This window comes from Magnolia sinica, chromosome 3 (genome assembly GCF_029962835.1).
Source record: "Magnolia sinica isolate HGM2019 chromosome 3, MsV1, whole genome shotgun sequence".
NCBI classification, from domain to species: domain Eukaryota; kingdom Viridiplantae; phylum Streptophyta; class Magnoliopsida; order Magnoliales; family Magnoliaceae; genus Magnolia; species Magnolia sinica.
Genome location: NC_080575.1, coordinates 21,951,714 through 22,095,892, shown reverse-complemented (window position 1 = coordinate 22,095,892; position 144,179 = coordinate 21,951,714). Strand labels below are relative to the sequence as shown.

At 41.2% G+C, this 144,179-nt stretch overlaps 1 protein-coding gene across 2 annotated transcripts; it reads right to left on the bottom strand.

The window, feature by feature from the left end:
* Positions 1 to 47,790: 47,790 nt before the first annotated feature.
* Positions 47,791 to 134,536, bottom strand: LOC131239688 (uncharacterized). Of its 2 annotated transcripts, XM_058237518.1 has the most exons (14): positions 134,196 to 134,536; positions 124,294 to 124,403; positions 112,283 to 112,345; positions 111,992 to 112,184; positions 111,752 to 111,856; positions 111,525 to 111,655; positions 110,723 to 111,305; positions 93,692 to 93,757; positions 93,450 to 93,526; positions 70,520 to 70,801; positions 62,009 to 62,348; positions 61,760 to 61,912; positions 48,817 to 49,356; positions 47,791 to 48,325 (listed from the first exon to the last, which is right to left on the bottom strand). In XM_058237518.1, the coding sequence occupies exons 1-14, from the start codon at positions 134,436 to 134,438 to the stop codon at positions 48,137 to 48,139; spliced, it is 3,075 nt and encodes a 1,024-aa protein (XP_058093501.1). In that variant the 5' UTR covers positions 134,439 to 134,536; the 3' UTR covers positions 47,791 to 48,136. The 2 variants fall into 2 exon arrangements, with proteins under 2 accessions (XP_058093501.1, XP_058093502.1); XM_058237519.1 differs by lacking the exon at positions 70,520 to 70,801.
* Positions 134,537 to 144,179: the final 9,643 nt, after the last annotated feature.

Below are 144,179 nucleotides of genomic sequence, written 5' to 3'. Positions count from 1 at the left end.
AGCTTTGCACAACGCTTCATACACATGCACATTTAAAGGGTTAAAAGAGCATACATTAACTCCAATTAAACCCACCAAATTGACTTTCACCAGGTTACAGTCCAAAATTAGATTAGTTGCACAATCCTAATCTCTTATTCATAGACATTTTCTTTTTAATAGGATCATTGGATATTTTCCATTCTTAACTGTTCAATGAATGTCTTAAAACAAATAGTAAGATAATCAGAAAGGCATAATTTTATTTTATTTTTTGTTACTGATGCATCTAAACTATGGTTTATTTGAAATTACATGTATGCCAAATATGCACTTTTTAAGGGATTTATAAGCCAGCATATCATCCACCACACTGCCAGAGTGTCAAAGTTTTTCTCTTATCTAAAATGTCAATGGATGTAGGTCAAACACAACTAAGGGATGCAAATACATCCTTATTAAGCACATGCGCCATTTTACTTTTTTATTTTTATGTAAGAGATATCTTATTTTAATAACTTGTGATTAACCTAATTAGTCTATTTTAGTGTTAAGAGGCACTTACAAGTAAGACTAATTCTTTTGTAAAGAATTTTTTATTTTTATTTTTTTTTTAAAGGGCCTTTTGACCTTTCTCAATTGGAAAATGGGTTTTCTTAATCATGTCCACAAAGGAATCTTGATTGTGGATGATTAAGATAAGATATGTATAGTTGCTGCTTGTGCAATTCAATCAAACACGAGGCTACAATAGTTAGCAAAGGTCTATATTCAGTTAACATGTGTAATTTGGATAATGCAAGTGTGATAGAGTCATACTTGACTCAAGTTTGATTGAACATTGGTGTCCCCGCATTAAGATGGGTGATTTAAGACCAAATTCAAGGATTCGGTCATTCTCTCAACCACTAGTTGTAGCATCGATCGGGCAATTTGTAAAAATGTATGGGTTATTCCCTCCAAATGGATTCTTTTTGCCTAGTATTTCAAAGACTTTTTTTCATCAATAATTACAACTAATGTATTTCTCAATAGAATAAAGATGAACAGTTCATAACAAAAGAGGCTAAAAATAATGTTGATTTTATTTATGTGTAATTAAGGCTAAATACAATTGACAGAAAAAAATAAACTCTAGTAAAACGAGATATAAATACCCTAAATGCCCGTGTGGACAAATGATCTAGACAATTGGTCAAAAGGATGTGACCAAGGTTCGATCTCTAATTAGGGACTTGATTGATCAGGATTTAACAATGGAAGGTTGCAGATATTTATACTACTTCTAAGCTTATTGTGACGATGGTGATGAATAGTAGTGATTTAAGTTAACCTAAGCCTCAAACAGTATGCAGCGTGATTGGACAGAAGCAAATAGACTAAAAACTAAGCTAAGATAAAATGCAACGTTACACTGTATAGATTGATAGTGTTTGGTGTGAGCCTATAGTTCTTCATCGCGTTCTCCTTTTATAACTTTGGGAGGTGGTAAAACCCTAGGTTGGTATTCCTGTCGATTCATGATTTTTAGTAGCCACAATACTCAATTGTTCCATAATCATCTTAGCCTCTCAGCATGGTCATGAAGATCTATAGATCTTATAAGATCTGTATTGTTAGGTTTGGATCGATACCCAATTCATGGTTCCCATCTGCTCTGATGTTAATCCTATTATCGAATCTTCATAATTATTGTGAAAGCACCAAACATCTTTGCGAAGATCTCCCATTTTGGAAGGATTGTGAGGGACGACCTTACCATGGATATCCTAGATTTGTAATAAGATTCTTACCTCAGTGGATCTTTTATAATGCCACGTGAATTATGATTATGTGCAGTTCGTCGCTTTGTCTTTTCTACAAGCATGAATGCGATTCTGCATCATTTTTCTTTTGACAAGTGATGTGTCAGTAAAGAATAAGGGACAAAAGATATCATCGGGTGTAAGAACAATTTAGTTATTATTAAGTGCGCAATGCCAACACGTGGCAGCTTTTTATCAGTAAAACAAGAAAGATAGTTGATATCATACAAGTAGCCCACCTCCTATGGCGCCGATCAAGTGGCATCTCCCGATTTAGTCATCTTCATGGATAATTTTCCTTTTCCACTCATCAATGAACATTGGAGATGGTCATGCGATTCGGAATTGATCTGCCCCTAGTCATCGATGACTCTTATCGCCATCAAATGCGGATGCGATAGTGATGGAAATGTGGGTCCCACCAAATTCGATGACGGAGAAGAACGAAATCGAGGTTGTCGATTTTCACTCAAATGAAGAGTGTCATGAGACTAGTGATCACAATGAAAGAGTTCTGTTCAATAAATTTTTTTCTTGGATTATCTTATATATCTTGTAATGGGATTGTTAATTCCCTTTTTTTTATTTAACCCACCAATCCAATGGTAGATATTTCATTTGGGAAATGTTAATCCTCTTTTTAATCTTGATTTTTAATAGTTCAAAGATGATTTTTAAAATAAATATCATTAATAATTATTATAATACAAAATTAAACTGATTAAAAGCTTAATTAGCAATCCAAAATGCAGATTTGTTGAGATCTCCACCACAAATGGCTAGGGTTAAGAGGGTCTCATCATCCAACAACAACTCCCAAAAATTCAACATAAGTGGGGCCTACTTCTCCCTCATTTTTATTAGTAAGTTTCAACCATGGAGGAATTACTAAGTCATGATGCATCAGAGGAACAAGTTTTTTTTTTTCCTGATGCACCTACCAATCAATCAGTGCAACTAGAGCCAATGGTTTTCGTCCATCTACATTTTCGATCCAGTGGGACCCACTATACATGTTGGATGACGCACTAACATTCTAGAATAGAGTAATTTAGTCAAAAACTCTTTGGCCTTTTTTATTCCTAGCCCCATTGCTGAGATTTATTCCTAACCGTCCATCTGTAGTCCACTGATCAATGGGGATCAATCACCCATCCAAACTGATCAGTCCCATCAGATCAACAGCCTGGATCATGGACCCATGAACCCCATCTATACATCCCATTGCATCTCAGTGCATCTTGATTAAGTGGGCCCCACTTCCTCCATTGCTTGATTAGTGTGGGAGAGGTGGCCTCCAATTCCACTTACCATACACAAAGGTCAAGATCATTATCACGGATTATATTCTAGAAATCGGTGATCTCGTTGGAGGGCCACACCTTTCAATTTGACTTCCTCAATGGCCTTCCCACCATGCGCACGTTAGTAGCATACAGTCAACTTCTAGAAACTTCGGTTGAGGATCCACTCCCTGGGGAGAGTGGGGCGGGGCCGGAATTGGTCAGCGAAAGCCGTTGGAAATGGGGTAATTTCTTCCGTGGGAGATAATACGGTATAGTATGTAGGACTGGAATATGGTAGATCCATCTCGATACAGAATATATGGCAGGTTTTTGAATCAATCGAGACCGTCCATTTAGTTTCATGTTCTGGGGATAGCATAGTATTCAAAATATATATTCATCAGATGATCCTATCCATCTGATCAGTGGATTTTAAATTAACGGTAGCCAACGAGATTAGTTAATAGTCTACATTCAAGTGCTGGAAAGTGATGAGAAATGATAGTTGAGATTATCTAGAACGTGATATTTGTGAAAATTAGCACATCTATGACAGATATCACCAGATGAACGGTTCCGATTGATCTATCTACCTTCCACGTCGGCTGTAGAGAGATTGCTATAGAGCCTTTGTTCCTGTTCTACCGGCTCTACTGCATCATCTCTCGAGTTTTACACGGTTTGGACTTTGGGCCGTAGAGCTTTTGCTAGCCCCATACGCAGCACACGTGCTAACCTGACTTGTCTGTTGGACATCTGAGTCCTGACCATCTAATAAGGTGGTCGACAGATTGAAGATGACCATATGTAAAAATCAAGCTTGTAAACTCGTTAAATGGGCCGTTCCTGCATGAAAGGAATGGACGGTTTCAAATGAACTGCCAATGGGCCACATCATCGTAAAAGGTTTATATTAGAGTGATTTTTCATATATGTAGTATTAATGGTAGGGTCCACTTTATTCACGGCTCAGATGTCCTGTGCACTTGCCAGGTTGGCACGTCTGCTGCGTGTAAATGTGCGCGTGGAGAGGGGCACGTGGAAAATGCGTCTGAACGAAAATTATACGTTTCCGTGTATTGCGCCTCAGACTGTACACGTGGCATGCATGCACATCAAAATCTAACCACCCAAATGATGGGACCCACCATGGATGGATTATAGCCCAAAAAGTGCACCAAAAGTTATGTTTCTAAAGTGGATTGTGGACACCTAATGGACGGCAATAACAAAAGGTACCAAAAGACGGTCCAGATTCAACGAACAAACAAACGTCCATTGTTCAGAGGTCATGATCTATTGATAAAATCGATTTTATGGAAATTTGGATGGTCCCACTATTTCAAGGGTTCAGATTTGACTGATGTGCTCGAGAATTTAGATGTTTTCGGAACAGCGAGATTCAACGGTGGAAAACAAAAACAGTTATCTATTTATTTTATTTTTTTAATGTTAGCTTGTTACTTCACTGTAAGCCGCCCCTACTAGGGATCGATACCAAAGACCTCAGTGTTGGAACGAAGTATCTTTCACTCAGTCAACCACTTGAGCTATGGATCAGCGTGTAACAAAAACAGTTACTTAGCATTGGAAGAGGGAATTTTACAAAAAGCTACTTACTTAATATGTAATTTACATTCTAATGACTTTTCCAAAAAACATATATTCAATGGGGTACCCTATTAATAGAAGTAATTATCACTAGACTACCTCCCATTACATCTTTTAACGGAAGTGGGGGACGGCATGTGATCAAAGTGGTTAGCGGCTTGGGTGAGCCCCACCATCACATTTATTTGAAGTCCGCCCCCAACAATCAAGGGTGTCACCCCTTGTTAGGTCCAAGGCCCAAAAATCAGCTCCATCCATGATTCAAATGGGCCACACGATTGGAAACAGTGTACAAGGTAACCCTTACCTTTCAAACTTTTTCCCTTGGTGCGGCCCACATGAATCATTGATGGGCCTGATATTTTTGCCTCAAGTGTAAATTTTTGTGTGGCATCTAATGGTTGGAATGGATTTCATAATCGTCACAGTGGGCCGTATAAAAATCAAGAGTGAATGTCTCTCTCTGAAATGGTTCAATAGTGGATGTCTCTCTCCCACCAATTATAAAATAATAATAATAATAATAATAAAATAATAGTGATGTGTCTTACTCTCAATTGTTTTCTTTGGTGTGGCACACCTAAATCACATGTCAACTTCATTTTTTAGCCTTGGGACTAAAGTGGTATCACACATCTAATAAGAGTAGATTTCACAAGCCCATTAGGGTGTGCAAATGAAGGGTGGCGTCTAGGGGCGTCAATGGGCTGGGTTCAGGCCTAAAAAATCATAATATTGAATAGTGCAGGGCATCGGCTCACCAAAATAGTTCAAAATCTGAGACGAGACCTACACTAGGCCCGGCCCGGCCCGGCCTGTTGACAGCCCCAGTACTGGTATCCCTCATGCAAGTCTTAAAAAAATGGAGATTTAAAAGGCATTTTAAGGACACCGGCCTTTGGTTTTTGACAGGTCCACCTTGGTGTCTATGGGAGATCCAATCCAACCATTAGATGTGTAATCCCGGTTAAGTTTAAGTCAGGGAAAACATCATGCTTACCTATAATCCAGATGGGCCACACCAAATGAAAGAGATAGGAGAGAGACGTCCACCTTTGATTTTTATAGGGCTCAATGTGATGATTATATGAAATTCACTCTAACCATTAGATGACATATTAATATTTAGGCTTGATGCCCAAACATCATATCTATCCGGATTTAGTGGGCCACGCAAATGGAAATTAGAGAACGAGGGTTGGCCTATACATTATTTCTAACCATGTGGTCCATCAAATGAAATTGAATTTTGGGTCTTTGGGGCTAACATGAGGTCATACACATTTCATATAAACATCATGGTGGAGTCATCAAACCGCCACCCCTTTTCTTGCACGGCCTACCTCAACTTCTGTTGAGAAATCTACAAAAGGTAAGTGATAATCATTATAAGTTAATGGCATAGCTTATTAAAAACCTTTTTAAAAAGACGTTGGAATGTAACTTCTACTTTAAATAGGTAGCTTTAAAAAAATAAAATCATTGTCTCATGGGTTTTATTCCTGAAAGAGTAAGCCATAGTGACACCATCCTACCCACCCTGTCCTGTGGCAAGATTGCTATACCTAGCATCTTGACCTCAAGTTAAAATATTGCCAATTTACTCAACTTCTCAAATTATTCATATATACGACTAGTCTAATCACCTACTTAGATTGACATCATTGTCATTTAAGCCTGTTTTTTATCCACACACCCCACGTTAGTATTTAAATACAGGACTTTAGTATTCAAACGCAAAACATCTGTCACTAAGCCATGCGTCAAAGCTCATTTAAGACTATTATGCCATTTCACTTTATCATAGGCTATGTTCTCTGTACGGACAATGAAGATGAGATAGATAAGTAACAAGATAAGAAAATATAAAATTAGAAATAAATACATCCTATGGACCACATCCTCAAAATATCAAAGGTTTCAAGATCCTCACCAGAAGGAGTGGCAATAGGCACGACACAACCCTAAAGCTCCGAGGTTTGGGATCTTTAAACATGGCCCAAGGGCTGAGCTTGTACTAAAAATCTAGGCCTAGTGTTTGGGCTAGGTTTGACTTGGCCCATTGACAAATAGCCAGGCCCAGCCCATTGGCCCTAGTGTATTTAGCATGTAATCTATTCTATGAGAGTATTGCGGATGATGTAGAGCTACTTACCTATTAGTTAGGAATCACATATTTGGAACATATAAATAATTCAAATTAGATTGCCCAACTTATAAACCTTAGTTTAGATATGTATAAGGATAGTAGTAAGCTTCCCATGAGGTCGAGCTCTATGGGCCCCACCATGATCTATGTTGGACATCCACCCGATCAATCAGATGCACCCTTCCACGTTGGGCCATGAGCCTAGAAATTAATCCAATCAATGACTTAGGTGGGCCACACCACAGACAATAGTTGAGAGTAGAAACCCACCCATCAAAACCTTCGTGATCATTTATAGAACCACTGAGATGTGGTTCAGCACCCAGCCCATCCATTGTGTGTGTCTCACTTGGATGAGGGGTCACACTAAGTTGTTTCGACCATATCGAAAACTTAAGTGGGCCCCACAAAGTGGTTTTAGATATTTAGGCACAATTTCATATGGTATGGCTCACTTAAGTTCTGGATATGATTGATTTTTGGGATATCCCTCTAGCATATCCTAGAGTGGACCTACCAAATGCACTTGGATGTCCAACATAGATCACAGTGGGACCCACATAGCTTGAAGTCATGGGAAGCTCTCATGGTATCAACCTCCTAATATGCCATTTCCCACTGTAAAATGATACTTATCTGACTAACTATATGATTGGTGGACATTTATTGGACGGTTGAAAATGGAAAGATCCAACTGTCCTAATTCTACAAACAAGTGTTCACAAATCAGTGGTTTGAAATTTTCAATCAACTTAAAATTTCAAAATGTGACATAGAGATGGTAGGTCTCAGTCTACTCAGTAATTTCTCCCTGCATTGAATTGCAAAGGATTGTAACATTAACTCCCTATATAGTAATCTATTCACTCACAAAAGGAAATGGGAACCTTCACATGCAAATAGTTTCATTTGGATTAGGTGGCATCACATCACCTTTTAATTTTCACTTTTAACTAATAAAATCAGCCTACTTCGGCCTAGCCCACCATAGCCCTGAATGCTAGGTGTTGGAGCCAGGTGGGCTAGGCCAACGTTAGCTTGGCGCTAGCCCAGCCTATTGCCACCCTTACTGACCAAGACAATCTTGGGCTTATTTTCAGCTAAGGATGGGTCATTGACTCATTTCTTTACCATCCATTTGTGGGACCATGGATCCCACTTGTACTAGTTTGGGTGGAATGTCTTACGATTCCTCTATACGATCAGCCGTTTGGCTCATTGAGCAATGGAGTCCACTTGTGGTTGTGTTTTCATCTGACTAGGTGATTGATTCATCTATCCATCAATAGACTAACAAAGAATTCAGTTTAAATTGAAGTGCTCTTGTCACAAGTACTGATTGAATGGTAATTAAATGTTTTTTTTATTTTTAAAAGTATTCTTGCCATGGACATCATCATTTACAATAAAACATGCCTGAATAATTGTTGGGGGATGCGCAGAAGTAATCCTGAGTTAGAATTAAATACTAAGTGATCAAATAAACCAAGCATATAGAGAACAGGTTTCACCTGCAAAAATATTCACATAAAAAAAAACCACAGCACAAATCGACAACAAATCCATTATGATAAACAATATTATAAGGGATGGAAGAATTTACTGATCTGAAAATAAATCTTGAAAACTATACAAAAAACAATAGCTTTGATCTCCATTTGCTCACAAAAGTCTTAAACAGGTTTTTCAATCCCTAATCCTTGATTACAAACCCTTAAATAGAGTTAAAACTGATTTAGGAAATAAAAGCCGCAATTTCACAAAACTGCATAAGTCAATCAATGAGAGCTTCGATCAGATCTAGTGCCATCGACGACCCATCAATGAGATCAAAGCCATATTCGATCAGATCGATTTACACCCAAAAATTATCCAGCAAGCAAAGGACAAAATGAGATTTTATCGATGGGATCGAGCGGATTGTTGATGAGATCGACAGATGGTTGATCGGATTGAGTGGTCTGTTGATGCCATCGACAAACCTAGTTATAGACAGATTAAAGACATTTGACAACAATCTCCACAATGTCTTCAACACTAAGGTCTTGGTATCGATTCCCTAGTGGGGGCGGCTAACATTGAAGTGTGAGCTGACAATGGGTGTACTAAAAAGCTAACCCAAATAAAAAAATTAAAAAAAATCCACAATGTCTTCAAGTATCATTAACCACAGCCCAAGTCCATCTCTAGTTGCCCCCATCATAGCTCTACCATTGTCATCGCTTCTCGTACACACTCCGTCTTCTTTAAGCCTTAGCCAAACCTAAAAAAGTCGTACAGAACTTGAACTTGTTTATAAAAACCACCTTCGTAAGCATGTGCGCCGGATTAATCGCACTTTCACTGTCACAATTAACTAGTACGGCTTCCTACTGAAGCCCAAGATGATTTATCATCCCTCTCAACTAAATACATTCTTTAAATACTTCCATCATCGCCATATACTCTGCTTCGATTGTGGAAAGAGCCACCACAAACTGAAGCTTTGATATTCAATTGATCGCTCCACCCACTAACACAAATGAGTAGCCGAAAGTCAATGTCATGTTATCCATATTACCTCGTAATCAGTATCCACATAGCATACCAACTTATCATCAGAATTTTCAAACGTCAAGACGTAGTTATTATACCTCGAATATATTGAGGTAACTATTTCACTGCCTCCCAATGTTGTTTGCTGGGATTAGCCATGTATCTACTCACAACACCCATTGCATGTGAAATATTAGGTCTTGTGGAGACTAGGGTTTTACATCGAGCCGAGTCGAATCAAGGTGGGCCAAGCTTGGCTTGACTCGTCCGTACTCTTCTCGAGCCTAGCCTCGAGCTTACCATTGGAGCTTGGCTTGTTTGTCAAACCTTTCGAGTCGAGCTCGAGGCGAGCTTACATCAAGTCGAGTTGAGCCTGCTCCTAACTTATAACGTCTCGAAAAAATTCGTACCAAGACCCGAGTACCACCTCAGGCAGAAATCTCTAAGGACCAAATTCCTTTAGAAATTAGACGAAATTAACTAAGAGTTAAACTAGATTAGCTATGAAATTAGCTTGAACCACTTTAAATATGAATTGCAAGACCCAAAACTTGTAGAATCGTTAACGCTACATTACCCTGAAACTTAGGATCCATCTCAAAACCCAGTTGCTCTTGGGAGCGCATCGAAACTCTGTATCGGACCTGGACCGCGCATCGAAAGTCCGATTTTCCCAAACCTATACAGTTATGACCGCCTTGCTGGACTTGGCAACCATCTCAGAAATCAAATCCTAAAGGTATCCAGAAACGCATAATATGAGCCCGGAGTGAAGTGTGTGAGAAATACGAATATCTTTAGGAAATAAACTGAAACTTAAATGAATTGAGTCATTCGCTTGCAGGCTGAATCTAAGGATTCAGACCGTCAGATTTTGACCTAATTGCACCCTTGGATCAAGGAAAATTTCAAACACATGTCAGTGCACTTGTGACCCTGATCGAGTGCCAGTTACCGTTAAATTGAAACTAGTCCCCCGCAGCCAATCCACTGATCCGATCGGACCGAAATATTAACCTGACTTAGATCCAATGTTAGGGAGCTTAAGTCTGACCGCATGTAGAAAAGGGGCCTCCAGAATAGCTCCGTTGGACCGAAACGGCCACTATTTAGCTATAACCCAAGTATACCATGGCCTTGGGACCATTCCCATCAATTCTGGGCCTATATAAACCCCTTAAACCCTCTCTCTCTCTCTCATTCCATACGAATTTGGAAAACCCTAAGAGAGAGGAGAGAAAAGAAAAGGAAAGAGAGAAAGTGAGAGAGAGAGTTGGCATTTGTTCCTCGGATTCAACCCCGCTACTTCACGTGCTTAACTACCACTTCTATATCGCTATTCTGACGATTCTGATCCGTTCTTAGGTAAGAAAACTTAACCTTAATCTATTTTAGTGTTTCAAATACTGTAAGCGATGAAATAGCTAACCTATTTCATGCTATAGGTGGTTGTCGTGCCGTAGATAAAGACTTGGCATACAAACTGAGTTTGAAACTCATTTACCGGCATAAGGTGCGGACTATAAATGTTTAGGTTATGGTTTTCAAGGTTTTCAATGTTAGTAAATATTTTTGATTAGCTTGATTGCTATCACATGTGCTTAAATACGAGGTTTTCCGTACATATGCTTATATATAAACTGTTGATTTATAACGCATTCCATGTGTTTGTGGAAATGTTTGAATGAGTATGGAATTTCGACTTGTGCTTGCCATGATTATCCGTTGTGGATATATGATTATTGTATAGGTGACAACTCCTTGGTGAAAGGATTTGCCCTAATACATGTTATGACCAACATACATCATGTATGTTGTAGTGTGCAGTCTAAGTGTTTGTAAAAAAATGTCTGAATGAGTAAATATTTGGTAAATTGTATTTTATATAGGTATTGAGATAAGATTCTCAACTACCTTAGCTATGTGTATAAATCCATTCATGTAACTTAGATTATTTGATGTGATTTACGTATGAAATGTATGGGTGTGAAAGCATGTTTATTTGTACTTCATAAAAATGCTCAAGTGGTTCCCTTGTTTGAATTAATTGTTTATTGTTGATATGCTTATCACATATGCTTTCCTGTTATGTTTAAGTATGTTTGGGACTGCTACATAGTCCAGGCGATCGGTAAAGATCCTGAGTTAGTGGCTGAGGTCATTCCACCACATCAGATAGGTTCGGGGAATCCGAGTCGTACGCAGATTTGCCGACAGTGGTTAGACCACACGAAGTGCTTACGTACTCTATGTCAAGTAACCCAATTGACCCATTATATGTTCACCATGTATGGACGCTACTGCTTGAATCTAAGGTACCAACTTACCAGTGAAGATCTCGTTTAACCTTGGTACCTCGATCCGATAAGACTCATGAGCCGGACATGGTGGTATATGGGACACCGTGGTCTAGCTGTCAGCTTACGCTGGGGTGACGAGCCTCCCTTTAGTGACCAGTGAACAACCCAAACTAATGAGCCGAATATGGTGGTGTATGGGACACTATATTCGAGTTGTCAGCCTACGATCAGGTGACGAGCCCGTAGTGACTACGAGTATACACTGGGACTACGCTAAGGTGACGAGCCTTTCCATAGTGACCTCGAGTATAAACCAGACCTGCACTGAGGTGACAAGCCGCTTCGTAGCGACCTGAAAACTACCTATCGTATGTGACTACTAGGATTGACGACCCTAAATGGATCAATGTTTGGGCATATGATATAAAGGGAGGTGCCTTAGCTTCCCAATCCTACTATATGTATATGCCTAATTAAGAACTTGGCTAATCACGCACATGCACCGCATTACATGTGCCTTTAGCGTTGGAGTTGAGCACAACGGGAGTGTTGCATGCTGCAATCATTAGATGATGTCGCATAGGGAGTGTAGGCGAGAGCCTACATCATTATCTCATATCATCTTTGCATTAACAAGAGCATTAGGACATGAGTGATGTACTATTTTATCATTATTGCTTAACTGAATTGACAACATGTTAACCTTTGTTTTATGGCTCCACTGAGTTGATCACTCACTCCCACGTTCTAGGACGGTATTTTAAACACCAACCAGACCCTGTTTTAGATGATGGCGATGCTTTTGAGGCAGAGCCGAACTTTACGATGATGAGGAGTTCTCTTATATGCAGGTATCAAGCGGGTTTTTGTAGACCGTGTTCTGATCGACGGGGTTGCAAGGATGCTGTCTAGATGCCATTACACTTATCATTTTACATTTTGGAGCACCCATGTATATTCATTTTGTCCATTTTGGGAGTATACATGTATATATTTAACCTGTTAACAGGTTCACTGTCAAGCCCCAAACTCAAAAACCGGGCTCACAAAATTTTCGATCACCGAATCTGGCGCCGACAGCCTCTGCAGTACCCCATTTTCGGCTCCCGGCACCATACACCAGGTTCCGATCCTGGGATGCTACAAGGAGGATTTTAAATCATCAATTTAATTGTAATGAGCATAACCATAAGCATAACCCACGAACAATAACCACAAGAACACCATCACAAAATCCACTATGATCAAAAACTTTTGAGTACAATGCGTGTAAAAGGAAAATACAAGGCGATAATGATAACAGAAGCTCAAAAGCTTAACTGCACGCTCCACCTGCTATTATGCTACAGCTGCATCCAGGCGTCACCTGCACGAATCAATCGTGCATAAGTTTATAGAAAGCTTAGAGGGTGATGTAAGTGTGTGCGCAATATAAGCGTGATCAGAATGCAAGGTTAGAGTAATGCGGAATTATGGTGATGAATACATGAATGCAATCAATCGTACCAAGGCTATGCGGTGCAAGATATGAATACTATCGGCCATAACACGGCCATGCGATGCGAGATGTAACTCAAGCATGCCAATGCTCATCATAAATCAGTACAGTTCTCATTCTGGATAATCACCGAAATTTAGTACACTCTAAATGGCACTGCCGCTCTCCTAACCACACAGTCCAAGTGAGCGTAAGAAACCTCACTATCCGCCTGGCCAATAGTCTGTTAATACCTATCCGGCATGTCGATAGCGGACCCATTCACGAGCTGGTCAAACTCAGCCTAGTATTGCCCCCTACCCTCAGGCGAGTAAGGCCACACCCCTTTTTCAACCGACCACGACACAGTGGGAGACGCGGCCTCCTAGTATTTGGCCCTCATGCACTCATATATCCACTCGGTCTCGACGTTGGAGTCATCCTCTGGTACCATCGGGTTTAGAAATTTTCACCCAGAGAGATCTATGGCTCCCCAATGCTTAGTAACAATATTTTCGGTATCCAATCCAACCACCCACGATGTGTTTGTGGAGGTTATGGTCCTGATGTTGCTAGGGCATACAATAATCACAATCACACAAATACAAATGCATGAATCATACTATCAGACATACAACAATCCTGCGCGTACTGCGCACTCATATAAGGCAACTCCGCCTATCAGGGAGCCCATAAACGATTTGCCCAAAGGCATATGCTATGATCAGTCACTTCTCATATCAGGCATACATATGATGCGTATGATCATGAATCATGGATCTATGCTATACATGTTATGTGGTGATGGGCTCTGATCAAAATGAAGATAGGCCTAGACGGCCTACACACTGCAAGTATGGGCCTATTAATGGGCCCTAGGGAGAGTAACAATGCGGACATTTAACCGACATCATCCTTACAATGTGGGCCTCTAACCATCATTGTTTCTAAGGCACTACCCATTATAAACATCATTATATACACCACGGAGGAATCACGCATTGCAATGGACCTAATTGTGCTCCACTGGGCCTTAAATACATCAATTGGGTCGTATCATTTGGGCCTTATATTCATCAAGTGGGCCATATCAATGGACCGCACCAATGGGCCTTACGTACATTGCAATGGGCCATAACCCATGGGCCTTGCATACATCACAATGGGCCTCATAATATGGACCTTATACAAATCAAGGTGGGCCTCAACGGACGGCCCACATACACACCAAGATGGGCCTTATCACATGGCCTTAAAATAACCTCCAAAATGGTTGGACGGTTTGGATGAAACATATGTATCATGGTAGGTCCCATAGGGATGGAAGGCATAGATAAATCACATACTTCAAGGTGGAGGTCCACACTGATGAAAGGTGTGGACACAATACATACATAAGTGGGTTCTAAGTAGGACCCACCATAATGTTTATTTCACACCCAACTTGGGGCCCATCGAAATGTTTATTTTCCACCCAATCTGTTGATAGGGTCATACAGGCCTAGGGGCCCACCATAATATTTATTTACACCCAACCTGTTTATAAGGTCTCGTGGACCTGGGGGCCCATTGTACTGTTTATTTGCATCCAATCTGTTCATATGGTCACGTGGACCTGGGGGCCCACTGTAATGTTTATTTGCATCCAATCTGCTCATATGGTCACGTGGACCTGGGTCCACCGTGATATGTATTTGCCATCCAACATATACATGGGGCCCACCATGATATTTATCTGACATCCAACCTATTTAAAAGGTCACGTGGACCTGGGAAAATGGGGGCCCACTGAAATGTTTATTTGCCACTTAAACTACTCATAGGGTCACGGTCAGGGGCCCACCGTAATGTGGTTTGCAAATCTAGCCCACCCATTATGTGTGTCCCACTTGGCTGAGGGTTCAGACCAAGTTTCAGCCACATCGAAATTTCAGGTAGGCCCCACCAAGTGATTTTATATGTTTTAGGCATGTCTTCACATGATTTTAGATGGTGTGGCCCACCTGAGTTCCGTATATGGCTGATTTTTGGGGTGGCCTCCTGGTCCGAGGGGACCCATCAAATGCATGGTGTTGATGTTCGAAACGCATCACGGTGGGGCCCACAACTGGGGCCGTGAGGGCCAGCCCATCTGTCCCTAGGACGTCGTGCGTCTCTGGAGTGTTAGCGGCAGCAGCGCCTGCTGTTGCCTAATGTTTGGTTTTTTTTTTTAAACTGTTTTTTCACTGTTTTTTCGGGGTAGGGCCCACATCAGATCGATCCGACCCAGCCATTGGATTCTACGGCCCATGATCGACCAAATGAGACCAATATGCAACGTGTTTTTGGCGAATAGGAGGATCAAAGTGGGTTTCAATGGTAATACCGCTATTTCCTATGGTATGGCCCGCTTGATTATCAGATTGGTCTCAATTTTTGGCTCAACGGCTAAAATGATCTGGGTAACGGGATAGACGGTGTGGATCAGTCCCATACATCAAGGTGGGTCCTACATGAGTGGCCCACCTCAAAAGCACATCTTTTTTTTAATTATTAGCTTAACAGTACACACCCATGTCAGTACACGCACACCATGTTAGCCATGGTCTGTCCAGCGTCCAGGGACGATGGACGGCATGGATAGAACACGAGCATCATGGTGGGTCCCACGTGGACGTGGCCCACCATGGATGTTTATATGTGTATATATATATACATATATATAATATAAATATATTACATATGCTTAGATCTAATGGGTGGGATTTCCCTAATATGTGGTGGGTCACTCCATCTGATGGATGGATTAGATCTAACACAATTCGATGGGGCCCACAACATTTAAGGGAAAGAGAGAGAGAGAGAGAGAGAGAGAGAGAGAGATACGGTGATGGAGGGGGGCCCCGCCACTATGGGCCCCTCATGAACACAATACATACATCATAATGGGTCCCATCAATAAGTAGGCCCAAAAGTTGAAGCCAACGGTGGATCACCCACCTCTAAGCCTTCTTCTTGCTCCTGTAGGCTTATAAGTTCCTATGCTCGACTTTTAATGGTGGATGATGGAGTTTCTATGGTGGGGATGAGAGATGAGGGATGAGAGGGTGGGCCACACTTAGCATTTGGGAGAGAGTTTGGGGAGGCTTGGACGTGTAGATTTTCTTGTTGCTTGAGAGAGAGTTTTTTTAAGAAATGAGAGAAATGAAGAATTAATGGATGGAAGGGATGGATGGATTGGTGGGTGTAAGGAAAAGAGATGGATGGGTATATTTTGGTTTGAAAATTGGAAAAAGAGGGATGGGTAGGGAGAGAGAGAGTTGACTTATGGAAAAGAGAGAGATGGATTGTATGTACTTGACTTGTACTTGAGGTATGGAGTGTACTTAATTGATTGATTGATTGATTGATGGGACATGTTGTAGAGATTCCCTTGATAATCGCAACACGCGGCGTTTCTTTAGAATGAACGCAGGCCCACATCTCTTGGCCCGGGTATCGGTTCGATGCGCAAGTCATGGCGTTGGAACCGCAGCGACGACGTGGTCGCTATGATACAAGTTTTGGTTCGAGCCGACTTCGATATGCGGGACTCGGCTTAGGATCGCGCGCAAACATCGAATATAGGTCGAGGATTGCCGGAACTCGACTGGAAGGACCGCGGAAGCTAACGGAACGGTACAGACTAGGACACGGGCCTTACAACTCTCTCTTTCAAATAAAAATTTCATCCTCAAAATTTACACAATCATCGCAAGTAAACATAACTCATAAGGATGAGAAAACATAACATCATCATATAAAATCGAAGACATCATACAAGATAAAACATGTAATTAATCATCAAAGAGATGGGAATAGTATTCTCGAATCTCAACCTCGCGCTCCCAAAATGCCTCATCAACAAAATGGTGACCCCACTGAACCTTCACCAAGGGGATGACTTTGGTTTGGAGAACCTACTCCTTCCGATCAAGGATACGAACTGGCTGCTTAATGTAAGAAGAGTCCTCATGAACCTCCAATGGCTGTCAATCGATAACAAGAACTACGTCTGATCCATACTTCCTCAACATAAAGACGTGAAAAATATTGTGGACGCCAGACAACTGAGATGGTAAGGCAGGCCGATAGGCCACGACGCCAATGCGCTCAGTGATCTCAAAAGGTCCTATGAATCTCGGGGTAAGCTTGCCCTTCGCTCCAAATCGAACTACGCCCTTCATGGGCGAGACCTTGAGATACACGTGGTCCCCTACATCAAACTCTAAGGGACGACGTTGGCGATCAGCAAAACTCTTCTGCCGGCTCTGAGCTGTGTGCATCCTCTGCCTGATGATATCGATAACCTCTGACGTCTGCTGCACAAGCTCGGGACCTAGGAGACGCCGCTCTCCGACCTCGGTCCAACAACTCAGAGATCTGCACGGTCTGCCATACAATGCCTCAAAAGAGGCCATGACAATGGTCGCCTGATAGCTATTGTTGTATGTGAACTTAGTCAATCACAGATGCTCATCCCAACTACCCCCGAAGTCAATCACGCAGGCCCAAAGCATATCCTTAAGGATCTAGTTGACCCTCTTGGTCTGGCCATCGGTCTGCGGATGGTACGCGGTACTGAGCTGCAAATCAGTGCCCATAACTCTCTAAAAGATCCTCCAAAACTGAGACGTGAACCTTGGATCTTGGTTAGAAACGATTGAGATTGGTACGCCGTGCAGTCTCACAATCTCCTTGATGAATAACCTCGCAAGCCGGTCCAGAGGCCAAGTCGCACGAATCGCAAGAAAATGTGATGACTTCGTCAGATGATCGACGACAACCCAGATGGCGTCATGACCGCGCTGAGTCTTCGGCAAACCTATGATAAAATTGGTAGATACGTGCTCTCACTTCCACGTCGGGACACTCAACAGCTGCAATAGACCAAGGGGTCTCTGAGGATCAGCCTTGACACGCTGGCACGTGTCACACTCGGCCACAAAACTAGCGATCTGGCACTTCATCCCTGCCCAATAATATTGTCTCCTCATATCACGATACATCTTTGTCGAGCCAGGGTGGATGGAAAATCGAGATTGATGTGCCTCGGTCATAAGATCCCTGTGCAACTCAAGAATATCCGGGACACTCAATCGACCTCTGAAGCGAAGTCCACCATCAGCACCAATTTGTCAATCTGTCTGACTCTCAGATGCTGCCTCTGCTCGATAATCCTGTAACGACTCATCTGTCTGCTGAGCCTCGATTACCCTTGCGACAAGAAAAGGTTGAATCGACAGGCTCGATAACTGAACGATAGAAGACTGCAAACTAAAATCGAAGTCGTACTCTGCTATATCCTCGAGCATCCTCCACTATTGAATCATCATATGTGTCACCAGGCCTCGTGGCTGACGGCTGAGGGCATCCGCCACCACGTTCGCCTTACCTGGGTGGTATTGGAGGTCAAAATCATAGTCCTTTAGAAGCTCCATCCAGCGTCTCTGCCTCATGTTTAACTCAGACTGAGAGAATAGATACTTCAAGCTCTTGTGGTCAGAGAAGGGCTCGAACCTGACCCCATAGAGATAGTGTCTCCACACCTTCAGTGCGAAGACAACTGTTGCCAGCTCTAAGTCATGCGTGGGGTAGTTTAGCTCATGGACCTTGAGCTGACGAGATGCGAAGGCTACAGGCCTGCCGTGCTGAATCAGGACAGCACCTAACCAATACGTGAGGCATCGGTAAATACAACAAATCCATCACTCCCAAAGGGAAGAGTGAGGACAGGAGTGGACGTCAGATGGTCCTTCAGCTCCACAAATGCTTGCTCACAGGCGTCACTCCAAACAAACTCTGCGCCCTTCCGAGTCAACCTGGTCAATGGGGCTATAATACGGGAGAAGCCCTCAATGAAATGCCGATAGTATCCCGCTAAACCAAGGAAACTACGAATCTCAGACGCAGTCGTGGGCTGGCTCCACTGACGCACTGCCTCAACCTTCAAGGCGTCTACTGCGACACCCTCCCTCGTCACCACGTGAATGAGGAATCTCACATCCTCCTACCAGAACTTGCACTTATCCAGCTTCGCATATAGCTGGTGGGCACGGAGGGTCCGCAAAGCGATCTCCAGATGCTGCATATGGTCCTCACGGGTCCTCGAATATATCAGAATGTCGTCGATGAAGACCACAATAAACTTATCGAGATATGGACGGAAGACCTCATTCATCAACTGCATGAAGACTGCGGGTGCATTGGTCAGTCCAAAGGACATGACCTGAAACTCAAAATGACCATAACGCGTCTGAAAGCTTTCTTCAGGATGTCCTCCTCTCAGAAACGAATCTGATGTTAACCGGAACACAGGTCAATCTTTGAAAAGAACTGTGCACCCTGCAGCTGATCAAATAAATTGTCTATCTTCGGGAGCGGGTACTTGTTCTTAATTGTGACCCGGTTGAGCTCACGGTAATCCACACAGAGCCTCAATGAGCCATCCTTCTTCCTAACGAAGAGTACTGGGACTCCCCACGGAGAACTGCTCAGATGAATGAATCCTAACTCACATAACTCGTCCAACTATCGTTGTAACTCACGCAACTCCATCGGTGTCATACGATATGGGGCCTTCGAGATAGGCGCGGTACCAGGCATAAGATCAATTTGGAACTCAATATGATAGCGCGGTGGCAATCCTGAAATCTTCTGAAATGCGTCGGGGAAGTCACAGACCATCGACAACTGATCAATACACAAGCCAACGGGCTCCTCGACTGCATAGGTCATCAAACATGACAACGGCTCTCCTCTGGGCTCGGTAATTAACTGGAACTGTGGCAAGTCGGGTATAAAGAATGTGACGGTCCTCGCAAAACAGTCTAACACGGCGTGGTACTCGGTAAGCCAATCTATGCCCAAGATAACATCAAAGTCTGACATCGGCAGCACAAATAGATCAGCATGCAAAAAAAAAATCACCGACCAGAACCAGGCAAGATGAACAGAAACGGCTCAACACTATAGTCTTCCCCAAGGGCGTCGATACGGTCAACCCCTCGCGAGCAGACTCTGTCGGCAATCTAATCGAATGACAAAAGTCCTCAAACATAAATGAATGCGATGCATCGGAATCAAATAGTACACGTGTGATACATGCGGATATGGAAAGGATACCCTCAATGACTCCTCCAGATGACTGCGGATCCTACTGAGCCGCATAGAACCTGGCCTGAGCGGGTTGGGGAGGTTCCTGTCCCCTCTGAGGTCCCTGATGCTACTGTTGCCTCTGCGACAGCCTGTACTGTTGTCTCTACTGCTGCTAGAGCCTCGGCGGCTGAAGTGGCTGCGGTTGTGACTGATGGGGTCGTTGATGTGCTGGAAGCTGCTGCTGAGGTCACTTCTACGCTGGAGGCTGTTGTGGCCCTCTCGACTACTGCAGACAACACTCAGATAGGAGGTGCCCTGTTGTTGATGGTTAAATATTGCATATTAAACCCCAGTGATTGCATGGATTTACAATTATGATATTGCTTAACGGCCTGAATTAATCGTGTTTGTAATGCAGGGTGTGTTTAAGAACCTGGACTGAAAAATGATGCTAAAAGCATAGATTTGACACTCCGAAGTCACCAGAGCATGGGAGACACTCCAGAGAACCAAGACTGAAGAATTCACATGCCAGGGATCCGAGGAAATCAAGCCATTCACGTTAAAGAGGCCCGAAATTAGTGAAGAATGCAAGATCACATAGTTCCCGCCATCTGATTTTCTCAAATATTCATACATGGCCTGGGAGATATAAACAAACTGTACATATTAAATTTCAACCATTGGAGATCTCGAGAAATGGGCCAACGGTCAGATCAAGCCATTAATCTCCAATTTGGGGCCCACCTAGTTTCTGGATACGCTGCAATTTTGGACTCAACACCTTAAATAAGGTGAAAAAGTGGATGGACGGCACAGATTTCTCTTGAACATCACAATGAACCTATATGTACATTACATGTACATAGGGTACATGTGCACGAGAAATGCACCGGACGGAGAGTCCGGTCAAACAACGGGCTGACTCGAAGTCTGTTTTTAAAAAGGAAATAGCGTCCGACGCTGTTTTGACGGGCGATCGATGTGGGCCCCACTCGCTCCTCAGTTCGATGATCTGCTCCCTTCATTGAAATCAGGAGGTCAAAATGACCGTACCCTGATCTGTTTTCTGATTTTTTTTCAGATGATGCATGTACATGAAGGTTTCATTACAGGATGGACGGCGCCAAGAAAACTTCCGCGAGTCACCACGAACCTGGCCCAAAACCAATTATGATCTACCGGTTTTTCACGAAAAACCCGGTGGACGGAATGGATTTCTCAAAAACAACATCAAAGTGGGCCCCATCAATTCGACAGCGATCCCCTCATGCGCAGGCCCTGTTTTCGCATCCGGTCGAGTCCGGGATTTGCGGGGGGTAGTGGGTCACGATCGTTAACATTTTGAGTGATCCAGACCATCCAATGTGTCCACAGGGAGGCCAATACCCTAGCCAAGATTTCAGAATTGTCAGGTAGGTCGATATCACGCCGCAAATACACTTCAAACGCAAGACGTTTTGCGCTTTTGCTGCGCATACGAACTCAGTTGCGTAAACAGATTGCGAAAGCTCTCTTGGTGCGGGATGGAGACTTCAACTGAGTTGTACAGGGGGGTCTTCTATAAAAGAGGGGGGAGAAAGCATTGAAAGGGAGTGTTTTTGGCTTGGGAGGAAGATCGTGCTCGGCTTGGACGATTGCAAGGGAGAGAGAGAAAGAGGCAGCCGTGGGTTTTTGTTTCCTTTTTCTTTTCCTTTTATTTATTTCTTTCCTTTGATGTTTTTTCTTTGGTTCTAGCATGATCATGCTAGGCTAAACTTCTTAGCTAGGGCTAAGAGGTGAAGCTTGTAGTGAGATGGAAGAGTCTATTTTTATGCCTTAATTTAACTATTAAATTTATGAATTGAATTTGATTTTAGTTGATTATCGAAGGAATTATTTTTTTAGCTTTAATGGTCTGTTGTAACTGAATTTACAATGGGTCTGCAATGGCTTTGAATATTTTCTTCCTCCTTTTGATGTTTATGACGTCAGGAAGCCCTATTGTTCACCATCATCTCATGGGCATGGTCGGATGACGGTACCCTTCCTAACCTTCATGCATTGTTGATTGGTTCATAATTGGTTTAATTCTGTTGTTGCTTTGTCTCCTGGGCATGGTTTGGTGATGGAATCCACTCTAATTCATATACCTTTCATCTCTTGAAAACTAAATCAAGTAAGTTCAGTTCAATTTCCATAATGCTTGAAGCGAGCATAAGATCTCCCTGATCTCTACAAATGGATCCTCTGAATCCTTAGTTTCTTAATTCTGATTTTCTTAAGTTTTAAATAATTATTTCACAATTATTCCCTAAAAGTTCATTCTATTTAGATTTTCCACCGCATTCAAAACAGGTCCCTACAAATGGCTATTGGGGTGGCGCTGGAGGTGCTTCTGATGCTCTAGCAGGTGGGTGGCTCCTATATCTCTATGGTCATCGATGCTGCTAGGAGCTACTAAAGGGGGTCTGCCTCTTCCGATTCTGACCCCTCCTCTAATCTCGGTTGCTCTGTGAGCCGGCCCACTCAGTCTCATAAATCTAGGCCCTCCGCACTACCGCCTGAAAAATCAGGAGCTCATACCCAATCACACGGCCTCGAAGACCGTAACGTAAGTCGTTCTCAAAACGGTGGGCCCTCCTCCCCTCATCTTCAATCATATATGGCACGAACAATGATAGTGCCACAAAATGGACCGCGTACTGCACCACGGTCATGTCCCCCTGCACCAGAGTCTCGAACTTCAGTGCTCTCTGACGTCGAATATGGTCAGGGAAGTACTGCTCCTCGAATCGGTCAATAAAGTCATCCCATGTCCAGACATAATCAGGTCCTGCAACACGGGTAACAAAGGTCCACAAGTGCTCGACCTCTCCCTGGAGAAGAAATACAGTCAATAGGACTTGCTGCTTGGTCGTACATGACATGGTATCGAAGATCTTCAACACATCGGAGCGACATCTCTCGGCTACAGTAGGATCTGGCTCGCCCTGGAAACGCGGAGGATCGAGCTATCAAAACTCTCGAAGAAGGGCGCTCGCGCACTCTTGCTCGGCCTGGGGTGGAGAAATAACTGGGCGCCTACCCCCCCTGAAGTGCAGCAGTCACAGCCTGCAACATTCGTTGTAACTGCGAGGCACTCACAGGCACAGTCGAATCCGCACTGGCATCAGGTGGAGGAACGTCATCCTCAGGCAGGGGAGCAAGGATCTCTGGCGGTGGAATGGGAGGCGTAGGTGGTAAAGATGGAGCCTCAGGTGGTGGAGCGGGGTACACTCGGGTCGCTTTCCTGCGCGGCATGTCCTATAGGAAAGAACAATGACATCAATCAACTTTGAGAATCGCACGTTAGGGAACTCAAACGGAAGGTTACGCACCCAGAACCTAATCTTTCTAAACTCATAGCAAACATGTGATGTTGGACTCGGTTATTTCAAGTTATGCTTTATTACCAACTTCTGTCACACCCCAAACTCGAAAACCGGGCTCACAAAATTTTCGATTGTCAAATCTGGCACCGACAGCCTCCGTAGTACCCCATTCTCGGCTCCCGGCACCCATACACCAGGTTCCGATCATGGGATGCTACAAGGAGGATTTCAAATCATCAGTTTAATTGTAATGAGCATAACCCACGAACAATAACCACAAGAACACCATAATAAAATTCACTATGATCAAAAACTTTTGAGTACAATGCGTGTAAAAGGAAAATACAAGGTGATGATGATAACAGAAACTCAAAAGCTCGACTGCACGCTCATGCTGCTACTATGCTGCGGCTGTGTTCAGGCATCACCTGCATGAATCAATCGTGCATAAGCTTATAGAAAGCTTAGAGGGTGGTGTAAGTGTGTGCGCAATATAAGCGTGCTCAGAATGCAAGGTTAGAGTAATGCGGAATCATGGTGATGAATACATGAATGCAATTAGTCATACTAAGGCTATGCGGTGCAAGATATGAATGCTATCGGCCATAACACGGCCATGCGATGCGAGATGCAACTCAAGCATGCCAATGCTCATCATAAATCAGTACAGTGCTCGTTATGGATAATCATCGGGGTTTAGTACACTCCAAATGGCACTGCCGCTCTCCTAGGCGCACAGTCCAAGTGAGCGTAAGAAACCTCACTATCTGCCTGGCCAATAGTCTGTCAATACCTATCTGGCATGTCGATAGCGGACCCATTCACAAGCTAGTCAAACTCAGTCTAGTATTACCCCCTACCCTCGGGTGAGTAAGGCCACACCCCTTTCCAACCGACCACGATACAATAGGAGACGCGGCCTCTTGGTATTCGGCCCTCATGCGCTCATATATCCACTCGGTCTCGACGTTGGAGCCATCCTCTGGTACCATCAGGTTTAGGGATCTTCACCCAGGGACATCTATGGCGCCCCGATGCTTAATAACAATATTTTTGGTATCCAATCCAGCCACCCATGATGTGTTTGTGGAGGTTATGGCCCTAATGTTGCTAGGGCATACAATAATCACAATCACACAAATGCAAGTGCATGAATCATACTATCAGACATGCAACAATCTTGCGCGTACCACGTGCTCATGTAGGGCAACTCCACCTATTAGGGAGCCCATAAACGATCTGTCCGAAGGCATATGATGATCAGTCACTTCTCATATCAGGCATATATATGATGCGTATGATCATGGATCTATGTTATACATGCTATGTGGTGATGGGCTCTGATCAAAATGAAGATGGGCCTGGACGGCCTACACACTGCAAGTATGGGCCTATTAATGGGCCCTAGGGAGAGTAACAATGTAAACATTTAACCGACATCATCCTTACAATGTGGGCCTCTAACCATCATTGTTCCCAAGGCACTACCCATTATAAACATCATTATATACAACACGGAGGAATCACGCATTGCAATGGACCTAATTGCGCCCCACTGGGCCTTAAATACATCAATTGGGTCGTATCATATGGGCTTTATATTCATCAAGTGGGCCGTATCAATGGGCCGCACCAACGGGCCTTACGTACATTGCAATGGGCCATAACCCATGGGCCTTGCATACATCACAATGGGCCTCATAATATGGACCTTATACAAATCAAGGTGGGCCTCAATGGACGGCTCACAAACACACCAAGATGAGCCTTATCACATGGCCTTAAAATAACCTCCAAAATGGTTGGACGGTTTGGATGAAACATATGCATCATGGTAGGTCCCATAGGGATGGAAGGCATAGATAAATCACATACTTCATGGTGGAGGTCCACACTGATGAAAGGTGTGGACACAATACATATATAAGTTGGTTCTAAGTAGGACCCACCATAATGTTTATTTCCCACCCAACCTGGGGCCCACCGAAATGTTTATTTTCCACAAAATCTGTTGATAGGGTCATGCAGGCCTGGGGGCCCACCATAATATTTATTTGCGCCCAACCTGTTTATAAGGTCACGTGGACCTGGGGGCCCACTGTATTGTTTATTTGCATCAAATCTGTTCATATGGTCACGTGGACCTGGGGGCCCACTGTACTGTTTATTTGCATCCAATCTGCTCATATGGTCACGTGGACTTGGGCCCACTGTGATATGTATTTGCCATCTAACGTATACATGGGGCCCACCGTGATATTTATCTGACATCCAACCTATTTAAAAGGTCACGTGGACCTGGGAAAACGGGGGCCCACTGAAATGTTTATTTACCACCTAAATTGTTCATAGGGTCACGGTCAGGGGCCCACCGTAATGTGGTTCGCAAATCCAGCCCACCCATTATGTGTGTCCCACTTGGCTGAGGGTTTGGACCAAGTTTTAGCCGCATCCAAATTTCAAGTAGGCCCCACCAAGTGATTTTATATGTTTTAGGCATGTCTTCACATGATTTTAAATGGTGTGGCCCACCTGAGTTCCGTATATGGCTGATTTTTGGGGTGGCCTCCTGGTCCGAGGGGACCCATCAAATGCATGGTGTTGATGTTCAAAACGCATCACGGTGGGGCCCACAACTGGGGCCCTGAGGGCCAGTCCGCCCGTCCTTGGGACGCCATGCGTCTCTGGAGTGTCAGCGGCAGCAACGCCTACTGCTGCCTAATGTTTGGTTTTTTTAAAAAAATATTTTTCCAGGGTTTTTCCGGGGTAGGGCCCCCATCAAATCGGTCCGACCCAGCCATTGGATTCTACGGCCCATGATCGACTAAATGAGACCAATATGCAATGTGTTTTTGGCGAATAGGAGGATCAAAGTGGGTTTCAATGGTAATACCGTTATTTCCTATGGTATGGCCCACTTGATTATCAGATTGGTCTCAATTTTTGGCTCAATAGCTAAAATGATCTAGGTAACGGGATAGACGGTGTGGATCAGTCCCATACATCAAGGTGGGTCTTACATGTTGGAACCGCGGCGACGACGCGGTCGCTATGATATAAGTTTTGGTTCGAGCTAACTTCGGTATGCGGGACCCGATTTTGGATCACGCGCAAACGTCGAATATAGGTCGAGGATTGCCGGAACTCAACTGGAAGGACCACGGAAGCTAACGGAATGGTACGGACTAGGACACGGGCCATACATTCACACTTTGGAGACCTACAACAGTTTATACATTTTATACAGTTATCACAGTCTTCCGCTTGCATAATTTAATTATCTCTGAAGTATGATATGTTGTTTGGTATAATCCTACTCATGTTTAAGGCACTAATACAGACAACATTTAATCATCATTTTCTATGTTGCATAAGTGATGTGTTGGAACTTGGGAGTTGACTCCTGATCGACTCCCGATTTTCAAGGCATTACAAGTTGGTATCAGAGCATGATTTGAATTAAACTGGACCTGAGTTATGATCACATGACGTACACTAACGTATTTCGACGTAGGAGGGTGCGAGAAAATATAGAAACGGACGTACGATTCCCAACTTCGCCAAATGGCGAGATTGATTGAAATCGACCATAGAAATTGGATCCGTAGACCTTTGTGATCATGTGAAATGATCCCAACACCTTTCCAAACCGTCAATCGACGGGCTTAGATGGAAATTTAACCAGTTCGACATTTAAACCAAAGAGCGTGAATATACATGAGATGGGACCCGAAATGACTCAAACGGAGTCGGGGGCCCAAACGGTGCAAATCGGGGGGCTCCAAAGTGGACCCTGCACACATACGGCACCCCGAGGGGGATGTCATCACCCATGGGACGAGGCCTTGCCCGAATGTCTAGTGATCGGCGATGCTATAGCCGGATCGACGAGGCCTCGCCGCTCGCTCGGTCCGGGCCTATCGGGCCACAGCGGGCCGGTCGGGCCGGCTCGTGTCCAAGGCTGTGGGGCCCACCAAAACATGTGGGGACCCTTATAACCTCCCCATTTGCTCTCCTTTCCCCTAATACACCCCTCCAAGCTTTCATTTTTCTCTAAAAGTTCTTTTTCCCCTCTCAAATCCTTCCTCCATCTTCAAATCTCCTTCATTTCATACACACCTCCACCACCTTCATCAAAACCCATCTTCCATCTCCTTCATTTTTCCCTTTTTGAGCACACAAGATCATAGTTGTGTCTCATACTCCTCCAAAACCAATAATCCATCCTAATCCCCCATTGTTATTTTACTCAAATGGCTCTTTTTGAGCTCGTGGCGATGATTTTCTCCATTTCCATGCTTCTTTCTCTTATGGGGAAGAAGAGGGCTTCCACGGACGAGGCCGAGCCTAACTGCCCTACTTGTTCAAGGAGGCCGAGAAGCGCCGCCGCAGGTACAAGCATCAATCATGAGATAAGGACAAAGCGGGACCTCGATCCCCAGGCTCTTCTCGAGAGAGGTCTACTGGCGGATCTATCCCATGGAAGATTTGTGGGCCGTTGGGTCCTCTTTGAAGCACATGTGGACGAGAAGCTCTTTGGAGAATATCTAGTGGTGGACCGCCTGGTGGATGTCGGGTGGGGTCCCGTATTTGAGGGCAAGTCTTGTGCGAATGTAGGCACTGTTTGAGCCTTCTACACTCATATACGGGAGCCAACGCTGGAGACTTTGTAGTTCAAAATTCTCGTGGGAAGGCGGGAGGCCACGGTTGATGTTGGATTAATAGCCCAACTCATAGGGATGCCGCTTGGCGAAGTCCATGCTAGTAAGAAGAGTCTTAGGAGTGCACGTGAAAGATATCGCCGCACGCAATTCCTTTGTGGCCAACTGGCCCACTGGAATCCAAACAATAGCCTCCTAGCATCCAATATGACCAACGACTTCCGCCTGCTCCACCACATCTTCACATACAATGTGTACCCCAGGTGGAGCAATTACAGCGAGTGCACACGCCTGATGGTAGACTTTCTGTACCGAGCTGGGTATGGAGAGAAGCTATGCGTGCCTACGTATATACTACTATAGATAGTGCAGACGGCACACTCTTCTAGGACGTCTGTTTCACTCACCTTCAGTCGACTTATATGCAAGCTTGCACGTGAATTCGCCTACAGACTTGGCACAGAACTTCCTGTGCCAATCCATTTCATCAACGACACTACTCTCAACAATATGGAGATTGGGCCACGACTGCGTCAAGCCCGACTCGAGGAGAGTGAGGATGAGACGAAGAGTGGAGAGGAAGAGAGTGATGAAGAAGGTGGCGATGAGATAGAAGAAGGGCAAGAAGGAGAGGAAGAGGAGGCCCAAGACACTGATGAGGGCTCTCCTCCTGTTACACAGGGTTGAGACAGTGATCGGGCTGCTATGGAAGCTCGCTTGGCTTGACTTAAGGAGGGTCAGGCTGCCTGCAACAAGAGGTTGGTAAGACCCGGGCCTTAGTGAAACGAAAATTTAAGAAGGTGTCTCATGCTTTGTGGGTTATCCTGTGCTGTGTGCAAGACAAGGATGCCCCTCCTCCATCACCAGACTTAGATGACTAGTCATGTATATAATCGCCATTTTGTTTACTTTGTTACTTGTTTGCTTTTTTTTATGTGTAGCCTTGATAGGCTTACTGGTGTGGTAGACTAGTTAGCATGTTTCAGTGTTTCAAGCCTTGCTTAGGTTAGCTCACATGCATCTTCTGTCATGATTCATGTAATACTGCATCTCATGTACCGTAACAATTTTGTTAAATGAAATGCATGAAGTTTCTTTGAGCTATAATGTAAATGTTGTGTTGTTGAGTTTGTGAGTATGCTGAATCTGACCTGGGTCGCACCCTATGTTGTATATAGGGAATGCCACCTAAGGCCATAAGGAGCATGGCACGTCTCACACTTGGCGATTCGATTGACGGGGCACCTCTCCTAAACGATAGCCAAACGAACCCCAGTTTGGGCCTGACTCACTACATTATGCCGGATTCTCAGCTGGCCACTGGCCCCACAATGGGCCGACACCTGTTGCACCATCGGCTCCTGAGCAGAACCGTGCGTTTACCTCAACGCCTCACATACCACAATCCGCTCTGCCTCCTGATAGGCTGGAGCAGATGATGTTGTTAATGCAGCAGCAACAGCAGTTTCTGGCTACCATCACAGGAGTCTTTGCCAGAGTATGGGTGTGGCTCCACCTACACCACCTGTGCACCCTACTATGAATGCGAGTGCCAGCTGCATATTCGAGCGATTCCAGCGCTTGTGGCCTCCTACTTTCGTGGGTACTCACAGACCCAAGGAGGCTGAGTATTGGCTTGACCGCGTCTCTAAGATGCTAAAGCCGCTACACTGCACTGAAGTAGAGCAGGTGGAGTTGGTCACCTTTATGTTCGAGAAGGAGGCCAGTTTGTGGTGGGACAGTATCCTACGGATTATTGTTGTCGGCTACGTGTGGACATGGGAGGCCTTTGAGACAAGCTTACACGGGAAGTATTTTCCTCTCAAATACCATCATGAGAAGGAGGAAGAGTTCCTTCACCTCCGTCAGGGAGAGATGACAGTGGCAGAGTATGAGAACAGATTTACAGAGCTGGCTAGGTATGCTCGTTGATCCTAGCTGATGAGCCGATGAAGATGCAGTAATTTTCTAAGGGTCTGCGACCCGAGATCCGCTCGAAGATGTGCTATGCTAGCATACCCAACTATGCTGAGCTAGTGAGCATGTCTCTGAGAGCTGAGCAGGATGGGAATAGGCAGTCTCGTATGCGAGCACCCATGGGTCAGAGGCCCAGACCAGATCTACTGAGCCGACCGTTCCTCGATAAGAGACCGCGTGCAGATTTGCCTCCTAGACTTGCAGCTGCAGTAGCCCCGACGAGATGACCTGATATATGGTGTACCTACTGCCAAAGGTCGGGCTATGCTGATACATACTGTTTCACCAGGATGAGGGACAACGGCTTTACCCCCCCCCCCCCCCTTAGAGGATCAACCGTCAGATGCCACCACCTCTCTCGACTCCACCCCTGCCGTCAGCACCACCACATCCATCTTTCCGGCCACCTGCACCTCAATTTAGGCCGCCTCAACAGCCCATGGTACTGCAGTCGAACCGTTCTCAGTAGGCTCGTGTGCACTCACTTGCAGCTGAGGCATCCGAAACAGCAACCGCAGTATTACTGGCTTTTGAAGTCACTACGCATATTTGAAGTACACCAGTCTTCTTATTAGTGGACACCGGGTCCACTATCTCTATAATATCGTGTGCAGTAGTCAAGCGACTGGGGTTGGAAACTAGTCCTATGGTTGGGGTGAGAATCCTTACCGCCACAGGGACTTTCTCAGATGCTATCAGGATGTGTAAGAGTTGTTCAATAGACTTAGGGAGCAGAACAGTGTGCATTGACCTGATTGTCTCTCCGTTGCACCATTATGACGTCATTCTTGGTATGGATTGGCTCACGGAGGTGAAGACAAAGATCGACTGTGATACTAGAGTAGTGGCAGCCCATGGATCAAAGGGCATAACCTTTACATTCCCAGTGCAGGTCAGTTGGCCCTATCGCATTAATTGTTACGCTTCATTATTAGAGGACGTTAATGGTCCAGCACTTGAGGACACCCCTATAGTCCAAGAGTTCTTAGATGTATTCATAAAGATACTTGGATTACCCCATCAGCGCGAGATTGATTTTACCATCAATCTAGTGCCTAGTGCGACACCTATATCTCTTCTGACTTATCACATGCCTCCATGTGAGATGGAGGAGCTGAGGAAACAGATCAATGATTTATTGGAGGCAAGCTTCATACGACCGAGTGTGTCTCCTCGGGGAGCACCTGTGTTATTTGTAAAGAAGAATGATGGATCTTTGCGATTGTGTATTGATTATCGCAGGTTGAACCAAGTGACGGTGAAGAACAAGTACCCTTTGCTCAGGATTGATAATCTATTCGATCAGTTGAGGGGAGCACGGTATTTTTTGAAGGTTGATCTGCAGTCAAGGTACCACCAGTTGTGTGAACGTGCAAAAAACAGCTTTCAGGACCAGTTTTGGGCACTATAAGTTCCTGGTGATGTCGTTTGGAATCATGAATGCACCGGCCATGTTCATGGATCTGATGAACAGGGTATTTCGGCCGTACTTATACCGATTCATCATCGTATTTATAGATAACATCCTGATATACTCCAAGAGTTGAAGGAGCACGAGAAACACCTGCGAGCAGTCTTCGATACTCTCAGGAAGAACCAGTTGTTTACACAGTACAAGAAGTGCGACTTCTGGAAAGAAGAAGTCAAGTTCCTGGGACATGTGGTGTCCAAGGAAGGGATAGCTGTGGACCTTGCTAAGGTAGCCGCAGTTCAGGACTGGGAGCAGCCCAGTTCAGTTACTGAGGTGAGAAGTTTTTTGGGCCTGGTAGGTTACTACCAACGTTTCATTTGGGATTTTTCTAAGATAGCTAGACTGTTGTCTCAGCTGACTCGGTAAGATCTCAAGTTCACTTGGAATGAGAAAGCAGAAGCAGCTTTTCAGGAGCTGAAGGACAAGTTGACATCCGCCCTTGTGCTAGTATTGTCAGAGCAAGGGGTCAAGTATACTATATACGCCGATGCCTCTCGAGTGGGTTTGGGTTGTGTTTTAATGGAGAAGGATAAATTTATTGCCTATACATCATGACAGTTGAGGAAACACGAGGAAAACTACCCTACGCACGACCTAGAGTTAGTGGTCGTCATCTTTACATTGAAGCTCTGGAGACATTACCTCTAAGGAGAGGAGTTCGAGCTCTTTTGCGACCACAGGAGCTTCAAGTACATATTCACGCAGAGGGACCTGAATATGAGGCAGTGGCGATGGATGGAAACCTTGAAGGACTTCAAGTTCGAGGTCTCCTACCATCTTGGCAAGGCTAACCTTGTGGTAGACCCATTGAGCTGCAAGAAGGCTATAGCTTTTGTGGCTCCGCTGATGATAGGCGAGTGGAATATGGTGGAATTTGTGCGAGACTTCGAGCCGAAGCTTACTGTTGATGAGCTGTTCGAGAGTGTCGCTCATGTTCGTGCGCAGCCACTTATCGATGACCGAATCATAGTGACTCAGGGGGAGGATAAATGGTTAGTGAAGATGAGGAGGCGAGCTAGTGACGAAGAAGACTTTGAATGGAGAGTTAGTTCAGATGGGGGTCTACGTTATCGAGGTCGCCTATGCGTGCCAAATCTTTATGACTTGAGAAAGGAAGTTCTCGAAGCTGCTCACAATTCGAGAATGGCAATGCATCCTGGCAGTACGAAGATGTATCGAGATATGAAGAGGTCGTACTGGTGGGACAACATGAAGGTCCACATAGCAGATTATGTGTCCCGTTGTCTCACATGCCAGCAGGTCAAGGCAGAGCATCACCGACCTCCTAAATTACTTTAGCCCATGCCCATAGTAGAATGGAAATAGGACTTCATCTCTATGGATTTCATCTCTGGGCTACCAAAGACGAGGAAGGGTCACGATTCCATTTGGGTGATTATGGACCGGTTGACAAAATCAGCCCATTTTCTCCCTATTAAAGTTTCGAACTTGGCAGACGACTTGGCCAGATTGTACATCAGGGACATAGTGCGTCTGCATGGAGATCGTCCCGGATCGAGACACGTGATTCACAACTATCTTCTGGACTCGTATCCAGGAAGCAATGGGTGTGAAGTTGAAGTTCAGTACCGCGCTCCACCCACAGACTGACGGGCAGACGAAACGGGTAAATCAGGTATTGGAAGATATGCTGTGAGCTTGTGTGCTAGATTTCAAGTACAGTTGGGAGTCTTCCTTATGCAGAGTTCGCCTATAATAATAGCTTCCAGGCGAGTATTGGTATGGCCCCCTATGAGGCATTGTATGGGTGTCTGTGTAGAGCACCGTATTGCTGGGCAGAGGTTGGCGAGAGAAGTTTAGTTGGCCCCGAGTTAGTACAGGCGACCCCAGAGAAGATCGACATTATCAGGCATCGACTTCTTGCAGCGCAGAGCAGACAGAAGAGTTACGCTCATATGAGGCAGCCACTGCTAGAGTTCGAGGTCGAGGACCATGTATTCCTGAAAATTTTCCCAATGAAGGGAGTTCTTCGGTTTGGCAAAAAGGGAAAGTTTACACCGAGATTTATTGGCCCATTCCAGATACTGGAACGAGTGGGGGTGGTAGCGTACCGCCTGGCTTTGCCCACACCACTCGTAGGCGTGCATAACATATTTCATATATCTATGCTGAAGAAATACGTTCCCGACCCTTCCCACATTATCCAATGGGAGCAGGTACAGTTGAGTGAAGATGTTACTTATGTTCTACGACCGACGTGTATTCTGGATAGGAAGGAGTAGGTGTTGTGCAGTAAGGTTATTCCGCTAGTGAATGTATTATGGACGCACCACACTGAGGAAGAGGCTACTTGGGAAACAGAAGCCGAGGTTCGAAAGAACTGCCCTCAGATTCTTGAGGAGTACGAAAAGGTACTAATTTCGAAGATAAAATTTTTCTTTAAGGGGGGTAGATTATAATGTCTCGGAAAAATTCATACAAAGACCCAAGTACCACCTCAAGCAGAAATCTCTAGGACCAAATTCCTTTAGAAATTAGACAAAATTAACTAAGTGTTAAACTAGATTAACTGTAACATTAGCTTAAACCACTTTAAATACGAACTGCAAGACCTAAAACTTGTAGAATCGTTAACGCTACATTACCCTGAAACTTAGGATCCATCTCAAAACCTAGTTGCTCTTGGGAGCGCATTGAAACTCTGTATTGGACCTGGACCATGTGTCAAAAGTCCGATTTCCCCAAACCTATGCGGTTATGACCGCCTTGCTGGACTTGGCAACCATCTCAGAAATCAAGTCTAAAGGTATCCAGAAATGCATAACATGAGCCCGGAGAGAAGTATGTAAGAAACGCGAATATCTTTAGGAAATGAACTGAAACTTAAGTGAATTGAGTCGTTCGCTTGTAGGCCGAATCTAAGGATTCAGACCGTCAGATTCTGATCCAATTACACCATCGGATCAGGGAAAATTTTCAACACATGTCAGTGCACTTGTGACCTTGATCGAGTGCCGGTGACCGTTGAACTGAAACTGGTCCCCTGCAGCCGATCCACTAATCTGATCAGACCGAGATCTTAACCTGACCTATGTCCAATTTCAGGGAGCTTAAGTCCGATCGCATGAAGAAAATGGGCCTCCATAATAGCTCTATTAGACTGAAACGGCCACTATTTGGCTATAACCCAAGTATACTATGGCCCTAGGGCCATTCCCATCAATTCTGGGCCTATATAAGCCCCTTAAACCCTCTCTCTCTCTCATTCCACACGAATTTGAAAAACCCTAAGAAAGAAAAGAGAGAAAAGAGAAGGAAAGAGAGAGAAAGTGAAAGAGAGAGTTGGCGTTTGTTCCTGGGATTCAACCTCGCTACTCCACGTGCTTAACTACCACTTCTATATCACTGTTACAGTGATTCTGATTCCGTTCTTAGGCAAGAAAACCTAATCCTAATCTATTTTAGGGTTTCAAATAGTGTAAGCAATGAAATAGCTAACCTATTTCATGCTATAGGTGGTCGTCATGCTGTAAACAAAGACTTGGCATACAAAGTAAGTTCAAAACTCGTTTACCGGCGTAAGGTGCAGACTATAAATGTTTAGGTTATGGTTTTCAAGGCTTTCAATGTCAGTAATGATTTATAACTGGCTTGATTGCTATCACATGTGCTTAGATACGAGGTTTTCCGTACATATGCTTATATATAGACTATGTTAAGTATGGAATTTGGATTCGTGCTTTCCATGATTATCCATCGTGGATATATGATTGTTGTATAAGTGACAACTCCTTGGTGAAAGGATTTGCCCTAATACATGTTATGACCAACATACGTCATGTATGGAATTTGGACTCGAGCTTGCCATGATTATCCGTCGTGGATATATGATTGTTGTATAGGTGACAACTCCTTGGTGAAAGGATTTGCCCTAATACATGTTATGACTAACATACGTCATGTATGTTGTAGTGTGTAGTCTAAGTGTTTGTAAAAAAATGTTTGAATGAGTAAATATTTGGTAAATTGTATTTTATATGGGTATTGAGATAAGATTCTTAACTACCTTAGCTATGTGTATAAATTCATTCATGTAACTTAGAATATTTGATGTGATTTACGTATAAAATGTATAGGTGTGAAAGCATGTTTATTTGTACTTCATAAAAATACTCAAGTGGTTCCCTTGTTTGAACTAATTATTTATTGCTGATATGCTTATCACATATGTTTTCCTGTTATGTTTAAGTATGTTTGGGACTGCTACATAGTCCAGGCGATCGGTAAAGATTTTCGAGTTAGTGGCCGAGGTCGTTCCACCACATCAGATGGGTTCGGAGAATCCAAGTTGTACGCAGATTTGCCGACAGTGGTTAGGTCACATGGAGTGCTTACGCACTCTATGTCGACCAAGTCAACGTACGCTCGTACTAACCGAGCTTGTCAAGTAACCCGATTGACCCATTATATGTTCACCATGTATGGATGTTACTTCTTGAATCTAAGGTATTAACTTACTAGTAAAGATCTCGTTTAACCTTAGTACCTCGATTCGATAAGACTCATGAGCCGGACATGGTGATGTATGGGACACCGTGGTCGAGCTGTCGGCCTACACTGGGGTGACGAGCCTTCCCGTAGTGACCAGTGAGCAACCCAAACTCATGAGCTGAATATGGTGGTGTATGGGACACTATATTAGAGTTATCAGCCTACGATCAGGTGACGAGCCGTAGTGACCACGAGTATACACTGGGACTATGCTAAGGTGACGAGCCTTTCCGTAGTGACCTCGAGTGTAAACCAGACCTGCGCTGAGGTGATGAGCTGCTCCATAGCAACCTGGAAACTGCCTATCGTATGTGACTACTAGGATTGACGACCCTAAATGGATCAATGTTTGGGTATATGATATAAAGGGAGGTGCCTTAGCTTCTCAATCCTAATGTATAAATATATCTAATTAAGAACTTGGCTAATCACGCACATGCACCGCATTGCATGTGCCTTGGCGTTGGAGTTGAGCACAGCGGGAGTGTTGCATGCCGCGATCGTGAGATAATGTTGCAGAGGGAGTGCAGGCAAGAGCATACATCATTATCGCATATCATCTTTGTATTAATAAGAGCATTAGGACATGAGTGTTGTACTGCTTTATCATTATTGCTTGATTGAATTGATAACATGTTAACCTTTGTTTTATGGCTCCACTGAGTTGATCACTCACTCTCACATTCTGGGACGGTGTTTTAAACACCAACCAGACCCTATTGTAGATGCAGATGATGGCGATGCTTTCGACGCAGAGCCGAAATTTTACGATGATGAGGAGGAGTTCTCCTATATGCAGCTACCAGGCTGGTCTATGTAGACCGTGTTTTAATCGACGGGGTTACAGGGATGTTGTCTAGATGTCATTACACTTGTCATTTTACATTTTGGAGCACCCATGTATATTCATTTTGTCCATTTTGGGAGTATACATATATATATTTAACCTGGTAACATGTTCACACTTTGGAGACTTACAATAGTTTATACATTTTATATAATTATCATAGTCTTCCGCTTGCGTAATTTAATTGTCTCTGAAGTATGATATGTTATTTGGTATAATCCTACTCATATTTAAGGCACTAATACAGACAACATTTAATCATCATTTTCTATGTTGCATAAGTGATGTATTGGAACTCGGGAGTTGGGCTCCTGCTCGACCCCTGATTTTCAGGGCGTTACATAATCCGACTCAACCCAGCACCCAACTCGCACCCGACTCAACCCAGTAACCCGACCTAATTGACACCCAACTCAACCTAGCCACCTGACCCAACTAACCCAACCCACACTCGACCCAACTCCTAAATTAAATATTCAATATTAATAATAATAATAATAACAATAATAATAATAATAATATACATACAATATTAGATAGAGCTATAGAGGTACTTTATTGTTAGTTCTGAGAGATAGAGAGAGAGAGACAGACAGAGCTCAAGCGAGTGGCTGAGTGCAGGCAGTATGGCTGAAATGAGTCGAGCATACGTTGAGTCGAGCTTGAGAGAGTGGCAAGTGGAGAGAGAGAGAGAGATGAGGGAACTGTGGAGCTTGGGCACAAGAGAGGGAGAGAGGAGCTCGGGCGCACGCGAGTTGGGTAAGGAAGGGAAAGTGTAAGAAAGGGATGGAAGGATAGGGTACGGTTTAAGTTTTAACTCTTTCTTTAAAAATATAATATTATATATATTATATATTCAAGCTGAGCCGAGCTCGAGCTTGAGCTTCGAATCGATTCAAGTCAAGATCCACTATGCTTGAACTCGGTTCATTTTCAAAATGGGCTGAGTCATATGAAGCTTGGCTCGCCTCGAGTCAACGTTCGAACCGAGTCAAGCCAGGGTAGATCGAGCCAAGCCGAGTAAGCTTTTTGAGCTAGCTTGGCTCGTGTTCAGCCCTAGAGACTATGACATACATCAAACCGCCAACAGTGATCAAATAGGGCACACAAGACATCACTTTATTTTCTTCATTTGTAGTAGGACATTGTTCAGAAGAAAGCCTAAAGTGAGCAGCATGGGGTGTGTTAAGCATTTCGCCTTGTCCATATCAAACTTTATAAATACCTTCTTAAGGTATATTTGCCTGTGATAACCGTAATCTGCTCCTCTATCTTCTTTGTGAATATTTATACTCAGAATCTTCTTTGCAGCCTCTATATTTTTCATTTCAAATGTCCTTAACAACTGAGTCTTCAACTTATCGATCTCAAACATATTGTGGATGGTTATAAGCATGTCATCTATGTACAATACCATTATAATGAATTGTCTATCATTCAGTGTCTTATAATAGATACAATGATCATATTCACTTCTGATAAATCGTTGACCCAACATAAAAGTATGGAACCTTTTGTAACATTTCTGAGGCGACCGTTTCAAGCTGTATAATGACCTCCTAAACCTGTAAGATTTATTCTCAGTCCCTTTCACTTCGAACTTTTCTGATTGCTTCATGTAAATCTACTCCCCTAACTCCCCATGTAGAAAAACAATCTTTACATCCATATATTCCAATTTCAGGTTGTATCAGGTGACCAGTATTAATACAAATATGATAAATACCTGATTAATTACATGCGCGAAAATCTCACTGAAGTCAATACCCTCCTTCCATGCATATTATTTCGTGACCAATGTTTCCTTGTATCTATCCTACTTCTTCTTGTAAATTCACTTAAAGTCGATCGCTTTGCACCTCACTAGAAGCTCCACCACTCCCATGTTACATTCTTATGTAAGGAATCTATCTCATCATGTATGGTCATTATCCACTTCTCAGCTTCAGAACCATTTAATGCTTCCTAGAAAGTAGATGAATCCCCCTCATCCATAATAAGGCAAATGTAGCATTTGAGTCATTTCTATACTGACTGGCAATTTATGGTCTCTCGATGGATTTCTTTTGAGAGGTGTCTGCTCTACCTGCTCATGTACCTATGCGTGCGACTCAGGCTCTGCCCGTGTTTTAACTTTGTCACCTCGACATCAGTGACTGATGATTTCTCTAGTTCCTCGCATTCATCTTTGCGAAACAAGGAATCTTCATCAAACTTGACATATCAACTAATTATAATATTTTGTGTGACCCGGTCGTACAGTCTATACCATTTCATACCATCATCATAGCCAGCAAAAATATATTTTTTAGCCCTTTAGTATAGCTTATCTCTCCCAACTGACAGTGCATGAGAGTAAGTGTCACAACCAAATACACGCAAACATAGTAGTTTACCTCATGGTCACTCCACATTTCTTCAAGAATCTTGCAGTTTATCGGCATAGACGAGGATCGATTCACCATATAACAAGTTGTCTAAATGACATGCGTCCATAACTCCTTGCCTAATCCAGCAGTGTCAAGTATGAGTCCATACTCTCTTTCCTTATATAGGATTGAGATTAAAAGTTTGTGACCCAAACTTGATAGGTTCTTGTGTAAGACTCAGACTCTTGTGTAGTGTTGAATTCACGAAACACAAGTGCATTCGTGTTAGTCTCTGTGGGAGCCTCCAGCGAAAGTAAACGTAGGTCCTTAAACTAGGACCAAGGTTGTTGGTTAGCCAATAAAAAACTAAGTCTCCAAGGGAGCCTTTAACGAGAGTGTACATTAGGTTCTTGTGTAGGACTGTAAAGGTTAGAGGTAAACTTGTTGAAAATCTCTGATATTGAATACTAATACACTCGAGGAAAGTGTGTCCGTCAGGTGTGGAGTAGGAAAACTGAACCAATATATATGCTTGTATTTGCAATTGTGAATTGCGTACATGTTTAATTCATGCTTATGTATTTAATTAGTTAAATCATTTGAATTTTTGAATTGGATTATATGTTAGGCACTTATCCTGTAATGCACACAGAAGCTCACTATCGTTTATAGACTAGTTGCATGAATTGGAATATCATTTATAGTATATGTGATTGGACCCACTTTGGCTTGGAAGCGTTAATGTTAATTGCCTTAATTATTTTAATTAGCATATTAGTTTAATTAGGCAATTAAGTTTTTAAATAACTAAATTTTAAGTTGTCTTATTCATCCTCTCCTCCTTCCCTCCCCTCCTAGGACATAACCATTCATTCCTTAGTTCCGCCAAGCTTCCGCATGCATAGCTCGTGGACCCACTACGTGCAATTTCAGGGCACACCTTCTATGTAGATCATCTATTGTGTTGGTCCACTTTGGATATGGGTCATTCATCATGCAAGACCTTAGATGTGGACCGTCCATTGGGTAGGGCCCAATTGATGTGGATTGTCCATCACCAGGAGCTACACTCTAATGTGGGTCATCTATCACGTGAGGCCCACTCCATCCATTATTTGGGCCTACCTTGATGTGGACTATTCATTATGTGGGGCCCCACCTTTAATATGGGTCGTTCATCATATGGCCTAGCTTTGATGTCAACCGCCATTGTATAGGCTAACCTTCAATGTCCACCATCCATCACATAGATCCCACCTTTGATGTGGATCTTCCATCAGGCGAGGCCCACTTTATGTGGATGGTCCATCATGCTCAGCCACAATTCGATGTGGCCCATCCGTTAGGCGGGGCCCACCCTTGATGTGAACAGTACATTATGTGGGCCCACCTTAATGTGGACCATTCATCATGTGGGGCCCCACCTTCAATATGGGGTTATTCACAATGTAGGCCCACTGACGTAGAGCGGGTCGCGGACAACTTCATGGCCAAGATGGATCAAAAAAGGCCCAGTCGACGACAGAAGTGATCCGGACCATTGGACCTTAGATCGGATGTATTTCGCAATCTGAAATGAGTTACCGGACATAAAATATATGATTTTGGGGTAGAACGAGCTACTTTAGCCACCCAACCCTACTATGCCGGGTTGCGCAAGCCGAATTTACGAAATACCCACTGATCGATGGTCATTTCCCCATTTTAATTCCATTTTTAGTATAAATAGTAAGTTTTAGTTTCATTATAACTCTTCATCCGTTAGGTTTTAGGAGTTGCGCCCAACATGAAAAGAGCTTAGAATAATTAGGAGAACAGCTTGGTGAGGACAAATAGGATACTTACTATTTTTGGCTGAAAACCTTGCACACTAGTAAACATCACAACCGTCTATAAATAGTATGTTTATTATTTATAGTAAGTGGCGAATTCTAGGAGTTTTAGTTGTAGTTAGCTTCTGATTTCTCTTCCACTGCTTGGTATCCCTATTTATAGAACTCGTTTATTTCATTCATCAATCAATTTCAAATTTTATAGAATTTATTTTCTATTTTGTTTGCTTTCTTTCTCGTGGATTCGAGAAGTCTCTGTGAGGAGTCCAGAGAAGTTCTGCGGATTCGGAACAATTATTCCCTTGAGGAAGACAGTGCTCGACTTCACGTCCTTCCCTACACGTCACCCACCTTTGATGTCCACCATCCATCATGTACTTGCCACCTCTGCTATCGACCGTCCATCATGTGGGACCCACTTGATGTGGACAGTTCATGCGGGGCAATATTTTGATTTGGGTCATCCATCATGTGGGACCCACCTTTGATATGAACCACGCATTATGTGGGCCTACCTTGATGTGGATCATTCATCATGTGGAGCCCAACCTTCAATATGGGTCGTCCATCATGTCGGCCCACCCTTGACGTCAACCTTCAATCATTTGGTCACATCTTTAATGTTCACCATCCATTATGCGGGTCCCACCGTTGATGTGGACCGTCCATCAAGTGGAGCCTACTTGATATGGATCGTCTGTCATGTGAGGCAAACTTTGATGTGGGTCATCCATCATATGGAGCCTACCTTTGATGTGAACCATGCCTTATGTGACCCCACCTTGATGTGGACCATTCATCATGTCGTTCATCATGTGGGTCCACCTGAAAGAAATTGCAAAGAGAAGAAAGAAGGAAAAATAGAAATTAAAAAGTTTAAGGACAAACTTGTCCCCAATTTAGCAAAACAATGTATAACTGCTTTAGCCGAATAAGCTCTTAAGAAAAAAGTGACATCTCTATCATTTATTTTTTCAAAGCTGTTTTTGCTAGTTTCTAAAATATTAAGTAATAAAATTAGAGCCTCAAGCTCTTATTAGTAGAGATGAGAAATGACCCTTTAGATTGGGTTTTAGTCAAATACATTAGATCAGTTTGTATTTGTTAAAAAGTTAAAAAAATAAAATAAGACAAGGCGTCATCATTGTATGTAGATGACGATGTACTTAACGAGTAGTAATGCAATTGTCAAGTCATATCTGAGAAGTTTGAAACCAAGTATCTTGTACTTTTAAGATATTCTCCTAAGATTCAAGTCACCAGATAGTTTTGACCTGATAGAGTGGAATGGTAGAAAAGGATTCATGTAGCCAACTCCAAACAATTTGGATAATGCTCACATGACGATGACGACAACAACGGTGATTAAGTTGCCAAATCAAAGCAGCAGATTCCTTTCTCTTACTCATGCAAGCATGTCATATGGCAAATCTGCAGAAACCTCATTAGAAGTTGACCATTATGTTCATGAGACAAGAAGAGAAGTACTTGGCTGTGAAGGTACAGTCAAAGCGTGGTTAGGCAGTTCACGGCCACGTGCAAACTGGTCAATTATCACAAGCTCGTATTTCTTACACGGTCAAAGTGTGGTTGCGTAGAGCAGTACACGGGTCGAACCGAGTCCAGCTTGAAACAGCCAGGCTTGGCTCGGCCAAGCAGCCAGGGGTTATCTCGAACTCAGTTCGGCTTGATTCCCGAGCCTGATTTTTCAACTTGGCCGATTTGGTCAAGCTGCCAAGTTACGCTCAAGCTTTGGAACCGAGTTTGAGTTTGTGCTATGTATAAGATTTTTAACGTATAATATATGGGGTTTATGATTTTTATTTAATAATTAATATATAATACATATTTTTAAAAATATTATATATATATATGGGAAAAGGTACTATGCGCTCGACCTCACGATAAGCTCCCGTGAGGTCGAGCTGTGTGGGCCCCACCGTGATGCGTGTCGACCATCAACACCGTGCATTTGACCCCTTTAAATTATGGGATATCCCAAAAATCAGCCATATACGGAACTCAGGTGGGCCATACCATCTAAAATCATGTGAAGACACTGTTAAAACATATAAAAGCACTTGGTGGGGCCCACCTGAGTTTTTAATGCTGCTGAAACTTAGTCTGAACCCTCATCCAAGTGGGACACACATAATGGATGGGCTGGATTTGCAAACCACATCTCGCTGGGCCCAAAAAACTGATTATGAATGTTTTAATGGTGCACGGCCCCTCCCCACTTCTGTATGTGGTGTGGCCCACAAGTCACGGATTGACTTGATTTTTGAGATCTAGGCCCACAATGGAATGGTGCATCTGACTGATGGGGTAGATTTTCGAAACGCATCACGGTGGGGCCCACACAGCTCGACCTCACGGGAGCTTATCGTGTGCGCTAGACCTCACTATAAGCTCCCGTGAGGTCGAGCTGTGTGGGCCCCACCTTTTCCCTATATTATGAATGTTTTAATATATATTATATATTTATAACAATATAAATATATAATATTTATTAACATTTTTTGGCACCAAGTCAGCTCTATGGACAGTGGCCGACCGATGTGCCATGGACAGCGGCTGGCCGGGCTGTCATGGACAACGTCCGTCTAAATACAATGAAAAATGTGAAGGGTTCGATTGTTTAGTGGATGGACGGGCATGACAGTGATGAGTTGAGCTCGGACCATAGGCTAGGACAGCCAGACGGGGGCAAGCAGGACATTTATGGAATGGCTTGGAAGTCAGACTCGGGCCAGACGGGGGCAAAGAGAGAGAGAAAAAGGGCTTGAGGGCACTTGTTCAAGCTTAGAGAGATGAAAATTGAAAAGGGGTTTTTTTTTTTTTTTTAATTCATATTTATATCAACTGATCGAGCAAGCCGAGTCAGAGCGATCCAAACCGAGTTCGAGTTTTGGACTGATTCGAGTCGAGTCAAGCTCTATTCAGCTTGGACACAAAAATTCAACTCGACTCTGCCTGAACCCAGTTTCGAGCCGAGCACAAAAATTCAACTGGACTCTGCCCGAACCCAGTTTCAAGCTGAGCTTAACAGAGTCGATTTGAGCGATTTAACCAAGCCAACTCAGTTTATGTACAGCTTTAGTGGTTAGCCGGTTCATGCATGCTCATGCTCATCACTTGAAAGGCCATCATTACATTCTTCGATGTCTAAAGTCTACTCCAAAAAAATGGCATGTTGTTATCATAATCATCTTAATGTGAGCGGATATTGTGATGAAGATTAGACAGGATCATCTGAGGATAGATTTACCGGTAGTTACTGCACCTTTGCGTGTGCGTGTGATCTACCGTTGTTTTATATATATATATATAAAAGAAACTTTATTAAGAAAAGGCAAACGAAACCACCAAATAAGACCATACAGACCCAAAAAAAAGAAAAAAAGGCATGTGTGATATATCTATGTTACGTATCAAAAAGGGCTTCAATACCCTGTGGTATACACTTTGTCTCGCGTTACGATATATAAATAAGCTGTTCAGGAAGGGGAGAGGTTAAGCTCTCTTTTACTTATTTTCTCCCCTCCTCTAAATCAGATCTCTAAACATCCCAACATTCTCTCTTCCAGCCAGCACTGTAGACCTCCAAACCCGACTGTATAGGGCCACCCAGAGCCATCGGCAGATCCCATAGGGCCCACCTAACTGTCCACTTGATGAAACCAGCAGCCGATGTTGGTCCACTTGAAATGCCAACAGGCCCTCCTTGAGTCAGCAGCACCCGATGTTGGTCCACTTGAAATGCCAACAGGCCCTCCTTGAGTCAGCAGCGCCCGTAATCCTAACTATTGTAGAAGATGTAGACTTCCTTTCCATGTCCCTTCCATTAAATCATTCTCCATCCAATGACTGAAACACCCCACAAACACACTCTACTTGCCCCACAGGGCTCCACCATTCCTACACCTTGATTCAGGTCTCCGCTCCAGAAAAAGAAGATAAAAAAAAATTGCATGACATTCTTTTAGACCACAAGTCAAATCTCTTGTAGGGTTTCAATCCACTCCCCAGCAAAAATGAAACCGCTTCTTCTCCATGACCATTACTCACTCCACCACAAGCTAATGGTGCACCTATGTGTGCATGGCTAGGATCTACCAAAGCAATCCAGCTACCTTCACCATCTAGATCCAGTCTACTCCTTGACCAAAAGGACCCCTGCACTTCTACCTTCAATCGCTCAAGCAACCAGAAAAAGCAGCATCAGGTTTACAACTCGGGTTTCAGTATCACTTGTTGAGTTTCCCTGCGTACAGGAAATTCAGAATCCCACAAAACACATTTTTTCAATCAAACATGTAGCTCACTTGTTGGGTTTCTCTGTGTACCGAAAATTCAGAATACCACAAACATAATTTTGATAAAAGCTAATATTCCAATCACTAATCCAAAGTGAAAACAAGATAAGTATGACCTGGTTTAGAGACAATTCAAATCAAACCTGCTAAATTCCAATGAAACTCTGAACCTCCGACATCCTACCTATACTAGATTGAAGCAGATGCAACGCAAATTATAGATGAGAACAAATACTCATGTCATATCTGATGCAACGAGAGAACCAGGAGTAGAAAGATGTGGATAAGATTGCAAGAAATTCCAGCACTTGTACCTTGTTTCTAAGTTGCTATTTACTCACTACAACAATGAAAGAGAAAAAATGGTCTTATATTAGACTTTCAATCTAAAATCAGGTTAAGAAAGAACTCACAGATTGTCTGGACAAACAGGCCAGACCTCCTTTTATAGATTTTCAGGGTATATATTTCAATACGTCACTAACTGGCACGACCTAGGAACATACATATTTCAATATGGAATTTTCCAATCGATTGGAAGCTTGTAAATGGAGGTATAAATGAGAAATGGAATTGGATTAAATGAATGGGGAGTAAATGGCTTGCTTAGCTGTGTTTGGATGGGAGTTAATGAAATGCATTTGAAATCCAAATATTCTATTTGGATAAGAGTAAACGGGAGGAATTGGAATGCATTGGAATTTTTCAATATATTCATAGGAACATATATGATATCCCAAATCAACTTTAGTATCTCAAATCAGTGTACATATGTGATATTTAATAGAATGGTTATAATACGCGCATTGAAATATATACTTTAGCCAAAAAAGAGGAAATTTTGAGCCTCGGTTGGGCCACAACCATAAGGATCACAAACAAGCAACTTGCCAACTTTTTTGAACGATGGTCAGCCTTTGAACGGTTTGGATCATTTTATTGGTGTGATTTTAGTGATGTAGCCAATAATTAGATTGTTTTGGAGTATTATTAGCATGCCACATGTAAGGTGGAGATGTACGTTGCAGCACTTTTGTTTACTTGTGCAACTCTCCGAGGAGCTCAAAAAAGGCATTTCACCTACATTTACTTCCAAATTCTCTATTAGAGAGGATTTCATTTGCAAGCTTATTTACTCCCATTTCATTTCCATGCATTTACTTCCATCCAACACACTTCAAATGTCATTTACCTCAATTTACTCCCATCCAAATGGCCCCTAAGAGAATCTTAGGGGCATAGTTGGATGTCACCAATTCTATGGAAATCAATGGAAATCGAAAAGGCTTTTCATTGGTGTCATAGCTTGAGATGTTTGGATAGCAAAAAAAAGGAAGGATTCCACAGCACAATCAGTGCACTTTTTCATAGTTTGGATTCTCTAACTCAAGAAACTAGGTGACCCTTGTCTCTCAAATATGAGATTTCCATTTGCTATCCAAACAATACCCCTAAAAATTGAATCCATATTTCAGTAGTACTCGTGGAAATAATTATTGCCTAATCATTACCTTTTCTTTTCTTTCCCCTCGGAAGACGTAACCAAACATGGCATTAGAAAAATGGACTTGCCTTTGAACCGGAGACCTGTCAAAACTCTAACACAACTAAAGACTCGTTAGTGGACTGACATTAACTTAATTGAATTCTCAGAACTATTTACATCTGCATTAAGATGAGTTCATAAAGGAAAGGAAAAGAAAAGAAAAGTAAATCTATGAACTGGACATTAATTAAATTAAAGCAAATGGAAAAAAAAAATGTAAAATGACACAAAAATTATTGGTAAATTTTGAATGGAAAACATGAAAAAGAAAAAATCTAAAAATAGAAAATTTAGAGATCAATGGAAGAAACTTTAGGATTAAAGTTGAATTACAACTAGAAACTTTAGAGACAAAATGAGAGTTTGCCTTTGGAAGGATTGCAATCCTTTCTCCTATGGTTCTTTATGGAGAACAAAAAATCAAACAAGCCCTTTCTGCTATCATTGTTCTATTTTCATGCTTTTACTGCTTGATTAAAAGGAACCTACCAGACAGAAGTTATGTGGATTGTGAGGAAAAGAAAGAAAAACACCAAAAATGTTTATAAATTAGAAAGAAATGGGGAAAAAAAGCCAACATAAACAAGGTTCAAAATATATCTTGGTCCACTACAAATGGATATGAATTATGATAAAGGATCAATATACCAAGAACCAACTGATTCTGCTAATACAGATAGAATATCTTGCCAAATACCAACAGACAATCTCATCTTTATATACACGGCCCCTTTACACCCATGAACCTGGAAATAAGAGTAGAAAAATAAACATCCGACATTTCAGCCAGTGTTCGTCTACAAAGATGTTTCACGAATAAAATGAATTGCAGGCTATGGCCTTTGCTACAAAAGTTTCAAGACATGTCTGCCAACAAAAAGTAGTAATCCAACTCTGTAAACAGAATAGGGGTCCAAACTTCTTATGTCTGGAAAAACAGCATCCATTGGGCGATCAAAACAGGCAAAAAGAAAACCAAGACTGCACATTCTCAAGGTTTCCTCAAGGCAGATGCTGCACCCATAACAACCGCCAAAACAAGCCCAAGACCAGCACCAAGTGATGCACCGACAGCCGCAGATGTGATGGAGCTTGTTTTGCCCTGGGAATCTTGTCTTGCATCTGCCACCATTGCCTGTTCTCTTGCCAATTCCAATTGCAGCCTCTCGCAAGTAAGTTCCTGAGTGAATCACAAGCAAGCATTTGAGACACATCAGCTCAAAGAAGGGGACAGGAAACCACAAGAAAAAAGGAACAGGACCTAATTGAAAAAAAAAAAAAAAAGAAGAAGTTAAATTTAGTCAACAACACATATATTGACTACAATAACAAGATCCTTCAAATTACTCAGGAATACTGTCACTGTCAGATATGAGATGATGTGTACATGGCACAGGACCTGTATTAGATATGGGCCATATGGCTCAGTCATACCCCACATATTTTACTTAAAATAATGTTTACAAGTATTTTCATCATCATCATCATCATCTTAGTCTTTCTACCAGCAATTTGGCTTGTCAATAATTAGATGTCCAACAAAAATACTAAAATACTATTTACTTGTCAGTGATGTGTGTTTCATCATGCTTCTTGATTACAATATCAAGAAAGCACATTGATCTTGCGAATCAAAAATCAAAAAACAATAGATAGGCTAAATATCGCTACCTGAAGCGAAGTTTCCTCATGGCTCCGTAGAACACGGTGTATTAATTGACAAAGCGAAGTTACACCTTCAACAGGCAATACCACTGATTTCTTTTGAAAAGGCATCCGGACAAGGTTGATTGGAGCAAGAAGAAGCTTTTGGGCAGCCATCCTCCCTTTGGGATCTGTGTCACCATTTGGATCCCAGGTTTGAGGACTAGTTGCACTGCTTGGTATGACATAAGGACAGGAATTGATAACCTCGGTCATGCTCGGAGACGCTTCGTATGCCTGCACGACAGCATTTACAGCCGACTTTTGCAGATTTGCACTGACAGAAAACTTGTTGGTTATGGCCAGGACCCAAGGGATTCCAAGTGCTTTGGCCTCATTCAAGAGAAGCGAAAGGGCTGGTTGTATCTTTGATGCATTTGGTTGATGATATACTGGGATCTTGTGTGATAAATTATGCACAAGAACAATCAAATCCGTCTTTCTACTAAGATCACGAATCCCCGTCCATAAGTCATCCCTAAAGCGGGTAACTTCTGAATGCAACTCCTGCAGCACAAAAGCAAACAGCTATGAGTTACAATGCATTAAAAGATACAGAAGGAATTTTGACAATAACCCTGAATGAAGCAGCAAAGTATATCCCAAAAGTATCATGTCAGGCTTATTTCAAAATGAAAGAATGTAAGATAGCAATCAAAATAAAAAATAAAACCTTTAGGGCCTGTTTGATAAGTAGGAATCCATGGAAAAGGAAAGGAATAGTGTAATCATTAATGTTTTCTCTTGTTTGATTTGCAAAGGAAATAATGGATTCCATGGCGTAATCATTACACTTCTCCACCTCAATAATTCTCAAGCACAAGACCCAAGGAGACCCCTATGAAATGAAGTGGAGATTTCCACTTGCAAATCAAATATACCACTTAAAATGGAATCAAATTTTTAGGAGTACATTAGGAAATAATGATTACGAATTCCTTTGTTCTATCATGGATTCCCACTTACAAACAGGCCCTTGAGCTCATTTTTTAAACAACAAAGAAATTTTATAAAGAAAGAGAGGAAACTGCAATCCATTAAGGCAATGGGTGCGAACTTCAAGTGCATGTGTCAATCTGGACACCCCCTCCTTAGCAAAGGCATCTGCTAGGAATTTGCTTCCCTAGGCACATGCCTACATCTAACCTGATTAAGATTATTAATGGCGTTAATCTCTAATATTTTGATGCATGGCTCTAATCTCTAATATTTTGATGCATGCTGCCACAGCACGAGGCTTCAGCCACTCACCCAAGAGAGTAGTCCTCAGGTCATCCTCAAGCTAATGAGGATCATCAAAAGAGTCCAGAGGAGGAGGAGAAGAAGATTCAATCCCTCTTAGTGACACTCAATAATTCAGCATAAGTGGAATTTCCATTCCCTGATGGAACCAAGAAAACTCTTCTCAAAGCGCCTTTTTTTAATAACAACAAAAATTTATTAACAACATGAGAAGAACAACACTAACGGATACACTGAGGAGCTGATGGTTAGTGAACTTCTTGTCACTTCTTCTTTAGAGAGTCTACCAGGCATTAGCCACTTCATTGATGTCCCTGGAAAATGGAAAAAAAAAAAAAGAAAAAGACAGTACCCAGGATGGCCAGAAGAGACTTGATCCATTGAATATACATAGCATGCCTCCACAGCCGTCGCTTATCAGACGAAACCCACTGGAAATCTGATCATCTCCCTCGATGATCAAGTTCAGGAGAAAGATGAAAAGAAGATTCACAGCCCTTCTCTAAGCGCGAAGATATTCATAGTGACTGATGTCACCTCCCCGCAAGGTCTAGAGAAAGAATAGCTTCTATGATCATTGCTTGGGCTCTCCATAGACCCAAATTCCAGGGATGTTCCTGTCATATCTCACAACTCTATCTCTAACTACCCTACCAATGTCTGTATCGATAATGTTTCCCATGGAACCCCCACCAACATTCAGTTTCATCCACCCAAATGGGGTTGTCCATATCTCCTGAACTTCTACTCAGATCTGATATCCAAATCTACTTTGTTCACTGGAAGACCCCAAAACATTATATAATATTTGATAGCTCCTTTAACACATTAACAGTGCAGCATTGTTCTTGAAAATTCCACTATTCCGCTTTCCAAATGCCCATATATGTATGTGGGGCAGAACACTGCACAAAGACCCTAAATTAACCCTTTACAAGATCCATCACTGAGAAGGGTTGAATCGAATAACCTTTAGGCACTGTTCAGAATTTGGATGCAGCAATAATTTTAAAATAGTTAGAAAAAGACCAGAACCAAAAGATAGTCAGTTAAGTTTCAAACCATACAAATTTTAACCAAGTTTGGTAAACACTGTTTGTTAATCAGGGACCATTTTGAGACAGAAGACAAAGGGAGGGAGCAGAGAATCTGACCACCACCCATATGGTTGTTGGGAGCCAGATGGTCATATGGGGCACACACACACGCACATGCACGTGACGCGCGCGCGCGCACACACATGGAGAGAGAGAGAGAGGAGATATACCAGAATCTGGTCACAGGCAGGTCGTTGACATGCAATCCGCTTTGCTTGAATGGTGGGAGAGAGAGGAGATATACCAGAATCCAGTCACAGGACGGTCGTTGACATGCAATTCCCTTTGCTTGAATGGTGGTGATGGTGTTAGGGTTTAGAAAGCATGAATGGCGGTGACAGTGTATGGGTTTAGGGTGGGAAAGAGAAGTGGTTAAAAAATACTATGTGGGGATTAAAGAAATAACCCAAGTTTGGGCCTTTGTTTTGTTAAAACATCAACCAATACAAAAACTTTTCGATTCTTATTTCGCAACCAAACATGGTTAATTAGGTGATGACCGATTACTTTTTTAAACTTAACCAGTTATCCATGTATACAAACAGCCCTCTAAAGTTCAGAATTTAACCCATTATGAGACCTACATCCCAGACCTATGCTCCAGCATATACCAAATCGTCACCTACATCTAACTCTCCCTTGGGTTAATTTGGCCCATGGTAATATGATGAAAGAGTTCATATCAGGCAACAAATATATAACAACACATGGCAATTCACACGCACACGCACACACATGTTTGATCCATTATTATCATCTCTAATAATCAATGTTCTTCAGAACAGTGAATAACATAGATGTTGCAAGGTATGACATGCAAAAGCTTCCTTCATTTACCAAAAATAAATAAAAAATAAAAAATAAAAAAGAAGAAGAAAAAGAAAGAAAAGAAGAAGAAGAAAAGAAAAGAAAAGCAAAAAAAAAAAAGAAAAAAAAGATTGCCAAGTACTTATGTTAGCAATGCTGTTACATCAGTGTTCTGCAACTAATCAGCCATGGTCATTATTTATATGTTAAGCTCTTCAAAGCAAAACCTGGTGTTGGTTTCCAAATGGGATAATTTCAGGACTGTTTTACTTCTTAAAGGGTTTCCATTCCTTGTTTGTTTTAGCACCATATTTGTGAATGGGCTGCACCTTCCAGTGCACATTCATGCAACCACGTGTGCACATCAATGACCCACCTTATTTGTGAAGCATAAAGGTTTAGAGACTCAACCAAGTCTCTTGTCTAGACTGAGTTCACTCATCGCCAGTGGTTGCCTACATGAGTCACTTGTACAACGAGCAACTCACACTGAGCTCATGAAAGCAAACACTCCTCTAATGGTGAGACCCAAAGTGAGCCCCACCTAGTCACGCGTGTAGATAGCATCCCATAGGTCTGTGTCGTTAGGTTAGAGATATAGTAGCTTTTGGAGTCTTCTATTATTGCTTCTTTATACTATCTTAGCAAGTTCAGATTTGTATTCAAGCAAGGACAGGTGTTTGCGTCATAAACGGAAGTTGTGTACACAGTCTATAATAAGGGCCTATGGATATTGTATGAGTACAATGATCAATATTTGAGTGTGTAAAGGAATTTTTCCAAGTTCCATCCACTAGGAATCTTATTTCTATGGATGTATTAAGTTTGGGATACTAGGTAGGGTGCGACGCCTTAGGATTGTGTACGTTAGTCAAGGTGTCCGGTATCGGTATCGGTGGGCATAACGGTGCCCACCGTTACCTATACGGATACGGCCCGTATCGGGCGATACGGGGGCGTAACGGCCCGTAACGGCGAAAAAAAAAATGCCAAAAAAATATGAAAAAATGTGGATTAAATCCGGAATATTCTAAGTATTCCAAATAAACATTCATTTATAATTTGGAACATGTTTATGGTGGTGTAACGGTCTACTCTTTGGTGAGAATGCTATATCGGGCTGTCTGATGGATTTATGAACCTGACAACCTGGAATTAACTGACACCCTTGAGCTCTAACTTATATATATATATATATATATATATATATATATATATACATATATATATATATATATATATATATATATATATTTACTATTATGAATGTAATACCAAAACATCTTATATTTTCAAGTTTTCCTTTTATTTATTGTGCTAGTGCATTGCATACTTCGTGACTCACATACATTTCATTTCAATATATAGAGTTTATGGACTTTTGTATCCTATTAAGTAATTCATATACCTAACAATTTGATATCATTTTCCTCAATAGATCTTTTTAAAAAAATTAAAATTAAATTGGGGTAAATAGTGTTGTCAATTCGGAGCTGATTAGGGGACCGTTTGATGCCCTAAACTAGTCTCAAATTAATGCAATCTATTGGCACTTATCCCACTAATGGATTGGTGGACATTTATTGGACAATGAAAAATGAAAAATATCAAATGGTCCTATTTCAAAAAACAAGTGTCTGCAAACTAATAGTAAATATTGTTCAAACAATTTATTTTTTGGATTGTGACTTAGCAACAACCGTCCCAAAATTTAATTGGTTAATTTTGAGTTGATATATACCTCATGTATAAATTTTTAGGGCCATGTACATGGGGTTCACTCGATTATGTGTTATATATACATGTCATCCATCCATTTTGTCAACTCATTTAAGGGCATTGGAAAAAAAAAAAAAAAAAAGGTAAATCCAGATCTTAGGTGGACCACTAGTGAGCTAGGCGGGCCACCTTGATATATTTGTATATCCATGCCGTCAATCCATTTTGCCAACTCATTTTAAGGCATGATCCAAAAATTCAGGTAGATTTAAATCTTCAGTGGACCACTAGTGAGCATGCCTTTAAAAGTGGGGCCCACCTCAATGCATTTGTTGTATATCCATGTGGCCATCCTTTTTGCCCACTTATTTCAGGGCATGGACCAAAAAATAAGGCTGATCCAAAGCTTAGGTGGATCACAAAATGGGCCTTAAGAAGATTTTAACGGTGGGCATTCAATCCTAACTGCGTGGTCCAATTGAGATTTTGATCCCTTCATTTCAAGGATCATGCTTTAAAATGAACCTGAAAAATTATGGATGGCATGGATTTACCATACATAAATCAAGGTGGGGCCCACCCCACGTAATAAAATAGTGCGTGTGCACTATGCAGCATGCACTGCAAATTATAAATATATAATAATAAAAAATTAAAAAAATTGCGTGGTTGTGAAACAGCCACGCGGTTCCATTCATTTTTTCTGGAAAAAGAAAAGAAGAGAGAGGGAAATGAAAAGAAAAGAGGGAAAGAAGAGAGAGAAGGGCAGCAGCAGTGCCGCAGACCCATGATGATGATGATAATAATAATAATAATAAGAAGAAGAAGAAGAAGAAGAAGAAAAGGGAAAAAAAAGGTATGTTTTTTTTTCCATTTTTTTTCCATTTTTCTTTAGGGTTATGGACCGTAACGTTTGTTACGGTACCGTAACGGCCGTTACGGTCCCGTAATGGCCGTTACGAACCCAAAAAACAGAGGTGCCCCGTTCCGGGGCCGAATCACGTAACAGTTGATGCCGTTACCGTTATGTATCGGCCGTTACGGCCGAAACGTAACCGATTTTGAATACCTTGACATTAGTCTTCATTCACTGCAATTAGTTTTTTTATCCAATTCTAGTTGAACCAACAAGACTTCAATATTTAGACATAATAGGTGAGTTGCCGATAATATTCACTATCGACGGAAACAAATGTGCAAGTTGACTGTTATAGACAAAGCAGAAGCCACATTACAAACCCCCAACAGTTCATTCTCTCTCTTGTTTACGTGGGAGATGACATGTAACTATTGATACATCAATCACGCATGCATGCCATGGGTGAATGTCATCTGCTACATAGACAGTAACTTATCATCCAGCCGGTTGGACTTGTGATGCTCATGGCGGACCAACCAAGATTTCACATGTGTTGGCAGGTTGGAAGTTATCCACTAGGCAGGTGGTAAATTGCCATCCAACCAGTTGGACTTGAGGCTATCCCTCCCTGTATGTATGTAAACGTATGTATTGAATGGCAAGTGGCAACACAGATTTCATTAGCAAAATGAAAGAGGAAAAACAGAAAAAGGATGGAAGTGAGAAGTGCTGAGAAATCAGCCCACCCCCACCACTGAAGGAGGAAGAGCCCTCCAACCAACCCAAAATCTCTTCTAGTTTACAACCCAGTGGTTTAAATAGCAAATAGCATGTAGCATAGCGTTCACCCCTCTCAAGTATGCAGCATAAGCTACGTGCTACTTCTAGATTTTTAGGTAAGATTGTGCTTGGTTGCGCCAAATATCATGAAATTTCATGATATTTTACACTGAATTAGTCCAACTAATAATGAACTTTAATGACATCTGGTGCAACCAAATACAACCTAAAATAATAGGAAAAATAGGCAAAGATTAAGCATAAAGGTAAAGAAAGAGCAACATAACTGATTTGATACTATTACTTATATTATTTTAATAAAATCACTGAAAAGATTAACTAAGTTTTATTAAAAACAAATGAAAAATGTAACAAATCGTTGAAAACATTAATTGATTTTAATGTTTTTAGCTAAAAATAACTTGGTGTAAGCTACGTAGCATCTACCATAGGCTATGTAGCGTGTAGTGTATGCAAAATAAGCATGTAATGTGACTCAAGCTACATGGCATCAAGGCTAAGCTCATAGTAAAGTCATTTAAAACATTGTCACGACCTTTAATTGTGTAAGCATAGAGCCCCTACAACTATCCTCCCTTCTGTTCTATTGTGTGAACATCAAAGCCCCTACAACTAATTTTGGTTTTTTTTTTTTTTTTTCGGAACAACAGAGCCCCTACAACTATCCTCCTGTTCTATGAAAAATTGCTTCATAGTTTTCTGATTTATTGTTAAAATTCTGTTGTACCATTCACTCCATAAAGACCAAAGACCGGACAACACATAAAGCCTCCATAAAACTCTCCCCTTTTCGAGAAGGGCCCCCTTTTCCCGCCAAAACCAGGCTTCAATCGACCCCAGCAATGCACTCTCCATAAAACCTTCTTCCCATTCATGGGCAGCCACCCGAATAGAATTACCATTTATGGAGGGGGATAAAGCGGGTGGTTTGTGAGCGGAATGGAAACTGGACTTTCCCCCACCATAATTTTTTAGCATGTGATTGAAAGATTTGGCAGAGAATAGACCTGAATTTTCACCCTTCCACCCTGTTGTAGACACCCCACTACACAAGTACTTTGATCAAAAATCAATGGCTGGGAATTGATTGGGGATGTGATGGGCCTTGAGGGGTTTTGTGACAACTCCTAAGTGTGGGATCATGACTTGAATCATGTTCAAATATTCTAAGTGATGAACGGTGGTTGTGAAGTGTGGGCCTCATTCAAAGGCCCACATCATTTCTTTTGGGAAGGTTGTGTAGAAGGCAGTTAAACTTTAGCCACCCCGTATCGGTGTGTTTTTAGCATCTCTGATTGAGACAGTGTTTGACCATCTTAGGCCAAAGGCAATAAAACTTTAACCGCTCGCTGCCTACTTTAGGTGATTTTGCGTGATTTTTCTAACATCAAAGGATGATTGATTGTGTTGGTTTCTTCCTCCTAAGGGTAGTATTTTGGGTGGCTTTGTTAGGAGGTTGAAATCAATGCAAACCATTGATTCATCTATGAATAGAGAGGCCCACAAATGGAGGTCATTTTGTTGATACTATTGCAGTTTTTGGTGAAACCTGACCCCTTATCTGATGATTAAGTTGTTTGATCATTTGATATGTCAGTTTTTCAATGGTAGTGAGATTGTTCTGATTCGATGAATGGTTAATCAGTGTGGTCCATGCAAAATGGACGTCAGAAATGAGTTTGCTGTAAAATTTTGCTGAAATTTCCTAAAATGCTTCTCCAGTTTTGTAAATCCTATCCAATTCCCTCCAACTTTCAAATAATAAGGTGTGCTAATTGGGTGCTAACCATATTTTAATTACATTTTACCATTATACCTGATATGGGTTAGTGAAATTACAGTTTTATCCCCAGAATTTGAAGTTCGAAAAGGGAATCTTGTTTTACTAAATTTCCCCCTCTTTCTCATGTGAATGGCGATCCTACCCTTGCACCTAATGATCCTTATTAATCAAGGTGTATTCTCACTCATCCCTTTGAAAATTCATGAAATTCTTCTGAATTTCAATCATGCCATGTGTTATATCCATAAATACCCCTTTGCTGCATTGAAAAGGGGCCTTTTGATCTCAGAAATTTTCTAAGTAGTTGGCTTTTATTCTCTTTGCAGCTTTCTAAGAAGTCCAGAAAAGGTTAACACATCCAGAGAAGAAGAGAAGAGAAGCCAAGTCAGTGAAGTTCTTTGCTTAGAATTAGGTAAGGAGTACAGCTCGGCTCAAAAGGCCAAAGAATTGGCTCCAGTAACTCTTCTAAAACAAGCAAAAGGGAGGAAGAATGAGGTCATCCTCATCTACAGTAAGGAGAGGATTGAGAGAGTTGTTTGCTTCACGCATTGATGAACATTTCCTTTCCTCTTACTTTTTTTTTCTTGTATTTTGTTTTATTTGCTGAATTGTATCCAACTTTCATAAATGAATGCAAAAAATTGATTGTTGGAGCCAAATTCTACCACATTACTGAGTAGAAACCATGTGTTGGACCGCCAAAAGTCGCTACTTTTGTTTGGCTTCTCACAAGAGGAAGGATCGTCACGGTGGACAACCTGCAGAAGCATGGCATGAACCTCCCCAACGTCTGCCTTAATGACTCTAAGACCATTAGTCACCTCTTCCTCCATTGTTCCTTTGCCAAGAATGTTTGATCCCCCTATTCTCGTTAAATTCGGCACTCTATGGGTGAAGCCTTGTGAGATAGTAAGCCTATTGTTTGCCTGGCATGGAAGGAATATCGATAAGCCTCTCAAGTCCCTTTGGCGCCTTGTCAGGTTGGCAACTCTCTGAGACATTTGGAGAGAGAAACAGTCGATGCTTCGGAGATCTGTCCTCCTCCTCCAGGGTGTTGGCTGGGATTCTCCGTAAAGCTTTTGACTGGGCGCATAGTCCCCATCCTCCGGATAGTAGTGCTATCTCCTTTGCTCTAGGATTGTAAATGGGTAAGTTGTTTCTGTCTTGGGGGTTTCGAGTTGTATAGCTGGTTTTGTTTTCCTGTTTTTGCCACTTCATTTTGGTCTTGTTGTTTTCTTTCTTTGTATATTGGCTTTTGTTCTGTTTTGTTTTTTCCTTTTTTCTTCTTTTTTTTGGCTCTCTTTTGGGTTGCTTCTGGCTCCCTTAATGAAGCTTTCAATCTTCCAAAAAAAAAAAACCATGCGTACATGGGCAAGGTGAGGTGCCTCACACCTCTCTTTTATTTGGGGTCTCTTGCTCAAATCTTTCGTTCGAAGCCCATTGGGAGTCATTTTCTGAGTTTTTGTGTGGTCCTAGCTCCCTACACCCAAAAATACATGAATTGAGCTAGCGGCAACTCTAAACCTCCGAATTGTATCTTCCCCTATATTTTTATCCTTATTTTGTTGCCTCAAATTGTTATTGAAAGAATCAACAAGCTCAAGAGAGATTTCTTGTGGGAAGGTGGGTCATCTAGTGGAAAATCCCATCTTCTCAGTTGGAATGATGTCTATTAGCCTCTTGTCGGTGGGGAGGCCTATTAGGTAAATGGGTCTGGCATTTGGGGTGGAAGAATCTTCATTATGGAGAAAGATCATAGCTGCCAAATATGGTCTCTCTTCTATGAGTTGGTGGATTAAAGAGTCCTCTCTTTTCCAAGCCTCTTTTTTTTTCTTTTTTCTTTTTTTAACATTGGAAAATTTTATTAACAAACAGTTGAAGCCGAAATGTTCAAATATACACGAAGCCGAAATGTTCAAATATACACAAAACAAAATCAAATTTACAACTCAAGCCAACTATCAGGGTATTTATCAAATGCCTTATCGCCCATTCCATAACATTTGATTTAGCCCTATTAAACACTTCCAAAACCCTCCCCTCCCGATTCCTAAAGCAGCGATTATTCCTTTCTTACCATAAAACCCAAATCCCTGCAAGCAAACACAATTGCCACACTTTTTCTGCCTTCTATTAAAAGCAACACTGTGACACATGAAGAAGAGTTGTGAAATGGACAACGACAATACCCATGCTATTTCGAACAACTTGAAAAAACCCTCTCAAAAAGCTCTTGCAAAAGAGCAATGAATAAATAAATGATCTACCGATTCTGCATCTTGGAGGCATGTGAAACAGACATTTGGAAGTATCGTCTTTCAAGCCTCTTTTGTGTGGAAGAGATTATGAAAGTGGCTCATTTGGCGTCATAGGGTATCAAATTTCAGCCGAAATAGAATCCTCACTATAGATAATTTGACAAAGAGAGGCATGCAGCTAGTTAACATTTGTCTATGTTGTATGCGCCAGGCAGAATCTGTGAACCATTTACTGGTTCACTGCCCTTTCATCTCCTCTATTCTTGCCGACTTCTGTCAGCAATTTTCGGTCAGCTGGTGCGCTTCTGAATCTGCGACGAAGATGTTGTCTGATTGGAATGGGCATTATGGGCTTAAGCTTGGAAGAATCAATTCAATCATCTAGCGTACGGCTATCCTTGCCATCTGGTGGGTTGTCTGGGAAGAAAGGAACGAAAGGTGCTTCAACGATCGGTTGTCCTCAGTAAAGGCCGTGGGGTCTAAGGCTAAAAAGTTGGTGATTGAATGGGCTGTAAATGTTAAGGATTTAAAAATGGTCGATCTTTCTTTTCTTGGTGGTTAAGAGATCTCTGCTATCTCAGCAGTTCGCTTCTCCGCTGTTTTTTCTTTTTTCCCTCTTTGTATGTTTTCCTCTTTTTTCAATAAATTTGCAGTTATCTCTATAATTTAAAATATATATATATATATATGTATGTATGTATGTATGTATGTATATATATATATATATGTACGTATGTATGTATGTATGTATATACATATGTATGTATGTATGTATGTATATATATACATATGTATGTATGTATGTATGTATTCAGGCGGGGGATGGATCCAGAGAGGTTTTGGGATGATGTCTGGTGCGGGTCCTTGCTTCGGATTTCCTTTCCGAACCTTGTTAATTTAAACCCTTCGGACAATAATTCAGTGGCCAGTTATGTGTCTAATCAGGGTGTATGTACCCTTCCCTGTCGTAGGAATTTAAGTGATCCCGATTTCAATGATCTAGTGTACCTGTTATCTCGTTTGCAACGTGTGGAACTAGCTCGAGATGAAGCTAACTCTTTGGCTTGGAGGTTCGAAAAGCATGGCAAGAGGCAAGTTCTCTCTGAAATCATTGTGTAGGCGAATATTTCAAAACGACTAACTAGGGGCTTCGTCCCACTCAGCTTTCATTTGATCATATGGAGCCCCTCTTAAAGTGGCTTTTGCATGGCTGTGGGGAAGAATAAGATTCTGATCATAGACAACCTTCACAAACAAAATATGGTGCTACCTAATGTTTGTATTCTTTGTTTGGAGGCTGAGGAGTTGGGGATCATTTATTCATCCACTGTGCTTTCGCAGGGATTGTCTAGTCTGGTATTTTCAGCAAGCCGAATATTCACTGGGTTATGCCAGATTCTATGGAGCCTTTTATTTAGAGCCTGACATGGGGAAGGTGGGGGTTAGTTGGGTACCCGAAAATGGAGGATTGCATTGTTGGCATTTCTTTAGTTGTTTTGGTTCAAAAGAAATAACCAGACCTTTAGAAACGAGAAGCATCCGGCCACGAGTGTTCTTTGTGGTTCTTTCTTTGTATTTCTGAGCGGGTTTCCTCGAGGCACATATAGTGCTTTCGGGTGGTTTTTTCAGCTTCTTTGTGGAGTTGGCCTTGTGTCTTTTGTGGATTGGGTGAAGGGTGGGGTTTGTATAGTTTTTCTTTTCTTTTCTTTTCTTTTCTTTTGTTTTTGTTTTCTTTTTTTGACTGCAGCCTTAATAAAGTTTATTTCATCTCTCAAAATAAATAAATTTGGAGCACAATCTTACACACTTCCATCCATCTAAAATTCCAGGATGGAGTACAACAGTATGAATCCTGACTTTAAGCCTTATGAAGTCATATTGAAGACTTGTTGTACAAATAAGGTTCCACTTTGACCACAAAGACAGCTGCAATTGCTGGAGAGAACAACAGAAATCTCTGTATCACTTTTTTTTCCTGAAACTTACTCTGTATCATATCCTGATACAAGAAAGATTTATGGTCCAACATTTCCAGCATCACAAGATCCATAGCTCTCAGAACTACAGTAGTTTAAGCAGTTGATAGGATCAAAGAATTCTGCTAAGCGATTCAATAGTGAAGTTTCCTGCTATAACATTAAAAATTGGTATTTTTATCAGCCTCCATCAAGATTTAAAGCTGACTGGAAACCTTTTAGATAATTTCTCAGAATTTTAATTCAAAAGACAAAACGAATGGAGCTTGCTGATAATTAAAAAGACAAATATAATAATGGTAAGCACCAACATCAAGCATCTGAAGAACAGTAGAAAAGATGATAGTGCAATTGAGAAAGAAAAGAACCTGCAAGTTAACTCCTGCGGAATCCAGAAAGCACAATCCACCAGCCACTCCTTCTTGAGTATCCATATCTGGAAGCACATTCTCAAGATTGACAGCAGTTGTTTGTCTACCCTGACCCAATATTGCATTAAATAGAGATGTCTTACCAGCACCCTACGACGATCAAAACATAAACCAGAATTGCTCTCATTGCATTCAAATATAGCCTTGATAAATGAATCAAATAACTTTTTAATTACAAATAAATACCTCAAGACCAACAAACCGCACCCTACGAGTTCTGACACAAACATTCTTTGAAGAAGTGATAAAATCACTGGTACAGTATATGCAGAAATCACCCAAACCATTGGCACCAATGACTTCCCCTTCACATAAAGAACCTACTGTATATTTCCGGCTGGGATTGACAATCTCTGAATCAGGGGATGGAAAGCCAGTCATGAAAGTATCTGCCACTATCTGATGGTTCGGGGGCCGTCTAAGTGGTGCACCAATTAAGATGCGCATCTTTTGTAAATCAGGTTCAGTGCCATGATTTGAGGAATAAGTAGGCTTTGGTGGTAATGATTCCACTATAGTTGAGCACCTGGGTACAAACACATTGTATCACATATGGAATCTTTATGCAAGAACTTTGATTAAAGGGACTTGGGCCTATCACATAGCCCCAAAAATCCACACATTATTCAAAAAGGCCACACAAATGGTTTATAGTGATAGAATTGGTTTAGACTTTACTACTTTTTATTTGTTTCTTTATATGGAGTCTGGGGATATGCTTATGAGACCCAATAGGAATTTACGTTCAGTTTTAGTATAATTAACCAATATGGTTGGTGTTTGGCATACATAAAGCCAAACATATGAGCCTTCGTGGACGGATTGGTGATCAATTTTTGAATTATATTTTGAGGTTTAGTTTAGTTGCTCCTCTTAGCAGGTGTTGCTCCAGATCATACAATTTGTTGCTCAATTTATCGTAGCATGTTTGTTTTATCCCATTGTTGTGGCTTAGTTATCAATTTGGTCACATGAATTTCTAATTTGATTCCTAAGAAGGTATACACCCAATTCGAGCCTTTCTCTAAATTTGGTTGTTCCCTCAGCCAACTTCCACCAATTTTTCAAAGGAAAAACGAGTATCTCCCAAACACTGCACCGCATCTCAAGCAGCTAAGATATTGTTCTACTCCGACCAAATATTCTCCCTACAAAATCAGTACATCATCATCATCTAAACCTTATCACAAACTGTGTTCCAAATATCGGTGATATTATCAGTACCACTAGGTCAGCAATACCAAAACCGTTGGAAATTCAAAATTTTCCAAATACCGCCATATTTTGTATAATATAGACGACATTTAGCAATATTCTTAATATTAGGGATAATTTGAGAAGAATCCCTTATAAAAGCTCCCTGGCATCGGAGATACCATCAATAATATCCCCGATACTAGGAAAATATCTGTAAATAGGCGGAATTTACAGAAAATTGAGAAAATTTCCAAAAACCCAACAATTAAAGAACTCCAGTTGTTTGGGTTTTTTTTTCAGAATTTTGTTCCATATGTGATTTCGATCACTCTTGGTTTTCATTGAATCAAAGTTTGGATTTGGGGAGAAGTCTCCAACTCGAAAAGAAGTGACAAAAATCCATAGAAACTTCTTTTTCTCAAATGTTAGCATGATTACAATGGAAATCCATGTCTATGCATGATTCTCATGCATTGACATGGATTTGTGGTGAAAAAATTAATATTCAAGTGAAAATGGGGGAAATGGTCCAATCCTACTTTTTCCATTTTTATATTGCAAAATGTTTTTTTCACTGTTAGTAGTATGGAAATTTTATATACTAATGAGTAAATTTTATTATATTTATTTTATACTGATTTTTTCGACAACAAATGGTTAGGGCCCGCCTATAAAATGGAAATTTATTATATATAGTTGTTCATTGCAATATTTTTTTCAAAGGTAACACTACTAGGGTTTGAACCCTGGATCACTCACACACACTAGTTGTTCTTTGCAATATTTTGATTCCTACATGTGTAAACATCTCTTTTAATATACCCCTTTAGTTTCACAAAAAAATACCACCTTTTTCCCAACAGTTCCCTAATGCTTCCCTAAGACGGTAATACTTTTTTGAGTATCCACAATACCGATACATGCTTCTGTATCCCCAGTCATCAATACATGTAATGATACACCCTAAACATTGATCCAATTGGAGTCGGCTACATGAATCCATTTCCGCCATTCCACTCTATTAAGGCTATAACTTCAGTTGGACCATAGGTCATCAAGCCTTTTTTTTACTACCCCCACCAATGTCATTGTGAGCCTTCCACTTGCCCTTTTAGAGCCTTCAACTTGCAATAACTCACTCCTAACCATCACAATTCTTGGTCTCCGTTGCACATGACCAAACCATCTAAGTCTACTTTCCCTCATCTTATTACCTATTGGTGCTACTCCTAAGTTCCGTCAAATGCAATCATATCTAATTCTATCCTTCCTCGTCTTTGCACTCGTCCATCTCAACATCCCCATTTCAGCTACACATCCAAATTTATTTGCAAAATCAGTTGGACGATACAAATTTGACAGAGAAACAGAAGTCATCTTCTATTGAGATGAATTTGTTCAAGATAGAGAATTCCCATATTTGCCCATCAAATTTGCACCACATAAGGATTCTACACAATAAGGGAACATCACAATCTCCCTCCCGATGGAAAAATGGACAATTCAGCCAGAATCATTGACCATATCTCCTGGATCGCAAAATCAAAAATCTACTCCACATTTGCTTCTTGTGGAAGAAGAATATCTACTTTGTGCTTTTTCACACTCCTTGTTAGCCAATTTCCTATTCATAGCCCCCTTACCCCAAATGTTCCATGATAGAAATATTTTCATTTTGGGGATAGGGTGTTTCCCGATCTCCTAGCTTTATCACGGGATGTCTCCTTATTCTTTACATAAATTTACTGAACAAAAGAGAATATAGTTTTCTTTGTGGCCCTTCACCCTATTCTTAAAAACTATTGACTTGCTATCATGATCCTCCAGAAACATTAAATAATAATAATAATAATAATAATAAATTCCTTAAGGCTCCTTGTAAGGGAGACCTAATTTTGCACTGAATTGAAGAGATTCCTTGATTGTACCTCACACATTCCAGTGGTCGACAGCAACTGGTGAGCTCTTTTGTATAGAATTTGGGGGGTTGCCAAATCTCCACTTTGCTTCCACCAAGTCCAAATGTGCTAAGGCGGCAATATATTGACAAGACCTATAGTCCGAACAGGAGGCAGCCAGTAGGAAGAGAATATTCCTTTAATGGTCACAGGTTCCTGATCCACCAAACCCCAAGTTCACAACATCCTGAACAAGATTAGCAGCCAGGAGGGTGTTACCAATCCACCACGATCTCCCTTAAACTCATATCGTTAACTTATCTTTCCGTTCTTGCAACAATCTACTGATTTTGCGACCATGGCATCTCTACTATATGACTCATTTTCTCCCTCAAGGTTATCAATCTAGCATCCTTCTTTTATGCCCATGGGTCCTAGATTGAATAAGTGAAGCAGCAGCAATTGAAGCCTCCACTAGTCAACAAGCTTGTCATCCGTCTTGGGAAACAATGACGTTCATCTCATATTGTTGTTGATCAGGAAATAAGACATCTTAGCCAAGTGGAAAGACACTTGGTGGAGGCTAACATGACCTAATAAAGTATACAAGTGAGGCAATATACAAGCTTGATATATTGTGGAAGAGAGAACCACTATCTCAAAAAAAAAAAAAAAAAGGAATTGAATTAATCAGCCACATATCATTGGAATCCAAAAAAAAAACACAATGATGGACTTCCCATAGAGCGACCTGTATCCACTACCTTTTCAAAAACTATTTGCAAAACCCTTCAAGTTGACAAAAATCTCTTGCCGCTGACAAGTCTCTCCTTGACACCCTTTCCTGTGTACCTCTCAGTCTATGCCAAGACCTCCCCAACCTTGAAAATAGCCCTTGAAGGTTGCCACTAGCCACATCATTGCCTTCAACCTCCATCTGCCTAGAAGCTCTCTCTAGAGTGCCTACGACACTTGCCTCTACCTGACCACAACGAATAGATTGGGACCAGGATGGTCATATTCTCCATCATACCAGATTTCAAGTCACCCTTCACAGTCAAGCTCCTGTCACCTCTATAGATCTCTGGAAATGTTTCAAGCACCAGAAAAATCTCTTTAAAAACAAAGGGCATATGAACAAGAGATAACTGTGTATCGTTTCAGGGTTGAACGACCTCAACCTGACAGCCTGTGAGAGGAGTATCCTCGTATAAGGAACATAACCAATGGCCATACACAACCGATGGAAAGTATACACTCTCCGGGCATGCATGAGGATTCCGTTAAAGGAGACCCATACGTCCCTAAGCCTTCTTTTAGATCATCACACCATGCAAACAAGGGAGAAAGGGGGTTGGGGTCAACACCTTTTCATCAATCTCTAAATTGCAAACACCATATCCCTGGACCATTTCTTCACCAACACCCCATTTTTCAGATCGCAAACCAGATTAGCCCATTGTTCTAACTCACATGAAAAAACAATTAAGTTAATGATCATAAGAACTAAAAAAAAAAAAAGCTAGTTTGAGGGACTCAGTGCTTAGTTCCTGACCAAATATATATGACCGGCGCTAAACCCAAGTTGCGAGATTTTAAACCTCATACTAGGAAGGAAATGATGCATTCTTTTCTGAGGATAAGGATGGAAATACCAAGTCAAAGGACAAAAATCAAGGCCTTAGTTATTCCATTAAAATAACTGGAAAATCTAAATGAACAGGAGGCTAACCCCTCAATGAATTGGAAGCTAAATGGGGGCAGGGGTGGCAACTGATCAGGCAACCTGGCCTGGCCCAGGCAATTGACCGTGTATGACCAAGGCCTAGACCCCTAAACTCGGCCTGAGGACCGAGCTTGAGCTTGAAATCTAGACCCAATGTACGGGTATGGCCTGGCCTAGGCCAACCATAAATGACCCATCCAATCATCAAGTGTGCCACCATTCTACAAAAAGAATGGACAGATTAAAGACACTAGAGAGCCATTTCCATTTAACATACATGTGTAGCATAAAGCATGGTTTGACAGATCATCGAAAACCACTATGAATCACCCGATACATAATAGTGTCATCCATGGGTGATACAAGTTTCACTGCATTACATCAAGGGGCACTATATTGGTACCGATACCACCATAAGCTTGTGATGCTACCAAGCAGATGTGGGGCATCATGATGTATTCACAAAATCCAAACCATCCATAAGATGCGCCACCTCAGAAGTGTTTTAAATAGCTAATAGCGTGTTGCATGGCATTCACCCCTCTGAAGCATGAAGTGTGAAGCTCAAGCTACATAGCATGCAGCGTAAGCTACACTCTACTTCTAGATTTTTTAGGTAAGGTTGTGCTTGTTTGCGCCAAATATCATGATAGTTTGCACAAAATTAGTTTGATTAATAATGAAATTAATGACATCTGCTACAACCTAGTACAACCTAAAATAATAGGAAATAGGCAAAGATTAAGTATAAAGGTAAAGAAAGAGCATCCTAACTGATTGAATACCTTTTTTGCTTTTAAGGGTCAATTGATTTAATGCTATTACTTGTATTATTTTACTAAAATCACCGAAAAGATTAACTAATTTTTATTTTTTAAAAAAATGAAAACATATAACAAATCATTGAAAACATTAGTTGATTTTAATGTTTTAGTGAAAATAACTTGTCATGTAAGTGAAGTGGAATGCACAACAGGTTATGTAGCGGATGGCATATGCTAATTAGCATGTAACATGACTTTAAGCTATCATGAGCTACATGGCATTCAGGCTAAGCTACAATATGTAGCATAAGCTATATGTTACATATCGAAGCCATTTAAAACACTGCCTCAAAAAACCTCATTAGGCCTCAAATTCATGCCAATTTAAAACTCAGACAGGCCACTGGACAGAAAGGGCTAGGAGAGAACGCCCATTGTTGAATTTCATAGGGGCCCATGAGTTGCAAAACAGCTTGAAATTTGGCTTGAACCTTAATTTGGACTTGATAAGGGACGAACGGCCTTAATCATATATGCACAAGACAATGAACCTCTCACACCAAAAAAAAAAAAAAGGTGGGTGTTCCCTCTCAACATGTTCCCTGTGTTGTGGCACATCTGAATTTTGGATTGGACTAATTCTTAGGCTCCAAGGATTTTCTGAAGTGAAGCTTCTTATGACGGGTTGGATTCCATGAATACATTATAATAGGGCCCCACATCTGCCCATTACCACCGTAAGATTACAGAGGGAATGGTACGACTAGAGCATGCCCCTTACACCAAAACCTAGTGAAAATCGACCTAACTCGTTCCCGACTCAGAGCGACTCACCCAATACATACCAAGTCGTGCAATTTGCAACCTGCCAGACTCGGTGTTCTTTAAATGTGAAGAGGAAATGGGCATTTTCATTTTTCATTTGTTTGTAACCCTTTTTCCCAAAGAATCTAGATTTTTGGTTTTCCATCCAGATGAGTTCGAATTTAAAAAAGAAATCAACAACAACAACAACAACAACAACAACAACAACAAAAAAAAACACCCTCCAAATTAGAAGAATCGGCCATTCAAGAGTGGGCTTCTGCCATTTCTTTGGGTTTTGAAAAATATTTCAAATCAAGGTAAAAACCTGAAATTTTTCTAGATTTTTGCTACAAATCCTGCGTATTGCTTCGATGTTAGTAGATCTATCATTTTTTTCTTTGAAATCATTAATGTTTACATGCATTTTCTTGAAAATAGTAGAAGATAATTTTTTTAAAAAATTAAATGATTTAAAAAAAATAGATTTCTTTGCTGATTATGTTGGGGATTTGTTTTGTAGGTCTATTGCCAAGGAATATCAAAGTAAATCCACTGATTTTTAGTGGATTTGCATATTTATTTTGAAAATTATTATTTTATTATTTTTTGGAAGATAAAATAATATTTTATTAGTTTTACTAAATCTCTAAAAAAAATGATAAAAACAAATTTCCAAGCTAGTGTTTTTGGGGATTTCTTTTCTAGATTTTTTTATACGGCTTGTAGGAGTAAATCCGTTGATTTTAGTGGATTAATGATTTCTAAAAAATTATTGTGCTATTATTATTTTACCATTAAAAATATGGTCGATGTAAAATAATTCATAATAAAAATAAATAAATAAATAAATAAAAACTTACTTTGGAAAATTGATTTTCGGATTTCCTATTTTTCTGGATTTATTTAACACTTTCTCAAATTTTTCACTTGCAAAGTGGGGCATATTGGCCCATAACAGCACCATATTGGCCAATAAGGACTATATGTACAAGTATTGGTCACTGTAGGGTACACTGAAACATACATATTTGCAAACTTGGCCCTGAAGGGAGTAAGCACGACTAGAGGTGGTCAGACCGAGTTGGGGTTGATCCAACTCGATCCGATTTTGAAATAGGCCTGACCCGAACTCAACCCGACTCGATACCGAGTCCAGCATGCCTGACCTGATCCGAGTCCGGGTCTGGCCTGGACTAATCCGGACCGAGTCCGACCCGGTCACAAGTACCGAATTGGGTCGGGTGCAAACGGGTATCCACGGGCTGAAATCACAACTCAAAACCTAGGTGCCCTTGTGAACGGATTTGAAACATAAAATTTAAGTTTTACACGCACGCACGCGCACGCGCGCGAACACACACACACACACACACACACACACACACACACACACGAGTCGAGTTTCAACTCGAACTCGACTCGGTTTGAGTTCGGATTGGATGAAGTCGACTTGATTGGATCGACTAACCCACTCAGTTCGGATCAAGTCAGATCTAAACGAGTCGGACGAGTCGAGTCGTCCCGTGCCCAGCTCTAAGCACGACTGGTGTTGCAACTCAAGTTCTCAACACATCTGCTATTATTTTTAATCCCTTTTTATTTTAATGGATAATCTCTTGATTGTTTTATGATATGATCTCTTAATTAAGATAATCTCTTGTTTTATAATTATCTTTGTTATATCGAACCAAAACATGTCAATAAGTCAGTTCGGTCTCCCTTTTCTACATTTTACAGGCATATACCTAGCCTGTTATAGGATCACTACAAGCTGGAAAAACTAACAAGACCATTCAAAAACGGTTATGTAACGGCCGTTCCCATTACACGAAACGGGGTCGTAATGCCCATTCTGAAAAAGAATAAAAAAAAAAAAAAGAATGGCCTAACAGGCCTTAAACGGTCGTAATGGCCATTACAGACACATAACAGTGCGATACAGGCCGAACCATTTTCTTTCTCCTAAAAAAAATGATTGTTACAGAGCTGTAACGATTGTTACAGAGCTGTAACGGTTGTTACAACCCGTATCATGACAGCGGCCATTAAAGCCACCATTACATTATTGAATACCTTGCAAGATCTATCCTACATCTTCTAATTACTAAAATGTCTGTAACAAGATCTCAAGAAACTGGTCTACCTCTCATTAGATGAGCTGGTAGAGACAGCGTAGTGTGTGTGAGTGATTCAGGGTTAAATTCCTGGTGGTGTTACCTTTGAAAAAAAAAAAGATCTTAAGAAACTAGGGAGGGGGGTAGAACTAAAAAAAGGCTGAAAGGTGATAAAGAGCCATAAGCAATACCAGTTACCATTTACTTGTGCCTGGACGAGAGTGCACAAATGTAGTCCATAACCAGTGATATCAACTTTCAACGGCTCCACATTCTTCTCACCAGGAATGCCACTCCATGCAAGAGGAACAATGGACGTTGCTGTTCTGATGACAGGGGGGTCTACAATATGACCAAGTTCTACAGTACCAGCAATTGAAAGGCCAAGCCATTGCTGTAAATGTGGAAACTGTGGCAACTGCTCCATTCCCAAGAAGGGAGACGCATGAACACACATGCACAGCTCATAGATTCTGCAAGAAAAAGAAAGAATAGTTTATGAACAACAACAGTGCCTGGAATTTCAAACCAAAGGTGACTCTCCTGAGCCCCTTTAGGAATTAATCTTAAATTGTAACGTAACAGGTTCAAATTCAGCACATGCATATCACATAATTATGTAATAAAGGATATGTATTTACTCTTGTCAATAGCATCAAAGTTATCACATAATTCAAACCTTATGTATTTATTAAGCTCCACACCTGAACAACCTGTACTTTGCCTGTAGAAAGCATTTGGAAATTGGCTCCACAACAAACAATGATACCAGATTCTTCAATTTTTAGATTGTGGACTATTCGTAATTCAGAATAAATCCTAAATAATTCAAGCCATTTATTCTATAATTTAAGAGAGGGAATCTAAAAATGTCCAAAAAGATCATTTTCTAAGATATTTTATATTTCAAAATAAAACCGTAAGCAATGTTTAGATCTCATTTGACCAATTCCTGCAACAACAGGGGAGGAAGAATAAGGAAAAAAAAATTATTTCTCCATTTTTAATGAACTTCTTTGAATCATAAATAATTGCCTTCCTGCACCTTTCCTGTGTTCCCTACTTCTAAACTCAACCATAAACCATGGTCTTGGGTAAGATAGATGGCCCCGAAACAACACATATCAGGCATGGCCCATAAGAATTACACATGAATACTAATAAACCACATATTAACGTAGTAATATCCATGAACAGCAACTTACCTTGCAAACTTTAGAACACCAATTAGTCAACCATCATATCTAACATTGAGCAAGGGGTAAAACATTTGTAGCTGAATAGCCTGAGCTTCCTTAATCCATTTTTTGAGTTCGAAAAGTGAAGTTCAGTCATTAACCAGATTATATTTGTTAGTCATACAACGATGCTTCTTGAACCATTTATATTTGATATACTAATTAGGTTTGTACAGTAACCTGAAAAGTAAATCTGACCCTGCATGTCCTTATTGGAGCTTACAGCAAATGGGGAAGAAATGGCACTTTTTAATACTCCTGCCTAAACTTACTGTCATTTACCTGTCCAATATGCACGTTGCATGTATTTTGACAAGGGTTGATGCATCCAGGACCATGCATATCGACCAAAGGATGCATCCAGACCACACAAGTAGGCCAATCAAAGATCTGAACCATCTGACTGTGCAGAATGGTCTGCTCGAGGACTGGATAAGATAAAGGGTCTGATGAAAGATCTGGACCCCAATCAATAGTTTGGTTAGATTGTGGGGTTCCAAGGTCTATAGGTTTCATTATTTAATTAGTTTTTAGTGTTCGAGTAGTGATAACTTGTGGAACAAATTTCCTTCAGTATTTTTGCCACTTTTTTGGTGGGTCGAAACAATGTTGAAATGAAATAAAATTGGTTGTGTTTGAAAGCCCATTGAGTGAACTTTCAAACAAGCCTAAGATCACATAATTTTAATACAGTTTGAATGAGTTATGACAACTTTACAAAAGGACTATGATTGTGACAGGATTCAAGGGTATGTTGATCAATTTTTAATATTTTTTTGAAATAGATGGTTAGTATTAGAAGTAATTGAGGGTTTAGAATTATATTAGAGTTGCTTTGAGAATACGCATGTGTGTGTAAAGACTCTTTTACTGAGTTATGGCATGCATTGCGTCCCTTTTCACATGCGTTGACATTTTAGAAGAAGAGCAGGGTATTGCAATTACTAGCATAGCTGGTTTTGAACTGCAATCCTTCATTTATTTGTGCTGCATCTGTTGAGAAATTTTATGATTTGATCTACAAGAAGAAAAGGTATGTATCTGAATCAAGATTCTCCCTTTTCAATTTGGTTGCACCAAGTGCCCATTGTTTCAGGGAGGTTAAGTGCTTTCTATTTCAGATAATTCGGGTATGTGAATCCACATGGAAAAGAAAATTGTCCCATGCATATTCATAGCACTCATGGTATTGCGCCAACACCAGAGGCAGACCAATTGCATCTCTTTCCTCTTGGTTGATGGTAGGAGGGTTGTTGACAAAGCATCCAGTTCTGATGCTATTGTTAACTTCTACTCTAATATGCTTTCGAAAGAGGGCTTGACGCGTCCAAGCCTTGATAATCTCCCTTTCGATAATATCTCCTCAGAGGAGGCTGATTTCCTTGAACAGCCCATAGGTTCGGAGGAAATTAAATCTATCGTTATGGATCATTGGAGGGATAGAGCCTCAGGGCTGGACAGGTTCCCCTTAGCCTTCTTCCAGTCTTTTTGGGAAATGGTTAAGCTGGACCTGCTGGGTTTTGCTGAAGAATTCTTTACTTCCTACCGTATCCCCTCCAAGATGGGATGCTCTTTCTTGGCCATTATCCCTAAGTGAGAAGGGGCAGAATGTCTTAAGGACTTCAGGTCTATCTGCCTTATCGAGAGTCCTTACAAGATCATTGCTAAAATTTTGAGCCAGACATTGAAGGCTGTTCTTCCCAAGGTTATTACTCCTTACCAAAGTGCTTTATCTCTGGTCATCGGATCTTGATAGTGCACTCATTGCTCATGAGTGTCTTGACTCCTGCCGCAAGGCTGGTAAGCAGGGAGTTCTTTGCAAATTGGATCTCGAGAAAGCCTACAACCATGTTAACTGGCACTTTCTTGACTATACGCTTCTCGAGCTTGGGTTTGGGGCCAAATGGAGACTATGGATGTAGCCTTGTGTGTCCTCTACGAGATTCTCTGTTCTTATCAATGGTTCCCTTTTTGGCTTTTTCAAAGCCTCTGGGTCTAGGGGCTTTATCAGGCAGATTATGTCTCTCCGATGATCCTCTTTGTGATGGTTTTTGAAGCAAGCATAATGTTTTCCAAAGGTCAATCATGAACTTCTTTCTAGGCTTTGAGGTTGACAATCTCCCCCGAAGAATCAATCACCTCCAAATTGTTGATGATACTCATTTCTTCTATGAGGCTAAGGACTCTGTGGTGGATAACCTGAATGATATAGTAAGAAGTTTTGAGATGGTTTCGGGCCTTAAGATTTAATCTGGCTAAAAGCGAGCTTCTTGGTATCCATCTGCCTAAGGAGGTCTCCAGATTGGCTGCCACTTTTGGTTGTCATGTTGGTTCCCTTCCATCTTCCTATCTAAGCCTTCCTCTGTGCATGGGTAAGCCTACGATTCATCAGTGGGACAAGGTGTTTGAGAGAATGGAGAGTAAGCTATCTCATTGGAAAATCAAGTTGTCATCTCTTGGGCACAAAATTACTCTAATCAAGGCCTCTCTCTCTCTCTCTCTCTCTCTCTCTCTCTCTCTCTCTCTCTCTCTCTCTCTCTCTCTCTCTATTTTATGTCATTGTTCCGTTGCCCTAAATCTGTTCATGCGAGAATAGATAAGCTTAGAAGAGATTTTCTTTGGCAACGTGGAGAGTCTAAAGGTAAATTTCATCTGTTAAATTGGGAGAGGTGTCCCTTGTTTCCAAGGGGGGCGCTGGTATTAAACATCTGGACATCGTTAATTATGCTCTGTTGGGGAAGTGGTTTGGCATTTTGGGTGGAGGATAGCCTGTGGAGGTCCATTATAGCTACAAATATGAATCTTCCTCTATGGGCTGGTGGATTAAAGAATCTTCCCTTTATCGTGTGTCCTTTCTCTAGAAATCCATCATTTGCCTCAACACAATGTCTCATCTGGCATGAGTTTTACTGTTGGGATGGTTCTAAAGTTAGATCTAGGAGAATCTTTGGTGCAGGGATTCCTCGCTCCGAGCATCCTTCCCCTCTCTGGCTAATCTTTACCTCGTGGTGGATATCTGTGTCGTCTCAATTTTTATGAGTTTGAGTTCAATGACTTCCTGTGTTTGCTTTCTCGCCTACAGGGGATCCAACCTCTCCTGGAGTGAAAGATTCTCTAATATGGAGAAGTAGCAAATCCGACATCTTCTCGGTTTATTCGTTATACTCCCTTTTATCTGGAGCGGAGTCTAATGGCAGCATCTTCTTTACTGGCCATGTTTAGTCCCATTGGACCCCTCCAAAAGTTGTGGTGTTTGCTTGGCTTGTGGACAAAAACGGGATTCTACCTATAAAGAATCTCCGCACGTGCTTTAATCTTTCCAGATGTGTATATTCTCTAAATCAGCAATATGAAATCGGAAAACCACCTTCTCATTCATTGCCCCTTCTCCTGGGTGGTTTGGTCTGGAATCCTGAGTTAGAACAATATTTCCTAGGTTTTGTCAGGTTCGATCGAGCTCTTATTCTGGTCTTGGCACACTTGTGGAGGCGGGGCACTGGCCTCTCAAAGACGAAGGGTGGCTCTCTTGGCAATCATTTGGCTAATATGGGGTGAAAGAAATAGTCGTTGTTTCTGCAACAAAAGCATTTTATTGTTGGGGTTTTTTATTCGGTTGTCTTGTATTTAAAGGATTAGATGCCTTAAGGGTTGCTTTGTTGGTGCTCCCTTTGGGCTGGTTTGGGTTTCTTTTCCTATCATTGTCTGTTTTTTCTTTTCTTGTTTTTTGCCTTTCTCTTTAGCCCTTCAGCCCTAATAATATTCATCATCTTTCAAAAAAAAGTTGTCATGTCACAACTCACAAGATCTTGCTTTTTTTAGTTTTATCGAACTATACCCACAATTCTCATGTCTTAATATCATAAAGAACGAATATTGCACCTTTTAGTTCTAAAAGCATGACAAAAGAGAATACAAATTCATGGGAAGAAGGATTTCAGATGCCTATAAAATATACGTCCTCCACAAAATGAAGACGAATCTTAAATTTTCAAGCAAACTACGAGGCATTAGTGGCACGTGCAATTGGTGCATCTAGGATTTTGAAGGATTTGTGAGTGGCTCATTTGACCAATGTCTAAAGGGAAGGGGATTCCATGTCTTCCATTTCCTCTACCGAATAACAAGCAGCGATGTTGTCAAGCAGAAGCACTAGATGAGATTATCAATATTCATACTTCCAATGGTGACATTCAATTAGCTCACACTTTTTACAGAAGCCCACTCATCAGCTAGTGAGTTGACTAATTGAAGGTTAGCAAATACTTTGGCAAATTGAAGATGGAACTTCCTCTTCCTTGTGCATGGGAATTGATCTTTAATGGATCTATCTTACTATTAACACTTTTATAACAAATCCAAAAACCAACAGTTGTACAACACAAACAGATAGAACCATGGATCTTCCATTGGATCATACAATGTCAATGATAGAGTGCTCATCAAAATGTGAAGGGAAAATTTAAAAAAAAACTCTATTGACAACACAAAGAAGGGAACAAATCAAGCTTATGAAAAAGTCACCACGAAGTCTCTTAACCAAAAGTGAAGGTAGACAACATTTTGCATGAGAGCTTGACCAAAAAAAAAAAAAAAATTGGCAAATAGTGGTGGTGGGGATTTGGTTCTTAAATGAATGCACTTTGAAGGCTCAATATTGCATCAATTCAAAACTAGAATAGATGTTGGTTTCGGATGGGGTGTCTACGGGTCTTGGATCAAGTACTTGGAAACTAATAATTAAATTTGGGATATTTTTACATTGTGGGAAAGAGTGTAAATGATACGATTGGGTACGGCCATATAGGGCTTGCATAGAAAACAAAACAGGGCTTTGGGAAAATGCGTGGTGGCGAAGTATGGCTTCGAGATTAGGTTTCCTAGATTGTATCAAGCATATTTAAATATGGATGTTTGTGAGGATTTTGTATACAACATTGTGTTTAGGCATTAGCTAAGAGTCTGTCACATGGACCGTTTTGTAAGTCAATGGAATTCTAGGTCATCTCTACATATCCAAGAACAAGTTAGGCAAGTGAGTAGACTTAAAGAAACCAAATGGAGTATCGTTAATTAACACAGAAAATCTAGCTAATGAGATGCAATATCGAATCCAGGATCTCCATTTGTTTCCAAAACCCATCTGAAGCATCATATTATCCAAAAAGGCCCAGTCAACATGATCATAGGATAATATTTAGAAGTTTATACAGTTTTCTAACTCCTCAATAATCTATTTGCAAATTTGATGTTCTTAATTGACAACAACATTTAACAAGTTTGTGATAATCGAAAGGTTGAGAAAAGCAACTTATGGGATGGTCTCACAAGTTTGTGAGGACGTGACAATGGTGAATAGAGATCGCAGTCATTTTCACAAGGGAGGATGTGATGATAATCAAAAGGAAGGTGGAAGAGAAGCTGGCTACGCTTGACAATACGAACCAAGAACGGGTCGCTCTACCCAGATCCAAATCGAAGGCTTCATTCATGGAAAACACAATACTTCTGACAAGGCAGGACGCTCTCAAAATCAAGGTGTTGACAAAGGGAAGGGCACTTGCGAGGAAGATGGAGAAGATAGCTACTGGATTGAAGTCTGTAATAGGAAACACACTGCAAATGTGGAAATGGAAGTCAGCCCCCTTGCCGAGCTTCCAACTCTTTACGTCAAAGGTTATCGAGAAGGGTGGTTGCCCATTAACTTCACCGGAGTCTTCAGCCGGGCAGGAGAGGTGATCAAGTTATTCTGTAGTGGTAACGATGGTCGTAACGACCACCACCATTACCTTTACGATACAAGTTGTAATGGCCATTACAATCTCTTTTTTAATTTAAAAGAAAAAACCCAAAAAACCTATATCTGCCCCATAACGTTGAAAACAAATCCAAAAAACCTGTATCAGTCCCATAACGGACCATTACGGATCTATTACGGCCTTTACAAGGGGCGTAACGGGCCATTAACAATAGTTATGGGTCATTTTTTTCCATAACAGCTATTACAGCCCGTTACGATCCCGTAACGTGTAATGGTTGACACTGTTACCTTTACGTAACAGCCTTTACGGCCCTATAATGGCCTTTACGACACACCATGGAGGTGATGGATGTTGTCTTACCTAGGGCACGGGGGTCTGGGGCCCCAAGAGGCTTCGCATTCATGCAAATGAGCTCAAAGGATGAGCTAGAGGGAGCACTGAACTTCCTCAATGGTGAAAGTTTCAATGGAAGGAAAATGCTAGTTCAAAGAGCTAGGTTCGGGCCAAATGTTGTTAACAAAGAAGAAGCTCAAAAGAAGGGGGGTAAGCAGCCAGTTCGAGGAGAAGTTATGGCTCCAGTTTCGATCCAAGGAATGCTTTCGCGGCAGATATATTCGCTTGGGGACGAGATCTCCCCCCACAGTCGCTACCCAATAGAAGGCCCTTCAGGGACTTTACCACATTCCTTCGAGGAGGTCGTAATTGAGGGAAATCGTGTCCAATCCCCAATTAGTGGGGATATGGAGAAGACTCCGATCCCAATTGATAATCGGCCCATCACGTGATGCTAGAGAGAGATTGTTGACATCGGGCCAATTGTTCACGTCCACTCTTCTGTTGTAGAAGAGGCTTGGCCTTCTTTACAAAAATCGGTGGTGGTAGCAACGAAGAATGGACCGCTCCTCTTTCAAATTAGATCATTGTTGAAGGCATGCTGAAAGATGGACGAATGGGACAACAATATAAGAGCCCTCAACGCACATGAGTTGTGGATCTCTCCGAATGAGGATTCCAAAATCGAAGAGATCCTTAGAGCTAGAGCTTTATTCAAAGATGGTCTTATCTGCCAAGTTAAGAGGTGGGAAAATCTTTCTATCTTTAGAATCGATGGGGTTCCTCTTTTGGGGCATTCCTCTCGAGCTCCGGAACAAGGAGGTGTTCCTAGCCATCGGAAGTTGTATAGGCATTGTTCTGGCTATTGATGAAGATTCGGAGATGAGGGATGAGATTAGCGCTGTGAGGATTTGCATTAGAACTAAAAATGCTTATCAGACGCCGAAACAAATCAAGATTCTCATTAAAAATGTAAGCATTCCAATCAAAGTAGTAAAAGAAGAAGTATGGGGCTCTCCCTATCAATGGGGTGAGGAATGGAAGCGTCGTGAGGAAATTCAAACCCAGGCCCCAACTAAATGTGGATTCCAGGAAGGAGTACAGTCCCTAGCATCCGAAGGAGCACCGAACGACAAGCAGACGGGATGGAGGAATGTTGTTTGTCTGCAAGAGGCGAGTTGACAGGTGGTCAATGCAGCAGGCGTTGCCTTGGTCCGGTGCGATGCATGGAGCAGTTTAGTTCCATACTTCTCCTCAGGCCATCACGTGGCAGTAGCTGAGCCTTCACACGAGGCTAAAGAGACACCACATGCCACAGAGATTTTTTCTCCGGAATCGAGAGAGGAGGGTTGGACAGAGAAGGTGGTTGCTTTTTCGTGGTTCAGAACCAGGCTCAGTCACAGACTGGAGGTTCGGAAGCAGGTGGTGATCTGAGGGAAAGCCACAATGACGTTCCTCTGGAGGTTTGGGACCAATCCTCTATCCAAGCCTCGGATGAGGCGACAGTTGGGAAGCTAGCTAACCTCGAAACAACTGTCTCTATGTCTCCCCAAACGAGCGGTGATGATGAGAGCCACGTGAATGGGCTTCATGGAGGCTTCCGCACTCCTGAAGTTTCTAAAGCATGTGAAGAGCTCCAAAGCGACAAGTGTCCAAGCTAGGAGTTAATAAAATGTTTCCCTGTTCAGCAACCAGATGGACCAAATCTACGCGTGAGTTGACCTCCTCATGTGCGAACAATATTCCCACGGAGTCTGCAGTAGGAAATTGCAAAACTGCTATATTTAAGGCAATTGTTCCCTATACCAAGGGTGGCCCAAGGGCAGTGCTTCTGTGTGACAAAGCCAAATCCTCTAGCCCAAAAATTACCTTCAAAAGGTGGTTTAGAAGGGCCCATGAATAGTCGAGTGCAACACAAAATCAACGCTCAACCTCCATTTATATTCTAGGACAAGAGGGCTATGACATCCTCCGGGACGGATCCTCTCCTTAAGGCAGCAATGATCAATGATATTATCAGGGAGTCAGCCTTGTTAGACATCAACATCGAGGAAGAAGGTTATCCCTTTGGGGGGAGGGAGGTGTTCCTCAAGACCTTGGATGTCACGCCTCTTCAAATCACAACAATCAGGTAGGAAGCTATGAGGGTGATGCTCAGGCACACGTGGGGAGAGAAAATCAAACAGTAGAAGATGGTGAGGAACAAAATCATGACCTAGATAGTTCTGAAGATAAAGTGACTACTCACACAACTATGTCGAAGGACGACATAGATTGTACTAAAGACATCATAGACAAGATGGGAAGAAAAATCGACATGTCTTTCCAAGGTCGTGATGAAGACGCACTAGATCGTGTTTAATTTATAAAGCAACGGGGCAAGGAGGTGATAAGGAGACCTATTCGTCAAACTCCCAAGGTCCATAGGGAACTAACTCGATTGGAGACATCAGTTAATTTCGTGGCAGGCGTCAGACGGAGAGGCAGGGGCCATTGTTGTCATGTGCGATCGCATATGTGCATATCCATATGCAGATTGCATATGCGATCATGGCATATGTGATCTGGCACATATGCGATCGCATATGTTGCATATGCGAAAATATGCAATCGCATACTGCATATGCGATCGCATATTGGCCATGGCACATTGAATTTTTATTTTTATTTTTTTTTTTTGCAAAAAAAAATAACATTGTCTATAAAAAGGCTTCCAAATCTCCTCCATTTGCAATATTCTCACTCCAAAACTCTCTTACTCTATTTTTCTCTTACATTTCTTAATTACAAGTGGTCTCTCTCTCTCTCTCTCTCTCTCTCTCTCTCTCTCTCTCTCTCTCTCTCTCTCTCTCTTGGAAGTTGGAAGATCAAGATTCAAGCACTTTTAAGTTTCAAGGAAGATAGCTTGTTGATTTTCTACCATAATAAATAAATAGCTTGTTGATTTTGTTGTTACTTCTTGTTAACTATATTGTTAAATGTGGATGACTTGATGTTTAATTCATTTTTTAATTGATTTTATCTCTTTCAAATGTATTTTATATATGTAAAATTAGTTATCTATTAACTTAGAAAAGTTCTCCTCATTTTCTTATTTTTTTTACAATTTTTTGAATTTTCCCTAATATATATATATTTTAATTTAAATATATATATGTGTGTGTGTGTGTGTGATCGAATATGCGATTGTTTGATCGCATATGCGCATAGGCATATGCGATTCAACAACATTGGCAGAGGCAGAAGGGCAAGATCGGTATCGCGATGAAGATTCTAAGCTGGAACATGAGGGGTCTAGGAAGTTAAGAGAAGAGACTCCAAGTTAATGAGATTGGCGGGGGGTCAAAGGCCCAAATCATTACTATTCAGGAAACGAAGTTATCTTCTTTCAGCAGGAACATTCTTAAAGAGGGGTATGAGACTCAGTCTAAGGATTTCGTCTCTCTGGACGTTGAGGGATCAGCAGATGGCATTTTGGCGGCCTGGAATACATCAACCTGGAGTAAGGTAGAAAGTTGGTGCGGTGAATTCTCAGTTTCAGTGGTTCTCTCTGAAGTATCTTCTGGATATGAATGGCTTTCTGTTGCAGTTTATGGGCCTTCTAAGGCTGCTGTTAGATTCAGATTTTGGGAAGAATTATAATCCATTCCTTCAAAATAGACTCTCACCTAGCACTAGGGCTAAAAGTTGGGGTGGTTCAACCCGACCGACCCGACATTGGGTTGGGCTCGAGCAAGATATGTCAGCTCCGATCTCAAGCTTGGGCTATACAAACACCAACCCGATAAAACTTGGGTTGGGCTCGGGTTGAGGTCTCAGGTTGCCCGACCCAACCCGAACCCGATCAATATATAAGTTACTTCTAAATTATAATTGAGTGTGGATCGTTTGTGTCGAAGGCACACTAGTGATGTTGGGTCTCATTTGTCCATGTCATTTCCAAGGACTCAAGCTAACAAGATATGCCGGATTTCTCTCTCCCAAATAGATTGTGTGCTATGCTACATGACTTTTAAATGAGTAGTTGTCCTATATTTTAGCTTGTTTTTTTAAAGAAAAAATGAAGTTCTTTATGATGAATAATCACATATATAATTAATAAAATTATAGATGCAAAAAATAAGTCCTATATTGAAATATAATAAACTAATGTAATAACGAAAATATTAGCACGTATACACCCGACCGAGCCCGCTTGGGTTGGGCTTGGGTTGAGAATTCCCAACCCGAGATTGGGTTGGGTTGGGTTAGGGTTGAGGTATAGGAACCTCGGGTTGGGTTAGGGTTGAGCACCAACCCGACCCAACCCGCCCGACTTTCAGCCCTACCTGGCACGTTGGAGGAGACTTCAATGTGACGAGATTTACACACGAGAAATCTTCAGGGTCCTGCATCACCAACAGCATGCGGGAGTTCTCGAGGTGGGCCCAAAGGTTCGAAATGGTTGATATTTCTATGCAAGGTGTTGTTTACAAATGGTCTAACGGCCAAAGAATCCAGTTACGTCTCACCTTAACAGATTCATGGTGTCTTCTGAATGGCTTAAAAAGTTTGCTCCCATTTAGGTGGAAGGATTGGCTAGAACCTCATATCATAGACCGATTCTTCCTCACTCTGAGAATGACAGTTGGGGACCAAAGCCTTTTAGATTTAAGTTGGCTTGGCTTGAGGTGGATGGCTTTCATGAGCTAATAGAGGCTTGGTGGCGATCTTTTCAACTTCATCGACAACCTGATATTTCGCTCTACTCTAAGTTGAAACTCCTACGAGGTAAGCTCAATGTTTGGCGCTAGGAAGTTTATGGGGAAAGGGAGGTTGAACTCTCCTCTATCGTTGAAGGAATTCATGCCCTCGACATTAGCGAGGAAGGCCAATCTTTGTCAAAAGAAGACGGAATCCATCGCAATGAGTTGTTGCAGGAATATTCCAAATGCCAAAAGGAAGATGAAAATAAGTGGAGACAACGCTCCCAGGCATTTTGGCTTAAGGAGGGTGATAGAAATACAAGCTTCTTTCATATTATAGCTTCTGCGAGAGCCAAGAATAACAGGATAACTGCAATATCAATTGACGGCAAGAGATATGAAGAAAAATCTCAAGGAGGGTGATAGAAATACAAGCTTCTTTCATATTATAGCTTCTGCAAGAGCCAGGAATAACAGGATAACTGCAATATCAGTTGACGGCAAGAGATATGAAGAAAAATCTCAAGTCTGTAAAGTCATAGTCTCTTTCCATGAGAAGCTTTTCTCTGAGGATTCATAGATCCGGCCACGGCTAGATTTCCTTCCTTCTGCCAGCCTTACGAAGGAATTAACCAATCTTTTGGAACGTCAGATATCAGAAGGAGGAGGCTATGGACGCTTTGGGACACGATAAGGCCCCAGGGCCGAATGGGTTTCCAATGGCATTTTTTCAAGATTTCTGGAATGTCGTCAGAAGAGATGTTCTAAATTTCATTGAGGAATTCCTCCCTAAAGGCCATCTTTCCCCAGCTTATGGTGCGTTCCTTATAGCCATTATCCCAAAATTGGAAGGAGCTGAAAATATCAAAGACTATCACCAAATCAGTTTCATTGGAAGCCTGTACAAAATTATCATCAAAATCCTCGCATCACGCTTTCGTGATTTTATTGACGATATAATTTCATATAATCAAGGTGCTTTTGTGGGTGGTCATGCGATACTGGATAGCGCCCTTATTGCTCATGAATGCCTCGACTCAAGTCAAAGGAAAAAGTTCGGGTATTATTTGTAAGTTAGAGATCGAGAAAGCGTATGATGATCATGTCGAATGGGGATTCATCGACTACTTGCTAAAAAGAACGGGATGTGGGGAGAAGTGGAGGAAATGGATTCAAATTTGCATTAGTTCGGTGGCGTGCTCGGTGCTCGTGAATGGCTCTCCGAAAGGTTTCTTCAAATCATCAGGGTATCTTCGCCAAGGCGACCCTCTCTCCCCATTCTTATTCTTGTTAGTAGCAGAAGCATTTAGTCGGATGCTTGCTAGGGGCCAGAAATCTAATCTTATAAGCAAGTTTTGTGTCTCCAATGTGACAGCGCTTGTCTCTCATCTTCAATTTGCAAATGATACCATCATTTTCTGCGAGGCGGATCCGTCCATGGTGGATAACTTACACAAGATTATAGTGTGCTTCAAGGCGGTTTCCAGTTTGAAGGCTAATTTGAGAAAAAGCAAGGTCATGGGCATTCACCTTTCCAAAGATGAGGTTCTAAATTCGCATCGATTCTCAGATGCAAGGCGTGATCAGTGCCCTCCTCTTATTTGGGGCTCCCATTGTGTGGGGAAGCCACCTACCCATCTTTGGGATAGGGTGATCGAGAGGATCAAAGGGATTTTATCAAAGTGGAAGAGTCGTCATCTCCCCCTAGGAAGAAGGTTAAACCTCCTCAAATCGGCATTCTCTAACCTGCCGTTTTACTTCATGTCCTTGTTAAAGTGCCCTTCGTCTGTTCAGAAAAGACTAAATAAGCTAAGGAGAGATTTTCTTTGGAAAGGAGCTAAAGAAGGCAACAAATTCCATCTTTTAAGATGAGAGGAGGTCTACAAACCTTTGAATGAGGGGCCGGTTTGAGAGATCTCCAAAGTATGAACTATGCCCATTCTAGGTAAATGGCAATGGCGATTCGGTACAGATAACAAGGAGTTTTGGAGGGAAGTGATTGCAACCAACATGGGCTCCAGTTAAGGGGATGAGAAACCAAGAGTCCTCATATAGGGCCTCCAACGCTTGGAGGTCGGTCTTGTCTCTCAAGCCTAATTTTAAAGATGGTATTACATTCTCTATTGGCAATGGAACACGTGTTAAATTTTGGGAAGATGTGTGGCATGGCGATCATCCACTTGCTTAAATCTTTCCTATTCTAGCTTGTCTTGCTCCTACATCAAATATTACAGTGGCGGAGTGTTATTCCATGAACAATTCAAACGTTTGTTAGACCCATCCGTGCCAAAGAGACTTGCTAGATGACGAGGTAGAGGAGCTTCTTCGTCTCTTTGACATGCTTCGTTTTGTCTCTCTGTTGGGCAGCAAAGATGAGATGATTTGGACAGCTAGCAGTTCCAAGCAGTTTTCTGTGAGTTCTTTCTACAAGATAATTCGGCCTCAAAATCCAGGAGGAAGTGCTAGGCACACTTACCATTTCTAGCACTACGCCATTTCCCCCCAAAGTGGCAGCATTCACATGGCTTGTGGGAAGGAAGAAGGTCCTCACGATAGACAACCTCCAAAAGTGGGAGATGATCATCCCAAATAGATGTTATATCTGCCAACATGCTCAGGAGACGGTTGATCATCTATTCATATCATGCCCCTCCACGTCCAAGCCTTGGTTGCATGTTCTCTCGTCTTTAAATCCGTCACAGACCATGCCAAGCAACATCAGGGATCTCCTATGGGTCTAGCACAAAGGAGGTCTACGTATCAAGGATGGGGCTTGATGGCACCTCTCTTCCAACGGGTTGGTGGGTGACTTGGGCCGAAAGGAATAGAAGGTGTTTCCAAAACACGTCTCTCTCGATTAAGTCTGTGATGGCCAACGTCTCAGCTCTTATCTCCGAGTGGAGTTCTCTCATTAAATCCTTGGGATGAATCCTTTGTTGTTTTTCTTTTTCTGTTTTCCCCTTGTATTCTTTTATCACTAGTTGTTGCTAGTGTGTCTTCAATAAAATTCCACCTGATCTTCAAAAAGAAAAGAAAAGAAAGAAAAAAAAAAAAGTGATCATAGGCCTTCACGAGGTCCAATTTACACATAACTCCCGACCTACCGACCCTGTGGCATGAATCAACACACTCGTGGGCTATCAAAACACAGTCTAAGATTTGTCTCCCAGAGATAAAGCACTCTGGAAGGGAGAGACAATCTTTGGGAGGACCCGCTTTAGTCTCTGACTAAGAACTTTAGCAAGAATCTTATACAAACTACCTATCACGCTAATAAAGAAAAAACTTTCAAGTTTTCTACACCCTCCAACTTAGGAATGAGGGCAATGAAGGAGCACCCCAACTCAGATAAAAGGCGGCCAGAAAGGGAAAATCCATTGATAAAACTAAGCAAATTCGCCCTCTCCATTTGGTTTCTTTAAGTCTTCTCGAGGCCTTCATTAGGAGGACCAGTTGCCGCCACTCCTATCTATCTTGATCTTGGAGGCTTTGAGTAGAATGCTCTCCTGTGGTCAAGAAGCCGGTTTATTTTGGGGATTCGAGGTCAATAGATATCCCAACCATGTTAATCATTTCCAATTTGTTGACGATACTTTATTGTCTTACGAGGCAAATGATGATATGATAGAATTCTTGGGTATGTCTATTTGCTAGTTTGAGGTTGTTTCAAGTGTTTTAAGTATCGACAATATCGACCGAAATATCCCACAATATAGCTTGTATCCCACCTGTGAGATACGAAACACACAAGTAGTTGTATATATCCCACATGCAGTGTTCAAATATCGGTATTGCGTTACGTATTGCACCCTTGGGATACGGATACATATCGATTATCGCATTGGATATATCAGTTGTATCACGTAATGTATCGTTGTTGTTGGAAACATGGGGAAACATTAGGAAATTGGTCGAATTTTTCAATAAAACTTCAGTGATTGTTAAAAAAGACATCAATACACACTTATAAATCAAAACATTATAAAAAACAAGTGCACATAGTAAGTTTTCTTTTTATGGGGTCCTAATCTATGCGTTATCTAACTAAACTGATGCAAGTATATTCAAAGTCTATTCATATAATTTATAAATGTAAGGTGTGTGGAAACACAAGCAATACATTAAAAAGCAAAAGAAGAATCACTTGATTAGGTTACGCACATGTTTAATTTTATGTTTGGACACGGATTGCAACCGATTTGCGAGAAAATGGAAAATTTTAATTGTTCTAATTTTCTGCAACTCTGCCCATCTCCTTCAAATCTCGTAATCGAAGCTCCCAATCCATGATTTTCATGCTTATGAATTTGTAATAATTTGACACTGATTTAACATGATTTACATAAGAAGAAAAAAGATGGAAAACAAAAATGCTCACTAGATCAAACATGTGAGATATATCTCACTACTTATGCATTTCGTATCGCACAAGTGGGATACAAGATATATCGTGGGATATATTAGCTGATATCGTCAATATTTAAAACACTACCTGCATGTTTGATCTGGTGAGCATTTTTTATTTTTTATCCCTTTTTTCTATAAATCACGTTAAATCAGTGTCAAATAGTTACAAATACATGATTTTCATGGATTGGGAGCTTCGATTTCAAGATTTGGAGAAGATGGGCCGAGTTGCGGAAAATTGAAAAGAAAAAAAAAAAATCAATTCCTTGCAAATTGCTTGCAATCTGTGTTCAAACCAGTGTTTTAAATAGTAAATAGCGTTTAGCGTAGCGTTCACACCTATGAAGTGTGAGGCGTAAGCTACATGGCATGAAGCGTAAGCTACCCGCCACTTCTAGATTTTTCATCAAGCTTGCACTTTGTTGCACCAATTTCATGATATTCACCAAATTATACTGATTAATGATGAAATTTAACAAATTTCATGATATTTGGTGCAACCAAACCCAACCTAAAGTAATAGGAAAGGGTAATCATTAAGTATAAAGGTAAAGAAAGAGCAAAAAAAAACTGATTTAATATTGTTACTTGTATTATTTTTACTAAAAATATTAAAAAGATTAACTAATTTTTATTAAAAATAGAAAAATGTAACAAATCATTGAAAACATTAATTGATTTTCATGTTGTAGTGAAAAATAACTTGTAATATGAGCTATGTAGCGTGTAGCATATATTCAAATTATCATGTAGCATAAGCTACACACGACTTAAGCTACTTTCATGAGCTACGTAGCATCAAGGCTAAGCTACGTTACATAGCATAAGCTATACGGTACATAGCATAGCTATTTAAAACACTAGTCCAAACATAAAATCAAACATGTATTTAACATGATCTAGTGATTCTTCTTTTGCTTTTGAATGTATTGCTTATGTTTCGACACGTCTTGTTACATTTATAAATTATATTAATAGACTTTGAATATACTTGCATCAATTCCGTTAGACGGTGCATAGATTAGGACCCCATACAAAGAAAACCTATTATCTGCACTTATTTTTTGTAATGTTTTGATTTATAAGCATGTATAGATGTTTTTTTTAACAATCATTGAAGTTTCATTAAAAATCCGACCAATTTCCCAATGTTTCCCCATGCTTCCAGCAACAGCGATACATTACGCGATACAACCAATATATCCCACGCGATAACTAATACATATCTGTATCCCAAGGGTGCGATTCGTAACACGATACCGATATTTCGAACATTGGTTGTTTCTGGCCTTAAGGTAAACAATTCTAAATCTGAAATCCTTGGGATTTAATCTGTCATGGGCTGAATCTTTTGGTTGTAAGGTCCGTTCTCTCCCTACCTCTTATCTTGGATTGCCTTTGTGCATGGGTGAACCTAGGTTGTGTATTTGGGATAGTGTCGTTGAGTAAATCAAGTGGAAGCTCTCCCCGTGGAAAAGTAAACTCCTATCTTTGGGAGGTCATATAACTCTCATTAAAGCATCCTTGTCTAACTTGCCCCTTCATTTCATGTCTCCTTTCCAGTGTCCCGAGTCCATTATTCTCTGCATCGATAAATTGAGGGATTTCTTGTAGCAAGGTGGATCCCCAGGCAGAAAATTTCCCCTCCTTAAATGGAATGATGTTTGTTTTCCCTATGATGAGGGGGGGTAGGGATTGAGTGTTTAAATCTAGTTAATGTTACCCTTTTGGGGAAATGGGCATGAAGGTATGGTTTAGAGGGGTCAAGTCTATGGAGATCGATTATTGCCGCTAAATACAAGGTGTCTCCTATGGGGTGGAGGACAAAGCCTTCTTCCTTATACCATTCCTTTCCTCTGGGGAGAGCCATTGCCCGGGTGGCTAATAAGGTTTTCATGTGTGGGATTCTCGATTGAACATGGATCAAGGACTAGAGTTAGGGAGGACCCTTGCTTCGAGGATTCCTCCCTTAGATCCTCTTTCTCGACTTTGGCTTCTCTCTATCCTGAGCCTGACATCTTGGTGGCTAGATGTTTTTCATGTTTGGACGAGGAGGGGATCTGGCTTTCGCCTTTTAAGCAGAACTTGACTAACGGTGAGATTGATGAATTGGCTAATCTTCTTTCTCAATTGCAAGGATTTGTTCTCTCCTCGAAAGAGGAGCATTCATTGATCTAGAAGATTAGGAGCTTGGGAATTTTTTTAGTCAAGTCCTACTCCTTTCTGTCACATCTTAAAGCTTCTGTTGTCAAATGTCACACAGATTCGATTTGGGATTATGGAGCCCCTCTGAAGGTTGCAACTTTCACCTGGCTGGCAAGGAGGAACAACATCCTCATGGTCGACAATCTTTCCAAGTGAGGCATGATTTTTTCCAATGTTCGCCTCATGTATGGGTGATGTGGAATCCGTCGATCACATGTTTCTCCACTACCCATTCTCCGGCTAATTATGGGATGGGATTGTTTCCCAAGCAGAGGTCTTTTGGGTCATTCCTCAGTCTATTAAAGGTCTCTTCCAGTCTTGGCATGCTATCCATGGAGGAAATCTGGGTAGGAAAAGGTGGAGACTAGCTCTTCTCGTGGCCCTTTTATTTATTTATGGGGAGGGAAAAATACTCGGTCTTTCAACAATATAAAGCAACCTTCTTCCGAGATTCTAGCGAGGGTTATGTCTTTGCTTAAGGATTGGATGTAATTGTCTTTTGAGTAGCCCAGCTTGGTGGTTTGTTTGTTGTGTTTTAGTAGTTTTGTTTAGGTTTTTCCCTTTTTGTTGCTCCTTCTGTTTTCTATTTCGTTTTTCTTTTTGGCTTTGCCTAATAATTTGCTTCATCTTTAAAATAAAATAAAAAAGTTAGCCAGGTGAGTTTGGAAGCAATTCCGTCAAGGTCGTATCTCGCTCAGGTGTTCCCCCCTTGAGCCATTGTATGGGGAACACCCATCCTTGGGTTGCAATCTTCTATTAGACTACGATGGAAAAGAAAATCTGGATCATCTCTACTGCCAGCACATGCTCTCCGTCGGAAAGAACTGAAAGGTGGCCACCTGAATTTGGAACTTCTTCAATCTCTTTCGGGAGTCTTGGGTGATTTTAGACATTTGACAATGGTGGTAGACCATTAGTATTGGCATTGTTCAAAACATCAGCCAATACATGTTATAGTCAGCCAATTGGAGACCCAAAATTAACATCACATTAGCTGATATGAGCACTGATATGACTGATAAGTAGTGTTCGAAATATCGGTATCGCGTTATGTATCGCATCCGTGAGATACAGATATGTATTAGTTATCGCACTGGCTATATCGTTTGTATTGGATAACCTTTTGGGAAACATTGGGAAAATGGTTGAATTTTTCAATGAAACTTCAAGATTGTTAAAAAAGACCTTAATACACACTTTTAAATCATAACATCTCAAAAAATAAGTGCACATAATAGGTTTCCTTTGTATAGGGTCTTAGGCTATGCATTGTCTAGCTGAACTAATACAACTTTATTCAAATTGAATGCATAACATTTATAGTGTATGTGATGATCATTTCATCAAACAACTCCTATATACTTTGAAATTAGTCTCAATTGATAGCTGGTTGAATGGAAATTTCAGAAAGAAAAAAATATTATTATTTTTTAATTTTTAATTAAAAAACGATTTTTATTTTTCGAAGATTGACAAGGACTAAACAAATCAGTAGATCAACCCTCATACATGCTTGATTTAATGTTTGCGGTGCAACATTGCAAGCAATTTGGGAGAAATTGGGAATTTTTCGAATTTTCCCCAAATTGGACCAACTAACTCAAATTTCGAAATTTGAGTGTATGTGATGATCATTTTTCATCAAATACTCCTAAATACTTTGAAATTAGTCTCAATTGACAGCCGGTTGAAGGAAAATTTTGAAAAAAAACATGGAGAAAATGGAGAACCAATGGATATCAAAATCAAAGCTCCGACTCCATGATTTTTCATGCAAAACATGAACCAGTGGATTTATAACCATTTGACACTTATTTAACAAAAAAAATTAAAGAGAGAGAGAGAGAGATCGAAAATCAAAAATGCTCACTGGATCGTATCGCACAGGTGGGAAACACGATATATCATGGGATATATCAGCCAATATCGTCGATACTTGAAACATTTCCGATCAGTGCACCAAAAGTTCCTTTTTCATTTATTCCACTTTTTCCCTTTAGCTTGGAAAGGGGATTTAGGGGTTTTTTACTATTGCCTACTAGATTTGAGCAAGAAAAATGTGAATCAAATCCCATTTTGTCAAATGAAACTTAGAAGCAACAGTTTGCGAAATTTTCATGAGTCGAAATTTGAGTGCATGTGATGATCATTTTTCATCAAATACTCCTAAATACTTTGAAATCAGTCTCAATTGACAGTTAGTTGAAGGAAAATTTTGAAAAAAAAAAAAACATGGAGAACATGAAGAACCAATGGATATCAAAATCAAAGCTCCAATTCCATAATTTTTCATGCAAAACATGAATCAATGGATTTATAACCATTTGACACTTATTTAACAAAATTTCAACAAACAAACAAAAGAGATCAAAAAATGAAAATGCTCACTGGATCGTATCGCACGGGTGGGAAACAAGATATATCATGGTGGGATATATCAGCCAATATTGTCGACACTTAAAACATTTCCAATAAGTGCACCAAAAGTTCTTTTTCATTTATTCCACTTTTTCCCTTCAGCATGGAAAGGGGATTTAGGGGTTTTTTTACTATTGCCTACTAGATTTGAGCAAGAAAAATGTGAATCAAATCCCATTTTGTCAAATGAAACTTGGAAACAACAGTTTGCGAAATTTTCATGAGAGTTAAAACATAGTTCTTTTTTCATTTTTCTAGCTAAATTTTCCCTCATTTCACCAAAACCGATAAAGTAACAAAATATGCTTATTTTGAGTAATATTTTTCATTAAGTTCAAGACTTGGTGACCTATGCTCTAACTGAAGACTTGGCCCTTGACAAAGTGGAATGACATAATAGGATTCATGTAGCTGGCCCCAATTAATTGGGATAAGGCTTAGACGATGATGACAATGACAAGTCTACCATTATTTTATTTTATTCCTTTTTCTAATTTGTCAGCTTTTTTATTCTTTCACTCATATTATGCACCGATCTTAATGCGGGGGCATTTTCACACCGGGCTCGAGTGGGGTGGCCTGTGGGATGCGAGGGCATACTCGGGGTGGGCGGCCCGTGTGAGGCAGGTGGCGCGTGTGAGGCAGAACCCATGTGATTTGAGGCCCACAAGGGGGGTTCGGCAGAGGACCAAGCCCATAGATGTGGGGCCTGAGCTATGAGATAAGGGGTTTAATTCGCCATGCTCTATCAGTTCGAGCTTTTAGAGCAGGTGGTTAATTGTCCTACGTCATATGTTGTGTTAGATGAATATATCTAGCAGTTAAGACTAGTTCGGTAAAATAAACTACAATCTTATATTACACTTGTCAAATGCCAACTAATACCATCAAGATGATTCAACTAAACTATCAATTGTTGTCCACGGTCTATACTAGAGAGCCTGTAGCCAATAGTGTAGACTTGTGGAGTTATACAAGAAAAAAAAAAGTCTTGTATATATGTGTGTGTGTGTGTGTATGACTTTTGTGAGTAGTACATAAATGTCATGTGTTTCACTTCCACATACAAATACACTATCTTTTGCATTCACTAATTCACAAACTACAAAATACATCAAAACTCCAAATTGAAATCAATGGTTCAATGAAATTTTTAAACTTAGTATTCAACACTAGACAGAGAGACAACAGCAACCATAGCACGAAGTAAACTAGTACATGCATAAGTATCCTGAAAACACAAACAAAACATCAAATAAGTATTTTCCATATTTACAATTCATCTATTTTTTTCGTAGTTTTTACTAAAAACTTCCCCGCAAATTCGGCCAATGAGGACACTGATATGGTTTGGATTATGTCACGCTACAACAGATTTCATGGAAGGGTCAGTCACTGAGTTCTAAAGGAACTGGGAAAAAAATGCCAGGAAGATGGGTGGAAGAGATCAAAGCCAACTGCAAAATGAAGCACCCTCTAGTCAGAAAATGGAAGATCCACTTGACGTCGATTTGATGGTGGGATCCAGGGTTTCTGGATGATAAGCGAGTAACAGAGTCATCATTTTTGGGTCCGACCGAACGATGCAATTCTCACAGAGAAATTAAACGCGAATAGAAAGGGCTGATGACTTGTTGCTAATCTTCTTTCATGTTGTTGATTTTGGGAGGCAATTTGAAAATTGCAATAAGTGGACCATTGCAATGGAGTTTGAACCACAAAAAGTAGCTCGTGTTGTGGATGAGATGGGAGATGCATCAAGGATGGATATTTATTCTCTCACATACACTGATTTTTCTCTGACTCACTAGCCAAGAAGCTCACAGAGGTGCTACTGGTTGGCCCCTCCCTGCCTCTCCCTTGACTTTGTTTGTCTTGCAGGCTGTTGAACCCACTTTTGGTATTCACTGTATCTTTTCTATAGAAATTGCTTGACTATTAAAATAAAATATATATTTCAGCAGATATCAGTGATTAAGCATACAAAACCATGAAACAATAGATGCGGGCAGATGAATTTGTCAAATCAGATGTGAGAAATCAGACAAAGGTCGCAAGTCAATTGAACTCTCTTACTTCTGAAAGCGGGACCTATAAGACTTCATTGAGTGTGACTGAAATCGCTCCCTCAATTCTGCAAGCACAGACCTCACCTGCAAATGCCTTTGCCAGTGGAAGCAACCAAGATGAGTGTCTGGAAAATGCTATTAGCCAAAGCTTACAGAAATTAACAAATAAGATGATATTTGCTAAAACTCATATCAGGCATGATAGATCAAATCATCCGATCACAGATTATAAACAAAGGAAGCTCATACCGATGTCAATTTTGAATATTCTGAGTCAGAGAGTGATTCCACTGATGAATTTCCCACGAGATAAAGCTGATATGAATAATGAAACACAACAGCAAGAAATCCTTAGATGATGTTTTGACAATGTATCCATACAAAAATAAGTATTGTAAGTAAAACACCAATGTCTAAGATTGAGAGAATCCACAAATGTCATAACTTTTCAATATGAAATATTATAGAAATGAGGCACCAAAAGTCAGCATTTTCTTTAGTACATAGATGCCCATACATTAGACAGACCAAGAAAGTAGCCAGAATAGAAATACATATTGCATGCATGAAATCAGGAGACTAATTAGTAAATGTGTTCAAGAAGGCTCTTTGGAGAAGTGCCATTCAAATATAAAGGCACTTTGGAGAAGTCCCGTACATCCCATCATACATTCATACATAAAGTTGGGCGCAACTGGTTTATGTGCACTGAGGGGAGTGCTATTAGTGGGTTTGGTCATCGTGTAATGTGATGGAGGCCTTAAAGTCTACAAATGGAGAACCAAGGCTGGGGTGGGGCCCACAAGTCTTCTCCAGGCTCCACAGGCCAGCCGGTCACCCTTATGAGCCAACCAAGTGGTGTGGTTGGGCCCCCTTGAGCCCAACAAGCGCATGTGCACTTTCTGTTAAGAAAAGTTGTTGCAGGAATGTTTTTGCAAGAAAGTTATTGCAGGGTTATTTTTGTAATTCGTTCTTAAGTCAGTCAGCCCGGGGGTCTTTATTTAGGGGTTTTCTTGGAGAAAAAGAAAACACGTAACTTGGTTTTAAAGAAAGAAAACTAATGAGGTGCCGACTTCTCTTTCCCGTCTTGGTGCCAACTCCAAGACCACCACCAGTGCTTATTCCAGTGAAATCTATCACTTCCCTACTCTATTCTCCTACTCTAATCTCCTATACTCTTATTCTTTTTTCTAATCTTCACATCTTCTCCTTGGAACATTTAAATCTCAGTTCTTTCTCTTTATTTTCTTTATTCTCGTTGCCCGTTCGCTATCAATTTGGTATCAAAGCCTAGGCTTGCCGATGTCAACTTGCATAGGCAGATCCTACTGTGGGAGATTTATTGATGAGCAGCGGGATGAGATGCTTGCACGCATGTCGAATCAACTCGACTACTAGTTGCATCGCATGGATGCCTTGGAGCTGCAAGTGGAGTGATTAGAGTCAAAGAACAATGGAAATCGTGTACCCGCAAACCCTACATGTGACATGAGAACAGTGTTCGAGTTATCGGTATCACTACAAGTTTTGCTGGCTAGAGATAAAAGATATAATATCGTTATCGCCGATAACTGGAAATGCAGGGAAAATTGGGGAAATGTGGAAGAAACGGTGAAATTTTTCAACGAAACTTCAGAACATGCCTAAATACACATATTTGCATATTTACAAATAAAAAATTACAAGAAGAATACATTACCTAATAAGTTTTCATTTAATAGAGGTTAAAAGCAAGTGATGCATAAGAAATCACTCCAATAGTAACCAAAATAAATTATATAATACAAATATAGCTACATACAAATACAATAACTAAGACATGTAAAAATAAATGAAACTAAAAACACACACCTATCTAGCACTACTTAACATGTTGGCAACACTATTCGTGTGGACCATGTGGTCCACCTAAAATTTGTGTCCACTTCATTTTTAGGACCATGCACTAAAATAAGCTGGCAAAGCAAATGGATGGCGCGGATGTACAATGCAAGCATCGAGGTGGGCCTAAGATCAGGGTCCCACCCACATTGTTGGTTTCGTTGTCAACCCACATGCGGATTATCACATGAACTTCCTACCACAGGAAACGATGTGGGGCCCATCATGATGTTTGTGTGACATCCACCCCATCCATCCATTGTGCCAGATCATGTTAGGAGATGGGCCCAAAAATGAGATAGATCCAAAACTCAAGTGGTTTGAACAGTAGCAGTGAGGATCGAACGTCCATCGTTGAAACACTCGTGGGGCCACAAAAGTTTCCGATCAGGCTAATATTTAAGGATGACCTCATGAATTGATAGGATGGCATATAAACATTACCGTGGAGCCTAGCAGCCTAGGGACGTTTTAACGGTAGGCATTTCGCTACCCACTTTTTTCTTGCTATGTGGCCCACTTGAGTTTTGGATATGCGTCATTTTTTAGCCCATGCCCCTAACATGATTTGGCAAATCGGATGGATGGGGTGAATTTCTAACAAACATCACAGTGGGCCCCACGCCCCACCAACTTCCCGTAGCGAAGAGTTCCTGCGAAAGGCTAAATCAGCGAAGTGGGTGGGACTTGGTGGTGGGCCTTGCATACCTATGTTATCCATCCGTTTTTCCAGATCATTTCAAGGCATGGATCGAAAAAATGAAACAAATCCTAATCTTAGGTGGACAACTGACCACACCACAAGAAACAATGATTACAAATTTTCAAAACTTTTTGTGGACCAAAAAAGTTTTGGATCAACCTAATATTTGTGTTTTCCCTTCATCCAGGTCTGTGGGACCTTATGAACAGCTTAGATGACAAATAAACATTACGGTGGACCCTAGGAATTTTTTAATGGTGGGTATTCAATGAACATCATCTCTTGTGGTGCGGTCCACCTGAGATCTGGACTTGCTTCATTTTTCGGCCCATGCACTAAAATGGCATGGCAAAACAAATGGATGGCATAGATGTACAAATCATACAATAAGGTGGGCTCCAAAGAGTCACACGCATCGCAGAGATATGGGGTGACAACTTAAGTTACATCGTAAACAAAGCAACCCCGATTTCTTTTGCGTCGTAACCAAAAGGGAAAGAAGGAAACCCTAAAATCTCTATGTCTGTAAAGAGAAGGGGAAGAGAACTTTGATTTTTTTACCATAGAATCTCAGAAGCATCTTTAAGCTCGATGGAAAATCAGTGAAAATCCCATATATTTTTTAGCTTGCTTGCAACGCAATAGTGAAAATCCTGGTCTTCAAGCTCACAACACAACTTCAATTTTCGACAGAAAAATCCCAATAAGATTAGAAAAAAGCTCGCTGAAATCCCGAATTTTTTTAGGCTATTTCATACTTTTGAAGACCAACACTGTTGATCCACAATCCAATCACTTGTCGATCTTCCAGAAAGAGGTGTTTATAAATTATGATTTTTATTTTTCTATATTTACGACTCAATTTTGTCGGTGAAACAATGAAAAAAATTGGCGAAATTGGCAAAAACTCTAAAAATCGTTAATAATTTGCCGATAACTGGCAGAGAAACGAAAAAGGAGGGTTTCGGTATTGCAACACTAGCGACACCGATATTATCGACAATTAGCCAATAAATTAAACACGACATGAGAGATAATGAAACTTCTAGACTGCATGTGGAGAGGAAGAAGGCATGTGGAGAGGAAGAAGGTGAGGTCAATGACCTTCCTCGAGAACATCCAATGGCACCTGCTAACGTAACTGCTGGTAGGGGTGTACACGAACCGAGCTAGCTCGGTTAGCTCGCTCGACTCGACTCGAACAAGCTCGATTCGACTCAGTTTGAAGCTGAGTTCGAGCCGAGTCGAGCTGATTTTTTGAGCTCGAAAATGAGTTCGAGCCGAGTTCGAGCAGGCCCCAACTCGACTCGAGTCGGATTGAATCCAGCTCAAATCGAACTCGGATCGAACCAGTTTGGTGACTCGGTTACTTTACCATTGATGTTGCTCACTAACTGTTTGATAAAATGACTCAACAAGATGTGGCTGGTGGCAAGGAAGGTTTGGCCGGTGGCAAGCAAGGTATGTACATTAAACAAATACCTTTTTTCTCTTCTTTTTTTTGTTTTTAAGTTACTTAGAAGGTGTTTGATAAAACACCTGTAAAACCATTGCCTCTGTTTGTAAAACAGTAGGTTTTTTAAGTTGCAGTTCAAGTGCTTGTGGAAATGCCTCAATGGCGAACTTGGCTCGATCTTGGCTCAAACTCGGCCCGAGCTAGCCCGAGCTGCTGACCAAACCAAGCCAAACCGAGTTCGAGTTGAGGTCAGCCAGTGTTCGAGCCGAGTCGAGCTGAGGCCAGCTCGACTCGGTTCGACTCGATGTACACCCCTAACTGCCGGTAGGGCTATTCAGGAGTGGTTTATTCCCCCACGAGGTGCACTCATGGAGACTGTACCAAGGTATTTTGGAGGGGACCGACCAAGACGCAATTGTGGTCGACGATATTACGAAGAAGGTGAGATTAGACATACTTGACTTCATTAGCAAGTTGGAGCCGACTTACTTTCATGATTGGCTGACAACGTTAGAGGATTACTTTGAATGGTACGACATGGATGATGTTCGTCGAATCAGGCTTGCGAAGATGAATTTTAAGGGGCATGCGCATGCTTGGTGGAGCGTGGAAGACTGTGTATCGACTTGGCCAGCCACCTATTGTTCATTGGAAAGAAATGAAGTTGAAGCTAAAGGAGAAGTATCTTCCTCTTGGTTATGAGGATGTGCTCTATGAACAGCTAGTCAAACTGCAGTAAGGAAACATAATGGGGGAAGAATACACGGAGCAATTCTATGACCTCACAGTTCGTTGTCAAATTACAGAGGAGCACCATACCCTCTCTTGTTTCAAGTCGGGCCTAAGAGCTGAAATTCAAAGAGAGATTATTACTGTGAGACTTTATAGGATAGATGATGCTTTCCAATTGGCTTTGAAAATTGAGCAACAACTTAGACAACCCATTGGGAGAAGATTTCGCGCAGTTACCAGTGAGTTGATGAATCAACAAGGTGCGGAAGTCAACTGGACAGCAAAGGTTCCTGATAATGCAACATCCAACAAGCCTGCTAATTCAAGGCCACCTTGTTTGGCAGAGAATCAAGGCAAGGCCCTTGTAGGGAGTGATTCACGCAAGGATATGAAAGACACGGACTGCTATAGTTGTGGTGGAAAGGGACATTATGCATCACGTTGCCCTTGGAAAGTTACTGCTATTTGTGCAGAATAAGAGGTTAACAAAACCTTAGGGGAAGTAGATCCATGTGAGGCTGATGAACCACAAGAAGACAACTATAAACGTGGCCCGGAAAACAAGATATTGGCCATTATTCGAAGAGTTCTTGCGGCTCCTATGAACGACAAGACTAAAGATTAGCGACGGACTACTCTTTTCCAAACCCAAGTTCGATGTGGTGATAAGGTATGCAAACTGGTTATTGATGGAGGCAGTTGCTCAAATGTGGTATCGCAAGAGCCGGTTGAGAATATGCAACTACCAGTGGAGGCACACCCAAAGCCATACAAGATTGCATAGGTCAATGACACGACCATTCCAATATCCAAGAGGTGTTTGTTGAACTTCAAGATAGGCCATTATGAAGATTCCATTTGGTGCAACGTAGTTCCCATGAACATCTCTGATATACTTCTCGGAAGGCTTTGGCTTTATGACCGAAAGGTGTTTAGTGATGGAGAGGCCAACACATTTACCTTCATATTCAATGGCAAGAAGATTCTCCATACGCCTATGAAGGAAAGTGAACTAACGAAGGAGAGAACCGAGCCACGGAAATCAACCACTGTCTTATCATTAAGGCAATCTAAGGAGGAGAGCAAAAAGGGAGGTGTTATGTATGCTCTAATGATACGGGAGGTTAAAGACATGATCTCGACAAAAGGGCAAGTGATGAATCCGCGAGTAAAAAGGTTGATGTCTGAATTTTCAAATTTGGTACCTGATGAACTGTCGGACGAATTATCGGATATGAGGGACATTCAGCATGCTATCGACCTCGTCCCAGTAGGGTTCATACTTCCTAACCTTCCACCCTACAAGATAAATCCAACCAAGTATGCCAAGTTAAAGAAGCAGGTTGATGGGTTGTTGCGGAAAGCCTTTATCAAAGAAAGCCTTAGTAATGCAGAGGCATTTTCACACTGGGCTCAAGTGAGGTAGCCTGTAGGATGTGGGGACACACTCGGGGTGAGTGGATCATGTGAAGCGGTACCCATGTGATTTGAGGCCCACGAGGGGGGTTTGGCCGAGGTCCTGACCCATGCGATGTGAGGCCTATGCTATGAGAGAGAGGGATTAATTCGCCATGTTCTAACAGTTCGAGCTTTTAGAGCAAGTGGTTAATTGTCCTGCATCAAAGAGGTATCAGAGCGGGAGGTCTCGTGTTCAAGACTCCTCACCGGGGGTGATTAATGCAAGGGCATTTTCACACCGGGCTCGAGTGGGGTAGTCTGTGGGATGCAGGGACACACTCGGGGTGGGTGGATCGTGTGAGGCGGTACCCTTGTGATTTGGGGCCCATGAGGGGGGTTCGGCTGAGGTCCTAACCCATGCGATGTGGGGCCTGTGCTATGAGATTAAGAGATTAATTCGCCATGCTCTAACAGTTCGACATTTTAAAGCAAGTGGTTAATTGTCATGCGGTAACGTCTCGGAAAAATCCGTATAAGGACCCGAGTACCACCTCAGGCAGAAATCACCCAGGACCAAAACCTTTAGAAATTAGGTTAATATTAGCAAGTGCTAAACTAGAGTACTTGTGAAATTAGCACTAATCACTTTAAATATGATCTGCAAGACCCAAACCGTGCAGTATCATTGACGCTACATTACCCTGAAATCTAGAATCCATCCCTAAACCCAATTGCTCTCGGGAGCACACCGAAACTCCGTATCGGACCTGGACCGCACTTCGAAAGTCCGATGACCGCAAAACTATACAGTTATGACCGCATTACTGGACTTGACAACCCCCTCGGAAATCAAGTCTTAATTGTGTCTAGAAATGCACAACTTGAGCCCGGAGCAAAGTGTGTGAGAAACGTGAATATCTTTAGAAATAAAATCCGAATTTAAGTAATCTGAGTCTTGTCGCTTGCGGGCCAAATATAAGGATTCAGACAGTCAGAATCTGACCCAAATACACCCTCGGATCAGGGGAAATGTCCCATACATGGCAATGTTCTTGAGGCCCTGATCGAGTGACCGTGACCGTTGAACTGAAACTGGTCCGCCACGGTCGATCTGCAAACCTGATCGGAGCGAAAACTCAGCCTGACCTAGATCCAATGTCAGGGAGCTTAAGTCCGACCACATGCAAAAGAGGGACCACCAGAAGTGCTCCGTTGGGCTGAAACAGTCGCTCTTTGGATATAACCTAAGTATACCTTGGCCCTTGGGCCATTTCCATTAGACCTGGGCTTATATAAGGGCCTTAAACCCTCTCTCTAATATTCCATACGAATTTTTAAACCCTACGGAAGAGAGAAAAGGAAAAGGAAAGAGAGAGAAAGTGAGACTGAGAATTGGAGATTCATCCTGGGAGTTGATCCCGTTGCTCCATGCACTTAGCCACCCTATCTGTATCGCTATACGAGCGATTCCAATCCCGTTCTTAGGTAAGAAAACCTAACCCTAACCTGTAATAGGGTTTCAAACATTGTAAGTAATGGAATAGCTAACCTATTTCATACTGTAGGTTGCCAATCCGCCGTTGACAAAGGCTAAGTGTCTAAAACGAATCCGTTACACGTTTACCGGTGTAAGGTGCGGACTATAAACGTATAAGTTATGGTTTTCAAGGCTTTCAATGTCGGTTAATGGTTTATTACTGATGTGGGTGCTATTTCACATGCCAAACGCGATGTTTATTTCGCGTTTCAGATATATATAAACTATATGGAGTTTAGTGTATTCCATGTATTTGTAGAAAGAATCGTAAACGTATGGAATTTGAAAGTGTGTTTGCCATGATTAATTGTTGTGTGTTTATACTAGTTGTATGTGTAACAACTCCTTGGCGAAAGGATTTGACCCAGTATATGTTATGCCAAACATACGTTGTGTATGTTAAAAAGGTGTAGTCTAAGTGTTCGTAAAAATGTCTGAATGAGCAAGTACTTGGCATTAGGTACTTTATATGAGTGTTGAGATAAGATTCTCAACTACCTTGACTATGTGTATGATTTCCTCCATGCAACTTATATTATATTGTCTGTTTTACTTATGAAATGCGCATGTGTGAAATCCTGTGTATGTTGTACTTCATAACATGCTCAAATGGTTGTAGGATTGGAATTATGTGTTTATTACTGCTTTGACTATTTCATACGAATACTTGTTGGAATTGGATATGTTTGGGACTACGATATAGTCCAGGCAATCGGTAACAGGCCCTGATTTGGTGGCTGAGGTTGTTTTCGCCCCACAGGACGTGTTCGATGAGTCCGAGCCATACTTCAGTTGTCGACAGTGGTTAGGCCACACGGAGTGCTCGTGCACTTCATGTCGGTCAATTCGATGTGCGCTCGTACCGGTCGAGCTCGTCAAGTAACCCGATTGACCCGATGTATGTTCACCATGTATGGACGCTACTGCTTGAATCTAAGGTACCAAACCCCTTTAACCTTGGTACCTCGATCCGCTAAGACTCATGAGCCGGGCATGGTGGTATGGGACACCGTGGTCGAGCTGTCGGCCTACGCTGGGGTGACGAGCCTCCCCGTAGTGTCCAGTGAGCAACACAGCCTCATGAGCCGAATACGGTGGTATGGGACACTGTATTCGAGCTGTCGGCCTACACTGATAAGGTGACAAGCCCTTTGTAGGGACCTCGAGCGTACTCTAAGACTGTGTAGAGGCGACGAGCCTTTCCGTAGCAACAAGAGTACAAACTAGGCTTACATTGATAAGGTGACGAGCCCTTTGTAGCGACCTAGAACCGTAACATCGTATGAGATTTACTAGGACTGACGACCCTAAAATGGATCATCGTTTGGGAATTGATATAAGGGAGGTACCTTAGCTTCCCAATCCTGCTGTATGAAAAGGACTAATAAGAACTTGGTAATCACGATCATGCACTGCACTGCATGTGCCGTTTGGCGTTGAGTAGAGAGCACGAGGAAGTGACTGACATGCGCGACCGTTAGATGAAGATCGCAGAGGGAGTGCAGGTGAGGGCATGCATCATTTATACATACCATTCTTGCATTAATCAGAGTACTTAGGGATGTTTGATTGTATTGTTTTATCATTACTGCTTGACTGAATTGAGAACATGTTAACCTTTGTTTTATTATTCCACTGAGTTGATCACTCACTCCCACGTTACGGGACGGTGTTTTAAACACCAACCAGACTCTGTCTTAGTTGCAGATGGAGACCTGACTGATGAGGCAGAGACGGACTTCGCAGACGATGAGGATGCTTTCTCGTATATACAGTATTCAGGCGGGTTTATATAAACCACTCTGATCGGTGGGGCTTCAGGGTCATACTTGTGGACAATCACATTTTTTTTTGGAAATTTGTATTTTGAAACAGTACTTGTAATTATTGACCTGGCAACGCATACATACTTTGGGGACCTATACTGGTTTATAAAGTTATACATATTCGTTTCAGTCTTCCGCTTGCGTACTACAATTGTCCCTGGATTATGTTTTGCTGTTTTGGCTTAATCTCATTCATGTTTTATGCACTAATACAGACAACATACAACCATCATTAAATATGTTGCATAAGTGATGTGTTGGAACTCGGGAGTTGGGTTTCTACTCGACCCCCGATTTTCAAGGCGTTACACCTGCATCACTTAGTCTGTATGTTGTCCCGGCCTTGTTGACACCAAAGAAAGACGAAAGTTGGCGAATGTGTGTGGACAGTCGTGCCATAAATAAAATACACCGTCAAGTATTGCTTCCCAATCCCATGACTTGATGATATGCTCGACATGTTGGAAGGGTCCAAAGTCTTTTCGAAGATCGACTTGAGAAGCAACTACCACCAAATATGGATCAGACCTAGGGATGAGTGGAAGATAGCATTCAAAACAAAGGGCAGGCTCTACGAATGGTTGGTTATGCCTTTCGGATTGACCAATGCTCCTCGCACCTTCATGCGAGTCATGACTCAGGTACTACGTCCCTTTATCGGTCGCTTCGTTCTTGTCTATTGTGATGATATACTTGTATATATCAAAGAGGCCTCCGAACACATTGATCACCTTCGACAAGTTATCAGATTTCTCACCAAAAAAAAAAACTCTACATTAACTTGAAAAAGTGTACTTTTATGAGTGCAATTGTGATATTTCTTGGCTTTGTGATCTCTTCCCATGGCGTAAAAGTTGACCAAAATAAAGTAAAAGCCATGTTGGATTGGCCTATTCCTACTAATGTGCACAAAGTGCGGAGTTTCTATGGGTTGGCTACCTTTTACAAGAGATTTATCAGAAATTTCAACACCATTATGGCACCGATTACTTTGTGTTTGAAGAAAGGGCAATTTGTGTGGACCAAGGCAGCTACTAAAGCTTTTTAATATATAAAAGCTAACATGACTGCAACCCCAGTTCTTCAACTACCGGATTTCAACAAAGTCTTCAAAGTAACTTGTGATGCTTCTCACGTCCGTATCGCAGGGGTACTTGGTCAAGATGAGCACCCGAGGGCATACTTTAGCGAAAAGTTGAATGACGCCAAGCAGAAGTACTCGACAAATGATGTGGAATTTATGCAGTGGTGCAGGCGTTGAGGCATTAGCGGCATTATCTCATCAGCAAAGAGTTCGTTCTCTACTTTGACCATGAAGCCCTCAAGTATATCAATTCCCAGAAGAAGTTAAAGCCATAGGCATGCCAAATGGAGTGCTTATCTCTAAGAAGTCACCTTTGTGTTGATACATAGGTCGGGAGTTGAGAACAAGGTAGTTGATGCATTGAGTAGACGAGCTCATTTGTTAACGACGATGTCTGTAGAAGTGATCGGCTTCGACCAAATGAAGCGTGATTATAGTGGGCCAGTGGCGATGATGATTTTGGGCAAATTTATGCAGATCTTCATAACGGGTTGCAAGCAAGTCACTTGAAGATCAGTGTGCACAATATGCATCTCTTCTTTAGAACTCGTTCGTGTATCTGGCACTTCTCTACAACAGTATGCAGTGCGGGAATTACATTTGGGTGGCCTTGGCGGTCATTTTGGGCGTGACAAAAAAAAAAATGCTCTCGTAGAAGATAGATTTTATTGGCCTTCGTTGAAGTGAGATGTGGCGAAATGGGTGCAGCAACGTCGAGCTTGCCAGCTTGCAAAAGGGCTGAAACAAAATACAGGTTTATACACACTGCTACCCGTACCACAAGAACCATGGAAAGACATCAGTATGGACTTCGTTTTGGGTTTGCCAAAGACTATACGAGGCAACGATTCGATCTTCATCATAGTAGACAGCTTTTCTAAAATGGGTCATTTTATTCCCTATTCTAAGACCTTGGAAGCCCTGAAGATAGCCACCTTCTTCTTCCGGGAGGTAGTTCACTTACAACATGTGCCGAAATCTATCATCTCCGATAGGGACGTGAAGTTTATGAGCTACTTCTGGAAAACGTTGTGGAAGGTTATGAGCAACAAGCTTAAGTTTTCAGTTGCATATCATTCTCAAACAGATGGTCAAAGAGAGGTAGTTAACCGAAGCTTGGGAAATCTACCACGATGCTTAGTTAGCGACCATATTTCGAGGTGGGACCAAGTTCTGTCGATGCCTGAATTTGCTTATAACAATTCAGTTAATCGGTCGACTAGACTATCACCATTTAAAGTGGTGTTGGGAATGAAGCCAAGACAACCCATTGATTTGATTGCCCTGCCCATAGATGCGCGACCGAGTGAGGAGCAAGGTATCTCGTATCAGTATCGGATGGCGTAACGGTGCCCTCCAATACCGATACGGATACGGGGGTGTAACGGCGATATGGGGGCGTATCGGCCAGTAACGGTGCAATTTTATTTTTTTTGCCAAAAAAAAATGAAAAAATATGGATTAAATCCGGAATATTCTAAGCATTCCAAATATGCATTCATTTATAAATTGGAACATGTTTATGGTGGTGTAACGGTCTACTCTTTGGTGAGAAGTTGTATCGGATTGTCTGATGAATTTATGAACTGGACAACCTGGATTTGACTGCAAAACTCATATAATTAATTTTCTAACAATCTACTATCAATGATAGATATATTAGAATGAATGTAATATGAAAATATCTTACATGTGTAATATATTCGAATTTAAAATAAATAAATAAAAAGCTGAAAATAGTGCGTAAATAGAAAAAAATTATTAAAAAATATAAAATGACAACAACAATCTGTAAAATAGACATTAACATATTCTATTATGATTAACACATCATATTCTACCATTAAAACAACAAAACATTCAATACAAAATGATTTTTCGAATTTTCAAAAAAAAAGAGGGCCGAAAATAGTGCGTAAATAGAAAAAATTATAAAAAAATATTAAATGACAACAACAATCTGTAAAATGCACATTAGTATCTTCTACTATGATTAACGCATCATATTCTACCATTAAAACAGCAAAATATTGAATAAAAAATTATTTTTCTAATTTAAAAAAAAAAGGGCCGAAAATAGTGCGTAAATAGAAAAAAATTATAAAAAATTATACAATGACAACAACAATCTGTAAAATGGACATTAACATGTTCTACTATGATTAACACATCATATTCTACCATTAAAACAGCAAAACATTCAATAAAAAATGATTTTTCAATTTTTTTTTTTTAAAAAGGCTGAAAATAGTGCGTAAATAGAAAAAATTATTAAAAAAAAATATAAAATGACAACAACAATATGTAAAATGGACATTAAAGGCCTGTTTGGCCGGGCGGATTGGAAGGGATTGGAAGGGATTAGAAGGGATCGGAAGGTAAATCTCGGGATTGGCCGGGCGTGCCAAACAGTCTCGGGATTCTGATCCCGGGATATAGCAATCCCATGGGATTGCCAGCAATCCACTGACATCACCATCATTACCTTAAAATCCATCCAATCCACCCTAATCCCATTCAATTTTGCCATGGACATGTTTGGTTCGACGGATTGGAAGGGATTGGAAGGTGCAATCCCGGGATTGGACGGGCGTGCCAAACAAACTAGGTGATCTAATCCCGGGATATAGCAATCCCCTGGATCTTGCACCAATCCACTGTTGCAGCCATCATTACCTTGAAAGTGATACCATCCACCCTAATACCATTCAATCCCTTCCAATCTGCCTGGCCAAACACGCCCTAATATCTTCTATTATGATTAACACATCATATTCTACCATTCAAACAGCAAAACATTGAATAAAAAATATAAATACCTATTTTTGAGGAATTTCTGGAAAATGGCCCACGGAGCTTCGAATCAAGAAAATCCTTGATATAAGTTGTTTTTATCAGTAATATCAAGCTAAGAGTGGTCGAAAATAGCAATAGAATGATTTAGGAAGAGTTTGGAAGAAATAAGTTTCAAAAAAAGTGAAAAAAACAGACCTTAGAAAGCAAAAAAAAAAAAAAAAAAGACTTTTTTTACCGTTACGAGGCAGTAACGACCGTTACGGCTACAGAATTGGGGGGTGCCCCGTTACGGCCCCGTATCACGTAACAACCACTACCGTTACCGATACGTATCGGCCGATACGGCCATATCGTAACGGATACAGGACACCCTGGTGAGGAGGCCGAAACGTTTGCCCGACATATGCGTGACATCCATGACAAAGTAAGAAGGAAGATGGCAATCAGTAATGAAAGATACAAGACATAAGCTGACTTGCATCGCCGCTAAGTGGAATTCAAGGAAGGTGACCAAGTGATGGTGCGACTCCGACCAGAAAGATTTCCTAAGGGGAAGTATCAAAGGCTTCACTCTAAGAGTGCAAGTCCTTTCAAAATATTGAAGAAAATCAGCGTTGATGCTTATGTTTTGGAGTTGTCAAAAGATTTGCACATCAGCTCTACATTCAATGTCAAGGACTTGACTATCTATCATGGCCAACATGAAGATGAAGAACGTGAAGAGCAAGCCATAAGGTTGCCCCAGCACATATTGTAAACGAAGAGATTGAAGACGTATGCAACAATCAATTGGTGTCTATTAAGGATGGGGGATATCACAAATTCCTTATTAAATGGAAGGGTAAATGATGTAGAACCTGTCACAGACACGTTCCTAGCATGGTTGAGCCAAAAGAAGATGGACCGTGAATTGACTATAACTTTTGATCCGGGTATCGTTACGGGGCGCACAACCTATCAATCTTTACTGAAATGGGCCATCCGAGGTGAACCGACCCACTTTGTGGGTCGCATTTGTCCGTTTCGTCAGAAAAGGCGTGCTTTCAGCTCAAAAACGAATTTTTAGAAAAATTTTACTATTTTTAGTAATTCCGATTTTTTTAATATTTTTTAGAGTTTTAGATTTTCTTTCCTTTTAGAAATAAATTTTAGTTATACTAGGACTCTTCTAGAGAAAGTTTATTTGCAATTTTTATTTTTAGAAATTAGGCCTTAGAAGAGTTTTATTAGAATTAGGATTTTTATTAGAGTTAGAATTTTGCTATTTTTGGTAATTACGAATTTTAGTTTATTTTTTTTTCTATATTAATGGTGTAAGGACACACATTATGGAATTATCAATTATTCATCAATCAATTTCGAATTTATTAGAATTTATTTCTATTTTCTGCTTTCTTTCCTCGTGGATTCGAGAAGTCTCTGTGAGGAGTCCAGAGAAGTTCCGTGGATTCGGAATAGTTATCCTCTTGAGGAAGACGGTGCTCGACCTCACGTCCTCCCCTGCGTCAGTAAACCAGTTTCTGATTGCACATGGATTACGACTTCTAATTTTCAACATCTTAATTTGGATTTGTACGAGAGGTACCAAGCTGCCAACTCGTCGGGGTCGAGTTTTTCCAAGCTGGGTAGAGATGATGAGGGCTTTAAAGTCTACAAACGTAGAACCAAGGCTGGGGTGGGGCGCATGAGTCTTCTCCAGGCTCCACAGGCCAGCCGGCCATTCGTCCAAGCCAACCAGATGGTGTGGTTGGGCCCCCTTGAGCCCAATAAGAGCACGTGCACTTTCTGTTAAGAAAAGTTGTTGCAGGGGAGTTCTTGTAAGAAATTATTGCAAGGGTATTTTTGTAATTTGTTTTTAAGTAAGTCAGCATGGGGGTCTTTATTTAGGGGTTTTCTTGGAGAAAAAGCAAACACATTGTAACTTGGTTTTGAAGAAAGAAAACTAAAGAGGTGCTAACTCCTCTTGGTGCCTACTCCAAGACAACCGTCGGTGCTGATTCCGGTGAAATCTATCGCTTCCTTACTCTTAATCTCCTATACTCTTCTTCTTCTTTCTAATCCTCACATCTCCTCCTTAGAACCTTTAAATCTCCGTTCTCTCTTTATTTTCTTTATTCTCGTTGCCCGTCTGCTATCATAATGTCTCATGAACAGCTTAGCATTTTACTGTTATTAATTTAATTTACATCCAGTGTCATTGATTTATCCTCTTACCTGAGAGAATTGTCCTGTAATTAGCAATAGAATAAGTCACAAGATCTTTAATTGGGACACCACGGTGGTCTCCCCCCAAAAATCCTTTTCGTTGTTAATGAATTTTAAATCCCTTCTTTTCATCCTCACACACTATCACTGACAACATCAAGCTCAAGGAAGACAGCATCCTAGACTCTGTTATATCTCAGGTTGCTCAGGATACAGACAATAGAAGGTACAAAAAAGCAATACGATTAGTGTCTGACGAAGAATGATGTATCGCCTTACAAGCTACAGTTTCTTTGTAGGTAAGTGCAAACAATAACTAGCCCAGCAAAAAGTATCCTTGCTCAATAAACTAGTCCATAGTGAAGCAAGGCACTATGGAATTTCATGAGAGTGCAGAGACTGAGAAGGATGCTGCCCATAGAATTCAAGATGGGTGGAAGAACTGGAGATGTGCCTCTGGAGTTTTATGTGATCACCATTTACCACCCCAACTGGAAGGGAAATTTATAGGATGGCTATAAGACCTGCCATGCTCTGTGGGACGGAATGTTGGGCAGTTACAGAACTACATGTCCATAGGATGTGTAGCTGAAAAATGAACGCACGCAAGGGAATTTAGGAGTAGCACCAACAGGTAACAAGATAAGGGAAAGTAGACGTAGATGGTTTGATCATGTGCAATGGGGACCAGGAACTGCGCAGGTTAGGAGTGATCGTACAAGTTGAAGGGTCTAAAAGGGCAAGGGGAATGCACAAAAGGATGTGGATGGAGGTAGTAAGAAAACACGAGATGACATACAGTCTAACTGAAGTTATAGCCCTTAGTAGAGTAGAATGGCAGAAAGTATTAATGTAGATGACCCCAATTAGTTGGGATAAGGCTTAGATGATGATGATGAGTGAAGCACAGCACTAATATCCTGAAATTCATAACACATTCGTACCAAATGAATAGCTCAAAATGTTAGCATGAAAAACCAATAGTTTACAAGGAAAAAGGTACTTGCAACTAAAAGTCTACAAGATTATAATGCCACATACAATAATACAGGCCATACTCCAAAAGTGAAATAGAAACCTACAAATAATCATCACAACTTACATGATAATATGAACACAAATGTTACATGATTTTTTCCTTTCTCTGTGCACGTGTTACACGATATCTGTTTTATCGAACAAAAAGAAGTCCAATAAAACAGATAACTTTAGCATGGTGGATGTTAATTACATCATTCACTCATCCTGGTACCAAAATGGACGCATAAATGACTTATAAGTTCCATAGATAATTAGGTGGAGTTGAAATGTTTTAGCAGCTGGTAAGGGATGGCAAAGCAAATGCTGATTTCCATCCACTCATTTGTCTCCTCAAAAAAAAAAAAAGTTTATGCACGAGAAAGCATATGGATAAATACAAACAAAACAGATAAGCCTGAATTTCCGATGTGCATCTTAAAATTGTGTTCAGAATCTCGTGAACCGAAGTAAACAATGGCAAATGAATAAGACTATTACCCATTGACACCAGGATTTCATTCTCCATTTACAACTTTTACAGAAGATACTGACAGCTAAAAGCTCAATTATTTATCCTCCTCCCCACATAAAGGTGCAACGGAAGGCAAAGAAAAAAAAGGAATAGTAATGTGTGACATGTACCTGTCCAAATGGCACATATGAAGGCAAATAAGGTACTCTGTGCCATTGTCTTGAATCCCTGTTTTTACTGCCACTTTTTCCTGCCATATTGCTGGCCTTTGTGTCATCACATGATCCATTATCTGTATCAGATAATGGAGTAAGAGATATGCCATCAGAACCCTCTTGGATTTCGAGAGATTGCGGCTCAGTTTCTACTTCATCAAGTGCTGTTGGCAGCCCAGAATCAGCCATCAATGATGTTTCTCCTGGGACATTTCTTCTCCCTCTAAATTTATCCAACTGCTTCCGAACACCCTCCAATGGCACAAGCCTGGAAAGTCTCCAGAAAGAGTTCTGAACTGGTCCCAACCCCAGTACAAGCTGTTCCTCATCATTTTCTTTAGGTTTTAGCATTCTTGATTGTTCAGATCCTTCTTCATCTTTCACCAAAGATGGACCCACAATTCCCACACGAGCTGAAGTTTGCAAAAGTTGAGCATTGTAGTGATGAAAATAAGCAGGAGACAAGATGCGGGGCACCAAGTCTTCCGGAATGCAGTACGTCTTGAAATAATGTTGCCATCCTTCTCTATGGACATAACTGGATCACAAATACAAACAAGAAAAGAGAAGGAAAATGTGAGGAAAAAAAAAAAAGAGGGAAACCATGAATTCTTGTGTTAAAAGTGTCGAGCACAAGTGCAGAAAACACCCACAAGAAGCTAAGGTCCTGACAGTTTTAGTTACACGTAAGCAGTTAACCTTGCTTTTTAAATAGAAAATACACAGGTAGTGAAGACAGCTCTAGCAAGAAACGTACTCTCTCAGAGCAGCATTTCCAACAGGTGGCTGGGAGAATGTGATACACTTGACCTGAACATTTTCATTTTCTTTTCGTGGAGAAGAAGATGCAATAACCCTCAAAATTGCAAGGGTAGCCAAAGCTGCTACCTGCAAAGTGAAGCAAGAGATCAGAATCAAGATAAAAAGAACAATCTGCAAGACTAAGTGCACCAAAGTGGAAGAAAGTAATCCATTCACACTTACCGCACCCCCAAGTGAGTGTCCACAAAGGACAAGCTTCCTGTTCTTTTTCTGTGCAAGCCTGTACAACTCCAATGCAGGTATCCCTTTAGCTCGAGCCAAGAATCCCTAAAGAAAAATTTTAGAAAAACAACGGATCAAAAACATTGTGCAAGCTTATGCCAAAAGCTAGGTCTTTGGATAGTAGGTTATATGATGCCTGATACACCAGAATAAATAGGAAAAAGATAAATCCATGCTCACCCGATGAGCAGCAGGTTTGGGTTTATTTTTCACTTGATCAGGTTTGGATTGAAGTGTCTTTCCAAGATTTTCTCGCTTCTTGTTTTGGCCAAGAACTTGATCGCCTTCAATGCCTTCATTCCCTTCAATGTCTTCAATGAAGTCCTCATGAAAGATGGCCCCTTGAAAAATGTTTGCATCGGCGATGACATCCCTACAGAAAAGGATATTGTATGTAGACAAGGCTCTATGAGAATTGGGAATTGAGAGTAGAAACTAAAGCAAAAGTAAGATTCATAATCATATGCTTACTTGTACTGCTTTGTTCCAATGAATGAAGCAAATAATGTATCCCCGGCTTCTGCTAATAAATACCTGTACCGAGGAGAAAAGATGTAGAAATAAGAAAACGTAGCAAGCTGTCATCATTACAGGACAACCAAATATGTCATTTCCAAAAGAAAATATTGAACCGACTACAGATATGTATTGATAATAAAACAGTACATGGTTGCTTGGTCAATATAATGTATAAGAAAAAGAATGACCAGACATGAACTATCATCTTTCCAAACAATACATCTTCTGCCATCATAAAAAAGGAAATGGTCAAGAAAAAGATAAAATTGATAGTTTCAATGAACAAACACGTCTAAGTAGGGAATGAGACACCGGCAGAAAACCAAGTGATAGCTAGGACTTTGAAATTGAACCATGTGGACATTGTTTTAAGTCACTAAACATTGTCTGAATTTTGAGACGTCATGGTTCCCTTGACTTTTTCAGATTTACATCCATGTTGTGTGCCCTATTATCAGGTCAGGTTACTTATTCTGCCAATTTCCACCTTCATGAATTTCCCAACATTGCAGGAATATGGGAGTGAATCTCAAACAACAAGTCCCCATTCTACCCGAAAAAACTGCTTAGTTTAATAGAAAAATCATCAACTTGAAGTCACAAGTGCCATCCTGTTTGAAATGCAGGTACCAAAGACTCTCTGTCCTGACTCTGTCATTTTATTTTATTTTTTGAAGACCAAAAATATTGTTGAGGGAGCCAAAGCAACCCAAAAAGAAAAGAAAAGAAAAACTATACAACACACCCCACAACAGCCAAAAAGGCCGAAGGACCCAAAACAAAACAAACAGAAGAAAAAAAAAAGAGAGAGAGAAAAGAAGAAGAACTATACAACTAAACCCACAACAGACACGGAAAAACAGAGAAGCTACACAACTCAAAGCACAAACCAAAACGAAACCCGAACCCAAACATAATAACTGAACTCAGAGCTGGAGGAGAGTTTATCCCAGGAGAGAAGAAACAATCGAGGTGTCACTGAGGGAAGAGGTCCCTTCCCAATCCTTGAGATCTCTGAGAAGATGACTAGACACCCGCATGGAGGAGGAGTTCCGAAAGCAGCAGGAGTTTTGCTCTTGCCAAAGATCCCAAAGAGAAGCCATCACTGCTAGGTGCCAAATGGTGGAGAAGTCGCCGCCAGATCTTCTCCCAAACCAAGCAAATAGCAAGCTGGAAATCAAGTTGGACATCACCCAGACATGCTGAAGCTTAAGCAGAACAGCAGACCAAACTTCATTGGTGAACATACAGTGGAAGAAAAGATGGTTGATCGACTTACTGCTGCTCTTGAAGAGAAGGTAGACATTAAGAAGGATCATACCACGCTGTTGCAGATCCAATGTTAAGATTCTTCCGCAAGCTAGGAGCCAAATGAAGGCAGCTACCTTAGGATGACTCCAACCTTCCAAAGGAGGGCAGGGAAGAGCACATCCAAAAGCTGAGAGGTGGCTCTGAAACAGGGGTATGAAGGATTTTGAACTATATGACAAAAGTCTAAAAATAGCAACAATGCCAAAACATTTATAGACTATTTAGGTTTCTTTGTATCTAGGTTTATAAAAGGGCTATGAAGTGGGACAAGTGTGGTTAGTTATGGTGATTATGAAATAAAATAAAATAAAATGAGGGATTTTCTTAGCATATCTTGCCGTTAAGTAAAAGAAGATGGGATATCGTGAATACTAGACTAGTTTGGTAGGTAGGCTTGGAATCATCCAAGCAATCCCTTATTTCATATTATTTTCCAGCTTGTGTTTGTTCTTGAAGAAGACCTGGAATCCGGATAGGTTGTGCACAGTCCAAATCCAAGATCTGCCGTATAGAAGCCCATTAATCTCAATTTCTGCAGCACTTGAAGAGATTTTCCGAAGGTTTGATCCAGACCTGGAATTTATAGATCCAAAGTCATTTCAAATTCCGTTTCAACAATTTGGTTGCATCATCAAGTGATTCATCTAGACTAAATTCAGTGGTGTCGTTGGATTCTGGGGTCCTTATATCCAATCAGACAGCCCCATTTGATCAAACATGTGATGGATCACCCCAAATATTTAACCCGATTATCCACATGCTCAATCAGATGGTGAGAGGAGCCAATAAGTCTGAAACAGATGAACATTGGACCCCACATGACCACACGTGTGGGAACCTTAAGTGAACAATAACCAGCTGTTAGTCATACAAGCTTGTCCCAAGGAAACTTCCAAAGTTGCCCCAGAACAAGGATTGATAGTAACCAACCCATACACAGGGTTAGTTCAGGAATTGAGTAATACTTTGATATTCGCAGAGGGTGATGGTTGATGCACAAGCACTAAGAAAATGTACATGACGCATACAGGAGTAACTCAAATTCTTCATCATCATCTAAGCCTTATACCAACTAGTAGGGGTCAGCTACATGAATTATGTTCCACCATTCCATCTTGAAATGTCGGATTGTCAGGGTTCGTGATAGAATTTGTGGCAGAAGTTTGATACCGGCTGCCAACCTGATGCAACCCTTCTTTATCTGGGCTTGGAACCGGTAGCGAGAATGCAGAACTCCCACTGGCCACTAGTGGAGTTACGTAAGTAACTCAAATTAAACCGTTCAAATCATGGGCCACCATTTAGTAGATCATAGCAAGAAGTTACACTGATTTAATTTTATAACTGAACAACTGATAGATATTTAATGGCCAGTTGAAATTTAAAAATAGTCGATGGTCCGAATTCAACAAGAAAATGTTTACCAAGGTTAAATTTTGCTCAATCAATCTGATTTTGAGGTGCTGAGTTATCCGTGGTTGGTCCCACAACTTTGATGATCTAATCTGAGTTAATCTATGCCACATGTACAATTTCTAAGTAATGTGAATCAACCACCATAGTCTGCAATAACATCAGATAGCTACTTGCCCATGCATATGACTTCCTTCTAATAGCGCGCGTGTGTGTGTGTCTAGATAGCCATCTCTAACCAGCAATACCCATTTATCTGTTATGGGTCGACCTATGAATCCTTGACCGCTACTATAAACAGGTCTGTCAAACCCTACTAAGGTAGCACAGGTTTGATGCCCAAGGATGGTGCCTTCTTCAGCAGCAATCTGGTTGCGTTGGTGTTCAGTGTACCATACTAAGGATAACAAGCCTGTGTTTTAGGACCTTAGGGCTCATGATTCTCATCCAAAGAGGTGAAAGGGGTGAACTATCATCTTTATATACTTTGCCAAACCGGTTCTTGTTCTGATACTTATAGGACATTTTTGAGCCGCTTCAGCTTGGAAAAGAATCTTAGACAGCCGAGATAATGATGTGATCTGGTTAAAGGTCCCATGAATCTTCTTTAACACAGACATTCAGAAAATCAATTAAATTGTTTTCAAACTTTTGGCGGAGCGAAGTGTACTGTGTGAATTTTGACTCACATCTGTTAGCAAGGACTGAAAATGAGTCCTTTAGGAGGTAGGTCAGGGTCGGTAGTTTTGGCTACTGGACTGCTACAAATCATTCCACAGTCTCTCTTCCATCACCTAATATTCCTTGCAGCCTTTTCTAAAATCTAAAGAGGTCCAATTCAGATCCAAGGATCTGAGTATGTCAGTTTGCAGTTTGCACAAACCTTGCCCAGCTTGCTTCTCTAATCAATGTGTTCATTCACCACAAGGATACCATCTAAGAATTTCTCCTTAATGGAAGTTCCACAAGAATGGGAGATGATACGGCTCTTCTTCTTCTTTTTTTCTTTTTCTTTTTTTTTTTTTCTTTTTTTGAAGATTAATGATATGGCTCGTTGTCACCCTAAATCTAAACAAGAGAACCCTAGGAAAAAAGTTATACATACTCCCACCAAGCTTATTGGCTTAAAAGTCCTCGATTTTTTGTGCCTCTTCAATCTTTGGAGTGAGAGTGATGAAGGTAGCATTTAGCCTGGGAAGGAGTGAGTTCTTGAAACACATAACATCCTCCTTACCGACCTCCCGGCAGTCTTGGAAAATCACCATAGTGAAACAGCAGGGTTCCAACACTTTTCTCCTATAAATATCCCAAACCACTTTCTGAATCTCTTCCTTCAAAAATTCCTTTTCCTGTCAGTCTGTCATTTTCACGGGCAGATGCTTAATGGTAAGGACATCAAACGTCTGTCTATGAAACACCTCCCTAGTGAAGAGCTTGATGTAGAAATCGATTATTTCCTACGTTAACCGAAGTCGGGTGGTCTACCAAACTGCCATGGGGCCAGTTTGGTCAGTGGAATTGGATGGTATTGAATTGTATTAGATGGGATTAACATCATTATTTCACAATGATTGCATGTCTGGAAATACCATGGTATTGCAGCCATCCAATCCCATGTTTGAGATAAAATTTTTGCCACGGAAAACACCGGATTAAGCTAAATCATGTTTGGTGGACCATGGAATTGTAATCAAGGGACCAAATTCACAACAGATGTCGTTCACTTGTACACATATATAACTAGAATGTCATGTGTAAATGGTGTATGTGGATGGATGGCATGGACAAACGCATGCATCAATGTGGGGCCCACATGTGTAGTAGATTTCAAAATCCATGGAATTCATGGATGGGATCAAATGCAATTCCATGGGACTAAATGCAATTCCATTCCACCTAATCCCACCCTTTCCATCCTCTCCAAATGTTGGATGGAATTGCACGGGACCAAATGCAATTACATCCCACCTAATCCCATAAAATACCATGCACCAAACACCCCCTTGATTTAGCAACTTGTGCATGTGATTTGGTCCAAGTTGCCAGTTTGCAATATTGTGGAACAAAGTGTTTTTGTTCCCCTCTAGTCATGTGGGTGTAACTGCTGATATCTTCCTCTGGTAAGGACATCAGGCATCAGTCTCTGCAATACCTATTCATTATGAAGCTTGGTCTAGAAATCATCTCCTTTTTGAGTTGGATCATCTACCAACCTATCTTGGATAAGCAATGTGATTCAATATAAGTCACCAGTTTGTGATCTTGTCGAGCAAAGACTTGGTTTTGTCCCCAACCATTAGCCACATGACCCTCAATTCTGCCACCAAGCCACTTCTTCCCTACTTTGTGTTTGCTGTTGTTTTCTGCACGAGGTGCGCAGGCATGCTAGAATTGAAATCGCGGCTTCAATTCAAACCGAACAACAATGACCCCAAGCGCCAAGATAGGCAGACACACAGTGTATGACTAAAATCTAAGGAGATCGGTCGCTTATTCAGCCACTCGCTCAATGTGTAGAATCGGATCATGCGATATTCAAAGGGTGGGGTTCGTCCCCTAATGATGGGTTGCACCTTTACCTTCCGTATGAATGGATTTTTTCGAGACAAACAAATGGAATGGGGAGAAGGGATTCTTACAATCGGTCGCGAAGGACAGTTGCGAAACACCTTTCCGGCAGATGAACTAAATCCAATGCGGGGGCTTAGACTCGAATTACGGCTAAAGATTACCGGCTACTCGGTTATTGCTACGAGTTACACTACAGAATGTAAAACAGCAAGCTTGGAAAGTAAATATTACACTATGAAATGTAATTCGCTTAACAAGGGAAGTAAAGATTACACCATGGAATGTAAATTGACGGGATAATTGAGAGGATAATTTGAAAGATAGATTCGGTTTGTTTGGGTTGGTATGAGACGATCTTCCTTGCTGCTTTGCTTTGCTATTTATATCTTTAATCTGATCATCTGGTTCCTTCTCACATTTCGACAGTTTCCATAACCGTTCTCCATTACTGCTTTCTAAATGCTTCCCACGTTCTGGTTGTGACTAGTTCTTCTCTTGACACAGGTCCTGTAACCATTCATGCACGATAGCTTCTTCATCGGCCGCTCAAGCAGCACACGGCATCACCTGATACGTTCTAGTTACGCTTATCGAGAAATATCTCTATACGTATCTACAGATCTTCAAATACACCATGTGTATGCATACAGATCACACATAACTCCTGATTGGTTGTTGTAGGCAGTGTTCGAATTATCTCCGATATTATCAAAATATCTCCAATATTATCGATAACGCTGGTAGTATCGGAAATTCTAAGTATTAGCAATGTATAGCTAAGTATCACCAAATTATTAGCAATGTATAGCTAAGTATTGCCAACGTATCAATATTGCTAATGTAATCACCAATATTTTCAACTATGTAAATTCTAGGTGTCACTTGTATTGCCAATGCATCAATATCGCCAATATTTTTGACTACGTAAATTTTAGGCAATGCTTGTATCATAACTGTATCGACGATATTTCAATAATATCGCCAACGTATTGATATCATCAAATTTTTGTTTATTAGAAAAAAATTTATTTCAATTTTTTTTCATGGGCACATGTTTGTATGTACTATTCAATTTGTCATTGATAATATTGATAATATCTCGATATTATCGATATCGCAACATGTAAGATATTGAGACCACGATCTTTCGTTTCCTTTGCAATTGTTGATGATTTCTTGGTGAAATATCAATGTGGTGTTGATATTTTGCAATCTCGACGGATGTTTGGATGGAAGGTTGGATGGTTAAATAGGCCGGATAGGATAGTTGGACTGATATATGCATTCTTTTTTGCAATTTTTTTATTTCTAAATATGCAAATATGTACATTTTAACATCTCCTAAAGTTTCATTAAAAATTCCACCGTTTTTCTCATGTTTCCCGCATTTCCGGTTATCAGCGATATTATCGGCAATATTGATATTGTTTCCGTATCCCTGGCCAGCGAAACTTGTAGCGATATCGATACTTCGAACACTGGTTGATGAACACTCTATAGGGTTTGTTATTCATTCTTGGGGATCTCTCTTTTCAGTCTTCAACAAATTAACCAACCTCTTAGTCCCTATCAATCTTCACAATAGCTTTTGAAATATACTCTTTCCCCTAATCATCAGCCCCAAGATTTTTGTTTTCAAATCCTTCAAATTGGGCTTCAGCATTTGCAGTTTTTTCAGGAACCTAAAGCATGTCAATCCCCTCACCTAGCACTCCCTCCACCAATGAACCATCATCTGAATTCTGAACTAAAACTTGTTATTTCAACCACCAGTTCTCAAACCTAAGTAGTGATGGGCCTACCAAGATGTCAACAGACTAACCAAATGGGAATGTGATTGCCACAAGCCTAGGCAGCACCAACCAAACCACTCCATTGAAGTGCCTCCCCCAATCAGGTCATAAGAAATCTATCCAACTTGCACATGACCAGCTGTTGTTGGTTATTTAACCAGGAAAATCTGCCCCTGCATTAAGAAACAACAACTGAACTTATTCACAGCCATGAACTCTACAAATTCCGTCATGGCCGTTGTGATTCGACCCCACCAGACTTCTCATAAGAGAAATAATGGTATTCACACCCCCACAAAATCACCACAAAAAAAAGATATTAAATCTGCTATACGCAACAGTTATCCAAACATCTGACCTTAATCATGTCATTAGGGCCGTACACAGCCATAAACATCAATTTGTTTTTTATCTCCTATAGATGCACAAATGAGAGAAATCAAAACAAACCCCTGTTCATCTTCAACAGAAAGCTCCTTACTGTTGCAAATGACGAGAAATAGACAAAAAAAACCTAAGGACTGGCGAGGCAGGATGCGATTCATTTCCGGAAGTTCGATGATTATGCTCCAACCAAAACGCCCACAGCAAGGCCAGTAATGCTATCCTCCATATGCGCCTGCCCAACAAACCCTCTCATTCCCCACGCCAGGCAATCAACAAGTGTTGAATCGACCCTGGCATAGTCTAGCTGATAGACGCCTCACTGAAGATGTCGGACCACACTATCCTTGCAAAAGCATAGTGAATAAATAGATGATCCACTGTCTCCTCCACTTCTAGGTAAAGAACACACACGTTAGGCAACAACATGTTGCGTTTACGAAGGTTATCAATAGTCAAAATCTTTTTTTTTCCTGAAGAGCCAAGCGAACGTCGCCACTTTCGGAGGGGCTCCATAAGACCATGTGAAAGTAGTAAGTGAAAAGACCGGATGATGGATGTTACGTATTAGACACCGATAAAGCGACTTCACTGAAAACTAGCCGAAATTATCAGACCTCCAAGCTAAAGAGTCGTTATCTCCTTGAGCAAGATCCACATTCTGCAAAAGAGATCACAGGTGTACGAAATCATCCAATTAGTCATCACTTAGATTCCTGCGGCACAGAGGAACCCATACCCCCTGATCCAACATGCAACTGGCCATCAAAATGTTATTAATTGAGCAAAACCCAGCGATATTCGGGAAGGAGGTCCAAAGTGAGGAATCCCTACACCAAATGTCTTCCCAGAATCTCACTCTTGATCCATCTCCCACCTGTAATCTTATCCCCACCCACACCTTAGGAGCCACTTTCTTGATTCCTTTCCACACAAAAGAGGCACAATAAACGGATGACTCTTTGGTCCACCAACCCTTAAGAGCAAGACCATACTTAGCAACAATTATCTCCCTCCACACGGTCTGATGTTTCATCCCAAATCTCCAAATCCATCAGCCTCCCCTAACCTTACATCAAAGTGTGCCCTTCCCATCCACATCATCACCTCCTTATTCAAAATAGCACTTCCTCCAATAACCACTGACTAGAAAGGTACCCCTATCATCGGAGAGTAGGCTAGACACACCAATCAAAAAGAAACCATAACTCCCCTTCTACATTGAGTTTCACCACATATGATTGGCCTTCTACCAATAGAGGTATGCACAAATTCAGCCCCACAGCACCATCCAATAGGACTTTGACCCTGCCCACATCTAGTTCATGTCTACATCAACCATTTCTTCTTCTTTTTTTCTCATTTCTTCTTCTTCTTCTTCTTTCTTTTTAGAAGTAATAACTTTATTAAGTCTACCACTCATTAGATGAACTGGTTGAGACCATATACTGTGTACGAGTGATCAAGGGTTCAATCCCTATTAGTGTTACCTTTCAAAAATAAAAATAAATTTAAATTTAAAAAAATAATTAATGAAAGAGACAAAAGCCTTGCAAATTACAAAGCATCCAGTGAAAGCCTCTAAAGAGCAATCCTCAAAAGCCTTTAAATTGGAGGCCCACTCGATTACTTCCAATTTAGCCCTTCCCTAAACCTCCAAGACCCACTTGCTTTGATTGCGGAAGCACCTGTTGTTTTTCTCTGCACAAAACCCAAATGTTCGCTGGTAAGGCTAATCTCCAAAGCCTCCTACCTCTCTTACCATTCTTGCCTCCTGTCACGCATGGAAGAAACTCTTCATCGAGCCCGGAATAACCCAATGCATACACAAGGCTGACAAAAATCTGGACCATAGCTCTACATGAAACCTTTTTATCCGCCTCAAGGACCATCCCACAGCAAGAACAAATAGCCAGGGACATCTCCACATCCCACGCACGTAGTGAACCTAGACTATAATCCAAGCAATTCTCCCAGCTGGTTCGTCTGGTAATCCAGTTCCCACTGGTGCAAATCCTTCAACAGGCCCCTTGCCCTTCCCCAACCTTTTCGAAAAAAATTCTAGCAATTTTCCTTTCAATGCTAACAAAAACAAAACCAAGCACCATTGAAGCTATCTAAGACCCACCGCAAGCATCATCCTCCATTGATCATTCACCCATCTTTCGAACTCCTCCAGTGAGACTACTAAAATTTATTTGTCAGTCTAAGCGTGCTTTGAGAAAAACTTTTTCCCTGCAGCAATCAAATCCTTGAACCCCACTCTTAACCTTCCCACTAGACTTTCCTTCCAGACCTTCAGCAGAAACCCCTTTTCAGCATTGATTCCTGCAATGGCCTGAAAACCTTAGGTACAGCCTTCGCCATCTGCTTCTACAAAATCTCTTTCTTGGCTTGTGTACTTCCCTGGATGCCCTATGCTCTTGTTTGTATCACCTCCCTCTTTTAACACCTCAATAGTTCTTACAGGCAAAGCATTCGTTGTAACTTGTAACAGGATTTCTTATTCTCTTCCCTCACTCTCCAAATCAAGAAATTCACTCATCTCAAAAGTTTTCTTAAGAGGTCCCAAATTTCCTGTGTCAACTGGATTGGTAAAGGCGGATAGATTTACAACTAGTAACTATAGCCAACAACTTCATTCGATCTCCCTCCCTCCCTATCTATCTATCTATCTAAATAATAATTCAAGTTCTTTTTCTTTCTTGATCAATTCTAGAGACACCTTCTCTTTACTCTTTAGAGCAACTTCTTCTTGCCCAATTGGCAAACTCCAATATGTTATAATCTAAGAAACGGGAATGATCTGATTGTTTTAGCCTACTACATGAGATTTTTCTGAGGAACCATGGTAACTAATTTTTCCTCTATGACCATTGGAAAGTTGTGTCATTGTGTCACCATCCCATTCTCATCAAGATTTCTCTTCCCAGTATAGACTTTCTAATATCATAATCACGTATGTATTCTCGATAAAAGCAACTTCAACCTCCCTTTCATAATTTCCCTCATCTTTGCCCTTCCGTAAGGCATTTCCCCAGTTCTATCCTAGGCAATTTAGAAAAGAATCTATTACTTGTATATTGTTCTTCAATTCCATTCTCTTCCATTTTCATTTACGTATCCTAGCTTCTACCCTTTGAATTGTGTTATCTTTTATACCTACCAAAATCCAGTGAATAGGAGTGATACATTTGACCTAGCTGGGCCTGAAACGGAAACCCCCTATCACAACAAGGCCCGGGCATTGCATCTGACCAGATCTTTCCCTCATTTCCGTTGTAACTTTGCCATGGATCTCCATTCTTTCTTTCTTTTTTTATTGATCCTAAAAGGTTTGTTGAAAAAGAAAAGAAGAAAACAAATAAATCTCCAGTCTTCATTGCCTAATCTATGAATCCTATGTCATCAACTACTTTGTTTCCACCCTGCGCCTCCCATCTTCCTTTTTCTTTTGCACTGGGTAACTTCAGATTTTATCGAAGAGAAATGAGAAGTATAATACAAGGGGGCTAGATACATCTAAAGCCCAACTAAAGCAACAAGGGCAGCCGCAGCAACTACACAAACAGCATAAAGATAAACCATATGATAACAATTAGCCAGTTACAGCCCTCTCATATCCTCAATGAAAATAGGTTTCCTACTTGTGCCCGCCTTTGCTAGCTCATCGACAACTTCATTCACATCATGGCCCACATCCATGAATGTGCCTTGCCCTGACTAATTCCATCACCTCTTCCAAAATTGCTGATAACTTCCACTGGATGTGTTGGACTTATGCACAAGATATTGCATTTCTTTAGTCACCTTCAACAATAGCCAGGAGGAAGTTGAACTGCCTGATGATCTTAATGGATTGTAGAAGTGCAACCGCCTCCGCATAATTTGTATCCTTCATACAGACTGGACCTGAATATGAACATAACACTTTCTGATGCTCATCGCAAACAACTCCACCAAAACCTGCTGGACACGGATTTCCGAAGGAAGCTCCATCGAAGTTAACTTTGAAACTGCCCAATGGGGAAGGAGACCATCTAGCCTTAACTGTTGGATTGTGGATCCGCCCCTGGATAATATCCCCCCAGTTTGCTTTGAGCATGGTGAGAGTGGCTAAAATTCTGGGTGGCTACAGCCCATTGCACGACTGACCTGAATATTTTTTATAGAGACCAAACCTGGGTTATTTTGCTTTTGAAAACCATCCTATTTCTCTCTAGCATGATGGTCCAGAGTGGCATGCACCGACGTGTTCCAAAGCAAAGCACCAGCTGAACCCCATGTCTCAGTGTACCAACCCGATTCTACAATTTTAGCTTAAAAAAGTATGTAATTGTAAACGGCAGTTTGTCCTGCAAAATGCACATGGACAATAAACGATTGGAGATTCCATGCTATTTTCACAAAATCAATAGGCTACCAGAATCTTTCCAGCGAATGGAATTGGAAAAGAAATTTATTCAATTGAATAATATAATATCATAACACCTATGAGGAACATGATCTAACGAAGGTTGCACACGCTCTAGAGAAACAACTTGTCCACCAAAATCTGCCTTGAACTTGTTAGCTGCTCGAACCATCTCTGTGGCAGGCCTCTGTCATATAGAGAAGATTACATGTCAGCAGAAGGGAAACAATATTTTAGTATCAGGAAACTTATAATTTAGCATCTGTTATTTGAGGAGTGATACTATGAGACACTTCAGAATTCCATGTGACTGGGTGAACTCAAGTGACATCAGCATGATCACAGCATCCATCCAGTGAACCCCAGCTTACAGATACCATCACCGAAAAACAGCACTCAGCAAATCATCTGATCGAAGGACTACAATGTGACCTACTTCTTAACTTCTTTTGATACTCCAATTGCAGGCCACCACAGGACAGTTACAACCATTCCATGAATGACTTGGCAAAATCACAGTAGGGTACACTAGACAGATGATCCACATCTGGCTGAAGCCACATGGTGGAACAAGAAACATGCTTTGTTGTGAATTTCCCATGGGTGGGTCTCATAGCATCATCATCATCATCATCATCATCTAAGCCTTATCCCAATTAACTGAGCGGGATGTCTCATAGTATCATTCCCAAAATTATTTATGAAAAAAATAATGTACCCACCTTAACTCGCATTATCATAACAAAGTAACAATAGATCTAATTGTAACATCAGATAGACGGGCATAATTTCTCAGGTAGCCTTAAATAAAGGCCTCGAACTGAGAACGCCAAAGCATCAAATGTCAAAATAACACGTTAATGGCATCATGTATCAAATTTGCCAGCTAATCACACAAATAATTGGAGATCTTACAAGCATGTGCTGACTTGTATGGACTTGATAGAGGTAGGATCCCAAGCTTCCAACAGCAGATTAATATTGCATATTCACATGATAAAGCCATGGAGACTGGCTTCGAAACCTTAAACATCCACAAAGAACTGACTCTAGAAAAAGCAGGTCAAGTCAGTTGACGCATGGTCCCATTAAAATTAAGTGAAGTGCATCTGCTGAAGGGCTTCACAACACCTGACATCCATACCTGTTCATCTTTCACAGAGAACTTGTGTAAACCATTGGCTCTTCTTCAATTTGGACATCCATCTATTAATTGCATAGGTTTAGAAGTAAGACCTAAGACCAAACGGTTCATTATGCCTAATCTATAAGGTTCTGCATATCATTGATGGCTTTTAGTCAAGTTCTATGTCCATAAACTAATAACTAAGTTTCAATACAAATTAATTGTTCCACCTTCACAACAGCCCTATTTGAGCATACATTCTTCCATGAAGTTTAGGAAGAGAATTTAAAAAATAAAATAAGAAAACAAGGAGGAAGTAGAAGCTGCCAAAGCAGATTAAGGTTGGGCGTCGCTCATCACTGGGAGCTAACAAGTAGGTGCTATATTACTTCATCATACTTCACACATGACCATACCCTCAATATTTTCACTGGGGGAATTGAATGATCCTACATCTGAAGATATGCATGAATACTCACTCAGGTTTTTCTTTCAACAAGCGTTGATGTGGTTCAATGATCCAAACCATTGGTCTTTTGGCCTCACCTTTCACGAACCATCCAAAAAAATCTCCCAACTGGAAGATCCTAGCAACCAATCTTTGTCCATTTGCAGTTGCATGTAAACTTTTGCTGCATTTCTCTTCCTAACCATCTATTTTCAGTCCACAAATTGAAAGGTTAGGATTGTCCTAATGATGAGATCGTCATGGCATGGCTCATTCATTAAACATAATAATGGTCTGGATCACTAAACCATGGGCCTAACCTGATATTGCAGTCTCGATCTCTCATTTACCAAGGTTGATCATCAATTTTCCAACATGTATTTTTTCCTCCAACAATATTGATTCCCAAGCCCCATCATGGTGGATGACGGAGACCAACAGGGTTCAAAGCTTCATCAGGCAGCAAGAAAGTGTCAGAGGTGCAACCGGACAAAGAATTGATGGGAGGGATGATGATGGCGAAGAATGGGAGGACAGAAATTGGATCGCAGTGGGAAAAAATCTTAAGAAAAATAACCAAAAGAGGAATGTGTCCTCTTTTCCTCCCCTGTTCGTTAATGGCTTCCCAGAGGGATGGTTATCCATAAATCTCACGTGTATTTGGAGGAGCTGGAGAGGTAACGGAGGTCGTCCTCCCTCAAGATCGCTTCTCTTCTAAACCAAGGGGATTTTCCTTCGTTCGAATGGGATCAGAGGAAGAGTTAGCCCGCACAGTGCTACTTCTCCATGGTGAAAGCTTTGGTGGCATGAAGCTTCTGGTTCAAAGAGCTAGGTATGGCCCAGAACTCCGAAACAAGGAAGGTGTCAAGAAAAATCTGCAGGAAAAATATGTCGCAGCAAAGGCAGCCAAGTTGGATCGGAATCGTGTAGGGAAGGAGTGTGGATGGGACAGGACGAGACAGTAAACCGAAATGCTAGCCACACCTCTTACAGGAATGTAGCAATAGGAGAAGTTCCCCAATCTCCTTTGCGGGGGGGACAGCAAGTGGAGGAAGAATATCATTTCTTGGTGGAAGATATTGATGGCAGGAAACAGGTTAGGGTCAGTCTGAAGCTGCTTCAAAAGGCCACAGAATTGCTGTTGTGGTCAGTTGTAGCTGAAACAGAACCTAACACGACCATTCCCCAAATCAGAACTTGGTTGGAAGAATGTTGTGGATGGTTCAGGGATGATTATTCGATCAGGCCGATCAGGGAGGATGAGGTCTGGATTTGGGTCTGACCTGAGAGGAATCTCGATCTATTAACAGCTCAGGTAGCATGCACAGAGATGGGCCGATCGGAAAGATCCGAAGGTGGGAGGAATACTCTTTCTTTGGCAGCGAGCAAAGTGGTATTTTATTTGGGGGATTCCATTGGAGTTGTGGTCAAGGGAGTTCTTCGCTACGGCTGCCTCTTGTCTGGGGGAGGTCATGGCCATAGACGAAGCCACTGAGGAAGAGGAGGAATTGGGAGTAGCACAGGTATGTTTGAGGATGCAAAACTCATCTCACGATTCATCCCAGATCTTGGTGAAGGTGGGGGAGAAGAGTACGTTGTCTATCACCATGCAGAGGGAGACAAATTGGGAGGTACGCTTCAATGGGGTGACATTTGGAGGAATCAGGAGGCTTCAACTTCGTCTGACAGTAATGGCGAAAGAGAGAGGTTGGGTGATGGAGCCGGGGTTCCGTACTACGCAGGTGCTCCGATTCTCAGGGGAGTGTGCATCTAGGTCCGATATGGATTATCAGGCATGATATGGTGGATCTACCTCTTTCGGGTGCCAAATACACTTGGTCTAATGGCTAGCAGAATGCCATTCTTTTGCGTCTAGACAAGTTCCAAGTTTCTACAGACTGGCTTCAACTGTTTCCTTTGGCTGCCATCGGGGCCTGCCGAGAACAATCTCTGATCATCGACCGATAACACTAGAGATGCCTGTTGATAATTGGGGCCCCCAACCCTTTTAGATTCGAGCTGACCTTGGTTGAAATTGAAGATTTCAAGGACCTGATTGCTGATTGGTGGAATTCGTTAGCTGCAGAAGGCTATGTTGGTCACAGATTGTGCGGAAAACATAAGAGGTTGAAGGAAAAAATCGAAGTCTGGAAAAAGGATGTTCTTGGGGCCCGTGAGGCAGTGTTCAACAGAATGGCCTCAGAAATTCATGAGCTAGATATGCTAGAAGAATCAGGTGCGCTGTCGGATGAGGATATTGACAAGAAGGCCACTCTATATCTAAGCTACGCCAACCGTGCTAAAGAGGAGGAGATTAAGTAGCAGCAACAATGTCATGCGGTGTGGCTTAAGGCAGGAGACAAACACTTGATACTTTAATAGCATTGCAAGCGCTCAGGCTAGATGCAATCGCATTACTAGCTTGATTCTTGAAGAAGAGCGGTCGGCGGATCAAAAGAAAATATTCAATTCGATAGTCAACTTTTATAGTAACTTGCATATCGCGAGCATCGCCATATGGCAAGACTTGACAATCTATCTTTTGACAAGATATTAGAAACGGAGGCCACATTCCTTGAAAAGAAATTCACAGCTGAAGAGGTCAAGGCAACGATTGATTCGCTTTGTGGTGACAAAGCTCCCGGCCCTGATGGCTCTCCTATAGCTTTCTTTCAGATATTTTGGAATATGGTAGAAAAGGATCTCATGGATTTTGTTTTCAAATTTTATGACCGTAAGGTTATCTACAGATATCGGAGCTTCTTTTCTAGTTCTCATTCCTAAGATTTGTGGAGCAGAACAGTTGCAAGACTTTCGCCCTATGAGCCTTATCGGGAGCCCGTACAAGATCCTTGCAATTCATCTTGGGGGGGGGGGGGGCCGGGTGCTTTCAAAGGTTATTACTGATAATCAAGGGGCTTTTGACAAGGGGAGACGGATCCTAGACACGGCACTCATAGCTCATGAGTGTATAGACTCAAGACACAAGCAGAAGAACAGTGGGTTGGTGTGCAAGCTACATTTGGAAAAGGCCTATGACCATGTCGATTGGGACTTCGTAGACTATATGTTGGGTTGACTAGGCTATGGCCTCAAGTGGAGGGGTTGGATACGATCCTGTGTGGAGACGGCTTACTTTTCGGTGTTGGTCAATGGCTCGCTCAAAGGGTTTTTCAAGGCTTCCAGGGGGTTGAGGCAAGGGGACCCGTTATCTCCCAACCTTTTTGTGATTATCGAAGAGGTGCTTAACAAGATTCCATCGAGGAGGGGGGGAGATTGATGCTCATCAAAACGGCCTTCTTGAACATGCATTTTTACTTCATGTCTCTCTTCAAATGCCCCTAGTCGATGCTAGACCGAAGATAAGGAAGGGATTTTATTTTATTTTATTTTGGAAAGGGAATTCCGAGGGCCGGAAGTTTCATCTCTTACAATGGAAGGACATTTACAAGCCATTTTCAAAAGGGGGGCACGGGGATTAGAGACTTACGACTCATGAATATGGCACTTCTTGGTAAGTGGCATTCGAGGCTTGGCACCGAATCAAGTAAGCTCTAGAGGGAGATAATTGTTAATAAATATGGTGTGCCAGAGGGAGGGTGGTTTGTCAAAAGCTCTCTATCGGGCCTCCAGCATCCGGAAGGCAATAGCATCTGTGGAATACTTGGTTAGGAGGGGCATTGGTTTCACCCTTGGGATTGGAAATCATATTCACTTTTGGTTAGATGTTTGGCATGGTGAAAGAGCGCTCCAAGACGTTTTCCCGAGATTAGCATTTCTCACTTGGATCGCTCCATCTCAGTTTCTCTTTGTTATTCCTCAGGTGACAGATCTGTGATTTGGTGCCCTCCTTGTCATAGGAATCTGACGGATGACGAGGCAAAGGAATTTGTTGGTCTTTAGGAGTTTCTTAGGCTTTTCACAGCTATTCCTTTGGAGGACTCGATGATTTGGAAAGGGCATCATTTTGGTAAATTCTCTTTTGGATCTTTCTTCAAGTTGTTATCCGATCCGGGCAATATTTCGAGTCCCCACCATCCCTATCACCAGTGGCATTATGGAGCCCCCCCTCGTGTTGTGGCTTTCGGGCTGCCGATGGGCAGAAGAAGCATTTTGACAATTGATAATCTTTAACGAAAGTCTCTCATTCTTCCTAATATTTACCTGTTGTGCATGGAGGACACGAAATCAATCAACCATCTCTTCAGTCATTGCAACTTCGTTCGAAAAGTGTGGGGACTTCTTCCTTCATGAGGCTAACATGATGCAAGTAATGCCATAATCGGTGGAGAATCTCATGTGAGTGTGGCATGGTGGAGGTGGTGGGAAAGCAGGCAAAAAGATTTGGAGGCTCCTTATTTTTGGCTATTTTTTGGGGCAGTTTGGAAAGAAAGGAATGAGCAGTGTTTCAAGGATGGAAGGTCTCCAGTGGACGAGGTGATTAAGGTTGTCATATGCCTCATTAGAAGTTATCTACAGCCATGGTTGTACCTTTATTGCCTGTTTTGTCATGCTAGTGTAGCTTTGTATTCTTTTCCCGCCTATTGGTGGGCTTCTCAATAAATTGTTGTTCTCTCAAAAAAAAATTCTTTGGGTTTTCAATGGGTGTTCACAGCAATTTACAGTTCTTGTTCATATAGGTTGCGCAATCATTTTCGGCAGAGTTGAACAGAGCTAAGTGGAGATGGAACTGTGGGGCGTCGAAGGGGACTTTAACGTAATCATATTTACTCATTAGAAATCTTCAGGTGGTAGCATAACTCGACATGTCGAATTTTACAAATTGGGTGTCTTGGAATGACCTAGTGGATCTCCCTTTGGAGGGGGGCAAAATTACTTAGTCTAACGGGCAACAAAATGCAATTTTATCTTAGACCGGATAGATTCTTGGTGTCGACAGATTGGATTGAAAATTTTCCCTTGGTCTCGCATCGACCTTTGCCTAGGATCGTTTCGAATCATTGTCCAATTATTATGGGTGTCAAACCAACCAACTAGGGCTGAGACCTTTTTGTCCGAGGTGGCTTGGATTAAGATTAAGAGTTTCAATCAGCTAATTTCTGACTTGTGGAACTCCTCTGTGGAAGCTTATGCGGGTTTCAAGTTTGCTAGAAAATTCAACCTATTAAAGCTCAAGATATCTGGCTGGAAGAAGGAAACTTTTGGGAACCAAGAGGCAGAGTTTGATGATATGTTGGAACAAATCCGTGATCTTGACACAATGGAGTAAAGCGAAAGTTTATCTCTGACAAATAGAGAGAAGGACAGATCTTCAACTGAAATATGCATCTTGGGCAAAAGAAGAAGAGATAAAATAGCGGCAAAGATCCAGGGTAATTTGGCTCAAGAAGGGAGACAAAAATACGTGGTTTTTTCATAACATGGCCAGCGCTCGGGCTCAGACGAATAGGATTTCCAACCTAATGGTGGAGGGAAAGCACACATCGGATAAGTATCAGATTTGCAATGCAATAGTTCAGCTCTACAAGGATTTGCTCTCAGTCAATAGATGGGAGAGACCTCGCCTAGACAATTTTCGGTTCCAACATCTTTCTCCTAAGAAAGCAATGTTGCTAGAAATGAAGATATCTGAAGAAGAAGTCAAAGCTGCTTCAAACTCCATGTGTGGCGACAAGTCATTGAGCCCAAATAAATTTCCTATGCTTTTCTTTCAGATTTTTTTGGCCCCTTTTAAAGAACAATATTATGGACTTCATTTCATAATTTTTTATCACGGGAGGTTAGCTTGTGAGCTTGGGGCAACATTCATAGCCTTAATCCTTAAAGTGGCGGGGGGTCGAACCGCTAAAAGACTTCAGGCCAATCAACTTGATAGGGGGACCATATAAGATTTTGGCCAAGGTGTTGGAGTCAAGATTTAGAAGTGTTCTAGGTAAGGTTATATTTGAGAATCAAGGAGCATTCATTGAGGGAAGACAGACTTTAGACCGTGTTCTCATAACAAATGAGTGCATTGATTCTAGACATAGGGAGGGGAAGACCGATGTTGTCTATAAACTGGATATTGAAAAGGCCTACGACCATGTTGATTAGGAGTTTCTGGATTACATGATTTCGAGATTGGGGCTCGGTGAAAAATGGAGAGGGTGGATGCGGGCTTGTGTGAGGTTTGATTCCTTCTTTGTTCTGATAAATGGATCCCCTAATGGTTTCTTCGAGGCATCTAAGGCAAGAGGGACCCGTTATCACCATACCTTTTTGTGGTTATAGGAGAAGCATTTAGTAAGATGCTCAAGAGGGGGGAGGACAACGGGCTGTTTAGGGGATTCGAAGGAGCTAATGATAGTGTTTCATTTTCCCACCTTCAATACGCGAATGAAACCCTCCTCTTTGGTGATGCGGATCTGATATCGGAGGATAATTTGCGAAAAATCATTGTCTGTTTTGAGCTGGTCTCGGGTCTTAAGATTAATGTGGCCAAGTTAGAAATGCTAGGCATTCATTCAACAGTAACTCACTCCTTCAGTTAGCTTGTTCCTTCAGATGCAAGACCAGGGATTTTCCGATGACCTATTTGGGCCACCCGCTTTGCATCGGCAAACCTCCCACATTCATTTGGGACAAGGTTTTAGAAAGAATTGATAGGAAACTCTCGAGTTGGAAGACGTGTTTCTTTCATACGGAGGTTGCTTAACTCTTCTTAAGACAGCTTTTGCTAATATGCCAATTTTCTTCTTGTCAATGTTCAAATGCACAAAGTTGATATTGCAAAGATTAGAAAATATGAGAAGGAATTTCGTTTGTAGAGGTAACATGGAGGGCCGAAAGTTTCATCTCCTTAGATGGGAGGAGGTGTGAAGGCCTATCAACATGGGGAGAGCGGGCATTACATCCTTGAAGCTTATGAATATTGCACTTTTCAGAAAGTGGATTTGGAGGTTTGGTGTGCAATCAGGAAGCATGTGTAGAGAACTCATTGCAAGCAAGTACAATACTCAATTTGGAGGGTAGTTTGTCATCAGATCTTCTTTATATAGAGCCTCTCCCATTTGGAGAGCAATCGCGGAAACTGAGATTTTAGTGAGGAAGGGGATCACATACTCTCTTGGCAGTGACCGTCAAATCAGATTTTGGGTGGATGTTTGGAGCGGGGATGTCTTTTCAAGATATGTTTCCGAGGCTGGCCTACATTGCTTCAAACCGGTTCATATCTATTGAAGAATGTTTTCTTCAAATGAAGGTGTCACTATTTGGACCCCTACTTGCCATAGGAAGTTGATTGAAGTACAAGTTGAGGATTACATGGGGCTGCTCGACTGCCTAAAAAATGTTGCGCCTTCAAGTCATGATCCAGATTCAATGATATGGACAGCCCATCCGTCGGGAAAGTTCTCCGTTCATTCGCTTTACAGAACAATGTCTACAACCAACTCTTCTTGCGATGTTACTCATCCTTTCCACCATTGGTTCTACAACGCTCCTCCTCAAGTTCCAATGTTAGTTTGGTTGGTAGGAAGGAAGAAAATTCTAATCATCGACAATCTTCAAAGAAGATCGTTAGCGCTGCCAAATATTTGTTTCATGTGCATGCAAGACGTAAAATCTATTGATCATCTTTTTATCCATTGCCCGTTCATGAGGAAGATTTGGAATCATGTTTTCGGTCTTTTCTCCATCAAGTGGGTAATGCCAAAAGGAGTGGAGGACCTTCTTTGGGCATGGCATAGTGGAGGTTGCGAGAAATTTACTGTTACCATTAAAAAAAAAAAATTCCAACATGTACTCGTGCTCGGGGAAATAGATGAACTGATGAAGAGACTGAGCAAAAGAGGGAGTGGTGGTAGACCAGAGTTGGTTTGGGGAGAGTCTTTCCAAATCGTACAATGCATTGTGTATTCTTTCTCTCTTAATAAGATCTTACATTTGCCTCTACCAAAAAAATAATAATAAGTTACCGATCAAAAAATAATTGCAGCCTCGGACAGGTTTGAATTCACTTCCGAACTCGTATCACTGTGGAACTGAATTCACATGCAGATTTATCAACTCTGGCAGCCTTCGGATGCACAATTGAAGTGAATTGGGAACACTCACTTTAATGAAGAAGGCATGACAAGCGTTACTGATGTTTCCCCACATTCATAACAGGGAAGTTGAACTAGCCCTCAGATGGCATTTCAGCTCTTTCACATCTGACTTGAAACTACCATAATAGCAATTACAAGCCCAGACCCTCAGTTCGAATGCTAACAATAAAAACAACGATTTGGTTATCTCCACTTCCTAATACTAATTATCGCACTCGAATTTGATGCGAGAAAAGAAAATCAATGACAAACGCATTGAATTTCCAAACCAGCACAACATCGCTGATTTCTTCAAGGACGGGACTGAAATTGCGATACTTTCGTTCAAACGAACAGCCAAAAGGAAATGGTTTGTACCTTGTAGACGCATTCGGAGAGGACCATGGCGCAGAGAATGTCCTGCAAGTCGGAGATGGAATCGGCTTTCACAGCGTGGCAGAGACCTTGAAGCTGTTTCCGCCGTCGCTCGTACTCCTCCTGGAGCTTCTTCCTCTGCTCTCTGTCGTTCTTCCAAGGCCATTTCAGCTGCGGCCATGAAACCCTAATCCTGTTCCTCTGCTCTCTAATCCATGATTCGACTCTGCTCTGCAGAGACTCCATATATCAAAAAGACGAACTCCGGATCGATCGAAATAGAATTCTTCTTCTGTTTTTTTTCTTTTGAGACAGAGAGAGAGAGCTGAAGGATGTTAACATGAAAAGAATATGCCGCGCGGCATCAGATGCCAAGAGGGATAAAAGCGAGGGACGCGGACTGGGGGACGCGGATCGCATGCTAACACCGCCACAGGTCGGTGATCTGTGGACCCCACCATGATGCGTGTTTTATCCCCGCTGTGCATCTATTCTGCCAGCTCATTTTAGAGCAGTAATCCAAAAATGAGGCGGATCCAAATTTCATGTGGACCACGTCACATTAAAACAGTAGTGATTGAATACCTACGGTAAAACTGCAATGTTTATTTTTATTTATCATCTAAACCGTTGATTATGTTACGCTGACCTGCATGGGAAAACATGAATATCTGCTTGATACAAAACTTTTGTGGCCCCAGGAAATTTTTAACGGTTAGGGTTCAATCACCACCGTTTATTGTGGTAGAGCCCACATGAGATTTTAATCCGCCCTACCCCTGTAAAGAAGGGCCAAAATAGATGAACAGCATGGATTAAACATGTACTTTATCGTGGTTCTCATGGACACTGAACGGTAAGGTCGGTATACAACATACAATGTGTGTTGACGTCAACTAGTTATGTGGGTCCCATCATGAGGTGTGTATTATTTCCAAACCGTCTACCCATTTGGTGAGCTCATCAATAGGCTTGAGCCAAAAAATAAGACATATCTAAAAAACAAGTGGACCACACTGAAAAAGGGCAGTGGAGATAAAAGCGTCTACCATTGAAACCCTTTTGGGTTTTGGATAATATGATATTTGTTTTTCTTTTGAACCTTATGAATAGATTGGATGAAAAATAAACATTACGGTGGGCCCTGTAAATGTTTTAACATAGACTGGATGAAAAATAAACATTATGGTGGGCCCTATAAAGATTTTAACGATAAAAATCATTATTCCGTTGCTATTTGTAGTGCAGTCAAGTTGAACTTTCCGTATGATTGACTTTTTGGTTCATGCTTTAAAATAATCTTAAAAAATGAACGAAGAACTCTGGGTATAATAAATATATCGCTTTGATCTGCTTTGAAACGTTCGTACAAGGAGCTTAGGAGCGTCAGCGGTCCTCTTGTCACGACACTTACCAACACCAGCTATGTAGCTGGTGTATGGGTGGTGCACCAGCCAATCCGCTACCGGTATGCAATCGGCATTCCAAACTAGGTGCTGGCGTACACAGGGGACCCAAATTGCCTACTAACAGCCAGGTGGCCACCGGACAGTATTACGTGGACTGCCATGATGTAAGTGTTGTATCCACACTGTTCATTTATTTATTTTTTCAAATTATTTTTAAGCGTGATCTTGAAAATGAGGTATATCAAAATCTCAAGTGGACCACACTGCAAGAAAACAATGGTGATTGAATACTTACAATTAAAAACTTCTTAGGGCCTATAGTAACGCTTATTTTCCATCCAAATCTACTGATTAGGTTAGGAAGGCCCAATTGAAGGGAAAAAACAAACATCAACTTCATTTAAGACTTTTGCCTGCCCTAAAAAAGTTTTATTAGTGGGTGCTCCCCGACCCAATATCTTTGAAACAGCACGTGTCCTTGTCTCTAACAGTAGCACATGGTCTGGTCTAATCCTGTCATATCAGGTCACCACAAAGGTCAGTTGTGTGAGTATCACCATGCAACCTGATCTAGCTCATGTTAGGACCTCATCATGAAAATCAGGAAGATTCAAAACTCAAGTGAGTCATGAAAGTAGGGATTGAACGCCCACCATTATAACATGAAATTTTTATCCGACTGATATTCAAGTTTTCCCCTCATATGAGAGGAATCACCTTTTGAACAAGTTGGATGGCCGGAAGGCTACGATGGTAAGCGTTTCCATCCCCATTGTTCCATGCCTAGCCACTTTGAGTTTTTGGATCTGATGTGCTTTTCATTCATGTTGGAGGAACCACCTTGCAAATGGGTTACATGGCGTATAGACACATGGCCAACCTTAAAACAATTTCATCCCCATTATTTCATATGTCGTCACCCAGTAGTTTTGGATTGGACCCAAATTGGGTACTACACTTGTCCATCCATTTTACCTTGTCATTTTATAATATAAGCTCAAAAATTAGGTAGATCAATGGCTCAAGTGGACCACACAGTGGTGATAATGATGCCCACGGTTGAAACCTAGGATGCATTGTGATGTTTATTTGCCATCTAACATATTCATTGTTGTTGATGTCTTAAATCCATGAGCAACAGTGTTTGTCAATGCCATCAAGCGGAGTTTAATGTCATTGAACAAGTGCTCGATGCCATTGGAAAAATTTGAAAAATTCATGTTTTATTGCTGGAACATTTTAGTGATTTCTCGATGCTATTAATAGACTGTCGATGCCATCCAACTGTCACCGAGCGTGTACACAAAATTGCGTAATTGTGGGATTTGTTTCCGATTTCGATTGTGATTCTTATATATAGGTGTTCTAAGTTTTCTAAATTCATTCCGAAGGGTTCTAAGAGCATAGCTTTGGGAGATTTGATGCTTGTTTAAATTGGGTAATCTCTCTCTTGTAACTTTCTACTTTCATAATGCATTACTGTCGCTTCGTGCCGTGGTTTTTTCCCGCAAGGGTTTTTCCGTCTTAAATTACGAGTGTTTGTGATTTGACTTGATTGTGCAATTGGAATATTTTGCTTGATTCATCTTTGTGTGCTTCCACGGTCCTCCAACAAGTAATATCAAAACATAACGTTGGGAAGCATATTAAATATGAAAGCATAGTATCAATGGCTTCTAATCCTGAGTTCGATGTTGAGAAATATTTTGGAAAAATTAATTTTAAATTATAGAAAGTCAAGATGACCAGTCTCCTAATTCAGCAAAGATTGGACGATGCACTTTTTGCGAGGCAACCGAAAAATATAACAAATAAAGAATGGAATAAGATGGATAAGAAAGCGGAAACTTTTACCAATCGTGCCTTATGAATGAGGTCATCTATAATATCATGGAATAGAAAACTACAGCAAGTACATTGATGAAATTAGAGGACATCTACGCAACGAAATCTCTCGAGAATCACTTGTACTCGAAGCTTCGGTTGTTCAATTTGGATATGGAAGATGGGGCTGATGTTGAGGCCCACATTAATAACTTTAATAAGATCATTTGTAAATTGATAGATGTGGATGAAATAATGAAAGATAGGGATCAGGCATGCATCCTGTTGAATTCTCTCCCGGCTTCATATGAGTCATTCAAGGACTTACTGTGCACCAGTAAATCGACCATTAATGTTGATATCGATATATCAACCCTTCATGGAAAAGTGATGAGAAAAGAAAGCAGTGACATGGGCACTCTACTAACGCACTAGTTACGAGGGGGCAGATTTCTAAGTGGGACAATGGATCTTCTCGATCGAGGTCCAAATCCAATGGCAAGGGCAAAGGTAAGTTGAAGTGTTAAAATTATGGGATGTATGGGCACATGAAGAATGATTGTCAGAATCCTAAGGAAAGAAAAGAGAATTCATAGGCTTCTTTCAGAGATGCCAACACTACAGAGTCAGTGTCCATGGTCGGACACTTGTATAATGGACGTAAAGATGAGTGGAATTTGGATATTGGGGCATCATATCACAAGACTCCTCATCGGAGTTGGTTCACCAATTACGAGGAGTATGATGGCGGTTGGGTAATAATAATGCCTATAATATGGTGGGTGTTGAATTGGTGCGCATTAAGATGTTTGATGGCATGAAGTGTACCTTAACCGAGGTGAGACACATTCCTAATATGAGGAAGAGCTTGATATCTCTCAGAGCACGCAAGGCGCCTAGGTGCGAATTCACCAATTTTGATCGCCTTTAAAGTTTCAAAGGGGACACTCATAGTCATTAAGGCACATAGAAACTGAAACCTTTACAGGTTGATCAGGACCACTTTATCAGGTGAAGCTGCAACGTCTATATCGAATTCCGCGTATGCATATGTGTGGCATGCACGCATGGGCCATATGAGCGATCAGGGCATGAAGATACATTTCAACCGTTATTTAATTTCAACTTTTAAAAGTCTTGATTTAAGTATATGCGAGCATTATATATATGTAAAACATTCAAGGCTATCTTTTAAATTTAGAAAACATGTAAGGGTGTTCTTGATTATATGCATTCTGATGTATGAGGCCGTCACTCATGGTTTCTGGTAGAGGATCATCATGGTTCGTCGTGTTTATTAACGGCTATTCCAATAAGGTATAGGTTTATTTTATGAAAAAAAAATTAGACATTTTAACCAACTTCAAGCAGTGGAAAACCAATTGTGGAAAAACAATCAAGGCAAAAAGTGAAGGTACTAAGGACAAATAACAGTGGATAATTCACTTTGGGGGAATTCAATCAATATTGCAAAGATAAAGCAATCGTGAGGCACAACACAATATGCCACACGCCAGAGCATAACGGTATGGCTGAGCGGATGAATCAGACTCTCTTGGAGAGGGCCCGATGCATGATCAGTAATGTTAGGTTGGGCAGGGACCTGTAGACTAAGGACGTTAACACGACTTGTTACCCAGTGAACATGTCCCCTTCTACACCATTAATTTTAAGATTCTAAAGGAGGTGTGGAGTGGTTAGAAGGTAGATTACTCGAGACTGCTTGTATTTGATTGTGACGCTCAGTCTCATGTACAATCAGTTGAAAGAGATAAGCTAAACCAAATGGCTAAGAAATACATATTTGTTGGCTATGTTGGTGGTGTGAATGGGTATAAGTTGTATGACCGAGTCACACGGAAAATCATCATTAGTCATTATGTCATACTCGATGAAGGATCCTTGTTCTATAAGGATGAACATAAGGAACCAGAAAAAGTTGATTATGGACATTTGGTTAGAGACACGAACAGAGGTACATGAGTAGGTGGAGCATCCACCCATGAGAAGGAATCCACCAAGGAATCGCAAGCTACCGACGAGATACATGGATGACTCTAATATCACATATGTCATTATTACGGATGAGGAGGGGTCTGTCTACTCTTCAGGAGGCTCTTGATGAGCCGGATGCTGAAAAGTGAAAGTTGTGATGGATGATGAGAAGGACTCTTTGCACAAGAACGAGACGTGGGAGCTGGTGGAGCTTCTCGTCAGCCGAAGAGCGATTGGGTGTAAGTGGATCTTCAAGAAGAAACTAGACAGATATAAGACAATGTTGGTAGCAAAGGGATATACTCATAAAGAATGTGTTGATACTAAGATATTCGCACCTGTGGTGAAACAAGTATCTATCAGATTCGTGTTGGCGCTGGTTGCCTAATATGATCTCGAGCTGCAGAAAATGGATGTGAACACAGTCTTCCTGTATGGGGAATTGAAAAAGCATATCTATGTGAAGCAACAATAAAGGTACAAAATACAAGGGGTATAGAACAAAATTTGCAGGTAAAGAGGTAATTGTATGACCTAAAACAGTCTTCTAAGCAGTGGCATAAAAAGTTTTATTATTTCATGGTAAGTTAGAGGTTTACCGGGAGTGAACATGATCATTATGTCTATTGCATGACACTAAGTGATGGAAAATTCATTATTATAGTTTTGTATGTCAATGACATGCTTATTGGTGGTCATAACATGTCTGAGATTGACTTACTGAAGACTCGGTTATCAATTCGAGATAAAAGGGTTAAAGGTTGCGAAGAGGGTTATCGACATTGATATACACAGAGATAGGAAAAGGAGCAAGCATTGATTATTTCAGAAGGAATACCTCGAGAAGGTATTAGTAAAGTACGGGATTGACATGATAAAGCCGGTTAGTATTCTTCATGCGGCTCAGTTAAAACGTTTATTCTGAACAATATCTTAAAATTGATAAAGAAAAGTAAGATAGTCTCGTTATTCGAGTGTGGTTTATAGCCTGATATATGCCATGGTCTGTATTAGACCGAATATTTCACATGCAATAGGTATTGTTAGCAGATACATGTCCAACCTAGAAAAGTAACATTGGGAAGCAGTGAAATGACTACTTCAATACATTTGAGGTATACAGTACTACATCTTGACATTTGAGAAATCAAGGGCCAAGTTAGTGGGTTATGTGGATTTTGATTACGCGGCAATGTGAATATTAGAATGTCAACTTTCGGTTACTCGTTTGTGCTAGCAGGTGGAGCTATCAGTTGGATGTTGAAGCTTCGGTATGTAGTGTCTCCTTCCACGACCAAAGCTGAGTATATGGCAATGACGAAGGCATTTAAGGAATGTGTTTGGTTGAGAGGGATGGTAAATCAGTTGGGGCTTCAGCAAGAGGCCACGTTGGTTAATTGTGACAGCGAAAAGCCCGATTAAATTGTGCGTCATCATTTTATTTGACAGGTACTTGAGGAAGGAGGCGTGACTCTATAAAATATTCATACCAGCGTGAATCTCGTGGACATGCTCACTAAGGTGGTTCCCACAAAGAATTTTAAGTTATGTGCAACTTCTCTAGGCTTTGTAAAGGCGTAAATGGAATACGGAGTATGCACAAGAAGTGATGGTGGAGCTATGATGCAAGGCAGAATTATAGATGAGGATAAATGAGCTATGAAGAATAAAGACTGAAGACATGGTGGAGATTGTTGTTGATGTCTTAAATATGTGGGCAACAGAGTCTGTCAATGCCATCGACAGACTACTTGATGTTATCGAATAGGTACTTGATGCCATCAGAAAAAAACTAAAAAATTCATGTTTTCTTGCTGGAACATTTTGGTGATTTCTCGATGCCATCAAAGGAGTTCGATGCCATCAACACACTGCCGTTGTCATTGAACTATCATCGAGCGCGCGCGCAAAATTGCATAAGTGCGAGATTTGTTTACGATTTTGATTGTGATTCTCATAGAGGTTATATATGGGTGTAATCGAGATTTGAGGATATAGAGAGGTGTTATATGTTTTATAAATTCGTTCTTAAGGGTTTCAAGGGCATAAATTTGGGGAGATTCAAGGCTTGTTCAAATCGGGTAATCTTTATCTCTTGTAATTTTTTGCTTTCATGGAGCATCACTGTCGCTCTATGCCGTGGTTTTTTCCCGCAAGGGTTTTTCCACGTTAAATTCAGAGTGTTTATGATTGGACTTGATCGTGCGATTGGAATACTTTGCTTGACTCATCTCTGTGTGCTTCCGCGATCCCCCAACATTTATAAGGTTACATAGACATATATGAAGGGAAAACACAAACATCAACTTGATCAAAACTTGCTTTGGCCTTGTGAACACCCCTGTGCATGCGAACAGTGCAGATGCACTCTTAGCGAGTGAGTGTTGTAATTTCTTAGCTCTTTTGATTTTTTTAGCATGTGTTGGGGCGATTGTTACAAGTTAGAGTTGTACTAGCTACTCGTTGCCACTAGGTGTATATTGAATTGGATGATTTGACTGGAGTTGTCACTTGCCAAATGCATTTCTAAATCTATGGTTAGTTAGAAACTGTAGATTCATTCATGACTCAGGGGACAATCAGATTTTCTGACCCACGTGACTCCCTTGGTTGCTTTGTACAGTAGATTCCGGGTAAGGGCATCAGTTATGGCAAGGAAAGGGTTTAGCACTATTTTTTCGCCCATTCTGTGCATGGTTTCTACTCTACAAAATTTTAAAGTTTTTAAGGGATTTAAAGGAACTTCAATATTACTATATCATGCTATACTGCTCAGGGTATTAGGACCACGGGTAAGCGAAGTGGAGTAAAATAAAAGGAGTGGTAGAAGACTATAGCAAGGATGTGCACGTGTGGAGGTTGTGGATGTTTGTGAATGTTGCAAATAGAGAAAGATAAAAGAAAACCAAACACCCTTTTATGTAGGAAGGGAACAGTGAGATGTACCTAATTGCAAGCCTACTAGTTGACTTCAAAATCTTTATTTATTTTTATTTTATTTTATTTTATTTTTGCTTTGGACAATTCATACATTAGTTGGATAGGATGATGGCATAACCGGAGTTTTTTTCTGAAGAAGATGGAGGGATCGGGACATATTTCACACATGTAGATTTAAGTAGATGTCGGCATGCTGAAACTTTAGTTAGGCTTAGGAACCAACTATGGATGAGATCTCCAGTAATGACTATACTTTCCCACAGCCTCTGTCTGTTTCTCTCCTGTCCCACCAATCTCTCCTTCCCAATGGCTCGCAGTTATGGCCTTTAAATAGGTTGAATTGGCCAAATAATGGCCCTTCATGGGCCATTTTTTTGCTCACTCTTTTTGCTTTACACACGAGCCTATCAGAGCTTTTTATAAAAGGTCTTGTAAATACGGGTTACTTTCTGAAAACGGCTCGATAAAAGTTGTTTTTTTAAGGGCCTTTTCCATGACAAACTTTTATGCACTGGCACTTCTGCAATTCCCTTGGGCTATGGTGTTCATCCTACTCCTACCATCTGCTTGCTCCAATGTTGTCCGATCTGATCCAGTGGTTATCTCCAAGAGGTATTGGGGATCTTCCTGGTTCAGTTTTTGGGCGTTGTTAGTACCATTAGAGTAAATAAAAACGTCTTAGATCGATTTGCGACTTTCTAATACCTTTGGGCGAGCAGCCAAGATTAAGTCAAACGGGTCATGGTCTTGTCAATTTGCCCCGTTGATTATTTCCATGTCATACTAATGGCATTCACAGGCTTTTTATTTGACCTTTCAGGGCATTCCAAGGTGGTTGGGATTGGTTTTATCCAAATCTCATATGTTTAAGCATTTTGTGTGCCTTATTAGTATTGACCAAAACCGGATTGACACGCCCTCCGATCGATTGATATGATCCACTGGTCATTCTCGAAATTAGCCCTAAATCACACCCTATCCAACTCGTACGGTCATATTATAAGCATCGAGCCATGCAAACACTTAGATTGAAGCTAATACCAAAGTCGATAGTAGTTTTAATTTCGTTTAGGGTAGGGTGTCTACATGTCCTCAACTAGGGGTTGGACAATTCTTACCTGTTGTCCCCCTTTTGCTCTGAGAAAGATAAATGCCTTTGTGGGATCATTATGAAAATAACTTTTTAGCTTAAAGTGGACGTGGCTACCAAACTATCCATGTGGCTTCCATGAAGTTTTCAACATTAGGCGTCATTACCACCATTGTGTGGTCCATTTGAGCCTTGGATCCGCCTCATTGTGTGGTCCACTTGAGCCTTGGGTCGGCCTCATTTTTTGGGCATATGCCCTAAAATGATATAGCAAAATACACATATGTGTGAATAAAATGCACACATCAAATGGCCCCTTATAGCCTCCACTCATGTTGAGCTTGGGATATGCAGGGTAGTACCCAATCCATGTTCTTTTAGACTCAAGTACAAAGATGAGCCAGAGAAATGGATGGACATAGTAAATATAATGCATACATCATGGCGGGGCCCATAGCTTATGGTCATAAGTGATTGTGTGACACCGTGTCATTGGCCATAAGAGGGAACAATGATTGTACTACTTGTTTCATGTGGTGTGGTCCACCCAGAATTTGGATTTGCTTCATTTTTTGGGCTCATGCCCTAGAATGAGCTAGAAAAATGGATGGATAATATGGATATAAAATACATCATGGTGGGCCCACATTTATAGATTTTGACCATGCTTTGATTCTAACTCCTAAATGCATATGAATTTTATTATTTCTTGTTGTTTTTCCAAGCCTT

Coding starts and splice junctions, on each gene's coding strand:
- LOC131239688 (XM_058237518.1), bottom strand. CDS start 134,438: ATGGAGTCTCTGCAGAGCAGAGTCGAATCATGGATTAGAGAGCAGAGG. Junction 111,857..111,991: donor CCAAACCTGCTGCTCATCGG/GTGAGCATGGAT, acceptor ATTTTTCTTTAG/GGATTCTTGGCTCGAGCTAA. Junction 93,527..93,691: donor AATATTCAAAATTGACATCG/GTATGAGCTTCC, acceptor AGGCATTTGCAG/GTGAGGTCTGTGCTTGCAGA.